We start from the raw sequence: 139113 nt of genomic DNA, 5'->3' as shown, positions 1-139113 counted from the left end.
CTGCGTCGTCCTGAGGTGATGATTGGTTCTCTGGGGATGGTGCCTTCTTACACTGTGAAGCATGTATCCACACTGCGATGCCAGATAGTTTAACAGCTGTCTGTGTAGTAAGCAGTACCTGATGAGGACCCTTCCGCCGGGGCTCCAAGGCGTGCTTTCGAGGATGGCACCGTACGTAGACCCAATCACCTGGCTCGAGGTTGTGGCAAGCGTCAGAGGTGGGTTCCGTGGGCCAGGCGGCTCGAACCTGTGAATGGAAGTGACTTACAGCTTGCATTAGTCCCTTGCAAAACTGAAGGAGCGCACTGTGAGTCAAGTTCAAATCTGGAACGGGAGTAATGGTAGTCATAGCTCGCATAGGGCGTCCCATAACAATTTCAAAGGGACTTAATTTATGCCTTTGGGATGGAGTGGATCTCATGTCCATAAGGGCTAATGGTAAGGCTACTGGCCAGCTTAATCCTGTAGAGTTACAAATTTTAGCACGCTTATTCTTAAGTACACCATTTCGTCTTTCAACTGCTCCTGCGCTCTGTGGGTGGGAGGGACAGTGCAACAGGTGTTTGATGTGCAATATACGGTCCAGGTGTTGAACAAGGTGTCCAGTAAAATGTGCACCCCAATCACTGGACAGAGTAGCAGGAATTCCCTTGGCAGGCCTAATATGATTTAACAAACATTTGGCAACAGACAGTGAGTCAGCCTTGCGACAAGGAAAGGCTTCCATCCAACCAGAGAATAAACATACCTTAACAATATAAATTCATATTGTTGACACTTAGGCATTTGTACAAAATCAAGTTGCCAATGCAAGAACGGTGCTTGAGGCAGACCTCAGAACCCCTGGGCCGCTTTTACAGGTTTACCAATATTATGGCTTTGGCAAATGGTACAGGCTGCACAGTGGCGGGCTGCAAAAGAGCTAAAATGGGGGGCCCACCATCCTGTCTTAGTTACAGCAGAGACCATCCCATCCTTTCTGACATGCGAAACGCCATGTAGCAGGGCGGCCAGAGATGGGTAGAGTGAAAAGGGGGCTACAAAGGCGCCAGTAGGCGAGCGCCAAAAGGAATAGGGATGTAGAGAGCAACCTTGGGCGACCCAGGATTCTTTCTCGGTTTCTGGTGCAGAGTCTTGGAGCAGGGTGAGGTCAGTGAGGGACCAGGACGGTAAGAGGAGAGCGGAGAACAAGGGACTCAGACATTTTGACTAGGCGCCCTGCAGCAGCCACAGCACGCAGGCAGGGGGGTAAGCCTTGGGCAACAGGGTCTAAAGTGGTGGAGAAATAAGCGCTGGGCGGTTCTTTTCTCCGAGCATCTGAGTGAGAACTCCAAGTGCACACCCAGATGGTTCGTGGCAGAAAAGGGTAAAAGGCTTAGAATAGTCAGGCAGCCCTAAGGCAGGGGCAGAAGCCAACCCTGTTTGAGGGAAACAAAGGCAGAATTGGCCTCAGGGGGCCACGGCATGGGGTCAGGCGCAGAGAATCGAATGAGTTCCTGGAGAGGTTTTGCAAGGGAGGCATATTGGGGAATCCATTGTCTGCAAAATCCAGCCATGCCGAAAAACTTCCAGACCTGGTGTGGGGAGCGGGGTCGGGGAAAGCTAAGGATAGCTTGGACATGGGTGGGAGAAAATGCACGCGAACCCTGGGAGAGGAGAAAGCCAAGGTATGTGACAGAAGCTTGACAGAGTTGTAGTTTAGAGCGAGAAGCTTTGTGACCCTTATTTGCTAGGGCAGTAAGGAGCACTAAAGAGTCAGTTTCAGAGGCAGACAATGAAGGGGAACAGAGGAGTAGATCATCTACATATTGGACTAGTGTGGATCTGGATGGGAAAACAAGATCAGCAAGGTCTCGGGCTAATGCTTGGGAAAAATATGATGGGCTTTCAGTATACCCCTGGGGCAGTGTGGTCCATGTGTACTGTTGCCCCTTGTAAGAAAAGGCAAACAGGAACTGGCAGTCAGGGTGAACCGGGACAGAAAAGAAAGCAGAGCACAAATCAACGACGGTAAAATGAGTTGCAGCTGGTGGGATAGAAGCCAGAATCTTTGAGAGGGGCAAGTTTTGATTCTGTCCACCTATGATTTGCCTCTTCCCACCACTGCATGAAACAATCAACCTCTTCTTTTGCCAATTTAGTTTTAGGTTGGCCGAGTTTGTCTTTTAAGACGTCTACTCGGTCTTTGTCCCAAGATCCTAACAGTGGCCACTGAATTTTGGGATTCTCCTGAGTTAGCCTAGACCATTTTTCCAGAAATTTACAGGAGTCCAGACCTTTCCTAAAATACATAAACTGAGCCGGCGTTCCTTTAGGGAACTGTCCCGACTTAGACGTCTGGTTACCCATACAGGAGGACTTTACACACCAATCACACAAGAAGGAAAGTCGAGTTCGTCAGAGCGATGCCCGGTGCAACACATAAAAGGAGCCCACAGGCTACTGCCTCAATCGCCCTTGCTTTCACACCAAGGGTTTTACCCAAGGCGCGGTGCAGCTGTGATTGTGCAGATTTCACTCACTCAGACCGTGGGGACAGGAACCCTTTGGTCAGCCGATCCCCGGACGGAGACGGCGCCCAGACTCAAACACACCACAGGGAGGACGGATAGACACAGAGACAAGACAGTCCTCAGTCCGGACAAAACACAGAAATAATTACCTGACCAGATTCCTGATGTCAGATCCCGGGATCCCTACCAGAACAGAGCGGGAACCAACAGGTTTGATGGCGTAGACTTCACTGTGGTCATGCACCCTTCCGTTCTGGCAGAGGACCGCTCGGGCCAAATGCCCAGGTGCCGGCTTGCCACGGCCGTCCTAAGAATGGTCAGGAGTCATACGGCCCCAGTGAAGACGGTTGCCATCTCGGTGGGACCTCCAAATTGTCAAAGTCAGATTCAGGACTCACATAATTTGTCAGACCACTCTGTTTATTAGCAAAGCGCTTTGCCAATGCACCCAGATGTGAGCCCCTCTCTGAGGCTAAAGATAACCTATTTATACAGCTAAACCAAAGCCAATTTAACATAAGAGAGAAAAGGAAGCAGAAACTGACAAATATACATACATGTCTCATTTGCATACTAACGTTTACCAATCTCCTAGCTCAGTAGGATCTCTAAGTTAATTAGTTTGAGGACCCATTGTCTCACACACCTTAATGTTTCTCTTCCTGACAACTATATTTCAACAAACCCTTCAAGTAGCATTTCTTTAATGAATTATAATTTCAATATAATTCACTCTACTTTCACAGAGGGGAGTGGGATCTAGTGGCTAGAGCAGGAGGGGCTGGGCACCAGGACTCCCGGGCTCTATCCTCAGCTCTGAGCAGGCAGTGGGGTCTAGTTGTTGGAGCAGGGGGGCGTGGCGGGGGCTGGATATCAGGACTCTTGGGTTCTCTCCAGAGCTCTGAGAGGACAGTGGGATCTAGTAATTTGAGCTGGTGGGGGGTGGCTGTCTAGGAGCCATGACTCCTACGTTCTCACTACAGCTCTGAGCAGGGAGTGGGATCTAGTGATTGGAGCACAGGGGAGTTGGGAGCCAGGATTCCTGTGTTTTCTCCCCAGCTCTGAGCAGGGAGTGTGATCTAGTGGTTGAAGCAGGGGGGGTGCTGGGAGCCAGAACTCCTAGGGTCTCACCCCAGCTTTGGGAGAGCAGTGGGGTCCAGTGTTTGGAGTGGGAGGGGCTGGGTATCAGGACTCCTGGGTTCTCTCCCCACATGGAGGGACTCCTGGGTTCCCCTCCCAGTTCCAAGAAGGGGCATGATTCCTATCAGTTGGGAAGACATGCGATCAACATTTTCATAGTTGACTAGGGACTGTGGGTGCTTGGGATCCAGAAAGGCCGTGATCCTCCGAGGGCAATTTCCCGGCAAGCCAGACAGAATCTCTAGGCACTCTTGAAATTCCTGGCCTCTGGTCTTTATCATGAGATTACTAGCACTACCATCCCAGGGCCCACAGCCAGTTGCTGCCGGTAAGAGCCTCAATCCAAAACTGAGATGACCAAAGGGATTTGGACACCTAATTCCCATCCTTGTTCATGGGCATTCAAACCCCTTAGGCCTCGGCATAAGCAGGCAAGTTTGAGCTGCTTAGAAAATCAGGGTGAAAAATTTCAGTGCAAATGGAGGAAACTAATTAATTTTCTTATACGCTGGCCACCACAAAGATCTGATTCTCAGTGGAGACTGTATAAAGGCTGGTGCATCACCCACCTTGCCTGCACTGTGCCTCAGTTTCCCCACACAGCTGGAGAAGGTTTTTTGGGTGGGTAAAGCCACTTTGAGCTGAGCTGGTCCAGGGCTGTGTTGCTTTTGCAAGACACTGGAGGGGAAATCCAGGGAGGAGGGCCTCAGTTTGTGGTCAGCAACTGCTGTCACATTTCCTAAGAGCCCCGCATGTGACCATCACTGGGATGCCACAACACCTCCCACATCGTGGAGGAAGCAGTGGCTGAGTGTCACGTCCATGGCAGGGTTCGGCTATCTCACAGTAAGGAAGCCAGTCTCCTCCCTGGGCAGAGACAGGGCTGGTGGCTCAGAACCCAGCTCTAAGCCCCAGGCAGATCAGCTCACTCAGCATGGAGCTAACTCTCCTTCTGCCGCTGCTGGGTAAGTAGCCTCCCGGGGCCCACTTCCTCTCTTGGGCTATCTCCTTGGGCTGTCCTTGGGCTGTCCTTCCTCTCCTTGGGCTGTCTTGCTTGCTTTCCTGCTTCTCCTCTAGCTCTTTCCTTGCTTGCTTGCTCGCCATCCTTCTTTCCATCTTTTACTTTCTATCGCTTTTCTTTCTTGATTGCTTTTCTCTTTCTTTGGCTTTTCTCTGTTTCTTGCTTTTTCTTTCTATCTCTTTAATTTCTTTCTCTTGCTATGGCTTTTCTTTCTAGCTTGCTTTTCTGATTCCCCTTTTCTATATTGCTTGCTTGCTCGCTTTCCTGTTTTTTCTTCCTATCTTGTTTATTCTCTTCAATTGCTTTTCTTGCTTGCTTGCTTTCTCTCTTTTCTTTCTCGCTTCCCTGCAATCTCTCTCTTTTCTTGCTTGCTTTCCTGCTTTTTCTTTCTTTCTTTCTTTCTTTCTTTCTTTCTTTCTTTCTTTCTTTCTTTCTTTCTTTCTTTCTTTCTTTCTTTCTTTCTTTCTTTCTTTCTTTCTTGACTGCTGTCTTGCTTCCTTGCTCTTTTCTTGCGTGTTTGTTTTCTTGCATTCGCTTTCTGTCTCTTTTCTGTCTTGCTTGCATTCCATCCTCCTGTTTACGCTCTCTCTTACTTTTCTTTCTTGCTTGCTTGTTTTTCTGCTTTCTTGTTCTAGCTCTTTTCTAGATTTCTTTCTTGCTTGCTTGCTTTTTCTTTTTGTCTCTTTTCTTGCTTGCTTGCTTTTTCTTGCTTTCTTTCTCATCTGAGCTGTACTACCCTGTGACACTATGACCCCATATTCTTCATAGAGATATTGTTATGATATGATTATGGCCTAACTATGAGGTATTTTATACAAGAGAGGTCATGTGAGCTATCATTGAAAAGATTATGGTTTACTGAATATGATTTTCCTATTTGTATGCATTATCATTTTTATAACTGAAGTTATGAATATTGTCTATGCATCTATTACAAATGTGTTTACACTTGGGGAACATCCACTAGGCAGAATGCAGTCAGTCTAGATGTCTTGCTGGGAAGGGCCATTAGAGAAAACAATAGGTCTTAGAAGATGCTGATCACCCACTGAGAAGCCTTCCTGGAAATGCTGCAAACAACCTCTGAGTTATGGCTGCAGGGTCATGTAACCAAGTCACCTGGTACTGGACTCCAGGACAATACTTGTGTTTTCCACTGACTGGGGGTGGGGATCAAATGGGGGACAAAGGATTCCCGCCACATGCAAAAAACTGTTTAGGGCAGGGGAGTGACATCATCATGGTTCATTCTTCACTGCCTCCCTGCCCAAGAAAGAAGACTGCTGAACACACCTGAGAAACAAAAAGACTGAATTAGGGGAGAAGGGCTGATGACCCCAGGTTAGAGGTTGTCTAGCCTGTGAAAGGGGTAACTGGAGTTTTAAGCAGAAAGCAAGTGCAGCTTGGCTTCAAGAATATCTGCAATCTTCCTAAAACAACATTTAGGGTGAAAATTTGCTGCTCATATCGAATTTTGTTAGTATACTAAGCTTAGATTGCATTTTTTTATTTGCTAGGTAATCTACTTTGATCCTACAAAAGGAACAGGAGGACTTGTGGCACTTTAGAGACTAACAAATTTATTTGAGCATAAGCTTTCGTGAGCTACAGCTCACTTCATCGGATGCATGTAGTGGAAAATACAGTGGGGAGATTTTATATACACAGAGAACATGAAACAATGGGGTTACCCTACACACTGTAATGAGAGTGATCAGGTAAGGTGAGCTATTATCAGCAGGAGAGCGGGGGTGGGGGGATAGTGATAATCAAGGCGGGCCATTTCCAGCAGTTGACAAGAACATTTGAGGAACGGGGGGGGGGGGGGGGAGCAGGAATAAACAAGGGGAAATAGTTTTACTTTGTGTAATGACACATCCACTCTCAGTCTTTATTCAAGCCTAAGTTAATCGTACCCAGTTTGCAAATTAATTCATATTCAGCTGTCTCTCATTGGAGTCTGTTTTTGAAGTTTTTTTGTTGAAGAATTGCCACTTTTAGGTCTGTATTTTCCACTACATGCATCCGATGAAGTGAGCTGTAACTCACGAAAGCTTATGGTCAAATAAATTTGTTACCTCCAAGGTGCCACAAGTCCTCATTTTCTTTTTGCAGATACAGACTAACACGGCTGCTACTCTGAAATCTATTTTGATCTGTTTGCTATCCCTTATAATCACTTAAAATCTATCTTTTGTAGTTAATAAACTTGTTTTGTTTTGTCTAAAACCAGTGTGTGTGTGTGTGGAGATTTTAACCTGGGGCAGAAAGCTGTGCTTATCCCTCTCCACATTGAGGGAGGGGGGTGATTTTCATCAGCTTACGCTGTACTTTTCTCTGGGCAGCGCAAGACTGTACAGTGTTGGGCTTACCCTCTAGAGGAGGGTGTGCACTTGAGTACTGGGCAATTCCTTAGCTGAGCTGTCCCATGCAGGGCTGATCTCAACATCTGTGTGTAGCTGCAGCTGGGTGTGTCCCTACCTGTTTGTGTGCTGGTAAAGTGCAGTCTGAAGCCTGAGGGAGGGCTTAGCTGGCTTGCCTGGTGGGTCAGGTGGGATCAGTGGTACCCCAGTTCCAAGTGGCCCCCGCGGGGGAACCCATCACATATCCCTCTCCCCATTCTCCCTCTACCCCCCTGCCTTTTTTCTAGCATTCCTGACTCCCATCACACTCCTCCCTCCCCAGATCTCTGACTCATCCTCTCTTCTCTTCTATCTTTCAGCCACTCTCAAGATTCTCCCCAGGTCAGTGTTCCTTGCAGGTAATGCCAACTCTTGTGCTCACCTAGATGACTCATTTTGGGGTGGGTTGTTTCTAGAGGAGAATTCGCCTGTGCTTATGCTTTGGGGTTTGGAATCCCATGGGGGTGGGTCTGTGGGGATCCCCTGTTAGCCCCCCCCTTGGACACACCAAGCTCCCGCTTTGTCCAGCCCAGCACCAATGCCAGCCCCACCCAGAGATCCCATAGGTGAGACAAGTTGGTGGGGTCTCAGCCCAGGGAGTCCAGAGGCTGGATGGGTACCCTGCTGCCCCCTAGTGGGGAGGGTGGGGTACATCAACAGGTGGCAGTGTGCTTTTTGGGGGGCATCATCCCCTGAGGTCTTGAAAGGCCAGTTTAGGAGCAAGCCTCATCATTGCAGAACATTCTCCTCCTGCCCCACCCTCATCCCCCTCTTCTCCTGCCCCTGCTCCCCCAGTTCTGTGCCTGTATGCTCCAGGAGGGTGGGTCCTAACTCTTTGGCCTGGCCTGGCGGTAGCCCCTGTTTGAGGGTTGGATGTGGGACATCTGTGGGCTTCTCTCTTGGCTGCTGCTTCTGCCCTTGTTCCCAACTAATGCCAATGGAAACTTTTCTTTCCCAGGTGTCCCTGCAGCCCCATCCCTGTCCCTGCACCCCCAGAAGCAGGAGTACCTTCCCGGAGACACTGTTGAGATCAAGTGCTCTGCTCCTCCTTCGGTGGATAGCGTTGGAGGATTCCAGTACCTCAGTGATATTGGAAAGGCCATCACAGTCCTAGCTTCATCCAGGACAAGCCATATCTTGAAGATGAGCCTCACAGGGCCTGAGGACGGGGGGTCATATCATTGCAGATACTGGATAGGCCAAGGTCATTCTTGGAACAGGTCCAGTGACAGTGATGCCGTCCTCATTAGAGTGAAAGGTGAGCTCTGCACAGTCTCTAACATTTCTTTGAGTCAGAGGTGAACACTTCCAAGATGCATAAAGACATAAGCAGACAAAAGTATAGCAAGGAACCAGCCAATGACACAGTCCCCCAACATGCCATTCACTTCCCAACTATGGCTGCCCAACGTGGCTAATCCCTCAGTGAATACAGCTACACAGTATGGGTGACCAACGGCCAACAACATGGACACCCAGCATGGCTGCCCAGCTACCAACTATATGGCCCTCCAACATGGTTTCCCTACTACTGATAACATGGCCATCCAATATTGGTCGCCTACCACACTGGAATTCTGTGCCTGGACAAGAGCTGCTAGGCACTATAATAATACAAATAATTAAATAATAATTGCTGCCCAACAGCTGACAACAACCTACACAGCTGCAAAACTGATATCAAACATCTCAGCTTTCAGAAATATGGCTTCCGAACTACTGACTACAGGGCCACCCCCTGCCATGACTGCCAAAAATATAGTCTCCCAACATGTCGGACCAATTGACAACACAATCTCCAGGCTTCCAGAAACGTAACTTATTAGCATGCTTACCCAAAAGCTAGCAACACCCTCAGCCATTGTACAAATACTGAGCCAAATTATGGAAATCAGGCTGCCAACAATACTCACCAAACATGCCCTTCACTTCCCATATAAGGGTAACCAAAATGGCTGCCAAACTATCAACAAAATGGCAACCCAATATGGGTATCCAACTACAAACAACATGGCCACACACTATGGCGATCTAACAGACACAGTCGACAACATGTCATCTGAAATGCCTTCCCAACTAACAACAGGGTCACTGAACATGGCTGACAAAAAGCTGACAACATGGCCGCCCCACATGACTGCTCAACATGGCTACCCAATGGCCAGCAACATGAGACTCATCATGACTCTCCAACAGCTAGCAATATAGCAATTCATCATGCCTACCCAACAGCCAACAACATGGCACCCAACATGACTACTTGACTGTCAATAACACGGAGATCTAGCATATGCCCCACACTCAGGACAACCTGATACATAAAGCGAATAAAAGGTTGTTACAAGGAGGAGGGAGAAGAATTGTTCTTCTTAACCTCTGAGGACAGGACAAGAAGCAATGGGGTTCAATTGCAGCAAGGGTGGTTGAGGTTGGACATTAGGAAAAACTTCCTAACTGTCAGGGTGGTTAGGCGCTGGAATAAATTGCCAAGGGAGGTTGTGGAATCTTCATCACTGGAGATTTCTAAGAGCAGGTTAGACAAACAGCTGTCAGGGATGGTCTAGATAATACTTCATCCTGCCAGGAGTGCAAGGGACTGGACAAGATGTCCTCTGGAGGTCCCATCCAGTCCTATATGTCTATGATATTTAAGTTCCCAGAACCTGTTCTCCAACATGACAAACTAATGGCTAACAACACTCACCTTGTAGAATCTGGAGGAAGGAATAAAGCCTAGGCTATCGCTTGCAGCTACACAAAGATCCTCATGTAGGGAGGCACGAGGTATCAGTTTGAATCTTACCAGTGTTGAGTTTGGGGCAACATCTCTGCTTTCCCCCCATGTCAACCCCCCACCCCATCCCCGATTCATTCTTGTTGCCTCTCCTAACCTCAGACTTCCCTCCCTGGCCGAAGCTGAGTGTGGATCCTCCGTCCGGAGCGGTGAGCAATGCTGGTGAGCAGAGGTTTCACTTCTACAAGGATGGAGCTGAGCTCATCCCCAGGGACATGGGGTCTGTGGTCAGCACAACAGAGACCAGGACCAGCTCTATGATGTTCAGCATCCCATGAGCTGGTCCCAACAGAATTCACCTGTGCGTACAAGGAGAACATGAGTGGGAGGTGGATTCTGTCCCTAAGGAGCTTGGCTGTGAATGTTACCATGATAGGTGAAGTTGCCCCAGACTCACCAGTCTAAGATATACCTAATGCTTGCTGAAGGGAGCAGAAGTCATGAATGTACACACACACACACACACACACACACACACACACACACACACACTGAGTAGGGCTCATCCCCTCCAGCAGGGGGCAGCAGGGACACACTCAATCACAGACATTGTGCACATCCCCCCCAGCAGGGGGCAGCAGTGATGCACACACGAGCATGCATGCACACACACACACACACACACACACACTTGCAGCAGGGGGACACACTCGTGCCAGTGTATTATTTCCTGGCAATTTCCTCCTTTTTTGCAGTGCGCAGACATTTCTGGGTCCGGGAGCTGGCTGTGGGTGGGTCCTTCTTCACCATTAATGGCCTCATCTTCCTCATCTTCCACCTCTGCATGAAGGGCACAGGTAATCGCACATTTCCCTCCCCCGTCCCTGCTTTCACAGGAGCTTGGAGAAGCTTAAACAAACGAACCCTGAAATTTCTCCTTCTGAGTCTTGCCTGGCAAAGCAGCTGCTGCTGTCGACAACACTGAGCCTAGTATCTGTCCACCCGCCACACCGTTATATCTCCTCTTCTGACCCCTCAGCTCCACCTGCTGAAATGCTGGGTAACCGCCACCCAGTAACACTGCCTAGGAGTCCCCAAGGCTGAAAGGCAGCTGCTTCTGGGGTGGGGCGTGGCAGCCGGCGGGCAGCCGCAGCGTAATGCCACAGAGGGATCGCTCCTCCAGATGCAGCCGTCTCTGGGGCGGGCCACGGCAGCTGTTTAGCAGCTGGGCATAGATGATGCAGCACTGCAGGCCAGAAAGGAATGCGAATGCAGACTCCTAGCAAGCTGCAGCAGCTCCACATCTCAGCCACAGCTCCAGCATGATCACTGCGGGAACAGCACCCCCTGAAGGGTCTCGCATCCCTCCAGCTGCAGCACAGCGCCCCCTAGTGCTGCACAGGGGCATTGGGGTCAGCACTAATTGCGAGGGCAGAGTGCCCCCTACTGAGACCCTTCCCTGCGCCCTACAGCACAGCGCCCTCTACTGAGACCCCACATTCACCCCCTACTGGCTTCATCACTTTGCTTGCTCCAAAAAGATACCCCCTCAAAACGTGCCCCAAGCTTCTTTCTTTCTTTCTTTCTTTCTTTCTTTCTTTCTTTCTTTCTTTCTTTCTTTCTTTCTTTCTTTCTTTCTTTCTTTCTTTCTTTCTTTCTTTCTTATCTGAGTTTTCTCATGTGCTTTTCTCATTCTCAGGTTCCAAGGAGAAGCACGCAGGCATCTCAGACCCATTTCAATCAGATTATTACTCAGTCCCTGTTCGATCGGTCATTCGTCAGTCTGGTCATTCTGTGACTGCCAAGGCAAACCACATCCCCAGCCCCCTGTCCCGTGGGAATAATGAGTACCAGGAAGAGGTGTGAAGGCTCAGCTACTGACTGCGAATATTCCTCCCCTGCCCGCGGATGGCTGGCCAGTTCTGCAGCTCAATTGGCTTCAGGGGAGAATGTTTTGCTCCTCAAATATTACAGGCAAACCAAGATATTACTGTGTGTTGCTTTCTTTGCTACAAATGTGGAGAAACCAGATGGGTGTGTTTTGAAGAAAGAAAGGTGACTGGAAAGAAAGAGGAAAAAATGTAACTAAGAAAGAAAGAAAGAAAGAAAGAAAGAAAGAAAGTTTATATTCTCATTTCTCCTCAGATCTTCCTTCTCTCTGTATATTCACAGCTGTATGAATCCCTGTAAATTCCCCCACCTCCAGCTTTTAATTAAACCATTTTTTTAGCCCCTTCTGGCCTCTGACCCTTGTTTCTTTCACTGTGGTTATTTTGTCCCTCAAACGGTGTGTGTCATTGGCCCTGCACTGCTGACACTGAATGGTAATTCTCCTTTGGACCACAAACTGCAACTCCTTCCCCTGTTGAGTGGGGCTCAGGGCGGCAGTTTCCATGACTTGCTGAGCTACCCAATGGAGCAGAAAACAGCCACCTAGCCCTGAAATTTGAGGGTCAGAGAGAGAGGCAGTCCACGAGGGGAAGGCGCTTGTCATTACAGCAGGCCTGCTACAGTCCCCATCATCTCAATGATACTCAAGGCCTTTATCCTGCACCCGAACCTGACACTGAACTCCCTTTCGCCCCCCTGTCTCTTTATTCACCCCCCTCTCCTCTGTCTCCCCTATGTGCCAGGCTGGGACATACATGGGGATCTGACACTATCATGGCCTGTCTGGCATCCTTGGCTCAGGGAGGGGAGTGGGGTCTAGTGGTTAGGGGGAAGGGCCAAGAGCCAGGACACCTGGGTTCTATCCCCAGCTGAATGGGGTCTAGTGAGTTGGGAGCATGACTGGGAGGCAGGACTCCTGGGTTCTATTCCTGGTTCTGGGAGGGGAGTGGGGTGAGTGGATTAGAGCAGGAGGGGGCAGGCAGGGATCCAGGATGCCTGGGTTCTATTTACAAAAAGAAAAGGAGTACTTGTGGCACCTTAGAGACTAACCAATTTATTTGAGCATGAGCTTTCGTGAGCTACAGCTCACTTCATCCAATGCATACCGTGGAAACTGCAGAAGACATTATATACACAGAGACCATGAAACAATACCTCCTCCCACCCCACTCTCCTGCTGGTAATAGCTTATCTAGAGTGATCACTCACTCACGAAAGCTTATGCTCAAATAAATTGGTTAGTCTCTAAGGTGCCACAAGTACTCCTTTTCTTTTTGCGAATACAGAGTAACACGGCTGTTACTCTGAAACCTGGGTTCTATTTGATGTTCTCCCATGTCTCTCTCTCTTTTTCTTTAGCCGCCCCATCCTGCCTTCGTGCCCAGCCCCGGAAATCTCATCCCCTCCCTTCCCTTCTCTCTAACAGCTGCTCTGGAGATTCTCGCCAGGCCAGTGTTCCCTGCACATAATACCGACTTCCCTCCTCTCTTTAATGCCCCATTTGGGGTGAGGCTGGCTGTGGGGGGGAGCTCTGCTGCTCCCGCAGTGGGGTTTGGAGGTCCAGCAATGGGGTGTGTGTTTGAGGGCTTTCGCTTCACCTTCCCTGGTTCTTCACTCAGACAGCAAGCAGCAAAAGACCAGAAGTCCGAAGTGCAGACAAGGTGACGTTTCTTGGGGTTAATTTCCAAGCAAGCATATTCCGAAGCCCTTCACACCAGTCGGGCTTCTCTCGGTATGCCGATAGAGTCTGTTCCCCAGTGTCCCCTTCCCAGCTCTGATGCCCCAGAGCCTTGTCCCTGTTCCCCACCCCTTAGCAAGCATGATTCCAATTTCCCTTCCCCCCACTTCCTGTTTGACCCCAGTTGACAGTGTAATAATCTCAGCTATACCTTCACCAATCATTTTACTGAGATTTAACTGACCAATCCTAACATATTGTAACATAATTCTCGAACCAATTATATCCCCCCACCCTAATTAACTTACACCCAGCAAAATTAATTATACAGTAGACAGAAACAATTAGAGAAGCAGACAGATTAACAAGAGAGAAGTGGGGGCCATAAAGATAAACCACACAGAAATGAGGGTTTCACAACCACAACCACTGATAAGTGAGTTGTTGCCAGAAAGGATGCTATCAGACTAAGGTTTCTTTAACCATTTTAAGATCTGTTTCTTTCTCTGGAGGCAATGGCCACTATCAGGACAGGATCCTCTTCCTAACAGCCCAATGGCACCTTATTTCAGTGTGGCTGGTTTGGGATGTGAGGATGCGACCATTCGCTTCCCAGCTTATGGCTGCCTCTGTTGCTTAGCCAAAGGCCTTAGCCTAAGAACAGGGCCTCAGAATATCCTCATGAGAGAAGTCCCAGACACAGGTGGACTGTGATTTTCATTCTTTATTTTTATACCCCTGTAACTAGCTAAGTGATAAAAATACACCTAAGTTCTCAAAGTACAGGCCTTTGCAGGCAGGCCTGAATATTTATATTCTAACAGTGTCTATGGGGAATTCCCATGATTCCCGCTTGGAGGGATCAAACTCCCTCGTCCATAGAAGACCCTCTGTTGGAAGACCAAGGTGCTCGGGGATAGAGATCAAGAATGTGGGGGGCTGGTGGATCGTCTCTCGTCACCCTCCCCTGTCTATTCCAGACCCCCTGCTGGCCTCTTGACTTTCCCTGGGCCCCCCACACCACACGTTCCTTCCCAGAGAGCATGTGACCCTGATTTGCTCAGTGCCAGAGAGGGTGGAGGTGACCAAATTCTAGTTCTTCAGGGGAAAGCACTAGGTGGCTGCGAAGGTCCCAGCCCTGGAGCAGAGGGACCAGCTGGGCCTCCAGGCCAAGCTTGTGGTGGCCGGCTTCTTCATCTATGCTACAAGTCAATGCAATTAGGGGGGACGTCCCCTCCAGGCTCAGTGCCTCTGTCCAGGTGCTGGTGCTGGGTGAGTGGCTGTCAGTTCCTCTTCCTCCTTGATATCGGCTGGGTGGCGCTGGGTGGCAGGGAGCGCTCCCCTGGCAGTCAGTGCTGACCCCAATGCCCCAGCGTGATGCTAGGGGGCATTGTCACAGTCTCTGAACCCCCGCCCCCATCTCCATGCTCTGATCAGGGAACGTGTCTGTGGGGTGCCGGCCCCCTGCAGGGCCCTCCATCTCTTTGTCCATCACCTCTCTCTGTCCCTCCTGGTGCAGTCTAATCACCCCGTTTATCGCCACAGTGGCTTCACACGGAACCCATCCAGCAACCCAGGAACACCCTACCCCCACCCCCAAGTATTGATACAGAGGTCTATGGTGCCTAGAACATCTCAACAGAAGAGTCAATGAAGTTTTCCTGCTTCCAATATCCAGCTCACCAGAATGCAGGAGACGTGGGATAAAGTGAGTATCTTGACTTCAAAGATACATCTGCCTGCCTTGCATCTGTCACTCCATCCTCTGGGACTGAGAAGAAAGGAAGAAAGAAAGATGATGGAGAAGAAAGAAAGAAAGAAAGAAAGAAAGAAAGAAAGAAAGAAAGAAAGAAAGAAAGAAAGAAAGATTCTATTCTCATTTCTCCTCAGATCTTCCTTCTCTATGTATAGTCAAAGCTGTAAATTCCCCCATCTCCAGCTTTTAATTCAACTTTTTTTTTAGCCCCTTCTGGCCTCTGAACCTTGTTTCCTTCACTGTGGTTATTTTGACCCCGCAGTGTGTGTCATTGGCCCTGCACTGCTGACACAGAAGGGTGATTCTCCTTTGGACCACAAACTGCAACTCCTTCCCCTGTTGAGTGGGGCTGAGGCCGGTGGTTTCCACCAATTGCTGAGCCACCCAGTGGAGCAGAAAACTGCCACCTAGCCCTGAAGTTTGAGGGTCAGAGAGAGAGGCAGTCCACGAGGGGTACGGGCTGGTCATTGCAACAGGCCTGCTACAGTCCCCATCATCTCAGTGATACTCAGGACCCCAATCCTGCCTCCGAACCTGACGCTGAACTCCCTTTCGCCACCCTGTCTCCTCATCCATATCATTCATTCATTCACCGCACCCTCCTCTGTCTCCCCTATGTGCCAGGCTGGGACATATATGGGGATCTGACACTATAATGGCCTGTCTGGTCCATCCCTGACTCAGGGAGGGGAGTGGGGTCTAGTGCTTAGAGGGGAAGGGCCTAGAACCAGGACATCTGGGTTCTATTCCCAGCTGAATGGGGTCTAGTGGGTGGGGAGGGTGACTGGGAGGCAGGACTCCTGGGTTCTATCCCTGGCCCTTAGAAGGGAGTGGGGTCTAGTGGTTAGAGTGGGGGTTGGGGGGATACTAGACCCAGGACTCTCGATTCTATCCCCAGCCCTGAATGGGGAGTGAGGTCTCCTGGGTTAAAGCAGAGGGACTGGCCAGGCCTCCTGGGTTCTCAGCCCAGTTCTGGGAGGGGAATGGAGTTGAGCAGGGGGGCTGGGTGCCAGGACTCCTGGGTTCTATCCACAGCTCTAGGAGGGGAGCAGGGTCTAGAGTTGCTGCTGAAAAATACAGCCAGAAAGCCATGTTGTCACAGATCCACAGGCTCCGTGCTACTCCCTAGCTTTGAAAATGTCTTTTGGCGGACCCCCAGCAGTGTGCCTGACCCCTGAGGGGTCCCACTCCTCTTTCCGCACCCCAGCCCTCTTGCTTCGCACCATGAGCTCTGCCCAGCGAATCCAGACGATACAGACCCCCACGGCAGAGAAGTGACCCAGGTGCCCCCTCTCTGCAGTGACACCCACCCCAAACAGAGCCAGGGTTATTGCTCAGCAGGACCTCACCAAGGGAAGGCCTTAGCTTAGCCCAAAGAAATAACAGCTAACACACACTCTGTGCTGGTCAAGCCCCAGCAATTCACCCGGAGCTGTAGCGTCCTCAGACTCTCTCCTTGACCTCCTTCGTTAGCCCCAGCAGAGGGGACACCCCGTCCCCCCCCCCCGACCCCTCTCCATCCTTTGCTCCTGAGCTGGGGTCTCTGCTCAGCTTCCCTTTTGAGAAGCGGGGAAATCTGTCTGCTCTGGGTGCTGGGCAGTGGGTTTGTCCCTGTCTTCTCCATTGAGATGGGGTGGGTCCTTTTAATGACCCAGACAGTCCGTTCAGACAGCGAGGGGACACCCTGTCCTCATGTCTCTCAGTTGGCCCCGAGAGCAAAGTTAATGCCACTGAGGAGTAATGCAAAGCACAGGGGGAAACTGAGACATGCGTCGGCTTCATAAAAATATTACAGCCAGCTCCCGCTCCTTACAGAAGACTTTGCAGAAAGTAGCTCATCACGGCCATGAGGACTCGCGGCTGAATTTCCTGTGCACACAGGTCTTATGGGCTGGTCAGATGGGCAGGGTTGGGTCAGTCTTCCTGGGCGGAGACAGGGTCAGTGGCTAAGACGAGAGCCTTGCTCCAAGCCCAGGGGAAGCAGCTCAGCATGGTGCTAACTCTCCTTCTGACTGTTCTGGGAGAGTGACCTCCCCTGGACATCCTCTGTCTGCCTCTCTTGTTGAGTAGAACAGAGGGGGTTGGGATTCAGGACTCCTGGGTTCTATTCCTGGCTATGGGATCTTGTGAGTTAGCGCGGGGGGGGCTGGGATTCAGGACTCCGGGGTTCTATCCCTGGCTCTGTGAGGGGAGTGGGGTGCAGTGGGTTAGAGCAGGCAGGAAGCCTGGATTCTATCTGACGTTCTTCCCCCTCTCTCTCTCGCTCTCCTTTTCTTTAGCCCCATCCTCCCTTCATTCCCAGCCCCAGAACTCTCATCCCCTCCCTTCCCTTCTCCCTTACAGCCGCCCTGCAGAGTCTCCCTGATTACAGGCAATAGCTCATGTTGCTCCACCCACGCCCCACCTCTTCCCACCCAGTTCCGCCCCCTCTACCAGACATGCCGCTTCCTTGCTCCTCTCCCTTACCCATCAGGCCTCCTGCATGCTACGAAACAGCTGATCTCAGCAGTTGGGAGGGGGAGGCGCTGATCGGGGGCCTGCTGGCCGGTGGGAGGCGCTTCGGGAGGTGGGGGGGAGCTGATAAGGGGGCTGATGGTGGGTGCCACCATTTTTCCCTTATGGGTGCTCCAGCCACAGAGCACCCGCAGAGTTGGTGCCTGTGCTGGCAGCAGAATGGGGACTAGGGGGGTTAGAGCTGGGGGGCTGGACACCAGGACTCCTGGGTTCCATCCCCAGATCTGGGAGGGAAGTGCGGACTAATGGGTTAGAGCAGGGGAGGGTGGAAGTTAGGACTCCTGGCTTCTAGTTCCCTCGCTGGGCAGGTCACCGGCCATGGCTATGCCTCAGTTTCCCCTCTGCCGGCTTGTGGTGTTGTCATTTCACATGGGCAAAAGTCTCAGCCATGCTCCCATAACGGCGAGGTCTGGAGAAGGGTAAACACTGTTCTTATTATCCTGCAAACCCCTTGTTCCGCACGACTAGCTCATCATTCTAGTGGTATCGGCACCATCTTGCTGCCAGTGCACTGATGTTATCTACGGCTTCCTCTCTGCTTGGTGGCGTAGCTGTTTCACGCATTTCCCCTCTCCTGTTTTCCATCAGAGCTGATGAAACCTTCCCCCCATGGTGCCCATGCTGGGACCCAAAGACCTCGTGATGCCAGCTGACAGAGGGATCCCGTGGGTTCACCCAAGAACCTCACATGAGGTATCTAGTGAATGCCCGTGTCGCGCTGGTCATTGTAATCTTTGCAACACGTGTGTATGGAAAATATGGAGAGAGTTATGTAGCTATGCTGAAAATTATGTTCTCTGAGTCACATACCCGTGGCAGCAGGGAGGAAGGAGATGCGTATCTCACTCTGGCTGACGGAGTCTTGTATCGTTCACACTGAACGGCCGTTGGCGGTCTGAGCAAACCCGTGGATGACACAGGATGGAGGGAAAAAACAAAAGCCACCGGGGGGGTGAAGCAATGAACTCTGGGGACTATAGCTGGGGTACAGATGGACCCCCGAGGCATTCCCTCAGTCTGTCAGGACAAGCTGCCGACAGCTGAGACACCGGATCAAATCTGAATCCGTCCCTGGTAGAGCTAGGAAAATATCCCATCTTGAGTTAAATGGTCTAGATTTTAAAGGCCTTGATTTCGTGACCTGGAAATCAGATCTCCTGGGAGGGGTCTAAGGTGTCCTCCCCATCTCCTTAAGGATCGTAGAACTGGAAAAGGTTGCCTGGGCCGTGGAGTCCACTCCCTTGCTATTGGATGCAGCCCCATCTCATAATTCCATTCATAAACCTATCCAGTGCCATCTTCACTTTGGTTAGGTCATTTGCCCTCTCAGTGCTACTGTTGGAGGCTGTCCCAGAACCTCCCTCCTCTGGTGGTCACAAGCCTTCATTGTCCGCTACCTTCACTAGCTCTTAGGCCTCCCTGGTGTTTCGCCACTGCTCTATTCATAGAGAGAAATAACACCACCTCTTGGCCTTCATTTTAGGCTCCCTTTAATTCTCCTCCCATGAGACTGGCTCTCCAGTCCCGGGATCATCCCAGGAGCCATTCTCTGCACCTGCTCCAGCTGGAATTCCTCTTTCTCCAGCCAAAACTGGACTCGGCCTTCCAGATGAGGTTCTGCCACCGCCTTCTACATCCTACATCTTAAAGACCTCATACAACTTGGAGGTTGCCCATCTAGGAGCATAGAATGAAAGAGGAGCTAAAGGGTGGAGATAGGTGGGTGGGTCATTCCCCAATCAAGCACACAAGAACTCAGTCAACATGGTGTTATGGAAAGTAGCTCTTGTCAAACAAACCTGGTTTAATTCCTTGATGAGAAGTTTGGTGAAATCACAAGTGTGGTTGGTAAAGTTCACTGCGTAGATGTAACAGACACAGGCTTTGGTGAGGTATTTGACCTAGCACAGCACAGCTTATCACACCAATGGAGCACACGGTAGTGGACTAAGGAATAGCTGATTGATAGATTGTTGTCACGTAGTCCTCACTGGGGTATCATCATCAGTGAAAGGAGGTGTTTCCAGTGAGGTCCCCTGACGCTACTCAACGGTGTCAACAATGGCCTGGAAGTCACTATGAAATCACTGCTGACGAAATGTGCAGAGGACACAAAGATTGGAGGACCGGACAATGGGGATGAGGCTAGGGCAGTTCTATGGAGGGAGACGGATGGTCAACTGGGCCCATCCAAACAAAGAGGTGAGCTGATTACGGTGTATAAGAGAAAATCCTGGCTACTGAAGTCCTCGGTAATCGAGGGGAGAAAGGCAGCATGAGAACTAATAGCTGGAAGTTGAAGCTGGACACATTCAAATTAGAAATAAGGCACAAATTTCTAACTGGGAGGGTGATTAACCAGTGGGACAAACTCCTAGGGGAAGTGATAGATTCTCCATCTCTTGATGTCTTCAAAAGCAGCCTGGATGGAGGATAAGCCCATCAGTGGCTATCAGCTAGGATGGGCAGGGATGGTGTCACTAGCCTCTGTTTGGCAGAAGCTGGGAATGGGCGACAGGGGATGGATCACGTGATGATTCCTTGTTCTGTTCATTCCCTCTGGGGCACCTGGCATTGGCCACCATTGGAAGACAGGACACTGGGCTAGATGGACCTTGGGTCTGACCCCGTCTGGCCGTTCTCATGTTCTTATTAGTGTCAAGGTAGGTGAGGTGATATCTTTTATTGGACCAACTCTCCTTCAGCTCCGTGCAAGCTTGAAAGCTTGTCTCATCCCCCAGCGGAAGTTGGTCCAATATGAGATATTGCCTCACCTGCCTTGTCGCTCTACTATTCAACACAGCTGCACCGGCACTGCAAATATTACACCGCGGAGTCGGTGTTGCTCCAGGGAGGTATCTGAGCGCATTCAATAGTATTCCTGGCATAGGTTATTCTTAGCATAGGTTTCTTCAGTGGTACTGTGCTATAATGAGGTATTATCAGATGATACTCTAGGGAAGTATCTTTCTGCATTTAATACTATTTCCATACTACAGTACTATCGTCTTCAGTAGCACTATGAGATCCTGAGGTGAAGCTGCTCCAGGGACACATCTCCGTGCATCGTGCTGTCCTTGAGTATTATCAGATTATACTCTGGGGGAGCAGCTCCCTGTGTTATGTACTTGGGTACCATCAGATGATATTCCAGAAAAGTATGTCTCTATGTCTCAGTGTCTCTATTGCAGCCCCCCTGCCAGCCCCCCAGCCTCTCTGACCTTCCTAGCTGTGAGATGGTGTGTTCACCCCCTCCCCAGGACAGACATTGGGGGTCAGGGGCAGAGAACCCAGGTGTTTGGCCACTCTTAGGCCAGCAGCAACCCTTGATGAGACCAGGAGTGCCATGGATGGGGGGGATCAGGATGGGATCCCGGTGACGAGCGAGGAGGGTGGAGTGGAGAGCTCAGACTGAGCAGGGGATCAGGGTGGGACCCTGGTGGCAGGTGAGGTGGGTGCTGTGGGGGGGAGTACAGGCTGGGGATGGGTATTTGGGATGGATTCTGGCAGCAGGGAGGGGGCGGGCAATGACCAAGCGGGGAGGCGGTGGGGATTGGGCAAAAGGAAGTCCAGATGGGTCATGGCCGTGTTAGAACACAGCTAGACTCTCGCTGTCGTGTGGTCACTACGGCAGCAGGAGGCATAGACACACACACACACACACACCGAGCGGGGCACCCATTCTCCCTCTCTCCATCGCTAAAACTCTGCAGGCCGGGGTTTTCTTCTAGCTCTGGGAGGGGAGTAGGGACTAGTGGTTCGAGCAGAGGGGCTGGGATTCTGAGGCATCCCACACTTCAGTGCAGGGGCTGACCTTGGTGATCTCTCAAGGTCCCTCCCAGCCCTGCATGCGGGGCCGAGCTGTCCTCAACCTACCCAGCAAACCAGGGTGAGGGAGGTCAGTGAATGCTACAGGAAGTGACGGAGATGAGTCAGTGCTGGCCCTGGAGCAGCAGTAGGGGGCGCTGTGCTGCTGGGAGTTGGGTGGGAGGCTCAGTAGGGGGCGCTCTCCCCTTGCAATTAGCATCGGCACCTGGGGATGCTGTGGTGCAGGGAGCAGGCAGGTGACTCAGCACCCTGGGGGCCTCTTTTCCAGTACTGCAATCACAACAAAACAGGAAGCCAGGACTCCTGGGTTGTATCCCCAGCTCCGGGAGGGGAGGAAAAGGGGCGTAGTGGGTTAGAGCTGGGGTCCAGGACACCTGGGTTCTACTGCCGGTTCTGGGAGGGGAGTGGGGTCTAGTGAGTTAGAGCAAGGGGGGCTGGGAGCCAGGACTTCTGGGTTCTCTCCCCAGCTCAGGGCGTGGTGAAGATTTTAAGGATGAGATCAGGCCAGCAGGAATCCGGGGTTTTCTTCCAGCTCCAGTCTCAGCACGCCTGGCAGGGGAGTTGACAAGGGAACAGACATTCCCTGAAGCGCCCAACCCGGGCTGAGGACGGAGGCGTGCGTAGGTGGAGTAGCCAGGTGTGGAGTCTCATTCTGGAACATCGGTGGGCCCCCCATTCGACGGGCCGGCCAGGGAATCTCCCGCCGGCCCCGCTGGAGCACGTTAGCCAGGGCTCCTCAGTTCCCCAAAGGAGTCTCAGCTGAATAGTTACGGATGCAAATGTTACAGGGTGGCCTTATTGCAAGACGCCTCCCTTCTGTTTTCATCTCTGTGCAACAAGATCAGGGGTTGCCGAGTGCTCCAAACAGCAGCAGGAAACACCCCTGGTGAATGCAGGTGAGTCCTGCTCATTAGTGTTACTAATAATAATGGCAATAATAATATTAATATCAGGAGGAGGGTGGGGTGGGGGTGCTTGGAAAACAGTCTCTTATTTTTGAAATACCATGTTGGCAGAGAGGCCTGGGATCTCTGAGAGAAACCATTTTAATGGGATCATTTCCCATGAGCTGTGGGCGGGACAGGGCTGGGCTGGCAGGGGGCTGCGGGTCGGGAGGGAGGGGCACCGGCAGGGCAGGAGGGGTCCCAGGGCTGGACTAGCAGGGGCTGCGGGTCGGGAAGGAGGGGCAGCGGCAGGAAAGTGGGGGTCCCGGGCCTGGGCTAGCAGGGGCTGCGGGTTGGGAGGGAGGGGCACCGGCAGGGCGGGGGGGGTCCTGGGGCTGGGCTAGCAGGGGTTGCGGGTTGGGAGGGAGGGGCACCGGCAGGGCAGGGGGGGTCCCAGGGCTGGGCTAGCAGGGGCTGCGGGTTGGGAGGGAGGGGCACCGGCGGGGCAGGGGGGGTCCCAGGGCTGGGCTAGCAGGGACTGCGGGTTGGGAGGGAGGGGCACCGGCAGGGCAGGGGGGGTCCCGGGGCTGGGCTAGCAGGGGTTGCGGGTCGGGAGGGAGGGGCACCGGCAGGGCAGGGGGGGTCCCGGGGCTGGGCTAGCAGGGCCTGCGGGTCGGGAGTGAGGGGCAGAGGCGTGTGAAAGCTCTCAGAGCCCTCCAGGTTTTCTCTCGCAGAGGGCTCCGGGGACCTTATCAGCCCCCAGCACCCATCCTGCGCTGTCATCTTTTCCCTGTGGGTGTCGGGAGCGGGGCGGGGACAGGAGGAATGACAGAGTCTCCAGAAGCCACTTCTTCCAGCCCTGGGCGCTCCGAGGTGTGCCCCCACCCGAACCTTCCCTCCCTGGGAGCCTACAGAAGCGGCTGGAGGGATCCTGCTAACCCGCCTGGCTGCTCCTCGGCCCAGCCCCATGCTCTGGGGCCCCATTACTCAGCGGCTCCAGTCCAGACGTGCCGAGCTTCCAGCCAGCCCCCACCCGGCCATGGAGGGACTGGGCTAGGAGAGGACAGGACACGCCCGCCTGGATTGGAGGCCTCTCAGTGGGGTACGCTGGGTCGGGAGTGAGGGGCACCAGCAGAGCTGGGCTAGTAGGGGGCTGCAGGTTGGGAGTGAGGGGCACTGGCGGGGGTGGGGGGGGCAGAGCTGGGCTAGCAGGGGGCTGTGGGTTGGGAGTGAGGGGCACCGGCAGAGTTCGGGGGGGAGCACAGGGCTGGGATAGAAGGGGGCTGCATGTCAGGATTAAGGGGTACTGACAGAGTGTGGGTTTCTTTCTTTCTTTCTTTCTTTCTTTCTTTCTTTCTTTCTTTCTTTCTTTCTTTCTTTCTTTCTAATGCACTTTCTTTTTCTAATCTATCTCCCCATACGAACCTCCTGTGTTCTTCCATCTATCCATTGGTCTATCCTCATAAACCACCTGTATCTCTTTCTTGTCATCCATCCATCCATCCATCCATCCATCCATCCATCCATCCATCCATCCATCCCCGTACCCTCTATCTAGCTAATCTAGCTATCTATCTCCATACACCCTCTCTCTCTCTCTCTCTCTCTCTCTCTCTCTCTCTCTCTCTCTCACTAGATGCCATCCCCTCCATCTCTGTTGTATCTCAACCCTTCTAACCTCATCTCCTCCCTCCCCCACAGGGAAATCTGTCCTGGCCCCATGCCCGATGCCACCATGAACAGCTGCCTGCACACCTCCAGCAACGTCACCCTCCTGACGTCCTCGGTCTCCAGCGTGACCGGAATCGTTTTCCTCCTCCTGGCCGCTCTGATCGGGCTGCCGGGCAACCTGTTTGTGGTGTGGAGCATCCTGTGGAAGATGAAGCCCAGCTGCCGCTCAGTTACCTGCCTGCTGGTCCTCAACCTGGCCATGGCCGACGGGGCCGTCCTCCTGCTCACGCCCTTCTTCATCCTCTTCCTCACTTTCAAGACCTGGTTCTTCGGCCTTGCCGTCTGCAAAGGCGTCTACTACCTTTGTTGCGTCAACATGTACGCCAGCATCTTCATCATCACACTCATGAGTGTGGACCGCTGCTTGGCCGTCAGCCGGCCCTACCTCTCCCAAGCCATCCGCAAGAAGCACCTGGTGGTCAAGATCTTGGCCGCCCTCTGGGCAGCGGCTGTCTTGTTGGCTGTCCCGGCCTTCGTGTACCGGCAGCTGCTGTCAGACCAGTCAGGGCGGTGGCTGATCTGCGAGCCGTGCCATGCCACACCGGGCCTGGCTGTCTTCCACTTCACCATGGAGACGGTGGTGGCCTTTGTGGTGCCCTTTGCAGTCATTGTGGGCTGCTACTCCGCCATCTTGGTGCAGCTGCGGGGCCGGCGGTGGCACCGCCGGGGAGCACGGACAGGGAAGCTCATAGCCGCCGTGGTGCTCTGCTTTGCTGCCCTCTGGGTGCCCTACCACGTGGTCAATGTGCTGCAGGTGGCCTCCAACGTGGCCTCAGGGAGGGTGGCGGAGAGCCTGGGCCATGCGTGGAAGGCTGGCCGGGCGGGGGCCACCGCCCTGGCCTTCCTCAGCAGCAGCATTAACCCCGTCCTCTACGTCTTCGCCGCCGGGGACCTGATCAAGACCTCAGGGGCCAAGTTCATTGCCCAGTTCTTCGAGGGGGCCTCCGGGGAGGTGCACAAGAAGTCGCCCTCCCAGAGGGACCTAGACAAGGACACAGTGGCAAGGGAAGGCATGGAGATAGGGCAGCTACAGGCATGGGGGGAGGGGGCCAAGCAGGACGGGACCATAGGGCAGTTGACACCCCCTGGACAGGATCCACACCAAGCTGCAGCCCCTTAGCCCTCCCTTATGCAGTCCTACTTGTTCACTGCCCTTGCGGGTGCTTTCCCTTTAAGGGTGAAGTTTCTCTCTGCTGGACATGACTTCTCATGGACACTTTCCCTTTAAGAGCAGGTCCTCAAGGACACCTCCCCTTTAATTTGCTCTTAAAGGAGAGTTTCTCGCTGCCAGACATTTCTCACTGCTGGATACTTGTCTTCATGGACACTTCCCCTTTAATTTGCTTTTAAAGGGAAGTTGTGCCAAACATTTCTCACTGCCAGATTCTGGCCCTCATAGATGCTTCCCCTTTAATTTGCTCTTAAAGGGAAATTTCTTACTGCCAAACACTGCTGCCTTACGTTCTTGTGCCCCTCCTGTGTCATGGGACACGCCCTTCACAGGCACAGTTTATCCCTGCCAGACTCCATCAGCATGGAGACTTTCCCTTTAAGAGTGGAATTTCTCATTGCCAGACTCTGATCCTCAGGGAGATGTCCCCTTTAAGGACACCGTTTCTCACTGCCAGAGTCCAAATTTCAGGGTCACTTCCCCTTTAAGGGGCATTTAAAGGGGAATGTCTTTGTGCTGGACTCCCATTCCCATGTTGTATTAATGAGAGCAAACTGCTGCCTCCTTGTGGTGAAATGTGGGCATTGCGAGTCCAGGTCATAGACGAGAAAGACATAGGAACGGCCCTGCTCCCAGACTGGCTCCATGACTCTGCCGGGTGCGGCCCAGGGCACATGCCGCTGTCCCTTGCCCCATGGACTCATGCGGTTACCACCTGTAGGTGCCGTGAATACAGAGCAGCACCCGTTCTGCCCAATAACTGCCTCTTATCCCACAGACCGTGCAGAAGAGAGGCCAGGCCAGCTACTCACCTGACGTAATACAAAGGTTGTTATATGGATAGCACTACCCAGTCAATGTTCCTGGGGTCTATCCCCCGCTCTGGGAGGGGAGTGGTGTCTAGTGGTTAGAGCAGTGGTGGCTGAGAGCCAGGACTCCTGGGTTCTATCCCTAGCTCTGGGAGAGGAGTGGGGTGTGGTGGGTTAGAACATTGAGGGCTGGGCATCAGGACTCCTGGGTTCCATCCCTGGCTCTGCCACTGATCTGCTATGAGTCCTTAGGCAAGAAACGTCCTCTCTCTCTGCCTCAGTTTCTCCTCCCATCCCTTGTCTATTTAGTTTGTAAATAAGGCAGGAGTTGGCTGTCCTTCTGAGTCTGTGCAACCCCCGACACAAGGGAGGGCCCCCCGATCTCAGTCAGGGGTCTGGGCAGCACCTGGCACAATCTGGGCCCTGATCTCGGTGGGGATCTCTGCAGCACCTGCCACAACAGGAAGGCCTGATCTGACTCAGGTTTGTGCTGACAGTACTAAAAATATCATGCTTTGAATTTATGGACCGATACCATCTTGTCTCTGAACCACAGGGCAACAAGTTCTTTGCTCAAACAACACCCACGTGAGGTGATGGGTTGAGGGTTACATACATCAAACTCATTCTTTGGTCAGTAGATCTGTAGATAAATCGATCATTGGTGTGTTAAGAGCCCATGTTTATGTTACATCGAACTAACTGTAATAAACCACTTCATAGGTATTGAAAATTCATCTGACACCCCGAGTTCCTGTTCAACTTCAGGAAGTCATGAAAAGCTTTCAGACCTTTACAAGTTGGGTTGGGTCAATTAAAGGTGGAGTCGATCCCAGCCTCTGGGAGAGGAGTGGGGTCTAGTGGGTTGTGCGTGGGGGGCCCAGGGCTCAGGGAGTGGGGTCTAGTGGTTAGACCGTGTGGGGGGGCCGGGAACCAGGACTCCTGGGTTCGATTGTGGCTCAGGGAGTGGGGTCTCGTGGTTAGAGCAGGGAGGGGGGCTGGGAACCAGGACTCCTGGGTTCTATCCTGGCTCACTTTGGGAGTTGGATCTAGTGGTGGTGGTAGGGAGGCTGAGAGTCAGGGCTCCAGGGGTCTATCCTGGCTTGCTTGGGGAGTTGGGTCGAGTGGTTGTGGGGGGTGGGGAGGCTGTGAGTCAGGGTGCCAATCTGCTTTTGAGGCATCACAAACTTCAATGCAGAGGCTGGATTCGGTGACCTCTCAAGGTCCCTCCCCGTTCCACATTTCTATGCTTCTTTAAATGTGTAGGGCTGGGCTCTCCTCAGCCCACACGAGCAAACAGTATGAAGTAGATCGGGAAGTGACAGCACTGATGCATCGGAAGAAGTGGGTTTTTTTACCCACAGAAGCTTATGCCCGCAAAAATCTGTTAGTCTGTAAGGTGCCACCAGACTCATTGAGCTGATTCAGAGCTTGCAGTCAGTGCTAACCCCAGTGCGTCGCTAGGGGGCGCTGTGCTGCAGGGAGTGAGGGGGGGCGGGGGCTCAGTGGGGCGCTCTCCCCCCACTGTCAGTGCGTCGCTAGGGGGCGCTGTGCTGCAGGGAGTGAGGGGGGGCGGGGGCTCAGTGGGGCACTCTCCCCCCACTGTCAGTGCGTCGCTAGGGGGCGCTGTGCTGCAGGGAGTGAGGAGGGGCGGGGGCTCAGTGGGGCGCTCTCCCCCCACTGTCAGTGCGTCGCTAGGGGGCGCTGTGCTGCAGGGAGTGAGGGGGAGCGGGGGCTCAGTGGGGCGCTCTCCCCCCACTGTCAGTGCGTCGCTAGGGGGCGCTGTGCTGCAGGGAGTGAGGAGGGGCGGGGGCTCAGTGGGGCGCTCTCTCCGCACTGTCAGTGCGTTGCTAGGGGGCGCTGTGCTGCAGGGAGTGGGGGCTCAGTAGGGGGCTCAGTGGGGCGCTCTCCCCCCACTGTTAGTGCGTCGCTAGGGGGCGCTGTGCTGCAGGGAGTGGGGGCTCAGTAGGGGGCGCTCTCCCCACAGTCAGTGCTGACCCCTGTGTGGTGCTAGGGGGCGCTGTGCTGTGGGGAGGGGGCTCATCGGGGGCGCTCTCCCCCCACAGTCGTTGCAGGGGGTGTGACTCGACACAAGGCGTGATCCTCATGTGGGAACCTGTTCTCCAGCATCAGGGCGGGGGTCACTTCACTCACTGATCCAGTCCAGGGCTCCGGGGAGGTGGGGGTAGGGGAGAAGGGGGATAGAGGTTTCCAGCTTTCCTTTCGCCTCCCTCCCAATGGGCTCCACTCTGGGGAAGGGGGGAGAGGAAGCAGAGCCGGACGCCTGGGTCCCAAGAAGCATGGTCCCTTTTCCCCTCCACTGAGGGTGACCCGATGTCCTGACAGTAGGGAGCTTTGTCTTCGACATGCAACTATCCCCTCCCAACCCTGAAAAAAAAGTGACCCCATTTTCCCCACTTGCTTTTAGGTCACCTCCCCCGAGACACCCAGCTCTCAGCGGGGCGGATCTGCCTGTGGGTTACCCAATGCTGCTGAAGCTTCCGCTAGATGCTCGTACCCACTGACTCAGCCACCTCGGAGCAGCCAGACGGGCTGGGGTGGCTCTGAGAGACGCCCCACAGCTGATGCGGCTGGAGGAAGCTTTGACTAGGGCAAGAAGGTCCTAAGGATTAGCCGTAAGCATTCAGTTCATGCCGAGCTGTGGGGATGACCGGGCTGGGCTAGCAGGAGTCTGTGCGTTGGGAGTGAGGGGCACCAGCAGACCTGGGGGGAGCCCAGGGCCGGGCTAGCAGGGGGCTGCGGGTCGGGAGTGAGGGGCACCGGTAGAACTGGGGGGAGCCCAGGGCTGGGCTAGCAGGGGGCTGCGGTTTGGCTGTGAGGGGCACTGGCAGAGCTGGGGGTGGGGGCTGGGCTGGGCCAGCAGGGGGCTGCGGGTCGGTGGCAGAGCTGGGGGGTGTATGGGGGGGAACCACATCATCTAAGTCAGTGGGGGTGGAGGGCAGTCGGGTCCCTGGGTCCTGGGGTGCTGCCAAACTCCTGCCCTCCCCATTGCCCTCCAGTCCCCTGGTCGGCTCTTTCACGGGGAGGTGTCTCCCTCTCCTCCTTCCCACAATCTACCCCCCTTTTGCTGTGAAATGACGGGTGGAATTAGCACCGTGTAAGCGCAGGGAGGAAGTTGCCCCATCAGCAACCCACATTGTCCTCAGGAAACCATACACCTCTTCCCGCCTTGAGAGCCACCCGTCCATCCCCTCCCCTACCCCCACCACTGCCGCGGAGCAAAGTGGAGGCTGAAGACAGGTAGATAGACAGATAGACGGTGGGTGTATGGCGATGAATGGGGGGATGGATGCAGGGGACGTACGGGGGTGGGTAGATAGATAGACAGAGGGGGTGGATGTATATGGGGATAAATAGACGAGTGGGGGTGGCTGGAGGGGTGTGGCTGGAGGTGGAGAGATGTACATGAGGATGGATAGACAATGGGGTGGGGTGCATGGAGGAGTGGATGTGGAGATAGACGGGGTTATGTGGGGATGGATATGTATGGAGTAGATGGCGGCGTGGATGGATGTCCATAGGGATGGATAGACAGAGGGAAGTGGGGAGATGGATGGGTGTGGGAGGGATGGATAGAACGAGGCATGTGGAGGGATGGAGGGGTGTGTATGGGGGTATAGATAGGGACATATGGAGATGGATAGACAGAGGAGTATGGGGGATGGAGTGGTGTATGTGGGGGCTGGAGGGGGTGCATATGGGGATGGATAGGCAGGGGTGCTTATGGGACTGGATACAGCAGCATGGGGGATGGAGAGGTGTGTATGGCGATGGATAGACAGGAGTGTGGGGAAATGGAGGGGCATAGGTGGGGGATGGAGGGTTGTGAATGGGGATAGATAGACAGAGGAGTGGGCGGGTGGATGTGTGCATGTGGGGGGACGGAGGGGGGTATAGGTGGATGGAGGGGTGCATATGGGGATGTATAGACAGAGGAGTGGGAGGATAGGGCGGTGTATGTGGGGGGGATGGAGGGGTGTATAGGTGAATGGAGGGGGGAATGAGGGGGGATGGAGGGGTGCGTATGGGGACGGGTGGAGCGGTGGAGGGGGATGGAGGGCTGTATTTGGGATTATGGAAACTGAGGCAGGAGATGCAGTACAGAGTCCTTACTGTAGTTCTCACTCACCTTCCTATCCTCCAGACCCTTCTCTCGCCCCAATGACCAACGCCACCTTCAATGCCACTGCCCAGCCAGGTGCGCTGCCCCCATTGCCCGGCGCCAAGCTGGGGCTGACCGTGCTCTCCTTGGCCTTCATCCTGGGCTTCCCGGGCAACGTCTTCGTGGTGTGGAGTGCTCTCTGGCGTGTCCAGAAGCGCACGGTCACCTGCCTCCTCATCCTCCACCTGGCCTTGGCCGACTGCGCCGTGCTGCTCACTTCCCCGTTCTTCCTTCGGCTCCTGAGCGTCGGAAAGTGGGAGTTCGGCCCTGTGGTCTGCCAGTTGTGCCACTATGTCTGCGGCGTCAGCATGTACGCCAGCATCTTCCTCATCACCCTCATGAGTCTGGACCGCTGCTTAGCTGTCACCAAGCCCTTCATCTCCCAGAAGATCCGGACCGCCCTGGTGGTCAGGTCCTTGGTCCTGGCCATCTGGATGGTCTCTTTCCTCCTTGCCTTGCCCGTCATCTTCTACCGCAAGCTGGTGCACAGGGGCAGGCACCTGCTCTGCGACCTGTCCCATCCCGCCACTGGCCACCTTGTCTTCCACAACCTTTTTGAGACCCTGACCGGCTTTGTGCTGCCCTTTACTGCCATCATCTGGAGCTACTGCGTCATCGGGCGCAGGCTGCAGGAGACCCGCTTCCGGAGGAAGCGCCGCACCAACCGGCTCATTGTGCTGATTGTGGCTGCCTTCGCCCTCTTCTGGCTACCCTTCCACGTGGTGAACATCCTAGATGTGGCTGGGGCTCTGAGCCACTCCAAGGGCCTCATCATGGCCGGGAAGTTGGCCCGGCCCACCCTGACGGCCCTGGCTTTCTTCAGCAGCAGTGTCAACCCCATCCTCTATACCTTCACCGGCGGTGCCTTGATTAAGTCAGCCGGCATAGGCTTCATGGCCAAGCTCTTTGAGGGGACGGCCTCAGAGATGTCCAGCACGCGGCAGGGGACGGGGCGGACCATCCAGCGGCGCGAGGAGGCCAAGTTGGAGATGCTGCAGGATGGGAACCCAGAGAGCATCACTGTTTCCACCAACCCCCTGGAATAGCTCTCAGCCACGTGGGACAGCCACTTCGACAATCCCACCTCACCAGCAACACCCTGGACTAGACCTGGGGCCATGTGGGACTGGAGCACCACTAATCCCAGCGCATCCACCATCACTCTGGACTAGCACTAGGGCATGTGGGATGGGAACTCCTAACAATCCCACCTCATCCATCAACACCTTGGGCTAGTCCTGTGTCCGTGTGGAACAAGAACGGACAAAATCTTCCCACTGGCTCCTTCATAGGATATCCGGCTTGGAAGGGACCTCAGGAGGTCATCTAGTCCAACCCCCTCCTCAAAGCAGGGCCAAGCCCCAATTTTTGCCCCAGATCCCTAAATGGCCCCCTCAAGGATTGAACTCACAACCCTGGGTTTAGCAGGTCAATGCTCAAACCACTGAGCTATCCCTCCCCACCTTCATGGAGCGATGGTGAAACTGTCAAGAATTTGCTGGGAGAGTGTTCATTTGCTTTTTATTTGGGGGTTGACCTGGTCTGAACAACCTTCCCGCAACACCCATTTCCCCGTTTCTCACCAGCTGTGACTTTGCGGGATCAAACCCAGACTCCAATATCTCCACCTTGACCCCAACAGGGACTGGCCCAGCTACACCAGGAGAATAATTAGACTTTGTGTAAATACGGAACAGGGACTCAAGTCTGAGTGGGGATATATGATTTAGGGAGGGAAGGCGCTGCCATTGTTCTGTGGAGAGGACGCACCCCGTCTGTTCAAGTGGCAGGGAAGTGAAAGTTGAGGGGTAGAGGAGAATGGCTGAGGGACAGAGGCAGGTGGAGGGGGAAGAGACGGCGAGAAACAGGGGAGGGCGAGAGGGACGGAGGGAACTTTGAGAGGCTGAGGCTGGGCGAGTCCACGTCTTCAGGAAGTTACAAGAGGCGCTTGAGGCTACACTGGCCCCATCCAAGAGCAGGGCCCCCGTTGTGCCAGGCACTGCACAAACCCACAGTGAAACAGCCCCTGCTTCTAGGAATTCCAGTCTAAATGGGCAAAGACAGGATTATCGTCCCTAGTTTGCAAATGGGGAAACTGAGGCATGTGGGAGGTGCAGCGACTTGTCAAAGGTGATATAGGGAGTCTGTGGCAGAACAAGGAATAGAATGCAGGTGTCTGGGGACCCAGTCCAGGGGCCTGAACCACAAAACCATCCTTCCCCTAAGTCTATTTTCACAGCCAGATAAAAAGGGAGTCTGGGATTTCACCAGGGAGCTTTCCTATCTCCGATCTGAGTGGAGATGTAAGGTTGGCTGCTCCCAGTGGCCAGCTCGGGTACTGCAAGCCATCGTTCCGTAGAGACGCGCCTAAAAGCAGCTATTTTAAGCTCTGGCACCTGCTTAAAACCAGGGTAGTAAGTATGCGATTCATGCCCCCTAGGGGGCGCCAGCTCAGATCCAGCCCCAACGTGGCGGGGGGGCGACCGGCTGGCTTAGCGGGTGGGGAATGGGACACACGGCCTATCCCTGCCAGGGGGCGCTGACTCCAACCCAGCCCCTCAGCGTGTGAATTCACCCTCTGTGTTAATTTGCTTAATTAAAGGAAAGTTTCTTTGTAGCCTGTTACCACCGCTGGCCCTGGGAGGTTGTGCATCCTTCACACCTGCGCTAGCATTCTGGTCGGTTCCGTTGTCGTTAGCCCTTTGACCCACTAGCCCCTGCTGCTGCCCCCTGCTGGAGGAAATGAGCCCTGCTGTGTGATGTGTGTGTGTCCCCCTGCTGCAGGGGATCAGACCTGCAGTGTGTGTGTGTGTGTCCCTGCCAGCCCCTGCTCAGGGGGAAAAAATTGCTTAATGTGTGTGCAGCGAGTAACAGATAGCCACAGAGACACCGTTTACAAATCAGTAATGCTGTGTATTCCTACATGACCTTAAATATAATAATTACATCCACAAAAAACTAAGTTAAAAGACATTACCGCAGTCAATTTTGCACAGGGCCCCTGACTTTGGGCATTTCCTTATTTGAGCATGCTCAGCTTTGGAACCTTAATAATATTCTTTTAATGTAGCTTTTGTGGGTGATTTCCTGGGTTTTTACAAAAGGAAACTGAAAAAACAAACAAAAAAACCCTGCACAGAAATCCCCTCCTGTGGCATCCTATTGGCACGCACGTGGCCCATCAGCAGGGCTGGAATCATTGGATCCCCTGCACAGAGATCGGCAGAATAACGGGTAGCAGTAGCAGGCAGTCATCCTCTATGTGGGCCTGCACTAGAGGGGGACAAGCGTTGGTTGCACACCTGTTTGCTCCCATACCAGTGCCTTGTCTGCATACAGTCTCCCCACACCAGCACCTCCTGGCTTCCAGCCCCCTTTCCCCTATCTCCCATTTTCCACTTGTCTTCCTGGCTTCCAGTCCCAGCCTCTTTGTCCAGCCAGTCCCAGGCTCCCCACCCAGACAGCCCTAGTCTTGTTGCCCAGACAGCCCCAGTGTCTTCTGAAGTCAGACTAAACGATCTATTGCCCACTTCTGACCTAAAAATCCCCCACCCCAGCAGCTCCCAGTCCCACTGTCTCTTCTCAGGTTCCAGTCTCATTGCCCAGCCAGTCCCAGTCTCCCCTCTTGGTCCCAGTCTCCTTGCCCAACCAGTCCCAGTCCCCTTTCTAAGCTCCTAGTGCCATACTCTGCCCGCCTCCAAGCTATGCCCCCTTCCCTCCCCTCCTGGCTCTTCATTCCCCTTGCCTAACTCCCCTCACCCAATTTTCTCCCCTCTTCATTCAACTCGGGCAGCTTCCGTCTCCTGGGCCCGGCAGGGGCGCGTTGAGCGCAGAAGTGAGACAGGAGCCCTGCTCCCAGTGCTTGTCCTCAGCATCATCTTGGCCCAGAGCTGCAACTGCCGGGAAAACCCTGCTGAGCCTCAGGTACAGACCGAATGGGCAGAGGCTCTTAGCTGCCAAATTTCCAAGTTCCTGCTCTGAAGCAAGGGGGCACTAGGGCGGCTGAAAGAAAAGCTTGCCAGAGTAGATTTTTCACTCGCCTCGTTCTCCGAAACGGCTGAACTTAGTGGGCTGAAACTTTCCAGAAAAAAAATAAAATAAAATAAAATCAGCCCGGTGTGGGAAATTTCAGCGTGAGTTCAGCAAGATCACCAGAAACTGGGATCTTATAGTGGCAGGCTGCCAGGCAATCAGGCTGACTAATGGCCCTGCCTATACTAAAGCTATAGGAAATTCCCCCTACACACTCACACTCACACACACTCCCTCCCTACTCTGCACACACAATCCCCACTTAAACCTCCCCTGCCCTGCAGGCCCTGGCACACCCTGGGGAAGGATGATCTTCCCGGGGAAGCCAGTTCTGGTCTCTCCGGAAGCCGCGGTTTCCTGCCACTGATCTTGGGTAACAGGAAGCACATACACAGATGAGGCTGAGACCACAGCACATTTGGGGCCTGGGGGGTGGGGGTGGGCCGGCTTCAAGGAAGAGGGATTAAAGGGGAAGAGGGGGGACTCTCCTCATCTGGCTCCCCCAGCCCCTCACTGAGGGGGATCGTGTTATTCCGAACTCTCCCTGTACCCCCATGTTCTCTCACCCAGCTCTTCAGGGGTGTCATTCCCTTCTGAACCCCATCCACCTCAAAACAGCCCCCCTTCCATGCCTCCTTCAGGTGGGGTTCATCGCCCTGTGAGCTGCCCCCAAAGTCTCCCGCAGCCCTTCGCTTGTCTCATTGTGAAAGACTGAGTCCAGGCATCAAGTCATGACATGAGTGGGACGAATGCAAAGCCATCAGGCTCCTGTGCCAGCTCCCCCCAGTGGTGGAGAGGAAGTACTGCAGTGGGACAGAAGGAGACCAGCCCTCTGTAGGCCGTGCTGTGTCCATTTGTCCGGGGGAGGGAGAGGGAGGGAAGCTCTCAGCTGAGCATGGGGGCCTGCAGGCCAGAGCGGGACAGGTCGGTGCAGACGTAGTATGTCCGTAGCTGGCCTTTGCCCTTGACCTTGATAATCCCACGGAGGTAGCAGGTGTAACCCAGGGTCTCCAGGGCCCTGGCTGTCTCTTCTGTGACCTGGGGGGAGGAGGAGTAAAGGAGGGAAGGGAGAAAATTAGCCTTGTAATTTCAGCATCTCTCCGAGCTCCCAGGTTGGAGGGATTCTGGTGCTGCAAGCTTCCCCACAGCGATGCCATGGTCCCTGAGTAGGTCATGACAGGTAGGGCCTAGGTGAGGTTGGGGACCACACTTCCACCCTGCTCCCCCCACTTTCTTCCCTCCGGTGTGAGCTTCCCCACTGCATGCCCAGCGAGGGACCCTAGTGCGGTGAGCTACCCCACAGCAGTGCCCCCCACGACAGTGCTGCCAACTCCATATAGCAGGAAGGCACCAGACAAACCCTGAGAAGTCGCTAGATGCGGCTGTTGAAGCACTCAAAAGGGGTCAAAAATGTCACCGAACCAGATTTCCAGAGAATTCAACAGAGAATCACACACACACACAGGTGAGTATAGTCACACAATCATTCACAACCAGCTCGATAGTGTTAATCAAATCCATTCCAGGCTCTTCTTACTACGTTCTGTTGCACACCAGAAGCAACTACACCAGTACAGTCGTCATCAGGAGGGCGCCCTCTGCGCATTGGGAAGGAAACCACAGCCCTCTGCGCATTGGGAAGGGCTCTCTGTACACTGCAGCCAGGGCGGCTGGGGTTGGTTCATTTCAGCTGAGCCTCATCTTGCCAGCCTGGATTTGAGCCGGCAGGTGAGTGAAAGGGAGGGCCCAGAGCCAGGGGGAAGAGGGCATTTGCCTGACCTGAGCTCAGCACTGTAGGGAGCCAAGAAAGTAGATTTAAAAACAAAAAAATCTGCTAGCCGGACCCCTTCCCCCCACTGCCGGGGTTTCGTTTCTGAAAACAGCTGGGCCACTAAACCCAGGCCATGCCAAGGGAAGGAGTAAAGAGGAACCAAAATCAAGCTAGCTCCACCTTTGACCCTGTAGTAAGGGCTTCATCCCTGAAGGCAACGGTGCCCCCTGCCCCATTGGGGCACATGGCCCCATCTCATCCCACCCCATCTTCCATCCGTGCAGCTCTCCTTGCTGGCTAACCTGCCTCGCCCGCCCTGCTCGCTTCATTAGCCGGCTTTCCCTGCATCACACAGGCTGGGCTACCTACTACGGAGCAGGGAGAAAGAACACACAGGCCCTGGCGAATGTGCTGCTCTCACCAAAGTGCCCCTGGCTTTAGCAAATATTTAATTAGCCTCCACGAACTTCTGTTCCTCGCCTGAAGATTATAGTGATCTCAGCCCAAGACGCCCTTGTCATAAGTATAAAGGGAAGGGTAAACACCTTTAAAATCCCTCCTGGCCAGAGGAAAAACCCTTTCACCTGGAAAGGGTTAAGAAGCTAGGATAACCTCGCTGGCACCTGACCACAATGACCAATGAGAAAAGGAGGACTTGTGGCACCTTAGAGACTAACCAATTTATTTGAGCATAAGCTTTCGTGAGCTACAGCTCACTGAATGCATCTGATGAAGTGAGCTGTAGCTCACGAAAGCTTATGCTCAAATAAATTGGTTAGTCTCTAAGGTGCCACAAGTCCTCCTTTTCTTTTTGCGAATACAGACTAACACGGCTCTTACTCTGAAAAATGACCAATGAGGAGACAAGATACTTTCAAAGCTGGAGGGGGGAGAAACAAAGGGTCTGGGTCTGTCTGGGTGATGCTTTTGCCAGGGACAGAACAGGAATGGAGTCTGAGAACTTAGTAAGTAATCTAGCTAGAGATGCGTTAGATTATGATTTCTTTAAATGGCTGAGAAAATAAGCTGTGCTGAATGGAATGGATATTCCTGTTTTTGTGTCTTTTTGTAACTTAAGGTTTTGCCTAGAGGGATTCTCTATGTTTTGAATCTAATTACCCTGTAAGGTATTTACCATCCTGATTTTACAGAGGTGGGTGAAATTCTGTGGCCTGCATTGTGCAGGAGGTCAGACTAGATGATCATAATGGTCCCTTCTGACCTAAATATCTATGAATCTATGATTCTTTTTACTTTTTCTTCTATTAAAATTCTTCTTGTAAGAAACTGATTGCTTTTTCATTGTTCTTAAGATCCAAGGGTTAGGGTCTGTGGTCACCTATGCAAATTGGTAAGGATTTTTATCAAACCTTCCCCAGGAAGGGGGGGTGCAAGGTTTTGGTAGGATTTTGGGGGAAAGACGTGTCCAAACAACTCTTTCCCAATAATAAACCCGGTTAGACATTTGGTGGTGGCAGCGAAAGTCCAAGGGCAAAAGGTAAAATAGTTTGTACCTTGGGGAAGTTTTAACTTAAGCTGGTAAAAGTAAGCTTAGGAGGTTTTCATGCAGGTCCCCACATCTGTACCCTAGAGTTCAGAGTGGGGAAGGAACCTTGACAGCCCTGGAATGTGATTCCTTCCGAGGACATGCTCAGCTGAGACCTGATGACATTGACCTGGTGTGCAATAGAATGTAGTAAGAAGAGCATGGAATGGATTTGATTAACACTATTGAGCTGCTTGTGAATGATTTTGTGACTACACACATTGGTGACGTCTTTCTCTGAATGTCACTGCAATGGGCAGTGAAAGTCACTAGATTTGTCACTGGTCACTTTGACACTTATTTTCTCGCTAGGGAAACTAAAAAGTCACTAAGTTGCTAAGTAGGCAACACTGCATCATTCCTCAGACCTGGATCTTCCCCAGCACTCCAGTGCTCTCCATGCGACTCGCCACATTCACTGTGTTTCCCCAAATGTCATACTGTGGTTTCTGGGCTCCAATCACACCAGCCACCACTGGGCCATGGTTTATACCTGGAAAGGATGTGGGAAGGTGGGAGAGAGACAAATGTAGGAGGATGGGGGACACAGCTAGTAAGATTTGTGCAGGGTGAGACCACGTGAACATTTCATGAGAGCCTCAAAAATTATCTAGGATGACAGTCTGTTGGAACACCTCTGAAATCCCAGCACCGAACATCAACATTCCAGCACCCAATGTTGAAATCCTGACACCCAAATACCAAACACATTTCCCAAATCCCTACATTGTTCCTCCCCAGTCACATATCCCCAAATCAGCCATCTGAGAAGGGTCAACACTGGTCATTGCGCATGTGGTCAAGTGGGTTGGGTCATCACTGGAAACTGGGGAAGCACGGCCAGTTGAGTGAGGTCAACATTGGCCATAGTTGGTGTGCCCAACCTGCAAGGCCAACCAACAGACCCAACATTGGCCGTCAGCAGGGTCAATGTTGGCCATGCCAATGCTGGCCACATCCAATGGACAGCAAAGGTTGCAGAGCCTGGGGGAGACAGTTCCTGATCTAGGTTGGAGGGGACTCACCCACACGGAGTTTGAAGGTGTTGAAGGAGTGTTTATTGATGATATCCAGCTTGGCTATCAGGGCCACCGCGAACTCCACCATGATGCCCAGATGGGTGTAGCTCCTCTCGGCATCCTGAAGGGTAAACCCCACCACCACCACAGTGGGAGGAGGAGGAAAATCCACCAATCACAATCAGGGAACCAATGCCTAACCCCACCCACAACCAATGAGAAAACAGTCAACCCACCATCAGAGCATATGTCCAGGAGATGAGCAAGGGTCTGAGAGAGATGGGACACAGGGGAAGCTCAGGAGCTGTCACCCAGCCCCAAGGGGTTCTGGGAAACTGGGGAACACTTGGCTGGAGCTCTGGAAAGGAGAGAAAAAGGAGGTACCTGCTGATTGTCCTGGCCAGAAGTGGCATTTAATCCCGTAGCTGCCATGTAGGTGCTGCCAATGGTCTTGATCTTCTCCACGCCACTGAATTTTGGCTTCGAGAGCAGCTGCAGGATTGGAAATAACCAAGTCATTGGTCCATTCAGCCCCATCTCACTCTCCCTACTTCCCCTGGATTGGATCCTCAGCCCAACCAGCTCTATCGAGACAGAAGCCCTCTGCCCCAGATCGGCCCCATGACCCATTAACTATGTGCTGAGATGCTGCCCACTTTCCAGTGCCCAGATCTCATCTGAACCGCCTCGGACCTCATCAAAATCTGCAATGATCTCGTTGAGCAGTCGCAAGCACTCCAGTCCTTCATGGTTGACATTGGATTCAGAATAGAACTCCTTGAAGTCAGGGATGGAGGCGAAGAGGACGCAGACACAGTCATAGGATTGATGGTAAAGGTCCTGGAAGGGAGGGTGGGTGGGAGAGAGAGACAGTGCATCACTTTCTGATAACTTCACACAGAGCGTGGACAGGGCAGATAGACGCAAATCAAACCACAGCCAAAACCCACCTACCACAGCCAACCCTACCACCAACCAAACGCAAACACCCCCAGCCAACACAGACCTCACTAAACCTATCCAACCACCACAATCAGTACAGCCAATATAGTCCACCAACCCCAACCATCATCCCCTGGCAGTACACTCAGCCACCATGATCAATACCGCCCACCTGAGCCAGCCAGAGCCCACCACGACCAGCCAGCTCCAAGCAGCACAGCCATACAAACCCAGCCACTCCCAAACAATACAGCCTATCAAACCACACCCCCACCGTCCATTGTAGACCCCACCACCAACCAACACAGCTATCCAAACTCAACCAACGTATTGATCACCACAGCCAATCAAAGCCAAACATCCCCAGTGGACACAGCCACCAGCATGTACCCAACCACCCCAGTCAACACAACCCACCACAGTTAGCCAACTCCGGCAACACACCCCTCACCACAGCCAGCCAAACCCAAGCACCCCCAACACACACAGCAGCCACCAAACCCATCCAACTAATCCAAACGCAGCCCATCCCAGTCAGCCAGCAGAGCCCATTCCAGCGACCCGGCTCCAGTGAACACACCTACCGTCACAACCAATCAAACCCAAACACCACCAACTGACACAGTGCACCACAGCGAACCAACACAGTCAGTGAAACCCAACCAGCCCCAACCAACACTACCCACCAAACCCAGACAACCCACCGATCGCTAAACCCAACCAACCAGCCCCCTGCTACACCACAACCCAAAGCAAAACCCCACCAGACCACCATAGCCTCCTGAACCGATCCATCACCTCGCATGAAACAAAACCCAACACAACCAATTATTATGACCCACCCAACGCAACCACTGCCTCATTCAACAACATCACACCAAAAAGATTCCACTACACCACCACAACAGACCCCACAAGAGCAATTCAACAGCAGCTGTTGAGATGCTCAAACCAGCCAGCATGATTCGCTAGCTCAAACTCATTCAAGTTAGACCAGATGCAGAGAAGGGCGGCAAGGATGATCGGGGGAATGGAGAGCCAGTCTGACAAGAGGAAAAAGAGCTGGGTTTATTTAGCTTGAAACATAGGCAGATTGCTCTCTGTAAATGCATCGGGGGGAAACACCAGGGCCGGGGAAGAGCTTATGAAACTAAAAGACAATGCTGACACAAGAACAAATGGGATAAACTAACAAGGGAGGCAACTGAGGCTGGAGAAGATGAGAAGGTTTCTGACCATCAGACAAAGAAGGTTCTGGAACAGCCTCTAATAGGACTGGTGGTGGTGGGGAAACCCTATAGTAGTGTGAGGATGGTGCTCAATAGGGAAGACAGGGCTATCTGAGGTAGCAGGACCTGCATTTGGTGACCCAGGAGGCCTTTTCCAGTCCTACGGTCCTAAATCCCAATAATTTCAATAGGAACTGAGTGTCCATATGTTGGCAAATTTATATGGACACACGTCATGTCAGGATCTCAGGAATGAGACCCAGGCATCCAGGAGAGTTCTCCTATGGGCCCTGCTGTTCTCAGCACCACAGGTGAGGGAGTAGCATGGGAATGGGACCCAGAGATCTGGGACAACATCCCCATGGGTCCCACAGCTTTCAGCCCCACAGGGGAGTGTGATGGAGAATGGGACCCTGACATCCAAGTGACATCCCTATGGACCCGCAGCTCTCAGCCCCAGGGAGACGGGACCAGGATGGGGAATGCAGAGGTCAGATTCTTTTCCCCCTCAATGCATAATTAGCCAGATGCATTCCATGGTATTTTTTCACCTTTCTCTGAAGTATCAGGGATTGGCCACAGCTGCAGATGGGACATTGGATGGGGTGGACCAGGGCTCTGAGGTGGTTCAGAGAACCCTGGGTCTAGATGCCTGGCTGGTTAGTCCTGGAGCACATGCTCTGGGTCACCAGATTTGTGGTGGGGAAGGAACATCCCTCCAGGTCAGATTGGCAAGGATCTGGGGCGAGTTTTCACCTTCCTCTGAAGCATAGGCGTGGGATGCCTGCCGGCATCACCTCGGCTCATGTTACCAAATCAAATTCCTGCCATTGCAGGGTCCTCGGGCATGGCAGTACCTCAGTCTCTCCAGTGGCCACAACAGTTTAGCCTCCCAAGGACTGAAACACTTTGGTCTAACCCAAGCTGGGCTCAGTACAGTGGTACCTGGGTGAAGATCAGTGACTTATGTTCCACAGAAGTCAGACTAGCTGACCTAACAGTCCCTTCCAGCCTTAAACTTGGGGAAATTCTATGAATCATTAGCCCACTTCCTTCTGGCTGCAGTACCCAGCTTGGCCACCGGGTGGCAGCATTGGAGAATTGAATGGTGGCAGTCAGAAATTCCCCCGTTAAAGGGGAGGCGCGCAGCCGGGCTGACCTCGTTACGCCGGTTCTGGCCGATGAATTGCTGTGCCACGTCGGCCGGGAGCACATTCTCCAGCAGGACACGGTTCAGGTTCTCCATGGTCTCGATCTCCTCACGCTCCTTCTTGAACTTCTTCTTCCACAAGAAGTCAAGACGGCAATAATACTCGTTCTTTGAGAGAGAGAGACAAAGGGACCGGGCCCATCAGGCCCCTCAGTCCCGGAGAGGGGCGGTTCTCACCCTAATGGGCCCTGCACTTCCCAGCACCCAGTAGGAGCGACTGGGAGGGGCCCCAGGCATCCAGGATAGCATTCAACTCCCAGCACCTGGGGGGGGGAGCCTGGGACAAGGAATGGGACCCAGGCCCCAGGGACGGAAGTGCAGGGCACTCACCTGTAGGGGCACTGCAGCTCCCAGCACCCAGGGAGAGAGTGGGACCCAGGTGTCCGGGACAGCAGTACAGGAGACTTTCTTCTAGGCGGCTTGCACCACAACAGACTGGGATGGGAGACTGGACCCAGGTGTCCTGGATTGCAGTACCAGGTGCTCACCCCAGGGGCACCGCAGCAGGACAAACTAGGATAGAGAAGGGAACCCAGGGGAGGTCCCCAGTGGGCCCTGCAGCTCTCAGCCCCACAGGGGGAGAAACTGGGAGGGGAATAGGACCCAGGCGTCTGGGGTGGCAGTGCCCCACCCCTAGGGGGCGCTGTGACTCACTTGTCTAGCCAGGGCCAGCAGGGTGAAGAAGAAGACAAAGAAGGAAACGGCTCCCATCAGCTTGGGTTCCTTCAGGACCCCTGGCCTGTGGGCAGAAGGAGAGAGACCAGGTAGCAGAGAGAGTGTTGCCAAACTTTCTAATTGCTGACAACCAGTACCCCATGCTGTACCCATGCCCCGCCTCTTCCCTCGAGGCCCTGACCCTGCTCCATGTGTTTCCTCAAGACCCCAGCCATGCCCCTCGCACAGCTTCTTCCCTCAAAGCCCTGCCCACTTCTCTGTCTCTTCCCCAAGGCCCTGCTCGCTCCCCTCTCTCCTCCCACTTCCTCCTAGCCGGATGCTCCCTCCCCGCCCTGGGCTCCCTCTGCTCCGGAGCTGCAGTCTGTTGCAGAGCCTGCCTGCCTGCTCACAAGCCATAGGAGGTGGCCGTGGCTGAGCAGGGGATGGCACGGGTTGACAACCTGTTGCCTCCCCTCCTTGCCTCCCGCCACGGGTTACCGGACTTGTAGTGTCCGGTCAGTACATCTTTCTGGTAGAAAACGGGACATCTGGTAACCCTAAGCGGAGAGCAGACCTGGGCCCAGCTCGGACTGGCTAAGCAGGACTGCGTTGCGTTTGAGTGGAAGACTTCCAGGTTCTGCTGGGGCAGGGGCTATGTAGGGGGCGCTCTACCCTGGCCATCAGTGCTGGCCCCAGTGAGACACTAGGGGGCGCTGCGCTTCAGGGAGCTGGGGGTGGAGACTCAGTAGAGGGCGCTCCCTCCACACAGTCAGTGCTGGCCCTAGGGGGTGCTGTGCTGCAGGGAGCAGGGTGGGGGCGCAACGGTCAGTGCTTGCCCTAGGGGGCGCTGCAGGGGCACCGCCCCAGCAGTTACCGGAGCACGGTCTGGTTGGGGTAGAGGCGCCCGACGTAGCAGTCGGAGAGCCAGGCGTGGCTGTGGAGAAAGAGGACGTTGTAGATCACCAGGCAAAGCGTCAGCATCAGGAGCTTGAGTTCAAAATTCATGTGGAGGAAGAGGGAGCAGGAGAGGAGTCCCAGGATGCAACAGTAAACATAGTACTGTGGAGGCAAGGGGGAGGGGCATGGGGGGAAGGGGTGGGGCACAGGGAAGGGGGCAGGGCAAGGGAGAAAGGGGGTGGTGAGTTAAAGACCTTCCCAAGTCCACCTTCAAGAGCGACAGCATCCCACTGGGGCGTGAAGCTTACCGGAATGCTGAATAAGGAATCGGTTGAGGGAGATTCCCATGTGGCGTTCACCGGCACCGCGGGATTGTGGGATGGTGGAGGACACCAGGGCGTGGGTATGAAGAACTGCTCAAAGAGGAGGAGGTAATCGTAAGCAGCAAGAGGGATACAGCTGGGGATAGAACCCAGGAGACCTGGCTCCCATCCCCACCCCAATCTAACCACTAGACCCTACTCCCCTCCCAGAGCCGGGGATAGAACCCAGGAGTCCTGGAGCCCAGCCCCTCTACTCTACTAGACCCCACTCCTCTCCCAGAGCTGGGGAGAGAACGCCCCCTCCTTTGGTTACTCACGAAGTTGAACATAGCCATGGTGAGGACGACCAGGATGGTGGTGATGCCCAGGGTGACCCGGAGCCAGGGCTGGGTGCAGACGGCCGTGGAGAGGGAGGGCACCCAGTACAGCATCTTGGGGCCTTTCTGGAAGCACTTCTGGGAAAGCAGGCAGAGGGGAGAGGGGAGGGTTAGATAGCCCCCAGCCAGGAGCTGAAGGGACGAGGGATTTCCCTAGCTGGGGCATGTTGGGAGGGGGGAGAATACAAGGGCAACTCTGGAGCTGTGAGCTTCCCCACAGCAGTGACCTGCTCATCTCACTTACCGCCAGGTTCCCAGCGAAGCAGGTGAAGAGGAGGAGGATGAAGAGGAAGAAGGAGATGCCGTAGGAGATTCCTAGAGCTGGGGTCCTGGAGGAGAACAGAAGACAAACTAGAAATAATAGGGACCCCCGGGCTGGGCTAGCAGGGACTGCGGGTCAGGAGTGAGGGGCACTGGCAGAGCTGTGGGGGGGAAGAGCCCAGGGTTGGGCTATCAGGGGGCTCTGGGTCGGGATTGAGGGGCACCGGCAGAGCTGTGGAGGGGGGTTAGAGAGGGAAGCCCTGGTGATGACAAGTTCAGGAGGCATTTCTGTCCCATTAGCACCAGTTGGATGATTTATGACTCTGAGGTTCCTTGGCTCAGGGCTGGGACATGACTCCGGTTGGCTCAGACAATCCATGTGCAATGGTGGGGGAGCCCAGGGCTGGGCTTGCAAGGGGCTGCAGGTCAGGATTGAGGGGATCCCAACCCCTCTCTCATCCTCACTTGTGGGCCACCAGCATCTGGATGAGGAAGTTGGAGAGGAAGACCAGGAAGGTGCAGGCCGTGTAGTACTTGAAGGCAGGCAGAGCTGAGAGTCGATACTACATGGTGAGAAAGAGAGAGCCGCAGTGAGGGACAGTGGCCACCAGGGGGGCCATGGGGCAGAGAGTGGGTCCTGCGCGGGGGGGGGGCGGGGGGGAGGGAGCAGAGAGAGCTGCAGGAGGGACACTGGCCATCAGGGGGCCCATGGGGCAGAGCATCCCAAGTCAGCCGTCACACGGGGTTGGTGCCCTGCTTGCCCTGGGGGCTGCGAGCTTCCACCCTGGCAGTGCCCCCTCGCCCATCGGGAAGCCCAGCTCACCTCCTTCTCCATGAGTTTCTCCTTGAAGTATAGGGTGATGCGGTTAAAATCCTCTGACTTCTTCCACTGCCTGAAACAGGGTGGAGAGAGGGGAGTGGGCGGGGTCTGGGACTCCCCCCTGCCTCCACCCCCCAGATACACACATACCCCAGCCCCAGCACCCAATCCCAGCCTCTGCCCCCATCCTCTTCCTCGCTGCTCCTCTCTTCCCTCCCGCCCCATGCACCCTTCCCCCTCTGCCTTTCCCCTGCACTGATTCCTCAGCCCCTGTGTCCTGCCCCCCATGGCACCTTCTCTTATGTCCCACCGGCTCCCTCTTTCTCCCCGCTTCCCAGTTCCCCAATACCCCAGACCCTCCTCCCTCTCCCCTCCGCACCCTTTTCTCCCCATCTACCCCAAGGTCCCCCCTCCTGCCCCTCCCCATCTGCCCCCCCTCCACACCCCAGGACCCTACTTCTGGGAGTTGAGCTGTTCCAACACCTGGAAAAATTTCTCATCTACCCCATCGAGCTCCTCATCCGGCCCCTTGGGGGAACGAACCCTGAAAATAGAATGGGGGGTGGGGGAGGGAGACATGGGGGAGGGGAGAGAGCACCCTGTAAGACAGCAGTTCTCAACAGGGGTCCCGTGGGGCCCTGCGGCTAGAACCCAGAGCCCGAGCCCCAGCACCTCCCACAGGACTGAAGCCAGGAGCCGTGGGGTGGGAGGCGGGAGCAGCTGGGCTGAATTCTGGAGCCCCGAGCCCATGGGCAGAGTTGGGGAGACACGGGGGCGATGCCCCCCACCAGGCTACCGTGCAAGAGCAAGGCAGCTCCATGCCCCGGTCCACCTCCTTCTCACCCCGCTCCCTGGCCCGGTCAGAGGCGGGAAGCCACAGCTGGGCAGTGTGGGGCAGCTGCTGCTCTGGCTGGTGCCATGGGGCAGGCAGCCGCGTTCCCTCAGCTACCGCTGGTGGGCTTTGAGGCTGCTCCTCAGCTCCCAGCCCCCTTTGCTCCCGCAGCCCATAAGAGCCACTGGGGTGGGGGACCCAGCTCCCTGTCTGGCAGAGCCCTTGGGGAAGAGGGATTGCAGGGGAGCCCTCCTGGCACATAGCCCCGAGCTACACCCCCGCCCTGTCCATACACAGCCCCGAGCTACACCCCCCCCGTCCATACACAGCCCTGAGCTACCCCCTCCCTGCACCCTGAGCTACCCGCCTCCATACACAGCCCTGAGCTACCCCCTCTCTGCACCCTGAGCTACGTCCCCCTGCCCATACACAGCCCCTAGGTACCCCCTCCCTGCACCCTGAGCTGCCCCCCATCCATACACAGCCCCAGCTACCCCCTCCCTGCACCCTGAGCTACCATCCTCCATATACAGCCCTGAGCTACCCCCTCCCTGCACCCTGAGCTACACCCCCTGCCCATACACAGCCCCTAGGTACCCCCTCCCTGCACCCTGAGCTGCCCCCCATCCATACACAGCCCCAGCTACCCCCTCCCTGCACCCTGAGCTACCATCCTCCATATACAGCCCTGAGCTACCCCCCTCCCTGCACCCTGAGCTACACCCCCTGCCCATACACAGCCCCTAGGTACCCCCTCCCTGCACTCTGAGCTACCCCCCATCCATACAAAGCCCCAGCTAACCCCTCCCTGCACCCTGAGCTACCTAGGTGATGTTATCCGATTAGAATATGAGCATACAGATCATTGTTGCAACCACTGTTCTATATTTGCAGCAAATACTGGACAAAGGCTGTCAAGAGAGGTGTCTGTGAACAGGGTTTGATTCGCTGGTTATGACTACGCCATCTGCATGCATGTATCATTTTTGTATGTGACGTTCTAAGTATTGGAATACCCACCAGCTTATTGGGATTATCTGCCCCATTCTCGGCAGTTCCCCCTAATTGAATGACCGGCCACTGGGACACCTGTCACAGCCCGATAGGCCATGTAAGATATCTGCAAAAAGGTTCTCATTTGCCAGATATGATACTCTAGCTTACATGTTTGTACCACCGTTGCCCTAGAAGTTATAGACATGGCGGTACGTCTGTGTTTCAAACTTGGGCTGTGCTTCTGGGTGACACCCCCAGACAAGCTGGCGTCAGCTCTGTCTAGCCTGCCGATGCCCACTGAGGACCACACCTCCCCAGTCGACCCATTTGAGAGAAGGCAGACAGGCCTGGTGACTCAGCCAGGCCTGCAGGGGCCCGCCCATGGAGAGAGCTCAGGCTTCCCAGCCAGGTGCAGGCCAGCTTGTGTTGGAAACAAAGGAAGCAGAGGCCGCACGGCAAGAGACTATACAGGGCAGCTGCATCTTCTCCACTTTGTCTTCAGTCCTGCTTCAACCGCTGGGGGGACTTTGCTACAACCGGAAGCTCGGAACAAAGGCCTGAATGACCCACCCCAGCTGTGGACGCACTACGGAGACTTGACTTCGGCCAGCAGTTTAGCCCATCACGGCTACAAGCCTGAACCAGGAACTTGGCCAGGACTGGGTGTCATGGATCCCTTCAACCAACTTGAACTCTCATTTTTCGTTCTTTTGAGGAATAAACCTTTAAAAATGTTAGATGCTAAAGGACTGGCATGAGTGTGATTTCTGGGTAAGATTGAAATTATAGATTGACCTGGGTGTGTGCTGGTCCTTTGGGATCTGGAGAACCGATTATTTGAGGAGCCTGGTGGCAAAGAACCACTCATCTCTGAATCCAGGACTTTTGGTGGGGATGTAAGAGCTGGAATGCCTGAGGAAACTGCCGTTATGTTCTCCTGTTAGCCAGTGTGGGGAAAGAGGAGTTTACTTGTGTGGCTGGTCTGGTCTATCTTATAAAAGAATAACCATCAGTTTTGGGTTGCGTTTGCCCTATTTCTCAGCAGTTCGTCCTGGATTTGGCATCCTAGTTGTGACCCACAAAGGCACGGTTACACCCTAGCTCGCCCCTCCCTGCACCCTGAGCTACCTGCCCTGTCTTCACCCTGACTCTGAGATAGCGCGTCACACAGCCCCTAACTACCCCCCTCCCTGCCCCCAACCTACCCCCTCCCTGCACCCTGAGCTACCTCCCATCCATACACAGCCCTGAGCTACCCTCCGCCCACACACAGCTCCCAGCTATCCCCCGTCTGCACCCTGAGCTACCCCCCGCCCACACACAGCCCCTAGCAACCCCCCGCCTGCACCCTGAGCTACCCCCCGCCCACACACAGCCCCTAGCAACCCCCCGCCTGCACCCTGAGCTACCCCCCGCCCACACGCAGCCCCTAGCAACTCCCGCCTGCACCCTGAGCTACCCCCCGCCCACACGCAGCCCCTAGCAACCCCCCGCCTGCACCCTGAGCTACCCCCCGCCCACACACAGCCCCTAGCAACCCCCCGCCTGCACCCTGAGCTACCCCCCGCCCACACACAGCCCCTAGCAACTCCCGCCTGCACCCTGAGCTACCCCCCGCCCACACACAGCCCCTAGCAACCCCCCGCCTGCACCCTGAGCTACCCCCCGCCCACACGCAGCCCCTAGCAACTCCCGCCTGCACCCTGAGCTACCCCCCGCCCACACACAGCCCCTAGCAACCCCCCGCCTGCACCCTGAGCTACCGCCCGCCCACACGCAGCCCCTAGCAACCCCCCGCCTGCACCCTGAGCTACCCCCCGCCCACACGCAGCCCCTAGCAACTCCCGCCTGCACCCTGAGCTACCCCCCGCCCACACACAGCCCCTAGCAACTCCCGCCTGCACCCTGAGCTACCCCCCGCCCACACACAGCCCCTAGCAACTCCCCGCCTGCACCCTGAGCTACCCCCCCGCCCCACACGCAGCCCCTAGCAACTCCCGCCTGCACCCTGAGCTACCCCCCGCCCACACACAGCCCCTAGCAACCCCCCGCCTGCACCCTGAGCTACCCCCCCGCCCACACACAGCCCCTAGCAACTCCCGCCTGCACCCTGAGCTACCCCCCGCCCACACACAGCCCCTAGCAACCCCCCGCCTGCACCCTGAGCTACCCCCCGCCCACACACAGCCCCTAGCAACCCCCCGCCTGCACCCTGAGCTGTTTTCAACCTTTTTGAGCTGAGCCCCCCAACCTTTCCGTTATAATTTTTGGTTGAGCTGAGCCCTCCCCACCCCAACCCAGATAGGCTGCGGGGCCTGCTGAGGTGAGTCAAGGTGGGGAGGTGGCGCTCCCTCCTTGGACCCTGCCAGGGGGAGCTGGCTTAAGCCCGCTGACCCCTACCTCACCCCCTGACCCAGAGTTCCCCCTCCCCCCCTGTTGTGGGGGGCCTCAGAACACTGAGAACCCCCGCTGTAAGGGACAGTGACCCCAGGAGGCAGTAGTGGGGGTCGCCCCAATATGCCATAGGGGACCAGTGCCAGGGAACCCCCAAACTCAGCCCACTACCTCCAAAATCACCCCAACACTGACCCCCTAAAAATGCCCACTGTGCCCCAAGTCTAAACTCCTTACTATCTCCCCCACACTGCCCCAATTCGCCGGCTTTCCCCAGCCTGACCCCCCCAAATTCAGCCTCTACACTGACCCCCAATTCCTCACTTCCCCACAGCCTGACCCCTAAAGTGACCTCCGCACTGACCCTCCAATCCCCACTGAACCCCAGACAGGCTCAACCCCCCCACAATCACCCCCGTCTCTACCCGTTGGAACCAAGACCCCCAAATCCGCCAAGGAGGGGGGAAGAAGAATGAGCATCACAATTTGGGGTTCGCTGATTCAGAGGGGGAGGCGTCTGTGGGCCAAACAAGGAGTCCACCCCTCATTGCCTCCCCCAGGATAGTCATGCCCCCCTGAAATTTTAAGGGACAGGAAGGGGATACACCTTACCGCTCCACTGTCTTCGACTGGGTCAGGGACCCCAGAGAGCTCTCCTGTGGAGAGAAAAGGGAAGGGAGGGTCAGATTTATGGGGTGTTGTGCTGCCCCTATAGGGGGACTCAGTGTAAGACAGCTCCCACTTGTGCTACCCCTTTAAAGCACGGCATGTCTCAGTCTCTGCTGCTGCCCCCTAGTGGTGTGTGAAGGAACTGAGAACTGGTTGGTTAAATAGTGTGTGCGGGGGGGTGTCTTGGCAGGGGGGCACCGGGCTGCAGGGAGTGCGGTGGGGGAGGGCTCGGCAGGGGGGCGCCGGGCTGCAGGGAGTGCGGTGGGGGAGGCTCCACTCTGCAGGGAGTGCGGTGGGGGGGGGCTTAGGAGGGGGGCGCTGGGCTGCAGGGAGTGCGGTGGGGGAGGGCTCGGCAGGGGGGCACCGGGCTGCGGGGAGTGTGGTGGGGGAGGCTCCGGTCTGCAGGGAATGCGGTGGGGGGGGGCTCGGCAGGGGGGCGCCGGGCTGCAGGGAGTGCGGTGGGGGGGGGGCTCAGGAGGGGGGCGCCAGGCTGCAGGGAGTGGCACGAAGGGGGTCGCTGGGGGGATGCCGTGCCGCAGAGAGCAAGGCTGGGGTGTGGAGGAGGCTCAGCACGGCTCACTCCGTATCAAACACCTCCCCCTGCTGGACACACCGAATGGTTGTTCCTGGTGAATCCTGGCTGATCGGCTGGGATGGTATCGAGGTGCTTGAGGTTGGCAAACGGCTTGGCAGCCCCCCAGGACTCCAGGTAGCGGGTCATACGGACAGACGCCCTCATCTTCTGGCCCTCCCCAGGCACCGGGGACAGGGTGTTGTTGCAGCTTTCCGCTCCCACCTGGTGCCATGGAGAACAACAAAACAGCCAGAGAGAGACACGCTCACCCCCTATCCCATTCCCTGCCCCCCATGTGCCAACCAGTCCCCAATCCTGGGCCCGGATGGGAACCAGCACCCTCTCAAGGGGACAGGCTCTGTGTCCCATTCCCTGCCCCCCTGAACCAACCCATCCCCCATCCCAGGGGCTGGATGGGAACCAGCGCCCCCTAGAGGGGAAAGGCTCCCTATCCCACCCCCACCCCCATTAACCCTTTGTGCGCTAATCTTTGCATCAGCACCAGTTAAGTGTCCTGTCGTCGCCATCGACTCACCCAAGGGTCAATGACCAGGAAAGTCTTTACTTTGTTCTCCTTCAGGAAGGGGTCACGCTGCCAGCGACAGGTTTCCTCCACAGCATAGACCCCTCCCAGGTGAGACAAGGTGGCCTCGGTTATATGCACCCTCCTGTGGAAGAGAGGGCATGCAATTCCTCTGTGCACCAGTAGGGGGCAGCATGCCACACACACACACACTTATGCAGGCTGTGATTTTTCCAAGCTGATGCCTCATTTCTCCTGGGGAGGCTTTGAAAATTCCCGGCATAATTCCCACTTTCCCCTTCAGGGGGCAGCACCCCCCGCAGAGACGCAGGATAGTCCTTCCATCACCAAGAGAGGGCGGCAGCGCAGCGGCATATAGTTCCTCCACGTGCCACTTGGGGGCAGTGCCACATGGATATGCAGTTCCTCCATGCACCATTAGGTGTCAGCACAACATAACACAACACACTACATGGACTTTTCTCCATTCCTCATAAGGGGGCAGCATGACACAACATACACCGATATGCAGTTCCTCCATTCACCACCAGGGACAGCATTAAACACACACAAACACATGCTATATGGAGTACCTCCATTCACCATCTGGTGGCGGCCCAACACTCACAAACACACGCGTTCCTCCATGCATCATGCATCATTAGGGGGCACCCCCATGCCCCTCTCTCACCCTGGCACTCCTCCAGCCTCCATGTGGTTAGCCAGTGTCACATCGTGGGACCAGACATCATACTGCCACTTCTGGAGTCCTATGACCCCCGCACAGCACGTTCCCCGAGTGCACCCCGACCCTCATGTTGATGTCCACACCAGTGGCATCCCGTAGCTTCCTGGGGGGAGGACAAGAGATCATAGAATCATAGAATATCAGGGTTGGAAGGGACCTCAGGAGGTCATCTAGTCCAACCCCCTGCTCAAAGCAGGACTAATCCCCAATTAAATCATCCCAGCCAGGGCTTTGTCAAGCCTGACCTTAAAAACTTCTAAGGAAGGAGATTCTACCACCTCCCTAGGTAACGCATTCCAGTGTTTCACCACCCTCCTAGTGAAAAAGTTTTTCCTAATATCCAACCTAAACCTCCCCCACTGCAACTTGAGACCATTACTCCTTGTCCTGTCCTCTTCTACCACTGAGAATAGTCTAGAACCATCCTCTCCGGAACCACCTCTCAGGTAGTTGAAAGCAGCTATCAAATCCCCCCTCATTCTTCTCTTCTGCAGGCTAAACAATCCCAGCTCCCTCAGCCTCTCCTCATAACTCATGTGTTCCAGTCCCCTAATCATTTTTGTTGCCCTTCGCTGGACTCTCTCCAATTTATCCACATCCTTCTTGTAGTGTGGGGCCCAAAACTGGACACAGTACTCCAGATGAGGCCTCACCAATGTCGAATAGAGGGGGACGATCATGTCCCTCGATCTGCTCGCTATGCCCCTACTTATACATCCCAAAATGCCATTGGCCTTCTTGGCAACAAGGGCACTGCTGACTCATATCCAGCTTCTCGTCCACTGTCACCCCTAGGTCCTTTTCCGCAGAACTGCTGCCTAGCCATTCGGTCCCTAGTCCGTAGCTGTGCATTGGGTTCTTCCATCCTAAGTGCAGGACCCTGCACTTATCCTTATTGAACCTCATCAGATTTCTTTTGGCCCAATCCTCCAATTTGTCTAGGTCCCTCTGTATCCTATCCCTGCCCTCCAGCGTATCTACCACTCCTCCCAGTGGAGTGGTTGCAGCCCATTGGAGCAGGCTCTGAAGCCCATCACAGCAACCAAGGGGTGGGCCACCCGCACAGCATACTCTCAGAGGTGTGGATCTCTCTTGGCAGCCATCCGTACTCACTTGATAGCCTGGCACATATCCAATCCCATCTTGACGCAGTTGCGTGCGTGGTTGGGGAGCGAGACCGGCAGCCCCGAGACGCAGTAGTAGCAGTCACCCAAGATCTTGATGCGCATGCACTCATTGTCCTAGAGAGAGGGGGAAGAGAGGGTCTGTCCTTCATAGCAAGGCAATTCTGGTCCTCTCCTCCCAAATTCAGAGTTCAAAAAGGAGAGAAGCAACTATAGGATAACCCAGTCTGATCTCCTGTATACCCAGGGACTTTCACCCAGTTCCCCCTGCAGTGACCCAGTCACTTGGGTTTGGCCAAAATAGAGTTGCTTCCAGCCTGGATCAGAAACCTTCAAGAGGTGGGGAAGCCCCTCACCACCTCCCTTGGGAGTTTGTTCCATTGGTTAATCACCTCCACTCTTAGAAATTCAGATCTTATTTCCAGTTTGAATTTCTCCATCTTTAGCTTCCAGCCGTTGGTTCTTGTTCCTTCCCTGGTAGATTAAACCGGGGTTTAGTACCTCACATTTGCTCCCCCGGGAGGTCCTTGCACATCTCTCAGGCTTCTTGTTGCCAAGCTCAACAGAATGAGCTCTTTATGTCTCTGGCATTTTCTCCAGCCCCCGAAATTATTTTGTGGCTCTTCTCTACCCCCGGTCCAAGCTCCCAATGTCCTTTGTAAGAGGTGGGCACCAGAACTGGATGCGGTGTCCCCGTGGTAGTCTTCCCAGTGAGGCAAAAATCACCTCCATTCCCACACTCGCCGCTCCTCTGCTATACGTCCAAGGATCACGTTCTCTTGGTTTGCCCCAGCATTGCACTGGGAATCCATGCTGAGTTGCTGGTCTGCTCTGCCAGCGCTCACGAGAGAAACACACCAGGTGAGGGAGAGGTGTTACTGACGTTCAGGAGCAAAGTTGGCACAAGAACAAATGGATCTAAACTGGCCACCAGCAAGGTTAGGCTTGAAATTAGATGAAGGTTTCTCACCATCAGAGGAGTGAAGTTCTGGAACAGGCTCCCAAGGGGAGCAGTAGGGCCAAAGACCTAACTGGCTTCAAGGACTGAGCTGGATAAGTTTCTGGAGGGGATGGTCTGACAAGGTTGCGTCCGAAGGCATACGGCCTCATCCATGTCGGCTAATAGTAAATATCTCCAATGTCTGGAGACGGGGAGGGCTCTGAGCCACGACAGAGGTGTGCAGGAGGTCCGACTAGATCACAATGGTCCCTTCTGGCCTTCAAGTCTATGACAGAGATGTGAAATCCCTCCCTCCTGCGACCCCTGGCTGATCCTTGGAGATCTGGGTTTCGTGCAGGGGAGAGGGGGTCCCCTGGAGGCCCCTGGAGAAAGTAGGAGGTCTTTGAGCTGGAGGTGGTGTGGAGTCCCTAAGGGGTCTCAGTCTGAGACAGTGGATCTCTGGGAGGCAGGGGTCCCCATCTCCCCCTGGGGGGAGGGAGTGGAGGTGTTTCCATGGGGGTGCAAGGGCACCCTGTGGAGTGAAGGAGGGTAGGGATGGCACAGAAGGGGCCTGATCTCTGGAACGGTGTGTAGGAGGTGGATCCATAGGGAGTTCAGGGGGGTGTCTCTGGAGGTGCTGGGGGTGGGGGTCCCACAGGACGCAGGAAGGGCCCCCCAGTGGGGTGGAGAGGTCCCAGGGAGGTGCCGGGGTCAGAGGTCTACTGATGAGGGGTGCAGAGGTGTAGGGAGCTTCTGGGAGGCTGGAGGTTTTTTGTGGGGGGGGATGAGGGGGGAGATCCGGCTGTCTTACCTTGGCGATCTGGTCAAACTTGCCAAAAAGTTCGTTGAGCATCAGGACCAGCTCTTTTGGGGAGCACTCGCTGGCCAGTCTTGTGAACCCCACGATGTCGGCATACAGGATGCTGTGGGGGGAGTTAGGAAGCGGGGGAAACAGCATCAGGGTCCTGGATGCAGGGGTGAGAGTTGGGGAGACATGCCCTAACCCTGCTCCACCGCCCTGGCAGCCCTCAGAGAATAGGGTGCTTATAAAAGGGGATCATGGGTTCACAACACCCATCCCCCCTGCGCCCTGCTGTCCCCTCGCAGCGTGGGGTGGGGTGGGGATGGGGGGTTTGGTACCTGACGTTCTTGTGGTGCTTGACGTAGAGGTTGTGGAAGTTGTTTGCGCTTTCCTGCCGCCCCCCGTCCCGCAGTCGCTCGATGATCTCGGCCTTCATCTCCATGGCAATGTACGCGGGTAGGATGGAGAGAAGGAGGTGCTCCTGGGTGGGGGGGAGGGAAGGTGTAGAGAATGAGTGAGAGGCATCAGGGGTGGGGATGGATGGATGGATGGATATATATTTATGGAGATGGGGTTTGATGGATAGATGGGTGTGTATATGGAGGGAGGGAGGGAAGGACAGATATGCGTGGGTGGATGGATGGGCATGGGGATGGGGAGGGATGGATGGGAAGGTGGGTGAGTGGATATGGGGAAGGAGGGAGGGAGTGATGGATGTGTATGGGCTGGCGGAGGGAGGGAGGGGTATGTATGGAGATTAAATAGACCATTGAGTATGGGGACGGATGGACGGAAGGAAAGCTATGGGTGGGTGGGTGCACGGATGGGGGTGGGGAGGAAGGGCAGTGCATGGAGGCTGGACGCATGGATACACAGATTTGACTCGGAGAAGGATTTAAGAATTGTGGTGGATAGTCAGCTGACACCCTGCGGCCAAAAGAGCTAATGGGACCCTGGGAGGCATCAACAGGGGAATCTCGAGTCGGAGCAGAGAGGTAATTTTACCTTGGGATTTGGCCCTGGTGCGACCGTTACTGGGATCCTGTGTCCACTTCTGATGCCCACCATTCAAGAAGGATGGTGATAAGTTGGAGAGGCCTCAGAGAAGAGCCACAAGAATGATTCAAAGGTTGGAAAACCTGCCTTTGATTGATAGACTCAAGGAGTTGAATCTATTGAGTTTAACAAAGAGAAAGTTCAGGGGTGACACGGTCACAGTCTTTCAGTACTTACGTGGGGAACAAACACTTAATAATGGGCTCTTCAGACTAGCAAAGGTCTAACACGATCCAATGGCTGGATGTTGAAGCTAGATAAATTCAGACTGGAAATCAGGTGCAGATTTTCAAAGGTGAGAGTAATTGACCGAGGGGCATGGTGGACTCTCCATCAGTGACAATTTTAAAATCAAGATGGGATGTTTCTTCTAGATGATCCGCTCTAGGAATTATTTTGGAGTCGGTCCTCTGGCATGTGTTGTACAGAAGCTCAAACGAGATGGTCACAGTGATCCCATCTGGGCTTGCAAGGTATGAATCTGGAGATGGGATGGATGAAGAAGGGGGAGAGATGGAAGGGCTGTGTCTGGTATATCAGTGGATGGATGGAGGGGTTATGTGGAAATCAGATAGATGGAAGGACAGAGTGGGTATGCGAAGGTGAGACAGAGGGACAAATATGCAGGTATCCCCCGTCCTCACCTGGTGCCGTTTCTCAGACTCCAGCTTGACTCGGGACTGGATGAGTTTGAAGGTCTCCTGGAAGGTCTCCTGCAAAGCCACCTCCATCAGGTGCTTGTGATAGGCCCCCACCAGGTTGCCACAGATGAAAATCACGGCGTTGGCCAGCAGCTGTGGGGGGTGGGGGTAGAGAGGAGGATGAGATGGGGCTCAGAGGTGGGCATGAAAAGGGAGATGGCTTTGGGAATCTATGGGGCAACTGGGTTGGATGGATGGGAGAGGCGATGGAGATGGGGATGAGGGTGTGTGGGGGGGCAGCCTCTACAGGACAATTGGTGGGAGACAGGGGATGAGACGCAGCTAGGAAAGGGGTCAATATGGGGAGACAGGGAAGCTAGAAGGAGGGGGTCAGGAGACAAGGGGGGTTCTGGGAAATGCAGGACACCAATAGGACATGGGGTGGGTAGGAGCTGGGCTAAGGGTCGGGAGGGGGCAGTGAAGGGAATCAAGGCAAGAGGGCAGCAGGGCAGAGAGGGAAGGTGTTGCTGTGGGGGAACAAAGGACCGCAGGGGAGCAGCGGGTAGGGGGCTCTCACCTGCACAGCCAGCTCAGCCCGCGACCCCCGCCCAGCTGACAGGTAGACACCCAAAACAATGATGTGGGAGAGGGAGGAGGCGAGGCCAGCGACCACGGCATCCCGCATGCACACGGGCAGCATGGTGTAGACAGTAAAGATGATGAAGAGGAAGAATGAGACCTAGAGGGGGGAGTCAGGCCAGGCAGGTCTCAGCATGGAGCCCCTATTTCCATATAGCCGCCCCTTCCCCACCCCCACCCTCTGCTGCCCCCTGGTGCCCATTATACCATATAGCCGCCCCTTCCCCACCCCCACCCTCTGCTGCCCCCTGGTGCCCATTATACCATATAGCCGCCCCTTCCCCACCCCCACCCTCTGCTGCCCCCTGGTGCCCATTATACCATATAGCCGCCCCTTCTCCACCCCCACCCTCTGCTGCCCCCTAGTGCCTATTATACAGTACAGCCGCCCCTTCCCCACCCCCACCCTCTGCTGCCCCCTAGTGCCCATTGTACAGTACAGCCGCCCCTAGGTCTCACCTGGTCCCAGGCACTGACCACGCCGCTGGTGAATACAAAGATGTAGCCCATGGCTAGGAGGCAAGCCCAGATGATGGCCGAGAAGACCCGTGTGCATTCCTGGAAGATGCTCTCGATGCAGACCAGGATGAGGATGAGGGAGAAAACAGCCAGGGCCACGAATAAGGTGATGAGGAAGCTCAGGTTGGAGGAGAATTCCTGGGGATCAGACCCATGGCAGAGTGAAATTCCAGCCACCACAACGCCCTTTTGGGGCACAGGGGGTCACCGCGGTGCTGGGGGCTCACTAGGGGACACTGAGCCGCACGGTGTGCAGCTGCAGTCTTTGGCCATTGGGTGGTGGTGTTGGTCTATTAACCCTTTGGGGAGCAGCTAAAGATTTCTGGGGGCTGGCAGCCTAGGGGAAGACAAACCCCTGGCCCCCCAACTTGGTCGGCTTTTAACCAGCCTGACCAGGTCACCTGGCTCCCTCTCCCCCAGTCCCCCTCAACCTCTGCCTCCCCTGGCACCTGCAAGCTCAGAGGATGGACTGGGGGCGGGAGGCGCGGTTGGGGGCCGGGGGAGGGGGGATGGGCGGGGGGGTGCGGTTGGGGGCCGGGGGAGGGGGGGAGGGGCGGGAGGCGCGGTTGGGGGCCCGGGGAGGGGCGGTTGGGGAGGGGCGGGAGGCGCGGTTGGGGGCCCGGGGAGGGGGGAGAGGGGCGGGAGGCGCGGTTGGGGGCCCGGGGAGGGGCGGGAGGGGCGGGAGGCGCGGTTGGGGGCCCGGGGAGGGGGGATGGGCGGGGGGGTGCGGTTGGGGGCCGGGGGAGGGGGGGAGGCGCGGTTGGGGGCCCGGGGAGGGGGGGAGGGGCGGTTGGGGGCCCGGGGAGGGGGGGAGGGGCGGTTGGGGAGGGGGGAGAGGGGCGGGAGGCGCGGTTGGGGGCCCGGGGAGGGGCGGGAGGCGCGGTTGGGGGCCCGGGGAGGGGCGGGAGGGGCGGGAGGCGCGGTTGGGGGCCCGGGGAGGGGCGGGAGGGGCGGGAGGCGCGGTTGGGGGCCCGGGGAGGGGGGGGAAGAGGTGTGGAAGGGACGGGGATCCTGGAGGATGGCTCAGAGGTCTGGGGACAGCGGGGGGACGGGTCATGGGCCGGGGACAGCGGGGGGGCGGGGAAGAGGGCTCTGGGATCCGGAGGCCACCAGGGCTTTGAGTGGAGAAAGGGTTGATGGGGGGGGGAGCGGGGAGAGCATGGTGGGGGCAGTGGGGAAAAGAGGGGCAGGGGCCGGCGTGGGCTGGATTGGGGAAGCTGGGGGGGGGGGCAGTGGGGATGAAGCGGGGAGGGGGGGGGGCAGCATGTCCCAGCGGGGCAGCAAAGGGGAGGGGGCGTGACTGGGGCCCGGTAGCGGACACAAGACCCCCAGCAGTAGACTCCACCGTGGGTCACTGGGGGGGGCAGTGCCCCATCCCTTCCCGGGGCCCCCTTCCTGCCCCCCCGGCCGGCCCCTCACCCTGCCGCTGGCCAGGTGGGCGGCGAGGAGCGCCAGGCAGGTGCCCAGCACCAGCACCAGCAGCAGCAGCAGCGGGTACAGCTGGCTCAGGCTGTAGTAGGTCTCGTAGAAACGCTCTTCCCGCTGGGCCGGGGGGCGCCGCCGCCAGCCCATCCTGCCGCGGGGAGACCCCCCCCTTCCCCAGCCCACGCCCCTCTGGGCTGCCCCAGCCTCACCGCTCGGGGCCCCCCCTGCGCCTCCCCCCTGCGCCTCCCCCGAGGGATCGCCCCCTTCCCTCCCTGGGGGGCTCCCCCACCCCGCGCGTGAAAGGGTTAACTGGCTCCCCTCCCTCTATCCGGGGGGCCAATGCGGCAAAGGGGGAGGGGCCCCTCCTAGGGAATTTTGGGGTTGCAGAAAGTGGGGGGGGTCTTCAGGACACTCGGCGAGGGGGAGGGGTTCTTCGCCAGTCTGGGGAAGGAAAGGAAAGGGTTAATGTCAAGCCTGACCCGCAGCCTAAACCCCACACCGCCCAGCCCTGGGCTCCCCCCGTCCCTCCGCCCTGCCGGGGCCCCTCACACCCGACCCGCAGCCCCGATAGCCCAGCCCCGCCCCCCCCAGCTCTGCCGGTGCCCCTCCCTCCCGACCCGCAGCTCCTGCCAGCCCAGGGCTGCCCCCCCCCTCACCTTTGCCCCACAATGTCTCTCTAAAGCCCTAGGAGACAGATATTCCCATTTTGGCTACACGCTCTATCTATCTTTCCATCCCCCTGCACCCGTCTGTCTGTCTGTCTAAGGGGAAGGATGGCCAGTGGTTAGAAAGCAGTGACCTGGCTTCGGTTCCCAGATTCCCCCCCCCCCGCCTCAGTTTCCCCACTTTCACAATGGGGACCGTGGACCCTTCTCTGTCTCTCCGGGAGGCTGCCCAGATGGGGGGGTTAAGCTTGGGGGGTGCATAGGCACAGCCCCCCATTTAAAGAGACGTTCCCCCATAGATTATACCCCCCCACACACACCCCTGCTCCCCTATGGGGCACCCCGGCCCAGATCTCCTGCCCCCTCACCTGGCGGCTCCAGCTCGGGGAAGACCGAGATTGTCGCTTCTCCGCTCTGGCCGCGGGAGCTGGGATCCCCTCCCACACCTCCCTCCCCCTCATCCCTCCGCCTTAACGCTTTCACGGCCGGGGCGGAGAGACCGGCATGGGGAAGGGGACCCAGGCGTCCGGGTCAGCTGGGGAAGAGACCGGCATGGGGAAGGGGACCCAGGCGTCCGGAGGGGAGCCCCCAGAACTCCCTCAGATGTCACGGGGGAGAAAGGAAGACCGGGAAGAGGACCCAGGAGTCCGGGTTTTCTGGGGAAGAAACCAAGAGAAGGAAGGGGTCCCAGGAGTCCGGGAGGGACCCCATAGCTCTCGGCTCCCAGCACGAATTGGACGCAGGTGTCCAGGAGGGATCCTCCGCAACCCCCTCAGATCTCAGGAGGAGGGGAAGCGAAGATGGGGAATTGGACCCAGGAGTCCGGGGTGGCAATGCTCACCCCACCTTCGCTTGGGACGGCGAGCTGTGACCCAGGCTCCGTGGGGTTAACTGACTGGGGGAGGGGCGGAAATTATCCGCCCCTCCCCCCAACTGGCTGTTCCCTGCAGGACCAAGAGTCAGGTAAGGGGGGGGGGGAGACAAAAGAGAGAGGGGGACGGGGGGGCTAGTCCCAGCTACCTCCCCAGCCCCGCGGGTGCCCCTCACTCCTGACCCGCAGCCCCCTGCTAGCCCAGCCCTGCCGGGAATATGCCCAGAATCACTCACAGAGAGAGAGCCCCCCGCCCCGCCCCAGTCACAGGTACACAACACCCACACCCGCAGCTAGACCCACACACAGGTCACCTGCCCCACACAGCTCCGAGACGCACCCGTCCCCCCAGCAGCCCAGGACACTCACAGACCAAAGCTGGGTTCGTGTTCACCCAATGAAACTCCCTTCCCAGAGCCGGGGATACCTGGCAGCTGGTCTCCTAACTCGAGAGTGGGGGTCTAGTGCTTAGAGCAGGGGGGGCTGGGAGCCAGGACCCCTGGGTTCTAGCCCCAGCTCCTGGAAGGAGAGTGGGGTCTCGTGGTTAGAGCAGGGGGGCTGGCACCCAGGATTCCTGGGTTCTACCCCAGCTCCTGGAAGGAGAGTGGTGTCTAGTGGTTAGAGCGGGGGGGGGGGGGATACTGTCACACTGGGCCAGTCCCTACCGCTTTAAGTGCCTCTGTTTCCCTTTATGATGATGGGGATAAAAGGCCTCAGGGGAACCAGAAACCAAAATCTCATTAAAATAAATGGGAGCCGGGTGCCTAACCCCCTTGGGCCCCACAGCCCCTCCAGCCTGAATGGGGCTGGGAGATTGGCCAAGGGGAAGAGTCACTGTAGGAAGAGAAGGTGCTGGGATGGGTCGTGTGGGCTAATGACCTACAGCCTGAACCCCCGGGGGGAACATCAGCCCCCTGCTAGCCCAGCCCTTGGCTCCCCCCAGCTCTGCCAATGCCCCTCACTCCCGACCTTAAGCCCCCCTGCAAGCCCAGCCCTGCCGACACCCCTCACTCCCGACCCGCAGCCAGATTCTCTCATCCTCCAGCAGGTTGGCCAAGGCCCAGCAGACTCATTTGTCTCTCTGCGGCTCGGAGTAGATTAGCCCATCAGCGCGATCCACTCCTCACTTAGGGGAGGCAGCCACTGGGCTATAATGGTTTCCTGGAAATTCACCGCCCCACCAGGAATCCTCTAATGGAGTCCAATTCCTGACACAGACACAGCAAAGCGCCTCTTCCCCATTTAACCCCCAGGGGGCGTCTTTGTTCACCCAGGCCCCGCCCCCTACATGGCCACAAGGCCATTGTACTGGGTAGACCAATTGGCTGGGTAACCTGGCCTGGAGTGGGGCCTAGTGCTCAGAGCAGGGGGTTTGGGCGCCAGGACTCCGGGGTTCTATCCCTGGCTCTGGGAGGGGAGTGGGGTCTAGTGGTTAGAGCGGGGGGGGCTGGGCACCAGGACTCCAGGGTTCTCTTCCTGGCTCTGGGAGGGGAGTGGAGCCTAGTGCTCAGAGCAGGGGCGCTGGGTGCCAGGACTCTGGGGTTCTCTCCCTGGCTCTGGGAGGGGAGTGGGGTCTAGTGGTTAGAGCGGGGGGGGCTGGGCACCAGGACTCCAGGGTTCTCTTCCTGGCTGTGGGAGGGGAGTGGGGTCTAATGGTTAGAGCGGGGGGGGGCTGGGCGCCAGGACTCCAGGGTTCTCTCCCTGGCTCTGGGAGGGGAGTGGAGCCTAGTGCTCAGAGCAGGGGCGCTGGGTGCCAGGACTCTGGGGTTCTCTCCCTGGCTCTGGGAGGGGAGTGGGGTCTAGTGGATAGAGTGTGGGGGCTGGACACCAGGACTCCAGGGTTCTCTCCCTGGCTCTGGGAGGGGAGTGGGGTTTAGTGGTCTGAGTGGGGTAGTTGGAGGAAGGCCTGGGGGGCGGGGGGGGGAGTGGGACTGAGAAGAAGCTGATCCAGAGCTGAAAAGCTGGTTGGGCTGGTTCCCCTTAGCTCAGTGCCGGGAGCAAACCCCCTCCCTTCTCACCCCATGGGCCCCACCTCCCCCCCGTTCCTCCACTCCCAACTCTTCCCTGCATCCCCTCTTACAGCGGGATAGGGGTCCCCCATGGAGGCCACGTCCCCAGAACCCTCCTCCCCCGTGGCCCCTCCTGGCCCTCGCCTGCCACTCCCACTCTCTCACTGCTTCCACCCCTGCCCCCTGGGAATCGCAGCCAGTGTCTGCCAAGCCGCCGGGGCTGGTACTGTGCCCACTAGCAGGGGCTGTGGGTTGGGAGTGAGGGGCACCGGCAGAGCTGGGGGTGGGGGGGCAGGGCTGGGCTGGCAGGGGGCTGCGGGTTGGGAGTGAGGGTCCCACCCGGTCCCTGATTCCCCTGCCAGTTTCCCATACGTCACAGGAAGGGCCTGGCTGGCCGATAAGCGCCCACGCCCCGAGCTGGTGCAGACCCATGGCTCCAGATTTCCTTCCTGCTGCTGAGCCCTGCACCGGCTGCTCCCTGACCCCAGGGCCCTGCAGAGCAGGGCGGGCCCAGGCCGGGGAGAATCCCTCCAACCTCCTTCGGCTTTGCTCCTGTTCTCCCCCATCTCCATCAAGGGGCTGTAATGCTGCCTGGTGGGGCAAGAGGGGATTTGCAGAGGTGCTGAGCCCCCTCCCCCAGCTCTGCTTCAGGGGTGCATGATACCCAGTGGTGCATGGCTGCCGGGGGCACGGTGGGGTCCCAGATAGGTCTGTCCCCAGCTGTGCCTGGCCTCGGAGCGGGCAGCCCCCATCTGGGCAGAACCGTGGGGGGGCCATGACCCAGCTGGGCCTGATCTTCCCCCCCGCCCCCGAGACTGTGTGGTGGGGTTTCCAGAAACGGAGATGGCTGAGATCCCACCTGCCGGGTGGAAACATCACATCCCCCCACCTCCATCTCTGCTCCGATCCTGGCAATTGATTCAGCCCTAGCCCCACACCCCACCAGGCAAGTGCATGGAGCAGTGGGGCGAGGGGGGCTGTGCAAGGTGCATCAGGGCTCAGCTCCACCCCAGATGTGCACGGCTCCAGACTGGGCCAGTGCCCAGATGTGTCCCAGCCCCAGCTGTGGAGGGCGCCTGGCTGCAGGGGAACCTTCCTCCTGCTCTTTCACCTGGCCGGGAAGCGGGAGGGGGCGGGGGTGGCGTTGCTTTGCCAGACAGCAGGCCAGCGAGTCTGTGAGCCTGCGGCTTGTGAAGGTCCCAGCAGGACACAGGAGCCCTCCCGGTGCAGAGAGACACTGAGATGAGACCGAGTTAACCACAGCCTCAAACTGGGCCCCTCCGCTGAGCGTCTGAGCCACTTCTCCCCACTCAGCAGGGCTGCAGGGCACTGCCCAGGGTGAGCGCAGCACTGAGATGCCCATGGCCCCACCAGGATGGACCCAGCTGGTGTGGTGAGCGGGCCAAGTGCTAAGACGGCAGATCCCCCCACTCACGCCCTAGAGCGCATGGCCCTGAGGTTTCCCGCCTTGCATCCCCGCTGCACAGCCAGGCCTGGAACCCACCTTCCAGACAGATGCCCCCCTCCCTCCCAGCTGGGCCCTGACAGTGCTGCTCCTATTGCTGCTCCAGGGGCTCAGGCTGGTGAGTAGGGGGGGGCATCAGTGCTCCAAATGTGCCCAGCCCCAGGGGCCCTGATCTCGGTCAGGGGTGGGTTTCACCAGCTGGCTGGATCAAGGGCCCGAACTAACTCCTTCTCTTGGGGGATCTGCCAGGGGAGATCATCGGGGGACAGGAAACCCGGCCTCACACCAGACCCTACATGGCCATCGTGAGCATAGAGGTAAGGCGAAATTGGGTTCCTGATCCGGGAGGACGTGTTGGTGACGGCAGCTCATTGTAACTGCAACCTGCAGTAAGAAATGCAAGAGCCCCTGACCCGGAGCCAGCCAGTCCCCACCCTGGGGCCAGGCCAAGGCCGGCACCCCCTGCAGGGGAAAGACCCTGGTGGGCTGGCTTCTGTACATTGAGCCTGAGTACAAGGCAGCATCTACACCCACCTACTTTAGCGAGCTTAACAACCTGTGACGCAGTGGGAGATTTTCTTAGTCTTTTGCAGGAACACGGCGTGTGCCTCAGTTTCCCCGTGTGCTGCGTGTGTAACGAGGGGGTTGGAGAGGGGAGTTAGTTGTTGCAGAGGACTGGGGAGACCTCACCTAGCAGTTGACCCCGGACAACGGCCAGGAGATGGGGTACCCCAGCAACTGGTGACCAGGAGGCCCAGCCCAGCTTGGAAGTCAGCCCGTCCTGGCCAGTGGGAGGACAGTGGGCGGAGGAGAGAGGACCCCAGCGACCAGAGTAGCCGGTTCCAGCCGGTGACTTTGCTAATGCCTCATATGCAGCCTGTTGTAAAACGAGGCAAATATCTAGATAAGTTGATGTCCCCCCCGGAAGAGCTCTGTGTACCCCCAACGGCATGTGAGCCCCTAGTTGAGAACCACTGATATAGGCAGGAAGGAGGGGGCAGCTGGACTGGGGGGAGAGAGAGCAGCCAGAGCCCATCTGGATGTGGGGGAGAGCTAGATGAACTGGGCTGAGGGTTACTAGGCCCGAGGGCCCGGAAAGTTTCCTGTGCTGGGTTCAGACGTTCATTAAACCTCCTGTTTTCTGCTGGCTGAGAGTCACTCCAGTCTCGAGATCAGGGTGGCATTATTCCCTCTGGGCGTGGAGGCCCCGCGGGGGCCAGGGTGTGTGGACTTTCTGAGGGGGCCCATGGCGAGAGACAGGTGTGCTAAGGCTCAGAGGTCCGGCCCAGGAGGCGGTGGGGCCAAAGGGCCTAACCCCAGCGAGAGAGAGTGCACCCTTCATGGAAGGCTGTCACGCCAAAGGAGGGTTACTCCCAGGAGCTGTGCGGAGCTGGGAAGCATGAATCCTGTGAGTCTAGGACAACTTGGCAGCAGAAGATGGTTGGTGGATGCACCTTGTAGACAGTTGGCTGCGAGCGGAGGGGCTTGCAGTGAGTGGCTGCCAGCGATAAAACAAGGAAATTAAAGGAACCAGCAAGGAAATGGCCTATAACCAGTTCTCTAACAGGCACCTTGCACCCCTGTGCAGGGAGAGAAGGCTGAGCCGCATTGGGGGGCTCACTCAGGGGCAGCTGATTACCCGGCTGGTGGAGAGTGACCAGTCCAAGGAGCAAGATCCAGATCCCAGCAGGGCACCTGGACAGACTGGGAGTAGTAGGGGGACCCGGTTCCCCAGCCAGGAGGGCGACTTCCCAAGCTGAGTCCCCTCTGCCTGCCCCCCGGTGGAGGTGAAGAGATGGAAACTGGAGCTAAGAGTGATGGAGCTGGAACAACGGAGGCTAGCAGACCGCTTGGAGCAGCGGTAACACGAACTGGAGTTGGAGGAGAGGTGGGCCAAGAGGACCTGCTATGCGGTAAGTGGGGAAGGACCCCAAGATGCCAATTCTGGAGGAAACCTAGATCCTAAAGTGTGCCCAGCGGAGATGTCGATGCCGACCTCACTGCCTGCGTGAAGACCTGTGACCTGAACCAGGTTGACCCCACGGACAGGCTCTGCTGTCTAAACCCCGGCTTGGTCCCAAGGCCATAGGGACCAAGAAAGCTGGCTAGATTGTCAGGCTCAACGGGTAGTGATCAATGGTTTGACGTTTAGTTGACAGCTATCAAGCAGGGTGCCCCAGGGCTGGGTCCTGTGGCCGGTTTTGTTCAACATCTTCATTAATGATCTGGAGGATGGGATGGTTTGCACCCTCGGCAAATTCACAGATGACACTAAGCTGGGGGGAGAGGTAGATATGCTGGAGGGTAGGGATAGGGTCCAGAGTGACCTAGACAAATTGGAGGATTGGGTCAAAAGAAATCTGATGAGGTTCAACAAGGACAAGTGCAGAGTCCTGCACTTAGGACGGAAGAATCCCATGCACCGCTACAGACTAGGGACCGAATGGCTCAGCAGCAGTTCTGTGGAAAAGGACCTAGGGGTGACAGTGGACGAGAAGCTGGATATGAGTCGGCAGCGTGCCCTTATGCCAAGAAGGCCAACGGCATATTGGGCTGCATTAGTAGGGGCATTGCCAGCAAATCGAGGGACGTGATTATTCCCCTTTATTCAGCACTGGTGAGGCCTCATCTGGAGTACTGTGTCCAGTTTTGGTCCCTCCACTACAGAAGGGATGTGGACAAATTGGAGAGAGCCCAGCGGAGGGCAACAAAAATGTTTAGGGGACTGGAACAGATGACTTATGAGGAGAGGCTGAGGGAACTGGGATTGTTTAGTCTGCGGAAGAGAAGAATGAGGGGGGATTTGATAGCTGCTTTCAACTACCTGAAAGGGGGTTCCAAAGAGGATCAGTCTAGGCTGTTCTCAGTGGTGGCAGATGACAGAACGAGGAGTAATGGTCTCAAGTTGCAGTGGGGGAGGTCTAGGTGGGATATTAGGAAACACTATTTCACTAGGAGGGTGGTGAAGCACTGGAGTGGGTTACCGAGGGAGGTGGTGGAATCTCCTTCCTTCGAGGTTTTTAAGGTCAGGCTTGACAAAGCCCTGGCTGGGATGATTTAGTTGGGGACTGGTCCTGCTTTGAGCAGGGGGTTGGACTACATGACCTCCTGAGGTCCCTTCCATCCCTGATATTCTATGATGGAGGGGAGTTCAGCCAAATGGGCAGTGCAGAGGCTGGGGACTATGAATGTTCAAACAGGCTTTTCCGCTTAAGTTTGAATGGACTCCTGAGGCAGATAGGAAAAGATCCCGGGGTGTACGAGAAGCCCCCAGGCATCACGTACAAAGAGGTCACCACCCAGCTGGGGGAAATATCTCTGCAAGGGGGGACTAGCAAGCTCCATGCAGGGGGTGCCCATGAATGCCAGAACAGGCAGACCACCTCCATGGGGCCTGAGATGTAATTACTGCGGTACCATACTCAAAGACACAGGGAATCTTCAGCCAGGAGACCCCTCGAAGGGTTAACGTGGCCAAGGGAAGACAGCCTGTAGGGCAGGCCAGAGAGGGAGTTGTGTGTTTATCCCCTGGGAGAAGCAGGGCCTGGTGGCAGGCTGGCCGGGGAGGGGAGGCATGCCAGACGGGCGTCCACCCCAAGCCCAGCAGATATGTCTTCTTGTGCTCTCCTGGGTGCAGGCCCCTCTGATCCCCAGTGGGAGCGGTAGGTGGGAGTCAACGGGGATACAGTCATGGGGTGGAGAGATTCTGGGAGCAAGAGACCCTTGTTGGTGTGGGGCAACCCCACCGGCTGCTGAGGGGCCGTGTAACTTGGGGGAAGGCTCCCAAATATAAAGCCATTCACCCTGCCTTTGGCTCAGATCCCCGTGCAGACACAGGCAGGATCGGGGAGGTCTCCGCTGGCAAGAGGATCGCAGGGAGGAGCCCGATGGGGCAATTGCCACCTCATCCCCCCCAGAAGTAGATGGGAGGGAAGTCCAGGGGCACTGGGACATGGGCCCTGAGGTGATGATGGCATGGCCGAAGTGGTGGGCCCGGACCAGGGAGTGCTCGGTGCAAACCTAACCCTGGCGGGGTGCTCGGATACCCCGGGTTAAAGTGTCTGTAGTGAGGATACAGCTAAGATGGGGGTCCCAAAGAGGGGGATGGGTTGGAGAACTGGACCGGACGGCATCCCCTCAGTGGCACCAGCGATCTACCCTACTGGGGATGTAACGCCTCCAACAGGGGGGAGCGAGTTAGCAGAGACAGGGCTTAACAGGGCTTAGACTAAGGCCCTGTCCCAAGGTGGGGAAACTAAGGCACAGCCAAGAGGGCTGGGCCCCGAACCCAGCAGCTGAATTCCAGACCGAGCAGCAGAAGGATCCCTCCTAGAAGAAGCTGAGGGCCCTTGTGGGCCACAGTGTTGCAAGATCCTGGGGAAGGATTGCAGGGAAAGATCCATGTGAGAGAAGGGACCCAGTATCAGAAAAAGGCTCCCTGAGGGAAAATTGAACCTTGTGGTTTTAGAGGGCAGCTGGTGGTTCCCCAGAAGTCCCGAGGGTGGCCAGATGTCCTGCTTTTATAGGGACAGTCCCAATATTTGGGGCTTTTCCTTATATAGGCACCTAGTACCCCTCACCCCTTGTCCCAATTTTTCACACTTGCTATCTGATCACCCTAGAGGGGTCAAGCATACCAGGCGAGGTCTTCTGCAGAACTTTTACTGCCCCAGGAATTCACAGGGGTCCACCCTTTTGAGTTGTTGTGTGGAAGGAGGGTGAGGGGACTGCCGAGGAAGGAGTACTGTGGAAAGGGATCTGGGGATCATAGTGGACCACAAGTTAAATATGAATCAACAGTGTAACACTGTTGTTAAAAAGGCAAACATCATTCTGGGATGTACTAGAAGGAGTAGCTGGTGGTAGCGTGGCTGAGTGGTCTAAGGCACTGGATTTAGGCTCCAGTCTCTCTGGGGATGTGGGTTCAAATCCCACTACTGCCAGAAGAAGTTTTGCGGGGGAGGGATAGCTCAGTGGTTTGAGCATTGGCCTGCTAAACCCAGGGTTGTGAGTTCAATCCTGGAGGGAGCCATTTGGGATTTGGGGCAAAAACTGGGGATTGGACCTGCCTTGAGCAGGGGTTGGACTAGATGACCTCCTGAGGTCCCTTCCAACCCTGATATTCTATGATTTCTATGATTCTATGAGTGTTGTAAGCAAGACACGAGAAGTAATTCTGCTGTACTCCGAGCTGATATGGCTTCAGCTGGAGCATTGTGTCCCGTTCTGGGCACCACATTTCAGGAAAGATGTGGACAAACTGGAGAAAGTCCAGAGAAGAGCAACAAAAATGATGAAAGGTCGAGAAAACATGGCCTATGAGGGAAGGTTGAAAAAATTGGGTTTGTTTAGTCTGGAGAAGACAAGACTGAGAGGGGCCATGATAACAGTTTTCAAGTACATCAAAGACTGTTACAAGGAGGAGGGAGAAGAATTGTTCTTCTTAACCTCTGAGGATGAGACAAGAAGCAATGGGCTTAAATTGCAGCCAGGGAGGTTTAGGTTGGACGTTAGTAAAAACTTCCTAACTGTCAGGGTGGTTAAGCACGGGAATAAATTGCCTAGGGAGGTTGTGGAATCTCCATCATTGGAGGTTTTTAAGAGCAGGTTGGACAAACACCTGTCGGGGATGGTCTAGACAATACTCAGTCCTGCCATGAGTGCAGGGGACTGGACTAGATGACCTCTTGAGGTCCTTTCCAGTCCTACAGTTCGATGACCCCCGGACTCGACGGGAGACGAATGGAAGGGGAAGATGAATGGGAAACCGGTGGTGGAGGACGTTCTGGGGAAAGCTCACTGAATTCCTGAGTTTGGCCAGGAAGAACCTAGCCGGGGCCCAGGAAAAGCCAAAGAGTGGTACAACAGCCTGCTGGCTCCGATGGCACTGGGGAGCAGGAGAAGGGATCTCGGCTCAGTGCCAAGGGTGCCTGGGGGGGCCCTGTGAAATCATCAGCCAGCGCAAGGGGGTGAGTCGTGTGCTGGGGCTGCCCGATTGGGCGAGTGCAGCAGGTCATGCTTTGACGGGGAGACGTTGCTGTGGCCATGTGCGTGGGCAGGGGAAGGAGAAGGGGAAAGTAAACCTCTGCCCTAAGCCAGGAGCTGGCCTCCTGCTGGAATCAATCCCCCTCTCTGACCAGCTAACCCCAATCCGCAGGCAGAGATCAGAGGGGCTGTGTTCGTCCCTGCAGCCGGGTGCCAGCCAGCCAGCCTGGGCTCACTAATCGCGCTGTCCATGGGGGGAGGGGAGATGTTCCCCATTCACAGTCACCGGGAAAACAGCCCAGGACCCAGAGAGAGAGAGGTCAGAGACATGCTGGCTTTAGGGGCAATCCAGCCATCCACCAGCCCTGGGCCTTGCCCCCGGTGCTGGTCCCCCAGAAAGACTGGTCGATCTGACTCTGTGTGGACTATCGGAAGCTCAGTGCCGTCACCACGTTTGATGCCTTACCCCATGCCTAGGACTGATGAGATCCTAGACAAGTTGGGGCGGGGGGCATGACCTCGCTACCATGGATCTCACCAAGGGCTACTGGCAGGTGCCTTTGGACCTAGATGCCGGGTTGGAATCTGCTCTCATCACCCCTATAGGCTCTTTGGATTCCTGGTCCTACCTGTCGGCCTCAATGGGGCACCTGACAGCTTCCAGCGCCTGGTGGATCAATTACTAAGGGGGATGGAGGACTTTGCCCTAGCGTATATTGATGATATCTGTGTCTTCAGTCCGACCTGCAAAGACCATGTGACCAGGTGAGGAGGGGGCTGGGACACCTCCAGGATGCAGGACGGATGATAGAGGCCGGAAACAGTAAGGTGGTGATGGCAGAGGTGCCGTACGTGGGCCGCAAGGTGAGAAGTGGCTGTCTAAAGCCAGATCTGGCCAAGGTGGAGGTGAGCAGAGATTGGCCCATTCCTCACACAAGGAACAGGCGCTGGTGGGGTGGCAGGGCACTATTGGAGGTTTGTACCCCACTTCAGCTCCCATCATAGAGCTCTGTAGGGAGGTCGAGCCAGACAAGGAAGTCTGGACCAAGCAGTGCCAGAGGGCGCTCTGTGTGGTAAAGGAGGCGCTAATGCTTGGGCTGGGGCAGGTAAACCCAGACTTGGACATGCGTTCAGGGTGTCCAACGAGGCCTCAGATGCAGGGCAGGGCTGCACCAAGTGAAAGGGACTAATTCCAAGCCCTGAGATGGAGTCTGATCCTCCAGGGTTATGACATGGAAGTGGTCCATGTTGATGGGAATTCAAATGTTACAGGCAATGCTTTGTCCTGGAGAGGGGTACCTGAATTTCCCCAGGTCACTGGCTGAAGTGACCCCGCTCAGTTCAGACTTGAAGGGGGGAGTGTGACGAAGTGGGGAATTTTCTTCGTGTTTTGCATGAACACTGTGTGTGCCTCAGTTTCCCTGTGTTCTGTGTGTTTAATGAGGTGGGAGAAGGGGGGGGCGTTGTTGTGGCACACCAAGGGTGAACTTACCTAGCAGTCAAGACACCAGACAATGGCCTGGAGATGGGGTACCTCAGCAACTGGTGACTGGGAGGCCCAGCCCAGCTTGGAAGGCAGCCGGTTCTGGCCAGTGGAAGGACAAAAGCCTGAGGAGAGAGCACCCCAATGACCTGAGCAGCCAGTTCCAGCCTGTGAGAGAGTGAAACCTTCATGGAAGGCTGTCCCTCTAAAGGGGATTTCCTCCCAGGGACCATGCGGAGCCGAGGAGCGTGAGTCCGTGACACAACTCATGACTGAATCCATTGGCGAGTCTGCAGCACCTGCATCCCCCTTGTGTTTCACAGCACCATCACCGTGCTGCGGGGCCCCCACAACATTGCAATAGATGAACTGGGGAGGCGGAAGATCTGGGTATGTCGCTGAGTCCCCCACTGAGAACACAATGATGAGACATTTCAAAATGACCTCACACTGCTGCAGGTACCACCCCCATCCCATCACCCCGCCCCCTGTGACCTCACACTGCTGCAGGTACCACCCCCCTCCCATCACCCCGCCCCCTGTGACCTCACACTGCTGCAGGTACCACCCCCATCCTAACAACCCACCCACAGTGACCTCACGCTGCTGCAGGTACCGCCCCCCTCCCATCACCCCATCCCAGTGAGCACGTGGCATCACAGTGTTGCACAGTTGTCATGGGGATGCCCCATCTAGTCCCATCTGGCCCCATCCCCTTGGGGCAGATCCATCCCCCAAGAGGAGTTTGATTTCCCTTCTCTCTCTCCCCTATCAAAGCTGAGGCACAAGGCCGAGCTGACACAGGCTGTGGGCACCATCCCCCTGCCCCAGCGAAGGTGAGGAGGGGGCTGTGTGCTGCATGGCCTGCTGGGGCTGACTAGTACTGAGGCAAATGCCCGGACCTCCACCACTCTGCAGGAGGTGAAGCTGAAGGTAATGGGGAAGGGTGTGTGTCTGTCTTGGTCGTATCCGCCCTATGCCCCATCCAGGATGCTGTGCATGGGGGCCCCCAGGAGAGGAAGGCGTCATTCTGGGTGAGTGTGGGACAGGGGCACATGGTGCCCGGGACAAGGTGCTGCTTGAACAGGAGACCGACAGGGCTGGGCAGAATGGGGAGAGCAAGGATCCATGGTAAGCCAGGCAGATCCTGGGAACCAGGAACCAGAACTGACTAGATCCTAGGACCCAAGGATGAAGGTTAGAAATGAGGGACTGGAACTGGCCAGATCCTAGAAATCAGGGATAGGGGCCAGCTGAGTCCCTGGACTGTGGAGTGGGAGCCCTGGGCACGTCCTGGGAGTGACTTGACCGTGAGTCCCCAGGAAGCGGGGTACAGAGGTGTATTTCAGGAACGTGAATACAGAAAGCAGACCTCCCTTTGCTTGGACATGTGTAACCCCACACTTGCTGTTTGCATCTCAGGGCTACTCCAGAGCCCCCCTGGTCCATGATGGGAAGGCCCAGGGCATTGTCTCCCATGGCAGCGCTGATGGGTCAGCACCCAGGGTGTTCACCAGAGTCTCCAAATATGTGTGCTTGGTCAAGAAAACTCTGCAAAAGCTGAGGCCTTAGAGGGGAGTATCCATCTCCTCTAGCGTGATTGGGTATTGCAGAAGGATGGCTGACTGGCTGGCATGGTATTGTGGATGGATGGATGGAGGGATGGACATTGCAGAAGGGTGGATGGAGGGATGGATGGATGATGGACATTGCAGAAGGGTGGAGGGAGGGATGAATGGAGGGATGGATGGACATTGCAGAAGGGTGGAGGGATAGATGATGGACATTGCAGAAGGGTGGAGGGACGGATGATGGACATTGCAGAAGGGTGGAGGGATGGATGGAGGGATGATGGACATTGCAGAAGGGTGGAGGGATGGATGGAGGGATGATGGACATTGCAGAAGGGTGGAGGGATGATGGACATTGCAGAAGGGTGGACGGATGGATGGATGGATGATGGACATTGCAGAAGGGTGGACGGATGGAGGGATGGATGGACATTGCAGAAGGGTGGACGGATGGATGATGGACATTGCAGAAGGGTGGATGGATGGATGGACGGACATTGCAGAATGGTGGACAGATGGATTGATGGATGGAGGGATGGACATTGCAGAAGGGTGGACGGAGAGATGGATGGACATTGAAGAAGTGTGGATGGAGGGATGGATGTGGCAGATAAGAAGACAGACAGCTGGATATTGCAGACGAAAGTCGGACAGAGAGCTACTGATGTTCCAGAGAAATGAACAAACAGCAAGTTGAGCCTGCTGTGAGATCTCCCCCCCCGCCCCCGTCAGAACTGTACTTGTCCCATCACCTGTCTGCCCCGCCGTGTTTGCTGCTTCATTCCATGCCCTGCTTTGTATGACCTCACAGAAAGTTACACAATTAATGTGTCACCTTCTCAGGCACGGAATGAACTTGCCAAGCCTTGAAACTGGGAGCTGTTGCTGTGGCGACCAGGCTGAACCAAGTGAGAGAGGATGGGTGGGCTTGTCCATAAGGCACTGGCAATGGGGCACAGTACCCCTGTGTTCCAGCCCCAGCTCTGTCACTAGGCCTGGGCTTTGCAAAGAGGTTGAAGCCTTAGATGCCTAAATCCCATTGGATTGAGTGAAGTGCCCAAACCCCTTGGGTGTCTGTGAAAATCCAGCTTCCACTGGGCTTGTTTCCCCATCAGTACAATGGGGATAAGACTCCATTGTGCGTTTGTCTCGGCTATGAATTGTGTGAGCTCTTGGGGCTAGGGACTGGCTCTCACAAAGTGACTGCCGCATCAGCACAATGGGGACCTGATCTCGGTCGGGGCTGGGCAGTGCCCAGCTCCAATCTCAGTTAGGGCCTCTAGGTGCTCTGTGTTGAAAATATGGCTAATAAAAATAACCATAACCTCCACTAGGTGGCTCTGGTGCCCTGGAAGTGACAGAACCAGAGATCGAAATGAAACAGGAAAATTAACGTTGAAAATATCAACTGTACAGGGCTCCTGGGTTCTATCCCAGCTTGGGGAGGGAAGTGGTGTCTAGTGGTTAGAGCAGGGGAGGCTGGGAGCCAGGATTCCTGTGTTTTCTTCTCAGTACGGGACAACATTTTTCTCTTGATTGTCAATGGCTTTTCCTTATGTCCAGGATGCTGGTCTGCGCTGCTGGGTCAAACCAAGATCCCTCTGAACTCTGTGAGATTCCTCTGTGTAGCTGAGAGTGAAAGGAGATTGAGAAGTATCCCAGCCAAGTTGTTGGAGTGCCCTAAACAATGGTGGCTGGGAGCCAGGACTCCTGGGTTCTATCCCAGATCTGGGAGGGGAATTCGGTCTAGTAGGTTAGAGGAGGGGGGCTGGGAGCCAGGACTCCTGGGTTCTATCCCAGATCTGGGAGGGGAATTCGGTCTAGTAGGTTAGAGGAGGGGGGCTGGGAGCCAGGACTCCTGGGTTCTATCCCAGATCTGGGAGGGGAGCAGGGTCTAGTGCCGGGGTGGCCAACCTGAGCCTAAGAAGGAGCCAGAATTTACCAATGTACATTGTCAAAGAGCCACAGTAATACATCAGCAGCCCCCCATCAGCTCCCCAGCACCGGCAGCTCTGCCGATCAGCACCTCCCCCACCCTCCCCGCACCTCCCGATCAGCTGTTTCCTGGCGTGCAGGAGGCTCTGGGGCGAGGGGGAGGAGCAACGGCACGCCAGGCTCAGGGGAGGGGGCGGGAAGGGGTGGACTGGGGGCGGGGCCTGTGGCAGAGCAGTGAGCCCCCCCCCGACACGTTGGGAAGTTGGCTCCTGTAGCTCCAGCCCTGGCGTCGGTGCCTAGACAAGGAGCCGCAGGTTAACTTCTGAAGAGCCGCACGTGGCTCCGGAGCCCCAGATTGGCCACCCCTGGGCTAGTGCTTAGAGCAGGGAGGCTGGGAGCCAGGACTCCTGGGTTCTACCCCAGCTCTAGGAGGGGAGGAGGGTCCAGTGGGTTAGAGCAGAAAGGTCTCAATCCCTGCTGCGCCCGTGTGATGGGGGCTGGGATGGGGCAGTATCTCCTCCCCTTTCCAGCACTGAGGGCTCCAGGCAGGGTGGTCACAGGCCAATCCAGACTTCTTACCCCCACAAGCAAGCAGAGGCTGCTGCATCAGGTGTGTTATTGCATTCCAAGCAGTATGTGGCCCATGGGAACAAGATTTCCATGAGGAACCAACATGAAACAATGAGGCTGGTCCAGCAAATCAGGCTATGTGGGAATTTTAAATGATGGGGCCCGGGGCCTTGGCCCTCCAGGGGGCACTGGCTCCCAGCTGGCCCCAGGGCAGGGGACTGGCTGGCTCAGGGGTGTGGGGAATGGGACATGGGGCCAAGGCTGGAAGCGAGGAGGGCATCTGTGAGGTGCTCAGTGGGGTCTCTGCTGCCTTACCCACCACCTTCGACGTTTGGGCGGTGCAGGTTGTCCTTGGGGCTGAGCGGGTCGTCCTGCTGCCAGAGGGCCAGCAGCTGCGCCAAAACAAACCCTGGAGAACGGCTGCCCCAACCTGCCCATGTCCCTGAGGGATGTCCCATCCTGAGGGTCTGGGCCAGGGGGGCTGGACCCCTTTGAACCCCTGGCTGCACCCCAGAGGTCTTGCTGTTCTGGGGTCACCTCATTGAGAGCCTCCCCCCCGAGATCTTCCATTTTGGGGGTCATCCCACTGAAAGCCTCCCCCTCCAGAGATCTCCTTGTTTTAGGGGTCACACCATTGGGGGCCCCCATCTCTGGCTCCCGCAGCCCATCTTTGGGGGCAAGATCACCCAATGCTGAGCCTCCTGGCTCTCTTAGCTTGTATTCAGAGGGTTCCCTTCTGAGTCCTCCAAATCCTCCTCTCCCTTGACACCCCCAACTCCTCCCTAGGGGTCATCATCCCATGTTTACTTCGCTCCCCAGCTATACCCCAGGTTCCCTAGCCCCACTCTGGGAGGAGTCACCCCAATTTCAGACCCTCTCCCTCCATTCTCAGATCCCTCCCCAAAATCCTGGCTCTGGGGGGTGTCACCCCATTCTTAGTGTGCTCCCTTATTTCCCCAGATCCTCCCCCTCTCTGCGCGGGGATGCCAGGAAACGTTTAAGATTCATGAGCCGGCCAGCGATGCTGCGGGAACATGACCAAGCCTTTCAACAGAAGCGAGCACCAGAAGTATTCGATCCATTACATGAGCAAGGCTTTCAGCCCGAATTAACACCGAAAGCATCGTATTCTGAAAAGCAACAAAGCAAAACCGTTATCAGTGAAAGGCTGTTAATGGTTTTGTATCCATACAACATTGCAAATGTTTTTAAATGTACAAAATATGATTATTTTCCTACCATGACTGGCAAAAAGCTAAAACAATGCCATGGGCTCTCCCCACATCTGCAGACTCCAGAGCTGCACAGAGGAAGTCATGGGTAGCACCCGAGAAAACCGAGGCCACGACGTGGATCCGATAAAAAAACTTTGTGAAGTGAGATTTATATTGATGGGTAAGGCTAAGATTTTGTCATGGATATTTTTAGTAAAAGGCAGGAACAGGTCACGGACCTCTGTGAATTTTTCTTTATTGCCCGTGACTTTTACTAAAAATATCCGTGATCAAATGGGAAGGAACTGGGCAGCTGCAGGGTGGCTAGGAGCTCTGGGGCCCCCACCATGCATGGGGGCTCAGAGCTCCAGGGTCCTCCTGGCACCCGCAGCGGAGGGGAGCTGAAGAATCCCCCTGACCCCTCCCCAGCCGTGGGGAGTTGCGGGAGTCCCCCTGAACCCTCATGGTGCCCAGGGCTCTGGGGGTCTCCGTGCTTCTCCACAGCAGAGGGGAGCTGAGGGGATCACCCTGCCCTTCCCCCGTGGCGGTGGGCAGCTGCAGGGATCTGCCTGCCGCCACTGCGGTGTGGAGCTGCAGGCATTCCCCTGCCCGGCTGCGGCCGCAGTGAGCTGTGGAGCTCCCCCTGCCCCGCTGTGGTGGCCAGGGAGCTGTGGGGTTCCCTCTGCCCCACGACGGTGGCCAGGGGCTGCTAGGATCTCCCTACCCCATGGGGGTGACCGGGGAGCTGACGGGTACCCCTGCTGCCCATGGCGGCTGAGAGCTTGGGGGCCTGCTGCCTCAGGCAGCGGGGGTACCTTATAGCCCCCTGTTACTGCAGGAGGTGGTGGGACCCTGCAGCTCCCAGCCACTGGGGCTGAAGTCATGGAGATCTTTGGAAGTCATGGAGCCTGTGACTTCTGTGACCTCCATGACAAAATTGAAGCCTTATTGATGGGTCATGCCTCAAAAAGCGCCACAAATCGAGGGGCTGCCTGGGTGGGGACAGAAAATGGAAACCGGGGGAGGTTTTATGGCAGGCCGGGAGCTGTTTGGTTCAGGGATGGTTGAAGGGTTGGGGTGGAGCATGGGGTGGAGGTTCTGCCGCTCCTTGCATCCCTTTGCCAGGGGTGATCCATGTGTCTCCAGCCTAAGCGGGTGGTCCTGGGACAGCCGGTCGCCGGATCCACCTCTGGTCCCTTGGTGGCTTCTGAGCAAGAACGTGCTGTGGATGAGGTGCCTCCTACTTGCTCGGCCATGCTAGAAGATCCCGGAGGCTGGAGAGCCTGGCTTACATTCGCACATTGAGCCAGCTCTGCAGAACGACTACCAGAGGTGGATGATGGAAGAGCCATGCGACAGCAATTTACAACTCCCTTCGGCTTATTCACGGGATGCTTTGTGATAACAGGGCCTACAAATTTACCCCAATTGTTAGCTTAACTGTGAAAAGTCAGTGGAAGTTCGTAAGACGTCACAATAACATAGAACAGGTGGTTTCTGCGATTGGTAATAGAATTGGCGGTTCAATGACAGGGTATTTTTAAGGGAAAAAAACTTGTAAAAACCAAGTGTTTTAAATTGTTGAAGGTTAAGTGGCTGAAACAGACTTCCACTGAAATGACTTCTTGGGTAACCCCCTCTTGTTAAGAGAATATCAGCTGAATTCAGGCTGAATCTCAAATCAACAGAACCAAGGGCTGTTGCAACACCTGGCTTTTTGTGATAGTATCCAATAGTTTCTGTAGTTATTCGCTGCGTGTCGGATGGCACCGTGCTTGGGGTGGCCAAGTGTCTGGTTTTTGACCGGAATGCCCAGTCGAAAAGGGACCCTGGCAGCTCTGGTCAGCACCGCTGACCGGGCTGTTAAAAGTCCAGTTGGCGGCACAGCGGGGCTCAGGCAGGCTCCCTGGCTCCGTGCATCTCCCGGAAGCGACCGGCATGTCCCTGCAGACCCTAGGCACGTGTGTGATAAGGGAAGCTCTGCGTGCTGCCCCTGCCCCGAGCGCCACCTCCGCAGCTCCCATTGGCCAGACATGCTGGCCGCTTCTGGGAGGAGCACGGAGCCAGGGCAGGCAGGGAGCCTGCCTTAGCCCTGCTGTGCCGCCACCCAGGAGCTGCCTGAGGTAAGCGCCACCTGGCGGGAGCCTGCACTCAGAACCCCCTGCACCAGGTCAGAACCCCCTTCTGCACCTTAACTCTCTCCCAGAGCTCGCACCCCCTCCTGCACCTCAACCCCCTGCCCCGTCCCTGAGCCCCCTCCCACACCCAGACTCCCTCCTGGAGCCTGCACCCAGACTTCCTCCTGCACCCCAACCCCCTGCCCCATCCCTGAGCCCCCTCCCACACCCAGACTCCCTCCTGGAGCCTGCACCCCTACCCCCTCCTGCACCCCAACCCCCTGCCCCGTCTCTGAGCCCCCTCCCACACCCAGACTCCCTCCTGGAGCCTGCACCCACACCCCCTCCTGCACCCCAACCCCCTGCCCCGTCTCTGAGCCCCCTCCCACACCCAGACTCCCTCCTGGAGCCTGCACCCACACCCCCTCCTGCACCCCAACCCCCTACCCCTTCCCTGAGCCCCCTCCCACACCCAGATTCCCTCCTGGAGCCTGCACCCACACCCCCTCCTGCACCCCAACCCCCTGCTCCGTCTCTGAGACCCCTCCCACAGCCAAACTCCCTCCTGGAGCTTGCACCCACCCCCACACGCCAACCCGCTACGCCAACCCAGAGCCCCCTCCTGTACCCTGAACCCCCCATTTCTGGCCTCACCCTAGAGCCCGTACCCCCAGCTGGAGCCTTCACCCCCTCCCGCATCCCAACCCCCTGCCCCAGCCCAGTGAAAGTAAGTGAGCTTGGGGGAGAGTGAGCGATGGAGGCATGGGGGCTGGAGTGAGTGGGGGCAGGGCCGCAGAGAAGGGTCATGGAAGGGGCAGGGCCTTGGGGAAGGGGCGGGGCAAGGGTGTTCAGTTTTGTGCAATTAGAAAGTCGGCAAGTCTAACAGTGCTAGGGATGCAGGCAAGATCCCGTGATGGGCCAAGTTGTCACAGTGGCCGAGTTGTCTTTACAAATGGTGGTGGTGAAACAGGTGGGCAGGGTCTACCATAGACTAAAAAAGTCTGGGATGTTTTACCATCTTTGGGTGTTGCAACGGGTTCATGCCAGCAAAAGCGATTCCAAAAGATCACCGGCTTGTTGCTTCTCTTTGAACAGCGGCCACACGCTTGAGGAAGAATGCGCCCAGGGCAGACAGTTTTCTCCAAGTCAGCAAGCTTACCCACTAGTGGGTTCAACTTCCATCCTCTGTGTGAATGCCCCACTTTAATTGTGTCAATGGTAAAGAGGGGGCGGGGGGACTTTTTCCATCTTTGCCCATTCTGGGCATACAGCCAAAGCAGGGATAACAGCTGGTTTGTTCTTAAATCTCTTACAACTATAGAAAAGCCGCAGTTTTCCATTTCATTTTAGCTACAAGGGAAGTGAGTTGTAAGTTCGTAAACTTTGTTCACATTTGAAAGGTTTAACTGTCATTTTTCTGTAATGTTGGATCAAGTTAAGATTTGTAAATCCCAATTTTAGGATAAGGAATTTGCCACCCTTAAAATATAGTCAAGTATTTTTCTCACCTTCCTCTAAATACTTCAACTGAAATCAGATTTTGGCTTTTGTAATTGTGGTTTTATGAACAAATTTCTGATCCTAGGGGGAACAGGTTCATAAAAGAGAGGGGTTGTATTGCGCTAACAGGGCCTACAAAGTTACCCGAATTGGGAGCTGAATTGGGAGAAGTGAGTGAAAGCTCATAAGATGTTGCAATAACCAACAGTAGCAAATGTTGATGGGGAAGGCACAAGGAAACCAGACTGAGAAACAGGATCAGTCTAAACCAAAAAGGCCACTTTGAGATAATCCAAGGACCTTGCTGAAATCATGCTTGTTAAAAAACAGATGATGTGAAGCCATAAATTAATGACCCAAAATTGGTCTGTTGGAGTTTAGGCCTAATTGGTGGACAACATTATAAGGGGATGGGCCATTCCACCCAACACTGCCCTTTTTGGGTCCTTAAAGAAAAAGATCTTTTGGGAGGAAAGCAGGAAAAGAAAGAACAAAAAAGGAAGAAGGAAAGAACAAATGGAGCTTACTGGAGTGAGCCTCACCATCATGGCTGCCACCCCACCCCACCCATCTCCTGGGACCCTAGATCTTCATTATCCTGAGAGACGTCCTGAGACTGGACCAGGCAGAGAGAGGGACCCAGATCATATCATCACCCCTCCCAGCTCCAGCTGAATCCCAAACCCCACCTGGGATCAAACGGGATCAGACTTTAACAACAACAGCTCCAGCCAGTCTCAGCTAACTTCTCTTTCCCCCAAAGGACAGTTACTACCAGCTTTGATGTTGTCTAAGAGTCTGTCAGACAAGGGGTTTTTCCTTCTGAAATCTCTCTCCAGCTACAGGGACAGGGAACAAGGGATGTTGTTATAATGAGAGCCTCACTTAATACTTTACATTTCAAAGGCTTTAACTGGTTTTCCTTATTTCTCTATCTTTAATCAAAGGTGAAAAGGATGTTCAATGGTGTGTTTGCCATGGTCCTAAGCAGGCTGAGATCTCTGTACACCAAACTCTGGACCTTACAAACACTGTTTAATGTTGGACAGTGGCTGAGTTATGTTAAAACTTTGGCTCATATAGTCCATCTAAATTAATACAACAGCTCCCAGCCCCATGCTGGAGCTAGGCAGGCGGACGCGATCCTTGAGTGTATAAGCCAGGGGATATCAAGTTGGAACAGGGAGGTGGGGTCATCTTGGGATATTGTCTTGGTTGACCTATGACTGGAGACTGTGTCCCACTCTGATGTCCACATCTCCAACAGGAAGTTGGCAAATTGGAAAGAGCTACAAGAACAAGCTGCAATCTGGAGACCCTGCCTGGTGTGGGGAGCTCCAAGGAGATCGATCTCCTGAGGTTTGAGTAGGTTGCAGTGAGGCAGAGTGGCCTCCCTCCAAGCCTGAGAGAGAGGGACCATTACACATTCCTTGGTGGGCAGAGCCAGGCTCCCCCGAACCCCTGCTCTGGAAGCAAAGGGGCAGGAAAGGAAGTATAAAGAGAGGGCCGCCAGCTCAGGTGGTGCTGGGCTAAGGAAGGAGGTGGACGTCTCAAGCCCTCTGCAGGATCCCGGACCAGGCACCGAGCTGCACAATGCCCTGCCACGGGAGACGGCTGGGAGCCGCAAGGAATTGCTGGAGCTACTGTTGGCCAACGGGGAGCTTGAGCAGTGGGCCACCCTCCTGGCCCCCTATCTGATGTGGCCAGCCCAAGCGGTGTACTGTGGGCTCCAGGTCGAGGGGATCCAACACTACGGGCAGGTGAAAGTGATGACTCTTGCTGTGCTCAACATCATGCCCCAAACCTTTTGACAGTGATTCTGGGGAAGGACCTACCCACCTGGCGCCCAGCCAAGGAGACGTCTGCCGCCTGAGTGGTTCCAGAGCAAGTGGCACTCGAACAATTTACCCACGTTCTCCCACCCCGGGGCAGGGCCTGGATCCTCTGCCGCTGCCTGGCAATGATGAGTGTGGCAGTTTCCCTTATGGAGGATATTTTGGCCACAGAGACCCCTCTCAGGTCTAGAACCAGGACTGCAACACCGGGGATGACCCTCCCATAGGAAGAGAAGACTCGCAGTCAAAAGAACATCTCCTGGCCTGAGACAGCCCAAAGGGCGAGATATTGTCAACCCTTGTCATGCAGCACCAGCATTTTGAGGAGCATTTGGAGGCCTTGACCTAGTTGGGATGTCCCCAAACCCGGGCAGCCAGCGCACTCTGAAAATTGGCCTGCACGCTCGGAACTTGGTCCCTGTTTCACCTGTGGCTGTTTCAGACACCTGCAACATGACTGTCCCATGATGGACTGCAGCTTTGAGAGGTCTGGATTGGGGAATCTCATGCCCCAAAACAACCCAACGGTAAGGTGACAATTCCCGTGGACATGGGCGGGCTACAGGTTGCCACCCTTGTCAACTCTGGCTGTGGGCAGAGTCTTGTCCATCAAGGGTTCGTCACTTCTGACCTGACCCCTGGGGTTATTCGGCCCCTGTGCATTCACGAGGAAGTGAAGCCCTATTCCAGCACCCGGGTCACTATGATGATGAATGGGGTGATCCAGGCCATGTCGCTGGGCTTGGCACCAAGGTTGGCATACCTCGTCATCCTAGGGCGGGACTGGGGGGAGTTCACAGAAGTCCTGAGTGCTGCAAACGTTGGGACCCTCCCTGCTGGAGGGTGGTCTTCAAGGGAGATCCCCTCTACAGAGTGGAAAAGCTGCATAAAGCCTCTGACCTGAATAACCTGCCAACCCACGTGACTGACTGCAACTTCCCTGATGAAGGGGTCACCCCCACGTCACTGGCTTGTGAAGGGGCCCCAGCTTTGGGAACTGACTTCAGCCAGGCTCAGCAGGAAGACACCACACTTAGCTGGGTGTACAAGCAGTTGGCCTGTGTCAACAAGGAAGTGACAGAACCCCAGTGGGTGACCCAGTACTCTCTTTTTGAATTGACAGGTGACCGCTTCTATCGCATCGACCATGACCCCCAGACCCAAGACACTCAGACCCAGTTGGTCATATTGCGGTGCCACCGACACCCAGGCCTAAAATTTCCCTATGATACCCCTGTGATGGCACATCTAGCGCACGAAAAGACCTTGGTCCAGGTCTTGACACGGTTCTCCTGGCTGGGGATACACTGGGACATAAAGGACTATAGCAACTCGTGCCCTAAGAGTTAACTCACGGCACTGAGGGAAGTGCCAAAAGCCCTCCTCATCTCATTGCTGGTGATCAGGGTCCCATTCAGGAGGGTCGCTATGGATCTCATGGGGTCTCTCACAAAGAGTACCATGGGGTCCAAATATATCCTCATCATCCTTGATTATGCCACCTGGTTCCTGGAAGCAATCCCTCTGAAATATCACAGCCTGAACCATTGCTGGGAAACAAATTAAAGTCTTTCCCCAGGTGGGCCTCCCCAGGGAAATACTAATGGATCATGGTGCAAATTTTACCTCAAGGCTGCTCCAACAGGTCTGTGATATCTTACAGATGAAGAAGTTGCAGACATCTATTTACCACCCTGTCAGGGTTCTCTCCCCACTCTGAATTCTAGGGTACAGATGTGGGGACCCACGTGAAAGACCCCCTAAGCTTATTCCTACCAGCTTAGGTTAAAACTTCCCAAAGGCAAAAATTCTTTGCCCTTGGGGGGTATGCTGCCACCACCAAGTGATTTAACAAAGAATCAGGGAAAGGACCACTTGGAGTTCCTATTTCCCCAAAATATCCCCTCAAGCCCTTACACCCCCTTTCCAGGGGAGGCTTGAGACTAATATCCTAACTAATTGGTTACAAAGTGATCACAGACCCAAACCCCTGTGTTTTAGGACAATAGAGAAATCAGTCAGGTTCTTAAAAGAAGGATTTTATTTTAAAAAAAAGGTAAAAAAATCACCTCTGTAAAATCAGGATGGAAAATAACTTTACAGGGTAACAAAAGATTCAAACACACAGCAGAACGTCCTCTAGGCTTAGTTTCAAAGTTACAAAAAACAGGAATAAACCTCCCTCCAGCAAAGGAAAAATTCACAAGCAGAACAAAAGATAATCTAACACGCCTTGCCTGGCTTTTACTTACAATTTTTGTAATATGAGAGACTTTTAGGATGGTTTATAGGAGAAAGAGTTTTCTGACCTGATGCTTCTCTGCTTCCCAAGAGAACACACAAAAAAGAAGCCCCCCGCCCCCCCCCCAGGTATGAAAGAATCTTCTTTCCCCATTGGTCTTTTTGGTCAGGTGCCAACCAGGCTATTTGAGCTTCTTAACCCCTTACAGGTAAGGAGGAATTCTAGGCTACCTTTAGCTGTATAATTATGACACACCCCGAGCCTGACAGGCTGGTAGAGTGGTTCAACCGGACCCTCAAAGACACGCTATGGAAGTTCACCCCAGGGGAACTTCGCCAGGGGTATTCGCTTATCCCACCCCTGTTGCTAGCCATTTGGGAGGTTCCACAGTCCTCGACCAAATTCCTTCCGTTTGAATTACCATGTGGTCACCAGCCACCTCGGTTGGGCGTGTCCCTGCCTGTGGATGGCTGTGTAAGTGCAGGGCCTGCCAGAGGCTTGTAGCCTGACATCAGCATCACAGGGTGAGAGGCAGCCCAGGCTGGTGGGTTTGGAGGGCTCAGAGGTCCCACAGTCCAGGCTGCACCCTGTGGACCTTGTCACACCTCCCTCTGAGCCTGAGAGCAAGGGACCGCTCTGCCCTGGTGGGTGGAGTCAAGCAACCCCCATCATCCACGTGGGAAGCAGAGGGGGCAGGACAGGAAGTATAGAGAGGCCCACCAGCTCAGGTGGTGCTGGGCTAAGGAAGGAGGTGGACGTCTCAAGCCCTCTGCAGGATCCCGGACCCGATGCCGAGCTGCACAGCGCCCTGCCTCTGGAGGCGGCTGGGAGCCACGAGGAATTGCTGGAGCCACCATTGGCTGACTGGGAGCTCGCTTCCAACGGAGCCGTGCAAAACAGGCGGCAGGAAGCGGCCCACGGGAATCAGACTTTGGTCAGGTTATGTTGCTGGGAAGCAAGCAGCAGATTTCAGTTTCCCGGCTGACCCCGTGGCGGGACCACCTGCCACGAACAAGCCCCTGGGTTGGGATCCTGCAGTGGAGTAGAGTAGGGCCAGGTCCCCATACCCACTTCTCCGCCAACCCCACAGCTGGGACTGATGACCACTCAGCTGGGGCCTGAAGGCCTGGCCCTAGACTGTTGGCTGCTGTCTGCTGAAGTCAGAAGGCTCTGAGCTCACTGCTTTGCCCTGCCCAGAGAGCCAGGAACTGGGTGCTCGCTATCGGCTGTGAAGAGACAGAGTGGCCTTCCTCTGGGCCCGAGAGGGAGGCAACCAGAGGTGACAGTAAGCTAGTATGCCCTGGTGCAGCATACTGGCAAGAGCCGGTGCACCATAGCGGGGTGGATCGGCTTCCACAGGCGCAATTTAAAGGGCCTGTGGCTCCCAGCAGCAGCTGGAGCCCACGGCCCTTTAAATCGCTGCCAGAGCCCTGGCGTAGCGGCAGCGGGGCTGGGGTGACGATTTAAAGGACCCTGGGTGGTAGCGGTGGCCAAGCCCTGGGCCCTTTAAATCGCCACTTCCCCAGGGCTCCGGTGGGCTCCGGGGACGATTGAAAGGGCCCGGGGCGGTGGTGGCGGCCGGAGTCCTGGGGAAGCGGTGGCGGGGCTCCGGGGACGATTGAAAGGGCCCGGGGCGGTGTTGGGGGCCGGAGTCCTGGGGAAGCGGCGGCGGGGCTCCGGGGACGATTGAAAGGGCCCGGGGCGGTGGTGGCGGCCGGAGACCTGGGGAAGAGGCGGCGGGACTCCGGGGATGATTGAAAGGGCCCGGGGCGGTCGTGGGGGCCGGAGTCCTGGGGAAGCGGTGGCGGGGCTCCGGGGACGATTGAAGGGGCCCGGGGCGGTCGTGGGGGCCGGAGTCCTGGGGAAGCGGTGGCGGAGCTCCGGGGACGATTGAAGGGGCCCGGGGCGGTGGTGGCGGCCGGAGTCCTGGGGAAGCGGCGGCGGGGCTCCGGGGACGATTGAAGGGGCCCGGGGCGGTCGTGGGGGCCGGAGTCCTGGGAAAGCGGTGGCGGAGCTCCGGGGACGATTGAAGGGGCCCGGGGCGGTGGTGGCGGCCGGAGTCCTGGGGAAGCGGGGCGGGGCTCCGGGGACGATTGAAAGGGCCCGGGGCGGTGGTGGGGGCTGGAGTCCTGGGGAAGTGGTGGCGGGGCTCCGGGGACGATTGAAGGGTCCCGGGGCGGTGGTGGCGGCCGGAGTCCTGGGGAAGCGGTGGCGGGGCTCCGGGGATGATTGAAAGGTCCCGGGGCGGTGGTGGCGGCCGGAGTCCTGGGGAAGCGGTGGCGGGGATCTGGGGATGATTGAAGGGGCCCGGGGCGGTAGTGGGGGCCTGAGTCCTGGGGAAGCAGCAGCGGGGCTCTGGGGACGATTGAAGGGGCCCGGGGCGGTCGTGGCGGCCGGAGTCCTGGGGAAGCGGCGGCGGGGCTCCGGGGACGATTGAAGGGGCCCGGGGCGGTGGTGGCGGCCGGAGTCCTGGGGAAGCGGCGGCGGGGCTCCGGGGACGATTGAAAGGGCCCGGGGCGGTGGTGGCGGCCGGAGACCTGGGGAAGAGGCGGCGGGACTCCGGGGATGATTGAAAGGGCCTGGGGCGGTGGTGGCGGCCGGAGTCCTGGGGAAGCGGGGCGGGGCTCCGGGGACGATTGAAGGGGCCCGGGGCGGTGGTGGCGGCAGGAGTCCTGGGGAAGCGGTGGCGGGGCTCCGGGGACGATTGAAGGGGCCCGGGACAGTGGTGGCGGCCGGAGTCCTGGGGAAGCGGCGGCGGGGCTCCGGGGACGATTGAAAGGTCCCGGGGCGGTCGTGGCGGCCGGAGTCCTGGGGAAGCGGCGGCGGGGATCCGGGGATGATTGAAGGGGCCCGGGGCGGTAGTGGGGGCCTGAGTCCTGGGGAAGCAGCAGCGGGGCTCCGGGGACGATTGAAGGGGCCCGGGGCGGTCGTGGCGGCCAGAGTCCTGGGGAAGCGGCGGCGGGGCTCCGGGGACGATTGAAGGGGCCCGGGGCGGTGGTGGGGGCTGGAGTCCTGGGGAAGCGGCAGCGGGGCTCCGGGGACGATTGAAGGGGCCCGGGGCGGTCGTGGCGGCCGGAGTCCTGGGGAAGCGGGGGGGAGCTCCGGGGACGATTGAAAGGGCCCAGGGCTTCGGCCGCCGTTACCACCCAGGGCCCTTTAAACCGCTGCCAGAGCCCCCAGCTGCCACTGTTACCCCGGGGAGGGGGAAATAGGCACTTGCCAGTACAGGGGGGCCGGGGCTGGCTCTGACCTCCCTCAGCCCCACCCCTTCCACGCGAGGCCCTGCCCCTTCCAGGGGCCAGAGCCGGCCCCAGCCCAGCCCCGTACCGGTAAGTCCCTAGACTTACTTTCACCCCTGGAGGCACCATTACATAGTCAAAGAGGGGACTCAACTCCCATCTGTAGGAACCTCCATGGGGAGGGGGTTTCTGAGAGCAGGGGGCTCTTCAACCTCACTGGCCAAGGCAGGACAAGACCCGACGGCTGGGAGCTGCAGTCAGCAAAGGTCCAGCTGGGGCTAAGGGGCAAACTTTAAACACGGAGCCAGAGGACCAATTGACCGGAAGCTGTGGTGGAGACTCCATCCCGTGGAGACTTTCCGTCGCCCTAGACACCCCTAGCTCCAGCTGCAGTGTGGGGCTGGAGGCCAGTTGCTGGGTGGGTTCTGTGCTTTGCCGTGTTCAGGGCTCAAGCTGGAAGGTCACAATGTTCCCTCCCGGCCTTGAAATCTATGGGTCTGGAGAAGGTGCAGAATAGTACAGGGGCATTTCTGACACTGTTAGTTGTGGGGTGGGAGAGAAGCATTAGCCATGTCCCCCGCCAGGCTGGGTTGACTCCAGTGCTGGGAGGAACCCACTCCAACGTGGGGGTGGCTGTGCCCTGAGGATTCCCCTGGGGGCATGTTGGCTGCTGGCCCATCCAGGGTGGGGGTTCCTGGGCAGCAGGGCACGTGCTTCTGTGGTTCCCAGGCCCTACCCCCCCCTTGCCCTGCCTGGTCCCTATAACCCAGAGGCTCCGTGCCCATCCCTGGATGGCTCTGATGAGGCAGTTCTTGATCTTGGTCCTGCTCCCCATGGCCTATCTCCTGCCCCCCGGGTCTCAGGCTGGTGAGTGGGAAGCGGGGTCCTCACCCGGCAGGGGGAGCTGGGACAGCAGTGAGGGTCTCCACCCCGATCCTGCTGGGCCCAAGCAGCTGTAGGGAACCCTGCAGCCTCCCCAAGTGTGGCCAGGGCTCTCCCAGAGGCTCCTTTGTTCCACAGGCTCCTTTGGGACCCCACTGCCAAACTGTGCCCCAGACAGGGAGGCTGGGCTCCTGGCAAAATCTCTGGCTGAGCCCTAGGGCCCTGATCTTGGTCAGGGTCTGTGCAGCGCCCATGCACTGCTGATCTATACACTGACTTGCATTGATTTAGTGACACCGATTTAAAACCCCCTATTTACTTAAACTGGTACACCTCTTTGTGTGGACACCCTGATGTGAACTGAAACGTGGTTTATAGTATGAGGACTGGCTAACTCCACAGGGCCAGCTTTATATCAATATAAGTACATCCACATGGGAGTTTGAAGGGGTTTAAGTTAAATCTTGCCATCTGGCAGTCCCTATCTTCCTAGTCTGATTGTCCAGCATGGTTTTACCACCGTGACCAACCTGGATAGGAGCACTGGGTAGAGTGGGTGGGAAGTGATTTCTTATTTGACCATGGGAGATGTCAATTTGAAGTTGAAAATCCCAAACTGGATTATTTTCAGAGACTGAAAATCCCGACCCACAGGCCCCTGCTATTCCAGCCTGGGCTCCAATCCCCCGCAGCTCTGTCGGTGCCCCTCAATCCCGACTCGCAGACCCTGCTATCCGAGTCCTGAGCTACCCCACCCCCACAGCTCCAGCTGACATTCCCACCTGGTAGATGTCCTTGGTACTGATGTCAGCCCCCTTTGGGGAAGGGAGCGAGTCCCTGGGCCATACCGAGATAGATGGGACCTTAGAAAAGAGCAAAACCAGCCCTGCAATGTCTACAGCACTTTGTGCATTTCCCATGGGCAGAGCAGGACTTAACCACTTGGGGCTGAAGACTCTCCAGTTTGTGAGAGGGTTGGTGAATGTGTCACAAGTCGTTTCCCCTCTAGGGGGTACTGGTTCTGATCCGGCCCCAGGGTATGGGGGTTGGTGGCACAGGGAGGTGGGAATGGGACATGGGGCCTTTACCTGCTGGATGAACTGGGGGAAGGGAATATAAGAATCTAAATCACTGCAACTCAAAATGGTCCTAACACTTGCAGCGCTGTATGAGGACAATTATTAGAATCCAATCTCATGCTTCAGGGCGTCCCCTGCAGGGGTCAGGCAGGAAGAGTTACCCTGTTGCCCCATTGGCTCCCTGTATTCTGGAATTTTTTTCACCTTCCTTTGAAGCATCAGGAATCATCCACAGCTGGAGATAGAATGGGGTGGACTAGGACTGTGAGGTGGGACTGAGAAACCTCTGTCCAGGTGCTGGGCCAGTGGGTAAGGCTGGCACACTCCGGGTCCAATGGATCATCATGTTTGACATGGGGAAGGAATTTTCCCCTCAAGTCAGATTGGCAGGGGACCTGAGTGGGTCACCTTCCTCTGTAGCATGCGGGGGCAAGTCACCTACTGGGATCATCTCTGACCAAATCAGTCCCCTGCTATTGTAGAGGGCTTGGGCATTGGTGCCCCTCAGGACCTCCTGTTCTCTGCTGGTGACCACAAGAGCTCAGCTAACTAACTAACTAAAACTATATATAAAAGGGCTGACACAAAGGTGTTATTGTGAGGCAAGGACCTCTGGATGCCAACTGGCAGAGGGCCCAGGAGTACAGAGATCTCCCCAAAATGTCATGAAAAGCCTAGCGCACTTATAATCGTAACCCTTCTGAGATATAGAAAATAGGGGAAGAATTATGTAAATATACAGAAAACTATGTCCTGTCAGTCTGTAGCTAAAAACAGGTTAGTCAAAGGGAGTCTGTCTTGAGACAAACTCCTCCAGAAGGGGTCAGAGACCATGGGGAGACCATGTCATGCAGTCGGAGTCAGATATAGAAGTTCTGCCTTATAGGGACAGACTCAAGGAGCTCAACCTATTTAACTTAACGGTTATGGGGAGACTTGATCACAGTCTATAAGCACCTACCTGGGGAATGAATATTTGATAACGGGCTCTTCAGTCTAGCAGCAAAAGGTCTAACACGAGCAGATGGCTGGAAGCTAAAGCTAGAGAAATTCAGACTGGAAATAAGGTGTACATTTTTAGCAGTTGAAACTAATTAATTAAGGGAACAATTTACTAAGGGTCATGGTGGATTCATGCAGGTCCCCACATCTGTACCCTAGAGTTCAGAGTGGGGGAGGAACCGTGACATGAAAAACCTCCTAAGCTTATCTTTACCAGCTTAGGTCAAAACTTCCCCAAGGTACAAAATATTACCCCCGTTATCCTTGGACTGGCCGCTACCACCACCAAACTAATACTGGTTACTGGGGAAGAGCTGTTTGGACGCGTCCTTCCCCCCAAAATACTTCCCAAAACCTTGCACCCCACTTCCTGGACAAGGTTTGGTAAAAAGCCTCACCAATTTGCCTAGGTGACTACAGACCCAGACCCTTGGATCTTAAGAACAATGAGCAATCCTCCCAACACTTGCACTCCCCCTTTCCTGGGAAATGTTGGATAAAAAGCCTCACCAATTTGCATAGGTGACCACAGACCCAAACCCTTGGATCTGAGAACAATGAAAAAGCATTCAGTGTTTTACAAGAAGACTTTTAATAAACAATAGAAGTAAATAGAAATAAAAAAGAAATCCCCCCTGTAAAATCAGGATGGTAGATATCTTACAGGGTAATTAGATTCAAAAACATAGAGAACCCCTCTAGGCAAAACCTTAAGTTACAAAAAAGATACACAGACAGAAATAGTTATTCTATTCAGCACAATTCTTTTCTCAGCCATTTAAAGAAATCATAATCTAACACATACCTAGCTAGATTACTTACTAAAAGTTCTAAGACTCCATTCCTGTTCTGTCCCTGGCCAAGACGACTACAGACAGACCCAGACCCTTTGTTTCTCTCCCTCCTCCCAGCTTTTGAAAGTATCTTGCCTCCTCATTGGTCATTTTGGTCAGGTGCCAGCGAGGTTACCTTTAGCTTCTTAACCCTTTACAGGTGAGAGGAGCTTTCCCCTGGCCAGGAGGGATTTCAAAGGGGTTTACCCTTCCCTTTATATTTATGACAGATCCCAAAGCAGAATTCAGGCTGCAGATTATAATGAGTAAAGACAGATGAAGAAGAAGATGAAATGAAATCAGCTGCATTGCTAACTAGATTTGGAGAGAAGCAGGAGAACGGGAAGCAGATGAGCTGGGTTTGCAAGCTGGGAGGAGGGCACTGAGAAGTGGTAAGCATGGATTTTAAGGGACTGATTTGATCCTATCGATTTCCAGGAGGTCAATGCAAGACTCAACCCAAGAATCTCTCGCTCCTGCAGACACCCATTAAATCTCCACTAGGCACCACCCTACTCCTACAGGCACCTAAACACCTTTTAAAAGCTGGCCCCGTGTCTGCTACGTGTAGAAGAACTATACAAGCTTGTGCCTGTTTTCTTTCAGACTGATTGGTGCCTCCTGGAATTGATAGGGATTGTCTGGCACGGGAAGGAAAATGAATATTGAAAGGCAGACGCACCCGACGTATGTGTGACTTTGACACGTTCAAAGAAATTGCTTTAAAAGGGGGGGACCCAATTAATTGGCTGTTTTAATTCAGGAATGCAGTGTTAAAAAGAAGAAAACCAAGAGCCTCAGATAAGCAAAGAATGAGAGAAAACATGGCTGTGCCATCTCGATGGAAGCTGCAGAGAAAGTAACAGACCAGAAATCTGAGAGCTGCAGCAAGTGTCCAGTAGAAAAGAAGAAGATTGTCCTCCAGTGAACCCCAACACCGGGTGTATAAACTGGGGTCGTCTTGGTGGACCTCAGAGCTTTGCTGAACTCACCAATGAAGCCCTGCCAGACACTTGGACAGACCATGTGTCCTGCATTCATAGAATCATAGAATATCAGGTTTGGAAGGGACCTCAGGAGGTCATCTAGTCCAACCCCCTGCTCAAAGCAGGACCAATACCCAATTTTTGCCCCAGATCCCAAATGGTCCCCTCAAGGTTTGAACTCACAACCCTGGGTTTAGCAGGCCAATGCTCAAACCACTGAGCTATCCCTTCCCCCAAAGCAGGACCACTCCCCAATTTTTGCCTCAGATCCCTAAATGGCCCCCTCAAGGATTGAACTCACAGCCCTGGGTTTAGCAGGCCAGTGCTCAAACCACTGAGCTATCTGTCCCCATTCTCCTGGGCCAGGCTTACCAGGCTGGGAAGAAGCGGCGAGACTTCCTTTCGGAGGCCGTATCGCTTGCTGTCTCTTTCATGTCAGTGTCTGAAAGTTGCCCTGCTGTGTCTGCTTTCTTCATAGCACATCCTTGAGGAAATATGTCTTGAATTTTAACTACGCCATGCCATTAGCATGTTTCTCCTTCCTCAGCCCAAGTCAATGGCCTCAGAGAACCTCCCACAATAACTTTAAACAACTGCTTTTGTTAGTTTATACTTGTCCTTTTCAAACCCCACACTAGAAAGCCCGGGACCAAGTTAGTAGGACGCCTTCAGACCAAGTGTTTCAAGTCTTAAAGTCTGACAAATATATTGGAGAGACTGAAGAACGGATGATTATGAAAAAGGCTTGGTTGACACTACATAACGTGCTTTAGTATAACTACGTCATTAAGCTGACTAAGTGTTTGGTCTATAGTATAAGTCTTGGGCCCCAACACTGGTCTGGCCATGGAGTGCCAGACTGCGTGTGCATTTTGGGTTCAGTACAACCCTAGGACATTTGGTGTATCTAAGCTTTGGTCTTTAAAGCTGATGATTATAACCCTTGTTGACTTTAGAAGTACTTTCCAGGTGAAAATAGATCTGAGAAGAATTAAGCATTAAAATGAGAAAGCTAACGCTCCCTGGACTCAATAATACAGGGTAACCCTAATTAAATTTCATTCAGACATGGAAGGCAAATGCAGTTTGCTATATTTCAGGTTTCAAATCTACTCTGGCACCAGGGCAAATCTGTGGTATTGACCCCCGTTCTCACTTACAACACTGCAGGGATTATGCTGGTTTCCACTGAACTCTCGACTCTGAGGGAGCTCAAAGCAATTCTAGGCTCTGAGTAACAATAACAATTGGAGAGAGAACATGCCATTCAATCACTGACATTACAGACGATACTTGGAAGGAGGTTTGGGAAAGGCTGTGAAGGAGGTGGATGAATGAGAATGGAGATGTGGCAGGGGGAGAAGTTTGGGCCGGCCATGTGTCCTCATCATTAAAGCTGGTTGAGATATTAGTTTTGAGGGAAAATTGCATTGTTTTGCAAAAGGAAAATATTCCCAGCAAGTGCTTTCCTTGAAAACAGGGTCATTTTTTTGGTCAGAAAATGAAAATGCTTGGCTACAAATAAAACATTTTTCTGTTTTCAGCAAATATATTTTTGTTTTGTTTTTTTGGCAGCTTTTTGCCAATAATTTTTCAGTTTGGGCATGTTTTTGCCAAATTTTTCAGGTTTCAGCTCTTTTCTGTCCAATTTTCTGAGGTTTCAGCAGCTTTTAGTCAATTTTGTTGTTGTTTTGGTTTTCCAAGAGAGAATCCAAATTTTTCACAGGAAAATCAAACCCCATTTGCAGGACAGCTGTAATAATAATAATAGGAAGGAAAGGACATTTAATGAAACTGTCTACATTGCAAAGAAGATTTGGGTAAAGCTCGGAACAGGAGGAAAAACAGGAGGAGGAACGGCAGGGATTCTGGGAGAAATTTTGGGCAGCTCGGGGAAAGATCTGAAGGGGCAGTACCAGGGCAAAGAAGCTCACATGCACGCATCCAGAATATCTTCATGGTGCCAGCATCCTCCATCCCCACAGATGCTCAAGCAGCCAGAGACAGAGGGATGTTGTTGGGTGGGTTCTTTCCTTTGGTGAACTGGGTGTTCCTGCAGAACAAGACTGGCTCCTGGCCTATGCCGAGGCGGTACTGCCAGATGTAGATGTTCTGCTTGCGCTCCAGGTTCACCTGGACTGACACCTCTTCTCCTCGGGCTTCAGTCCAGTCCTCCTGCCATGTGTGGACATTTCTCCCACCATGCTTGAACTTGAGGGAGAACTGGAACTGGGCGATGAGCTTGGTGAGCTCCCCAGCCCCGCAGGAGAACTCAACGGAGATGCTCCATTTGCGCTTGATGCTGGACATGTACTGCGTGGTGAAGCCCACCTTGTGGGTGATCTTGTCAGACCAGGTGATGGGGGTGTCAGAGTTGCTCTGCAGGATCTTGATGCACTCCCAGCCAGCAGAGGAGATGCCCTTGGTGAGGGTCACCCTCCTGGGGAAGAAGTTCAGCACGTCAGGGTGGATGGAGTAGAAGGAATTCAGGCTGGCAGATCTCATCTCATTGTACAAGTAGAACTGAGCCCTCCACTTCTTGTCCACCTTGATCAGGGTTAGGAGGTTACCAATCCCAAAGTAGTAGAGCCCCTTTGTGCATTCGGGGTGCAGGACAATGTTTCTTTCACCTTCAGCTGTTCCCAAATCAGTCACCCACTGCATTTCACCCTGGTTTTGGAAAACCAGTCCTCCCATAGTGGTCCCCGTCGCAGCACCTGGGATGCAAGTCGAAGACCTGGGGTTTCTCATCTACGCTCAGGTCCTTCACCACCAGGTAGGAGCCGCCTTTGAGAATGTAGATATTAGGGTCCCCCACACAACCCATGTAGTGATCCCCACTCTGGCATGCAAGGTGCAGTCTCTGGATCTTGATGTTGTGCCTGTTCTCGAGGAACTCCTTCCGCAGGTAGCAGCCCAGGTCGGAGCAGATGATGCAGTCTCCATTGTCATTGCAGAAGATGTCTGTGCCTGGGGAGTCCTTCCAAGGGACCAGTGATCCAGTGACTGGCCTGGAGCCCTGGGGTGGGGACAAAGCGGAGGGAAGGGAGGGGAGCAGTTGGCAAAAGGATCAAGGCAATTTGAGAAGATCATGTGCACATGGGGTTGGACTAGGAGACATCAGGGAACTTCTTTGTGACTATCAAGGGAAAAACTTTTCAGTGACACCAGGAGAGAATCCCTCAGGGCAACAATGACCTCTCTTCATTCACCCCAGTGGAGCTACGGCCGATATACACCAGCTGGGATCTGGCCTATTGATACCAATGGAGCTGTGGCCCATTCACACCAGCTGGAGGCTGGCCCAATGATACCAACGGAGCTAGGGACATTTGATATTAGCTCATCTGATCTTTTATGAATCTTTCATGCTTGAAGACCCCACAGTTGCAACAGCAACCAGGCACCTGGGACAGGAATGGGGAGATCTGGGAGGTGCCTGCAGTGATGTTTCCTAGATGTGCCCTGCAGCGCTATCTCCAGGGGGTGGCGTTGTCTTGAGGGAGGGAGGGAGAGGAGGGGAAAGCCCAGGGTCCTGCCCTGGGAGGATCCTGCCTCACACAGGATCCTAATTACCATTGTTGGTATATCTACCTTCAGCACATCTCCTCCGTCTCACCCCGTAAGGACGAAGGGCTGCCCTGTATGGAGATAAAGAGGTGAGGAAGTATCAATAGTTATCCTGATGCATAACTCTGTGCCCAGTAAGGGGTCCACGAATAAAGCTGAAAAGAAAACAATGCACCAAAGTTCCCTCAATCTGACCTGCAATCCCCTCAATACCAGCCCTGTGCCCACCCTCCCACTCTCCTCAGATGGTGCCCCTCATTCCAGACCTGCAGCCCCTGCTAGCCCAGCCCTGGGTTCCCCGACAGTTCTGCTGGTGCCCCTCACTTCTGACCCTCAGCTCCCTGCTAGCCAAGCCTGCCCCCCCACCCCACAGCTCTGCCAGTGCCCCTCAATCCTCACCTGCAGCCCCCTGCTAGCCCAGCCCTAGGCTGGCTGGTCATGGGGAAAATACTCACTGCTAGGAGTTGTGTTTGCAGTCACTGTCTCTGTCTGAGTGTCTCCTGCTGGGGTGGATGGAGCTGGGGATTTCTGTATAAAGAGCAGTACAAAGAAATCATTGTATGAAATTGTAGTTTGTACTGACCTCACTCGTGGTTTTTATGTACCCTGAAAACTAGGCAAATATCTAGATGAGTTGATCTACCCCCTGCTGGAAGACCCCTGTGAATCCTCAGGTGTACACGTACTTCTGGTTGAGAACTGCTGGGCTATATCAGTGGTTCTCAACCTTTCTTCATTTGTGGGCCCTTTGTCTGTATATACAGCGAAATTCTGGTCAGTCACTTTTTAGTCTAAGGCTTCTGTGGGCCCCCTTAGACATAGTTTGTCAACCCCCAGGCCTCTGCAGACCACAGGTTGAGAACCACTGGTCTACCTTGACCTGGGAAACAAGAGTCCCAACTCGGCCTCATACAAGCCGTGTTGTCAACTCTCATGATGTCATGTGTCTCATGCAAATTAGTGTTTTCCTTAAAGCCCCAGCTCCTGGAGTCAAGTGGATCTGTGATGATTTCAGCCTTCATTCTTAAAGGAAAAGTAAGTTTCTAGCCCTTGTGGTTGTGGAGAAAGATTCAGAATGTGACCCCAGTGCACCCTAACGGCTCAAAAAGCAGAAGGCAAAGAAAAACCCCAGATCTATTATTTTTACATAATCTCATGTTTTTTGAATGTTTGGGGTAAGCAATATCGAATTGCTAAGTGTTTGAGGGCTTTCCCTTCACCCTCCCACTTCCCTGGTTCTTGTCACGCAGACAGCAAGCAGCAAAAGACCAGAAATCAGAAGCGCAGACAATGCGATGTTTCTTGGGGTTAGTTTCCAAGCAAGCATATTCCGAAGCCCTTCACACCAGTCAGACTTATCTCTATACGCGGATAGAGTCTATTCCCCAGAGTTTCCTTCCCAGGTCCGAGGCCACAGAGCATTTACCCCTTCCCGGCTCTGACGCTGCAGGCATTTACCCTGCATCCCCCTTCCCGGCTCTGACGCTGCAGAGTGTTTACCCTGCATCCCCCTTCCCATCTCCAACGCTGCAGAGCATTTACCCCGCATCCCCCTTCCTGGCTCTGACACTGCAGAGCATTTACCCCGCATCCCTATCATGGAGTCCCCGGGCGATGCTCTGGAACTGCTCCCCATGAAGCCAGTCAGGACTCTGGGGAAGTCTCCTTTCTGTGAGCAGACTGTCTGCAGGACACGCGGCTCACACAGCTTTCACCTTCCTGGGTCTGACCTCGGAACATTCAGCATCCTCTCTGCCCCTCCGTGCGCTTCCCATAGCGAGTCTGCTCAGGCGGGGCTCCTGGGGAAGCCAGAAGATCCTGTCCCCCAATTTCGCAGTCAGACGTGACTCTCAGCCAGCCAGTAACACAGAGGTTTTTATTAGACAACAGGAACATGGTCTAAACCAGAGCTTATAGGTGCAGAGAAACCAGACCCCTCAGCTGGGTCCATTTTGGGGGGCAGTGAGCCAGACAACCACGTCTGCCCTTCACTCCATGTCTCCAGCCAGCCCCAAACTGAAACTCTCTCCAGCCCCTCCTCCCTTGGGCTTTGTCCCTTTCCCGGGCCAGGAGGTCACCTGACTCCTTTGTTCTCCAACCCTTTAGCTCTCATCTTGCAGGGGGGAAGGGCCCAGGCCATCCGTTGCCAGGAAACAGGGTGTTGGCCATTCTCTGTGTCCAGACCCCTGCACACACCTGCCCTCTAGGGCTCTGCAATGACCATACACCCTTACCCCACCACCTAGATACTTAAGAACTGCACAGGGGAAACTGAGGCACCCCCACACTATTCAGAGGAAACATTAAGAACAGTCCCACTTCGTCACAGTCCTTCCCGGCTCCGATGCTGCAGAGCATTTACCCTGCGTCCCCCTTCCCGGCTCCGATGCCACAGAGCCTTGTCTGTGTCCCTGTTCCCATGTCCCGCCCGTAACAAACATGATTCCAATTTCCTTTCCGCCCACTTCCTGTTTGACCCCAGTTTATATCGTAATATTCTCAGCTATACCTCAGTCAATCATTTTATTGAAATTTAACTAACTGTAAGAGTCAGAATGAGCTCTACCCTGACATCTGGTGGTGAGCTGTGGAAAAGGACATCAGGGGCTGATCTTGTTTGCATGGGCACACCCACCCTGCCTAGCATGATGGGACTGCTTGCCCAAATGGTCACGTTGACTGCTGTGGGATCCCCAGTCTCTTTGTTATTGGGGCAGGAGTAATAAAGCTTTGCTATCCTGGTTATGTGAATCAAGGACAGTAGAACTGTACTTGGTATTTTATGACAGAGGGACTTGCCCTCAACTAAGTAGCACTCGCTAGGCAAGGGACATGGGTTCCAAAGACCTGTGACTTAAGAGAGGGTGGGATTAGGACTAGGTAGTGTGGGCTGTAAACACCATGTTGATATGATAACTTCATCTCTTCTATGGTATAATAATAGAGCTAATTTTGACTCTATTAGGAGTCTTGTTATATGCTGTAGAGCTGACATAATTGATTCCTAGTGCTAAGTATTAGACTTAGACTAGTGGTTCTGAGTGTGCCAGCACTGAGGTTCCCATGCTAACAGTGAAATCACTGAGAGCTGTGGTGGGAGGGGTCTGAAGATGTATTGATGAGTGGCTGGGGGCAAAGATTGCAGCAGAACCCCACAGAGAGGTATGGCATGGCAATCGGCTGTTGACCTGAGCAGTGGAGCATGTAAGATGCCCCTATATCTCCTTTCCCCCCCTTCTACCCAGGCTGGGAGGTTGTCATAAATATAAAGGGAAGGGTAACCACCTTTCTGTATACAGTGGTATAAAATCCCTCCTGGCCAGAGGCAACGTCCTGTTACCTGGAAAGGGTTAAGAAGCTCAGCTAACCTGGTTGGCAGCTGACCCAAAGGACCAATAAGGGGACAAGATACTTTCAAATCTTGGCGGGGGGCAGGGAAGGCTTTTGTTTGTGCTCTTTGTTTACGTGGTTGTTCTCTCTTGGGACTGAGAGAGGTCAGACAGAAATCTGTCTTCTCCAACCCATCCTAATCCAAGTTTCCAATATTGCAACCAGTATAGGTAAGCCAGGCAAGGCGGATTAGTTTGTCTTTTGTTTTATGTGAATTTTCCCTGTGTTAAGAGGGAGGTTTATTCCTGTTTTCTGTAACTTTAAGGTTTTGCCCAGAGGGGGATCCTCTGTGTTTTGAATCTGAATACCCTGTAAAGTATTTTCTCTCCTGATTTTACAGAGATGATTTTTACCTTTCTTTTTTTAAATAAAATCCTTTTAAGAACCTGACTGATTTTTCCATTGTTCCAAGACCCAGGGGTTTGGGTCTTTGACCAGTTGGTTAGGATATTATTCTCAACCCTCCCAGGAAAGGGGGTGTAGGGCTTGGGGGGATATTTTGGGGGATGACGTCTCCAAGTGGTCTCTTTCCCTGTTCTTTGTTTAAAACGCTTGGTGGTGTCAGCATATGGTTCAAGGACAAGGCAAAGTTTGTACCTTGGGGAAGTTTTTAACCTAAGCTGGAAAGAATAAGCTCAGAATTCAGAGTGAAGGAACCCTGACAGAGGTAAACTCTGCAGATGAACTTCTGAACTCTGGGGGTTGCACTGACCAAGGACAGAAACTGTGTGTGTGTGTGGGGGGGGGGAGGGACTGTTGGGTTGCTGGACTTAAGACCCTAAGGGGAAAAGGACACTGCCAAGCTTACTTGGGGATGGGTCTTTTGCTCATGGGTTGTGTTATGAATCCGGTTGGTGGTGTTTCCCCACATAATGCCACATTGTTTCCCTCCTTTATTAAGAGGCTTTTGCTACACTCAGATACTGTGCTTGTGAGAGGGGAAGTATTGCCTCTTAGCCCTGGTCTACACTAGGACTTTAGGTCGAATTTAGCAGCGTTAAATCCATGTAAACCTGCACCCGTCCACACAATGAAGCCCTTTATTTCGACTTAAAGGGCTCTTAAAATCGATTTCCTTACTCCACCCCTGACAAGTGGATTAGCGCTTAAATCGACGTTCCCGGCTCGAATTTGGGGTACTGTGGACACAATTCGATGGTATTGGCCTCCGGGAGCTATCCCAGAGTGCTCCATTCTGACCGCTCTGGACAGCACTCTCAACTCAGATGCACTGGCCAGGTAGACAGGAAAAGAACCGCGAACTTTTGAATCTCATTTCCTGTTTGGCCACCGTGGCAAGCTGCAGGTGACCATGCAGAGCTCATCAGCACAGGTGACCATGATGGAGTCCCAGAATCGCAAAAGAGCTCCAGCATGGACCGAACGGGAGGTACGGGATTTGATCGCTGTATGGGGAGAGGAATCCGTGCTATCAGAACTCCGTTCCAGTTTTCGAAATGCCAAAACCTTTGTGAAAATCTCCCAGGGCATGAAGGACAGAGGCCATAACAGGGACCCGAAGCAGTGCCGCGTGAAACTGAAGGAGCTGAGGCAAGCCTACCAGAAAACCAGAGAGGCGAACAGCCACTCTGGGTCAGAGCCCCAAACATGCCGCTTCTATGATGAGCTGCATGCCATTTTAGGGGGTTCAGCCACCACTACCCCAGCCGTGTTGTTTGACTCCTTCAATGGAGATGGAGGCAATACGGAAGCAGGTTTTGGGGACGAAGAAGATGATGATGATGAGGAGGTTGTAGATAGCTCACAGCAAGCAAGCGGAGAAACTGGTTTTCCCGACAGCCAGGAACTGTTTCTCACCCTAGACCTGGAGCCAGTACCCCCCGAACCCACCCAAGGCTGCCTCCTGGACCCAGCAGGCGGAGAAGGGACCTCTGGTGAGTGTACCTTTTAAAATACTATATATGGTTTAAAAGCAAGCATGTGAAAGGATTACTTTGCCCTGGCATTTGCGGTTCTCCTAGATGTAGTCCTAAAGCCTTTGCAAAAGGTTTCTGGTGAGGGCAGCCTTATTGCGTCCTTCATGGTAGGACACTTTACCACTCCAGGCCAGTAACACGTACTCGGGAATCATTGTAGAACAAAGCATTGCAGTGTATGTTTGCTGGCATTCAAACAACATCTGTTCTTTATCTCTCTGTGTTATCCTCAGGAGAGTGAGATATAATTCATGGTCACCTGGTTGAAATAGAGTGCTTTTCTTCAGGGGACACTCAGAGGAGCCCATTCCTGCTGGGCTGTTTGCCTGTGGCTAAACAGAAATGTTCCCCGCTGTTAGCCACAGGGAGGGGGGAAGGTTGAGGGGGTAGTCACGCGGTGGGAGGAGGCAAAATGCGACCTTGTAACGAAAGCACATGTGCTATGTATGTAATGTTAACAGCAAGGTTTACCCTGAAAGAGTGTAGCGACTGTTTTATAAAATGTGTCTTTTTAAATACCGCTGTCCCTTTTTTTTCCTCCACCAGCTGCATGTGTTTCAATGATCACAGGATCTTCTCCTTCCCAGAGGCTAGTGAAGCTTAGAAAGAAAAAAAAACGCACTCGCGATGAAATGTTCTCCGAGCTCATGCTGTCCTCCCACACTGACAGAGCACAGACGAATGCGTGGAGGCAAATAATGTCAGAGTGCAGGAAAGCACAAAATGACCGGGAGGAGAGGTGGCGGGCTGAAGAGAGTAAGTGGCGGGCTGAAGACAGGGCTGAAGCTCAAATGTGGCGGCAGCGTGATGAGAGGAGGCAGGATTCAATGCTGAGGCTGCTGGAGGACCAAACCAGTATGCTCCAGTGTATGGTTGAGCTGCAGCAAAGGCATCTGGAGCACAGACTGCCACTGCAGCCCCTCTGTAACCAACCGCCCTCTTCCCCAAGTTCCATAGCCTCCACACCCAGATGCCCAAGAACGCGGTGGGGGGGCCTCCGGCCAACCAGCCACTCCACCACAGAGGATTACCCAAAAAAAAGAAGGCTGTCATTCAATAAATTTTAAAGTTGTAAACTTTTAAAGTGCTGTGCTTAAAGTGCTGTGTGGCATTTTCCTTCCCTCCTCCACCACCCCTCCTGGGCTACCTTGGTAGTCATCCCCCTATTTGTGTGATGAATGAATAAAGAATGCATGAATGTGAAGCAACAATGACTTTATTGCCTCTGCAAGCGGTGATTGAAGGGAGGAGGGGCGGGTGGTTAGCTTACAGGGAAGTAGAGTGAACCAAGGGGCGGGGGGTTTCATCAAGGAGAAACAAACAGAACTTTCACACCGTAGCCTGGCCAGTCATGAAACTGGTTTTCAAAGCTTCTCTGATGCGTACCGCGCCCTCCTGTGCTCTTCTAACCGCCCTGGTGTCTGGCTGCACGTAACCAGCAGCCAGGCGATTTGCCTCAACCTCCCACCCCGCCATAAATGTCTCCCCCTTACTCTCACAGATATTATGGAGCGCACAGCAAGCAGTAATAACAGTGGGAATATTGCTTTTGCTGAGGTCTAAGTGAGTCAGTAAACTGCGCCAGCGCGCCTTTAAACGTCCAAATGCACATTCTACCACCATTCTGCACTTGCTCAGCCTGTAGTTGAACAGCTCCTGACTACTGTCCAGGCTGCCTGTGTACAGCTTCATGAGCCATGGCATTAAGGGGTAGGCTGGGTCCCCAAGGATACATATAGGCATTTCAACATCCCCAACAGTTATTTTCTGGTCTGGGAATAAAGTCCCTTCCTGCAGCTTTTGAAACAGACCAGAGTTCCTGAAGATGCGAGCATCATGCACCTTTCCCGGCCATCCCACGTTGATGTTGGTGAAACGTCCCTTGTGATCCACCAGAGCTTGCAGCACTATTGAAAAGTACCCCTTGCGGTTTATGTACTCGGCGGCTTGGTGCTCCGGTGCCAAGATAGGGATATGGGTTCCGTCTATAGCCCCACCACAGTTAGGGAATCCCATTGCAGCAAAGCCATCCACTATGACCTGCACATTTCCCAGGGTCACTACCCTTGATATCAGCAGATCTTTGATTGCGTGGGCTACTTGCATCACAGCAGCCCCCACAGTAGATTTGCCCACTCCAAATTGATTCCCAACTGACCGGTAGCTGTCTGGCATTGCAAGCCTCCACAGGGCTATCGCCACTCGCTTCTCAACTGTGAGGGCTGCTCTCATCTTGGTATTCATGCGCTTCAGGGCAGGGGAAAGCAAGTCACAAAGTTCCATGAAAGTGCCCTTATGCATGCGAAAGTTTCGCAGCCACTGGGAATCATCCCAGACCTGCAACACTATGCGGTCCCACCAGTCTGTGCTTGTTTCCCGAGCCCAGAATCGGCGTTCCACAGCATGAACCTGCCCCATTAGCACCATGATGCATGCATTGGCAGGGCCCGTGCTTTCAGAGAAATCTGTGTCCATGTCCTGATCACTCACGTGACTGTGCTGATGTCGCCTCCTCGCCCGGTATCGCTTTGCCAGGTTCTGGTGCTGCATATACTGCTGGATAATGCGTGTGGTGTTTAATGTGCTCCTAATTGCCAAAGTGAGCTGAGCGGCCTCCATGCTTGCCTTGGTATGGCGTCCGCACAGAAAAAAGGCGCGGAACGATTGTCTGCCGTTGCTCTGACGGAGGGAGGGGGCGACTGACGACACGGCTTACAGGGTTGGCTTCAGGGAGCTAAAATCAACAAAGGGAGTGCCTGTACATCAAGAAGTATTTCAGGCAGGACTGCACGGAGGGTTCCAATAAGAAATGGTGCACCTAAGTTATCGTTCTTATTGGAACAAGGAGGTTAGCCTGGCCTCTGATTGATACATGGCTAGATTTACCTCGCTGCACCTTCTCTGTGAGTGACTGCAGTGTGATCTAGAGGAATGAGTCCCCTAGAAAGGGGAGGAGGCAAATGAGTACAAAACAAATCTGGTCTATTTCTTGTTCTGACCCACTCCATCTCTCTTTTACATCTTTGGCTGGCAGCAGACAGTGCAGAAGGACTGCATGCCATCCACATCTCATGGCTGCTTGGCAGAAGATGGTACAGTACAACTGCTAGCAGTCCGTATCGCCTGCCCACTCACCATAAGACGGTTCAATAGGACTGACTGCAGGACTAAAGAGAATGACCTGGTCAAGTCACTCCAAATTTAGTCCCTGCACCCATGTCTGCCCAGGCACTCCCAGCCGACGTGGCTAGGAGCACCTCGGACATGACGATGACGGCTACCAGTCGTACTGTACCGTCTGCTGCCACAAGGCAAGGGGTTGCTGCTACTGTGTAGCAATGCCGTACCACGTCTGCCAGCACCCAGGAGACATAGGGTGACGGTTACCTGAGCGGGCTCCATGTTTGCAGTGGTATGGCGTCTGCACAGGTAACTCAGGAAAAAAGGCGTGAAATGATTGTCTGCCCTTGCTTTCACGGAGGGAGGGAAGGAACGGGGGCCTGACAATATGTACCCAGAACCACCCACGACAATGTTTTAGCCCCATCAGGCATTGGGATCTCAACCCAGAATTCCAATGGGCAGCGGAGACTGCGGGAACTGTGGGATAGCTACCCACAGTGCAACGCTCCGGAAGTCGACTCTAGCCTCGGTACTGTGGAAGCGCTCCGCCGAGTTAATGCACTTAGAGCATTTTCTGTGGGGACACACACACTCGAATATATAAAACCGATTTCTAAAAAAACGACTTCTATAAATTCGTCCTTATTCCGTAGTGTAGAGTTTAGGTCAAATTTAACAGTGTTAGGTCGATTTAACCCTGCACCCACCCACACAACCAAGCCAGTTTAAAGGGCTCTTAAAATTGATTTCTTACTCCTCCCCAGTGAGGGGTTTAGCACTAAAATCGACCTTGCTGGGTCGAATTTGGCGTAGTGTGGATGCAATTTGATGGTATTGGCCTCTGGGAGCTATCCCAGAGTGCTCCATTGTGACTGCTCTGGGCAGCATTCTCAACTCAGATGCACTGGCCAGATAGACAGGAAAAGCCCCAGGAACTTTTGAATTTCATTTCCTGTTTGGCCAGCATGGTGAGCTGATCATCACAGATGACCATGCAGAGCTCATCAGCACAGGTGACCATGGAGTCCCAGAATTGCAAAAGAGGTCCAGCATGGACCGAACAAGAGGTACTGGATCTGATCGCTGTATAGGGAGATGAATCCATGCAGGCAGAACTCCATTCCAAAAGATGAAATGCCAATATATATGCCAAAATCTCCAAGGGCATGATGGACAGAGGCTACAACAGGAACACACAACAATGCCAAATGAAAATTAAGGAGCTCAGGCAAGCCTACCAAAAAACAAAGGAGGCAAATGGTTGCTCCAGGTGAGAGCCCGATACCTGCCACTTTCATGATGAGCTGCATGCAATTCTAGGCGGGGACCCTACCACTACCCCACCACTGTCCATGGACACCTGCAAAGGGGGAGTCTCATGCAACAGGGATGAGGATTTTGTGGATGATAATGAGGAGGAGGTTGAGGATAGCGCATGGCAGGCAAGCTGAGAATCCCTTCTCCCCGGCAGCCAGGAACTGTTCACCACCCTGGAGCCAATACCCTCCCAAGGTGGGCTCCCGGACCATGAAGCCGGAGAAGGCACCTCTGGTGAGTGTACCTTTGTAAATATAATACAGGGTTTAAAAGCAAGTGTGTTTAATGATTAATTTGCCCTGAAGACTTGGGATGCATTTGCGGCCAGTATAGCTACTGGAAAAGTCTGTTACCGTGTCTGGGGATGAAGCAGAAATCCTCCAGGGAGATCTCCATGAAGCTCTCCTGGAGGTACTCTAAAAGCCTTTGCAGAAGGTTTCTGGGGAGGGCAGCCTTATTCCGTCCTCCATGGTAGGACATTTTACCATGCCAAGCCAGTAGCAAGTAGTTTGGAATCATTGCAGAACAAAACATTGCAACGAATGGGCCTGGGCTTTGGTGGCATTCAAGCAACATCTGTTCTTTATCTCTCTGTGTTAGCCTCAGGAGAGTGATATCATTCATCATCACCTAGTAGAAATATGAGAAATTTGTTTAAGGGGACATTCATAGGTGCCCATTCCTGCTGGGCTGTTTGCCTTTGGCTGAAAAGAAATCATCCCTGCTGTTAGCCATGTGGTGGGGGGAGGCCCATTCATGCTGAGCTGTTCGCATTTGGCTGACAGGGATCTTCCCTGATACTAGCCACGAGGTGGGTGGGGGAGGGAGGAGGGTGAAGCAATCATCCCAGAGAATTGGGTGGTGGGGGGGTAGGGTTGTGCTGCATATTCACCCTAAGACCACAGCCCTCCTTTTAAATGGCCAACCCAATGGGCTTTGCTTGGTATGGGAAAGGAAAGTGCTGCTGTTTGAAACCATTCCCACATGTTATGAAGGTTGAAGAAGCCGAAAGCCTTTGCCTTACCCTGGCTGCCTGCAAGCAGAATTCTGTTGCCCAGCCAAACGTGTGTGATGTCTCACACCAAACCAGCAGGCACTCGATATAAGAGGCAAAATGTGACCCTGTACCAATGTGAATCGCTTGATTCAGTGTGAAATAGTCTTCCCTTTGTTCTCTAAAATGTATCTTTTTAAATACTACTCTCCCTTTTTTTCCTCCCGCCGCTGAAAATGTTTCTACGCTCCCCCTATCATCTCCATCCCAGAGGCTACCGCAGATAAGAAGGCGAAAAAAATGCACTCGTGATGACATGTTCTCAGAGCTCATGCAGTCCTCCCGCACTGAAATATCTCAGCAGAATGCATGGAGGCAAACAATGGCAGAGTCCAGGAAAGCGTTAAATGAACGCGATGAGAGGAGGGAGGAGTGAGATGAGAGGAGGCAGGATGCAATGCTGAGGCTACAGGGGGAGCTGCAGGAAAGGCAGCAGGAGCATAGACCACCGCTGCAGCCCCTGTATAACTACCTGCCCTCCTCCCCAAGTTCCATATCCTCCTCATTCAGACGCCCAAGAACACGGGTGGGGGTGGGGGTAGGCTACGGGCACCCAACCACTGCACCCCAGAGGATTGCCCAAGCAACAGAAGGCTGGCATTCAATAAGTTTTGAACTGTAGTGTGGCCTTGTCCTTCCTGCCGCCCCTCATCCACCACCCTACCCGGTGCTTCCCTCCTCACACACCCCTCCTGGGCTACCTTGTGAGTTTTCCCCCTATTTGTGTGATAAATTAATAAAGAATGCATGATTTTGAAACAATAATGACTTTATTGCCTCTGAAAGTGGTGACCGAAGTGGGGAGGGCAGTTGACTTACAGGGAAGTGGAGTCAACCAAGGGGGTGGGTTTTCATCAAGGAGAAACAAACAGAACTGTCATACCACAGCCTGGCCAGTCATGAAACTGGTTTTCAAAGCTTCTCTGATATGCAGGGCACCCAGCTGTGCTCTTCTAATCACCTTGGTGTCTGGATGTGTGGAATCGGCAGCCAGGCGATTTGCCTCAACTTCTCACCCCGTCATAAACGTCTCCCTCTTACTCTCACAGATATTATGGAGCACACAGCAAGCAGCAATAACATTGGTTTATTGGTTTCGCTGAGGTCTAACCGAGTCAGTAAACTGCACCAGCGCACTTTTAAACGTCCAAAGGCACATTCTACCACCATTCTGCACTTGCTCAGCCTGTAGTTGAACTGCTCCTTACTGCTGTCCAGGGTGCCTGTGTACGGCTTCATGAGCCATGGCATTAAGGGGTAGGCTGGGTCCCCAAGGATAACTATAAGCATTGCAACATCCCCAACAGTAATTTTCTGGTCTGGGAAGTAAGGAAGTAAGTCCCTTGCCTCAGCTGTTCAAACAGACCAGAGTTCCTGAAGATGCGAGCGTCATGCACCTTTCCCAGCCATCCCATGTTGATGTCGGTGAAATGTCCCTTGTGATCCACCAGTGCTTGCAGCACCATGGAAAAGTACCCCTTGCGGTTTACATACTGGATGCCAAGGTGGTCTGGTCCCAAGATAGGGATATGGGTTCCGTCTATGGCGCCACCACAGTTAGGGAATCCCGTTGCAGCAAAGCCATCCACTATGACCTGCACATTTCCCACGGTCACTGCCCTTGGAAGCAGCAGCTCAGTGATTGCGCTGGCTGCTTGCATCACAGCAGCCCCCACAGTAGATTTACCCAGTGATGAGCTGCCAAAATCTTAACAACCGGTTCCCTCCTCACCCCACGAAGGGGTTGTGGACCGCCCCCACCCCCCAGGACTCCTGCCACATCCAACCCCCTCCCCTGTCCCCTGACTGCCCCCAGAACTGGCCAGGAGGGTCTCGTGGGCCACCGTAGTCGGTGCCCACTGCGCCCCACCCTTGCTAATAGCCATTGATGGACCTATCCTCCATTAACTTATCTAGTTCTTTTTTTTATAATTTTGGTCTTCACAACATCCTCTGGCAAAGAGTTCCACAGGTGTTGTGTGAAGGAATACTTCCTTCTGTTTGTTTTAAACCTGCTGCCTATTAATTTCATTTGGTGACCCCTAGTGTGACGTTATCTGATTAAAATATGACCATATAGATTATTGCTGCAACCACTGTTCTATATTTGCAGCAAATCTTGTACAAAGGTTGTTGAGTGAGGTATCTATGAAAAGTTATGATCTGCTGGTTATAAGTATGCTAGCTGTCTGCATGTATCATTTTTGTACGAGAAGTTATAAGTATTGGCTCTATACCTGGATTTCAAATGTTGGCTCCTGGGGTACCGCCCACAAGGTAGTGGCCATCTAGGAGGGACTGTTCAATTTAAGTGGTTCATCAAGAAACACTTGGTTGACAATGGACCATGGCAGATGCCCATCTACATTGAGTGGACTGTCATGCAAACGTGCTGTCTGGAGTGTAGGTAATGGCTTCCTGCAATGACTGAGGGAAATTGGGCATGACCATGTGACTTGCCCACGTGACTCCAAACTCCATCTTGTTGCTGTAATTTCCCACAGTAAGAACAATGGGATGGCCTCCAAATGGCAAAAGCTATAAAAGGCCCTGGAACCACCTCCATTTTGTCTTCAATCCTACTTCTTACCTCTGGAGGAACTTTGCTACAAACTGAAGCTCTGAACAAAGGACTGAATGACCAATCCCAGCTGTAGATGTGTTCCAGAGATTTGACTTAGGCCAGCAGTTTATTCCATCACTGATACAAGTCTGAACCAAGAACTTTGCCATTACTGGATGTAATTGATTCCTTCAACCAACTTTAACTCTCACCTTTCTTTCTTTCTTTTTATAAATAAACCTTTAGATTTTAGAAACTCATCAGCGTGATTTTTTGATAAGATCTAAGTTATAGATTGACCTGGGTGTGTGGCTGGTACTTTGGGATCAGAAGAACCTATTATTTGATGAGACTGGTTGTAAAGAACTACTCATCTCTGAATCCAGTGGTTTTGGTGGTGATAGAAGAACTAGAATGCCTGAGGAAACAGCCTTTATGTTTTCTTGTTAGCCAGTGTGGTGAAACAGGAGTTTACTTTTGTGGCTGGTCTGGTCTATCTTATAAAAGAATAACCACCAGTTTTGGGTTGTGTTGGCCTTATTTCTCAGCAGTTCATCCTGAATTTGGCATCCTCAGTTGTGCCCCACTAAGACATGGTTACACCTAGTTCTTGTGTTATGAGAAGGAGTAAATAACACTTCCTTATTTACTTTCTCCTCACCAGTCATGATTTTATAGCTCTCTATCAGATCCCCACTTAGTCGTCTCTTTTCCAAGCTGAAATGTCTCAGTCTTATTAATCTCTTCTCATATGGCAGCTGTTCCATCCCCCTCATCATTTTTGTTGATAAACTTTTGTGATAAAGAACTACCAAATGTAAAAGGAACACAGTGTGACTCACAGTAAGAGATAGTCCTTGTCCCAAGCAGCTTACATGTTGAACAGACAAAAAAAAGGGAATGGTAGCAGGATTCAACATAAGGCAAAGTAGTCATCCCATGTGAAGATGGGCCCACCTGTTAACTCCATGAATTATTGTTTGCCTTCAGTCAAGGAACACCATGGTATTTAAAATGCAGCCAATTCTAGGCTGGAGTTTATCTGACTCTTCTAAAACAGGATGTGTGCAAAATGGATAACTGAATTTCCTGTTTAAAGCCAGTGATTCTCCTGATGATGCAGCTCTTGGAGAGAAAATCGAGACAACCTGCATCGCCCTGTGACTGTGCAATTAACAGCAAATTCCCAAGTGAGCTCTCCTCAGAATCAGAGAGATGCTGTTATGGCTCATTATTGCATCCTTTCTAGTGGTTCTCACATATACCTGTAATTTAATTCCTGCAGCCATGAGAGATGCCCAAGTATTCTTAGAGAAGTCTTAATGTCTCCTTTTTACTATCCAGGGATCCAGTCACAATTTGAACTTGTGGCATCTGATGGAGAAGTTAAAATGCTGGGGGACTCTCTCTGGATTTCCTGCAAAACCTCTGGATTCAGTTTAGGTGTTTATGGGATGACCTGGTACAGAAACATGCCTGGAAAGGGACTGGAGTGGCTCTCAACCATTAATCATTGGGCCGGAGGTACACAAAATTACACTGCTTCAGTGAAAGGCCAATTCACCATCTCCAGGGACAGTCCCAACAACCTGCTGTATTTGCACATGACTAACCGTAGACCTGAAGACACTGCTGAGTATTGCTGCATGTTGGACGCATTAAGCAGAAGGCAGTCGGCGCTTAGACAAGAATGGTTTTTACTGCAGAAGATTTCTGCTGAGGAAGCTGAAAGCCTGAACCATAGAAAATCCCAGAGGAAACCAGCTCAGAGAATCCACTCAGCTTCAACAATAGGAACAGGCTACCTGCTTCCATCCACTTCTTTCCCTGACTCTGGATCCTGGGATTCCTTCCCCCTTCCCCTAGTGCCAGCGTTCCCCATTCCCCTTGTGGCAACCCTCATTCCTCCCACTCTATCCACTCTAAGTCTCCAAGAGACAACAGAAACCAAGGCCTCTCACCAGGCCTTGTAGGGACTCCTTCCAAAGGAGCTGATCTGTGCTTTAAAATGGGGGCAGAGGGAGGTCTTGGAAGATGCATGGGGATGTGTCCAACATGGGAGAGGGGATAGAGAGAACATGCAATGTGTTAGTGGGTTTCCTAAACCAGAGGGCAAGGACTGGGGGGCTTAGACATATTGGATGTGACCTGTGCAGGCATGCAGGCCTCAGTCTACCTAGTTACCCTCCATGGACTCATGTCCACGCTCTGCCCAGGTGGTGCTGCCTCACACCAGCTCCGATCCCTGGGCTGATCCAGGTCCATTCTCTCTCTTGCCCAGGGCAGATGTGGCATGGTGCAGCGCTGACTGAGTGGGTGGGGCCCATCCCCCTGCTGGAGGCTGAGCATCCTGTCAGGCTGGGCTCCAAGTGCAGCGTGGCCAGGTGGGGTCCGACTGGAGCGAATGCCACCACCGACAGGCTGCAGGAGGCGGTGAGGGACGGCACATGCAGAAAGCGGTGCCGGCATTACAATTAGGGCTGCCAATTTTGGTTGGACATATTTCTGGAGGTTTCATCTTCTGATATAATCTTTAATTCAAGATTAATCTTTAATTTCTGGTGACTCCAGGACAATCCTGGAGGGCTGGCAACCCTAATTATGACCCCACCACCATGCCGTGCGCCAGCAACCCCCATGAAATCAGCGTTCCAGGTAAATATCCCCCCCCCAGAGCCACCAGCCTGCAGCAAGCTGCTCCAGGGCAAGGAGCTGATGGAAACCACCACAGCCGTGCCCCTCCCTTGCTGTACTGCCTCAAGAGGGGAGCCCCTGGTGCATCATGGGAGATGCAGCCTAGCCAGGGAGCCCAGCATCTAGGACGTCTCCAGAGAGGTATCTCCAGTGTTAGTGCCCTTGTGCAAGGCGTTGGTGGAAACGGGATGAAATTTAACATGGGCTCATGCACATAGGGACAAGAAACAAGAAAATTGCTGCTCTGAGCCGGGGGCTCATCAGCAGGAAGTGACAGAGGAGGAGGGAGACTTGGGTGTGTCAGTGGATTGCACAGTGTCCATGGGCCACAGATGGGATGTGGGCAGGAGAAAGGCCCATGTGATCCTGGGATGGAACAGTTCAGGTGTCTCCAGTAGAGAAAGGGACATATTAATGCCAGTGGAGAAGGCACCGGGCAGAGCTCAGCTGGAATCCGGTGCAGAGTTCTGGGCAGCCCTGTCCCAGAAAGAGATCCCGACTGGAGCAGGTGCCAAGAAGGGCTGGTGGGACAATCAGGGAAATGGAGAGCTGGTCTCACGAGAGGGGAATTAAACACCTGGGCTAGATTAGCCTAAACCACAAGCTGAGTGGGGTCTGATTGCTCTATAAATATATCATGGGGGGAGCGGGGAGAACACCAGGGAGGGAGACGAGCTGTTGAAGCTAAAGGACAAATCAAATGGGGATAAATGGGGCAGGAATCAATGGAGGAGAAGGTTTGTAACCATCAGAGGGGGGAGGTTCTGGAACAACCTGCAATGGGAGCAGTTGGGGTGGGAGGGGAACAACCTAAGCAGGATACAGATGGAGCCTGATAAGTTTATGGATGGGATGATACAATGGGATAGCGAGAACTGGACTCCATGTCCCAGTAGGAGCCTTCCAGTGCTGTGTTCCCACAACAAGGAATAGGGGCATGAGGCACCCAAACTACAACTCCCATGATGCACTATGACCAGAAATGTTTCGGCTTTGATACTTGACATGTTTCAGGGAAAACGTTGAAAATGGAGAAAAGCCCCACGCCCACATTTTATGAGCATTTCTACTGTTCGCCTTCCCTGGAGGGTCTTCAGGTGAACTCAACCCGAGGCTACCCAACGGACAGGACCCTGGGTGAAATCCTAGCCCCCTCCGTGTGGATGGGAGCTTTGCCTTTGACATTCATAGGGCTAGGGTCTCACTGGAGCTGAGGGAGAGTCCACGTTCCTGTCCTGCAGGAAATGGTAACATTTCCATCTTTGTTTTTGAAGAAAAGTTCATATTTCATCATTTTTGGCAGAATGGAAATTCCAAAGGCAGGTTTGACTCAGAAATGTCAAAACGTTTCATTGCAACATTTTCAATCGAAATGAAGCATGCTGAGATGTGAATAGTTGAAACGTTTCCTTCCATGTGAACAAACTGGAGAGCAGCCAGAGGAGGGAAACAAGAACAAAAATTTGATCAGAGGTTTAGAACAGCGGACCTTGGGAGGAAAGGCGGAAAGAACTGGTCTAGAAAAGATGAAGCTGAAGGGGGGACATGATAACTGTCTTCCAATATGTTAAGGGCTGTTCTAAAGAGGACAGTGATCAAATGTTCTCCATGTTCACTGAAGACAGAACAAGAAGTAATGGGCTTAATCTGCAGCAAGGAAGATAAAACTTTCTAATTGTAAAGACAGTTAAGCTCTGGAACAGATTAACTCAGGAGGTTGTGGAGTTCCTGTCATTGGAGGTGTTCACACCCAGGTTGGACATAAACCTAGACTGTCCCTGACAGGTGTATTTGGTCCAGCCTCAGTGCAGAGGGTTAGACGACCTCTCAAGATCCCTTTCAGCCCGACATTTCTGATTCTAGGATTTTAGTTTCTTGAATTTACCCAAAATGCTTCATTTCAAGCAAGTTCAACATTAAGCTGCAGTTCCTTATCAGCGCATTGCCTTCTGGCAGGGGCATGCGCAGAAATTTAACTTTGACCCTTTTTGCGGGGGCACGGTCTGTATCCCCACTCCCCCGGCTCTGGCAGGAGCTCGCTGTCCTCCCCACAGCCCCAGGGCTAGGAGGATCTCACTCTCCCTGCCATCGTGGCCTGGGCCTGGAAGAGTTCTGTGCCTCCGATGATTGGAGGGCGGGGGGGAGGCATGCCCCTGCTTGATCCTCTTGTGCACACCCCTGCCTTTTGGGAGTTGTAGTTCAGGCCTCTATTTTCCCTTATGTAATCCCTGCCTGGACGACATCTCCCACAATGCACTGAGTCTTGTGATTCCCATGGTGCTCCAAACAGCTCAATCAGAAGCAAATCCAAGTTGCGTTATAGGAGAAAAAAAAAACAACCAACTATTTCCCCATGTTTATTCCCCCCCACTGTTCCTTAGACGTTCTTGTCAACTGCTGGAAATGGCCCACCTTGATTATCACTACAAAACTCCCCCCCCCCCCCCCCCCGCTCTTCTACTGGTATTAGCTCATCTTAAGTGATCACTCTCGTTACAGTCTGTATGGTAACACTCATTGTTTCATGTTCTCTATGTATATAAATCTCCCCACTGTATTTTCCACTGAATACATCTGATGAAGTGAGCTGTAGCTCATGAAAGCTTATGCTCAAATAAATTGGTTAGTCTCTAAGGTGCCACAAGTACTCCTTTCCTTTTTGCAAATACAGACTAAGACGGCTGCTACTCTGAAACCTGTGACAGGAGATGTAGCCCTTCAGGGAGCCACGTCCAGAGGAGAGAATTGAGACTCGAACTACAACTCCCATAAACCAATGCACAGGTAGGAAAAAGCAGTTTAACATTTTTTTGAGCTGATTCCAAAGGAAATGTTTCAGATCATTTTTTAAAAAATGAAATATTCTGATTTGGGTGGAACAGACCCGAGATTAAATACTCCATTTTAATTTTCCCGATGGAAAATTAAAAATTTATGGCAAAATCAAAATTTTTCTGTGGAAAATTTCAATTTGGTGTAAACTGCCTTTTCCACAGGTACATCATTTTGCCCAGCTCTAGATTTCACTCTCCATTTCCAGGATGGTTCTGTTTGGCGGCCACGCCTGGGCCTTCGACAGCAGAGAGCATCTGTCCCACAGGCACTCTGAGATCTCCAGAGGACAGGCTGGGCTGGGCAATGTCAGTCACTGCTGGGCTGGCATCATCCAGCTGCCTTCTTTCCTCCACTCACGACTCTCAGAAACCAGACGACTCATCCCAAAGCTGGGCTTGTTTTAGTCTCATTGTTGCTTTAATGCAGCAGCTACAAAAGTCCTCCGTGGCCAGAGATTCCAGCTCCCAGGGCTGTAATCCCCCGTGCCCCCCACTGCAAGGGGGGGTGGGGAGCTGGGAATGGGGAAGAGGACGGTGTGGGGCCGAGTTTCACAGTGCCCCTGCAGAGGGAAGTGGTGCGTACCGGGGGAAGGGGGTCCTCTGCTGGGGGCAGGGAGGGCTGGGGTGCTCCACACACATATCTAGAGATCAGAGGTGAAGAAGCCATTATTTCTTCCTCCTCTTCTCTACTTGCACCTTGTTCACTTTCATGCTGTTGTTGTGGCCAATCTGTATTCCTGAGCAAGGACCAACGATATGTATGCAGCTACCTGTGGGAGAGAAGGAGACACAATAAAGTGAACGGTAAGAAAGAAAGAAAAGCATTTGTGTGGAGAGAGAAGAGGGGGGCGTATGGGGTGGATATGTAGAGACAGAGGGTGCACATAAGGATAGATAGTCAGATGAGATGGATGGATGGACGTGTATGGGGAAGGATGGATGGACAGATAAGATGGATGGATGCACGGATGGATGTGTAAGGGGATGGATGGATGAGTGTGGATGGGGACGGATGGATAGATGCACAGATGGATGGGTGTGGATGGGGACGGATGGATCAGATGGATCCATGTGTGTGTGTATGGGGAAGGATGGACGGATGTATTCTCTCTTTCACTCTCTCAGATGCTTAAAACCAAAGAATTGTTCTGGGGGCAACAAATAGAAGGGACCCCCACCCCTACCCCAAATATCTGGGGCCGCCAGAGCCTTAGTGCTCATTTATGAGGGAGCAGGTTCCCCCTGGGGGCCAGCCAAGTACATTGCCGCTGTCCCGAGTGCAGGGGCTCACCTGAGAACCCATAGGCAGGTGGCTGAGACTGAAAGACAGATGGGGGAGGGGAATGGGTTAGTCAGCTGGGACGGGAACAAAGACCCTGCTCTTTCCCTCTGTGCCATTATCCCCATGATCCATTCTTTCCATTCCACAGTTCCCATCCCTTATACCCCTCCTCCTCCCCTTCATCTGCCCATAGCTCCCTCCCCCACACCATCCTCTTACATCCCCTCCCCTGCTCTCCCCATCTGTAGATCCCCCTCCCCCATTCCCTTCCAGCACCACCTCAGCTCCACCCCAACCTCCCGGCTCCCATCCTGATCCCATAATCCCCTATATTCCCATCCCCCTCTATTGCCCTGCATCCCTAACCTCTCCCCCTTCCCCGGGTGGGGGCACCCCCTCACCGGTTGCTGGAATGAGAACATGGGTTGCTCCGGCCCCTGGGTGGGGAGAGGTAGTTGGGACTGGATGGAAAAGAAGGGCCTCGGCTCATTGTCTGGTAGGAAAGAAAAATTAGGGTTCATGAGCACTTCCCCTTTAAGGTTGGGATTTTTCACTGTCAGACTCTATCCCCACCAAGATGCATCCTCTTAGCCATCCCTGATGCACACCCACTTGTTCACTGCCCTTGTGAACACTTTCTCTTTAAGGGAGGAGTTTCTCTCTGCCGGAGTTGGTTCCTCATAAAAACTTCCCCTTTAAGAGCAGAGTTCTTCACTGCCAGACTTTGGTCCTCATGAACACTTTTCCTTTTCCTTTTTCTTAAAGGGGAGTTTCTCGTTGTCAAACACAGGGACCCATTCCGCACTGTGGAACTTTCCCTTTAAGGGTGAAGTTTCTCACTGCCAGATGCCAAATGTCATGCACACTTTTCCTTCAAGTGGGCTTTTAAAGGGGAGTTTCTTAGTATTGGTCTCTGTCCCTCATCCTGTATTAATGGTAGTGAAAAGCTGCCACTTCACAGTGAAATGAGGGTACTGCAATGGGGGGGGGGTAACATCCCATCTTAGGCCTGACCCCCTCCTCCTGGATTGCCCCCTGTCCTCCAGCCCGGCCTCCCCTCTCCCTGGATCTGCCCCATGGTACCTGGGGGTCTCAACTGTGATGAGATTGTCTTGGGGGAGCCAAATTCTCCATTATTGGGTCCTTCTGCTCCCTTGAAAGAGAAGAGAGAATCACATGGATCCTGCATGCTACGTCTCACTAGATCCCTACAGATATAAATTACAGGGACCCCTTGCCCGGCACTGAGACGCAGCCCTTCTGGGGTGGGGCATGGGAGCTGTTCATATGGGAACCCCTCGCCCAGTGCAGAGATGGGGCCCCTGTGCGGAGGGGTACAGGGGCTGGTTCTATGGGAACCCCTCACCTGGCACTGAGATGCAGCCCCTCTGGGGTGGGGCATGGGAGCTGTTCATATGGGAACCCCTCGCCCAGTGCAGAGATGGGGCCCCTGTGTGGAGGGGTACAGGGGCTGGTTCTATGGGAACCCCTCACCTGGCACTGAGATGCAGCCCCTCTGGGGTGGGGTGCACCGGCTGCATAACAGCCACAGAGCAGCCCTGCCTGGGGATTGCTCACCCAGTGTTGAGGTGTAGCCAGCCCTGGGCATTAGGACTAGCACTGACTGCAAGGGGTGGTGCCCCCACATGGCACTCCTTGCTAAGCCCACCCCAGAAAGGGAGCGATGGCAGACATTTACCTGCCTGGGACCCATGCTGACACTGCAGGGCTGAGGGGTACCAGGTTCTTGCTGATGCTCCGTCTCCCTCATGCTTCTCCTGGGCACAGCTTCTGAGGGACATAAAGACACCCCCCCCGGGTCAGCTTACGGGAGCCCGTGCGCCCTTCTCCCCTTCTGCAAACAACCCAGACCCTCAGGCAGGGAAATTAGCCGCAACAGCCAGCTCAGGAAGTCGCACCACTCTGGAGGCGGGACTTCCTGTATTGGCACTCTGGGAATGGAATTTCCTCTATTGCCACCTGTTTTGGGTGGGACTTCCTGTGTTGACATTCTAGAGGCAGGACTTCTTGTGTTGGCACTTCCTGTCCTGCTACCTTGGAGGCAGGATTTTCTGTCATGTCATTCTGGAGGCAGGACTTTCTCCATTGTCACCATTTAGCATGTCAAAGCCTATCCTGTTACACTGGAAACACAACTTCCTGCCCAGTAACTCGGGAGGCAGGATTTCCCCTAATGCCACCATTTTGGGTGGAACTTCCTGTCCTGTGACACAGGAAGCAACACTTCCTGCCTTGCCACACTGGAGGTGAATCTTCCCCACAGCCACCTTGTTGGGCAGGACTTCCTATGTTGCCTCATGCCACATCAGAGACAGGACTTCTGGGGTTGCCACTCTTGAGCTGGGACTTCCTGCTCTGTCACATCAGAGGTGGGAATTCTCACACAGTCATAGCCGATGTGGAAGTCCATCTATGGACCTGTTGGAGGCGGGAATTCCTGCCCTTTTATCTTGGAGGTGGGATTTCCTGTCATGACACCAGAGTAGACTCCCTTGATACCCAGAATTTCACCAGCTGGTGCCTGATGCAGATAGTTTGGAAGGGGGACGGAAACCCCACTTACCGTTTTCTGTGGATGGATGATCCTCATAACGAAGTGTGTGGAATTTCTCTGAGACCCCGAGGGAAGATGGAGGAGAGGCATGGAGATGGGAGCTCTCAGCCACAGCGGGTGTAGGGACGCTTACTGATGGTCTGGACTCATAGCTGGGAGAACTGGCCATCATCATCTGGGGTGACAATTTTGGGGTCAGGACTGGATAGACAGACAGATGGGTGTGTATGGGGATAGATGGATACACAGATAGATGGGTGCGTATGGGGATATCTATCTATCCCCATATACACCCATCTGCCTGTCTGTCTAATCTATCTATCCCCCAAACACTCCATCATCCATCCATCCATCTACCTCCAGGCACATCCATTCATCCATCCATTTATAGATATCCCCATACACACCCATCTATCTATCTATCTATCTATCTAGATGGATGGATGGATGATGGGGTGTATGAGGGATAGATAGGATTAGACAGGCAGACAGATGTGTATGGAGATAGTGAGACAGTCTGATTTCTCTTCTGGTGCAGCACCACCCCCTTGTGGCAGGTGCTGAGAATATCAGGGATTGAATTACTTAAATCATGTGAAAAGAAAAGGAGGACTTGTGGCACCTTAGAGACTAACCAATTTATTAGAGCATAAGCTTTCGTGAGCTACAGCTCACTTCATCAGATGCATATCGTGGAAACTGCAGCAGACTTTATATATACACAGAGAATATGAAACAATACCTATTCCCACCCCACTGTCCTGCTGGTAATAGCTTATCTAAAGACAGGTTTCAGAGGAACAGCCGTGTTAGTCTGTATTCGCAAAAAGAAAAGGAGTACTTGTGGCACCTTAGAGACTAACCAATTTATTTGAGCATGAGCTTTCGTGAGCTACAGCTCACTTCATCAGATGTTTACCGTGGAAACTGCAGCAGACTTTATATACACACAGAAATCATGTTTCATGATTGTTTCATGATTTCTGTGTGTATATAAAGTCTGCTGCAGTTTCCACGGTAAACATCTGATGAAGTGAGCTGTAGCTCACGAAAGCTCATGCTCAAATAAATTGGTTAGTCTCTAAGGTGCCACAAGTACTCCTTTTCTTTTAGCTTATCTAAAGTGATTTCCAGCACAAATCCAGGTTTTCTCACCCTCCACCCCCCCACACAAATTCACTCTCCTGCTGGTGATAGCCCATCCAAAGTGACAACTCTTTACACAATGTGCATGACAATCAAGCTGGGCTATTTCCTGCATAAATCCAGGTTCTCACATCCCCCCCACCCCCATACACACACAAACTCACTCTCCTGCTGGTAATAGCTCATCCAAACTGACCACTCTTCAAGTTAAAATCCAAGTTAAACCAGAACATCTGGGGGGGGGGGGGGGGGCGGGTAGGAAAAAACAAGAGGAAACAGGCTACCTTGCATAATGACTTAGCCACTCCAAGTCTCTATTTAAGCCTAAATTAATAGTATCCAATTTGCAAATGAATTCCAATTCAGCAGTTTCTCGCTGGAGTCTGGATTTGAAGTTTTTTTGTTTTAAGATAGCGACCTTCATGTCTGTGATCGCGTGACCAGAGAGATTGAAGTGTTCTCCGACTGGTTTATGAATGTTATAATTCTTGACATCTGATTTGTGTCCATTTATTCTTTTACGTAGAGACTGTCCAGTTTGACCAATGTACATGGCAGAGGGGCATTGCTGGCACATGATGGCATATATCACATTGGTGGATGTGCAGGTGAACGAGCCTCTGATAGTGTGGCTGATGTTATTAGGCCCTGTGATGGTGTCCCCTGAATAGATATGTGGGCACAGTTGGCAACGGGCTTTGTTGCAAGGATAAGTTCCTGGGTTAGTGGTTCTGTTGTGTGGTATGTGGTTGTTGGTGAGTATTTGCTTCAGGTTGCGGGGCTGTCTGTAGGCAAGGACTGGCCTGTCTCCCAAGATTTGTGAGAGTGTTGGGTCATCACCTAGCCGTCACCTTCAGCCCCCAACTAAAACCCCTCCAACGCATTATTAAGGATCTACAACCTATCCTAAAGGATGACCCTTTATATATATATGAATATATATATATATATTTATATATATACAGGCTGTGTATATATAAAGCCTGCTGCAGTTTCCACGATATGCATCTGAGGAAGTGAGCTGTAGCTCATGAAAGCTTATGCTCTAATAAATTGGTTAGTCTCTAAGGTGCCACAAGTCCTCCTTTTCTTTTTGCGAATACAGACTAACACGGCTGCTACTCTGAATTAAATCATGTGTTGGGAGATGGGAGATTTATCCTCAGCCCCTGGGTCTAGCTTGGAATTGGGGCTATTTAAGCCCTGGACGTCATATTCTGCTAGGATGGTGCTGCAACCTCGTGGCCAGCTGTGGTGATGCAGAGGATGGACTCAACCACAGCCGGCTGCGCCTCACCAGCACATCCTGGACCTGACGCACAGCCGGTACGATCCGGGAATTGTGGCAGGAGAAAATCTTCTCTGTCTTGTTGCTGCAGTCTGCAGGAGAAAGACAGGAGGGGTGAGGGATTCCACTGCAGTACGACACCCCCTAATGGTGGGGCATTGGGGCCAGCACAGACTGCCAGGGGAGAGCGCCCCCTCTTGAGCCCCTGACCCACTCCCTGCAGCCTGGTACCCTGTACTGAGCCCCGAGCCACCCCCTGCAGCACAGTGCCCCCATCAGCACTGACCGCACGGGAATGGACTTTACCTTTAAACGTGGGTCTTTCCCAGCTGTCATTGTGCCAACATCTCTTCATTAACTCTTTCATGTCCTCCAGGCCCTCCACTCCTGTGACCTCCTCCAGCTCCTCCAGGTCAGGTCTCTGGCCCCGGGGGATGTGCATTCGGAGCAGGGAGCTCATGCATTTTGGGAGGAGATCTGGACCGCGAAGACAAGGGGAACATAAGGGTCATACATAAACATTGTCCCCCAGTGGTGAGTCAGAGACATAACAGCTGTCACAGACACTGCCCCCCTGTGGTGAGTCAGAGATATGATTATTAAGGCTACAATAGTGTCACCGAATCTGAGACTTCCATTGACCTCCGTAACATTTTTTGCCCTCAGGTTGGAGCTCCCAGCCAGCTCCGCCCTCGCAGCTCCCAGCCCCCAACCTGGTGCGGGGACCCCGCAGCTGCCCAGCCATGGCAGGGGGCTGGTGGACCCTGCAGCTGCCCAGACGCCACGGGCGGCGGGGGGACCCCACACAGCTGCCCAGCTGCAGCCACGGTGGCCACAGCTTGAGGACCCGGCAGCTACCAGCTGCACGGGGCGAGGGGACCCCGCAGCAGCCCAGCCCCGCGGCAGAGGGACACCGAAGCTCCCATGCACCACATCGGTGGGGGACCCAGGAGCCCCAGCAGCCATGGGTGCTGAATCCACCTACCCTTTTGTCAGGGATATTTTTAGTGAAAGTCAGGGACAGGTCATGGGCTGCTGGGAATATTTGTTTATTATTGACCTGTCCCTGACTTTTAATAAAAATATCCGTGACAAAAACTTAGCCCTAATGATTATTTACTACAGGGGTCAGGAGTGGGGTAGGTCAGCTGGAATTTACCAGGAGCTTAAGGGAATTACCCTGAATCGCCTTTGATTTCAGGTGCCTAAATGTCACTGAGCTCCCAGCCATGTTTCGTAAAGCATCTCGCCACTGAGATCCCCTAGCCACACCCCCTCAGAGCCTCTGGGATTTGAACTCCCAGAGGTGGGCAGAGATTTTCAAATGGGCATAACTGGGCCTCTTCCCCCACTCTTTATAAGGAGCCTGTAAGAGGTAGTCCCTGTCGCAAAGATTTTACAGCCAAGAGAGACCAATTAAATCCCGTTTCATGGCTGGGGAAACTGAGGCAATAGATGGCTGAAGTAATTTGCCCCAGGCCGCACAGTTTAGCTGTGGATAGAACCCAGGAGTCCTGGGTCCCATCCCCCCTTGCTCCACTAGGCTCCACTCCTCTCCCAGAGCTGGGGATAGAATCCAGGAGTCCTGGCTCCCAACACCCCTGCTCTAACCCTCTAGGCCCCGTTCCCTTCCCTGAACTGGGGATAGAACCCAGGAGTCCTGCCCCAGCACCCCCCTGCTTTAACCACTGGGCCTCCCTGCCCTCCCAGAACTCAGGATAGAAAACAGAATTGAACACCAGACTTTGAGGGAACAGCGCCCCCCCGTACTGAGCCTCCTGCCCTGCTCCCTATACCACGGATTCCCCAGGTGGCACACTGTGGGTAGTGGGGCCAGCACTGCCCGCAAGGGGAGTGCCCCCCACATTAATGATAATTTCAATCCTGTCTGTCCACCCCCATATTCTCCCCCCATCCCTTCCACTCTAATAAACTATCCTTCCATCCAGCTATGTCTCTAGCCAACTACCCTTCCTTTTTCACACTTCTCCTCTCTTTTTATCCCACTGATACAGGGTTTATGGGTTATACCAACATAGGGTTTATGGCTATCACAGCTCACTGACCTCTAGTGGACAGATTGAAAACTGCACCTGTATGAACCGTAAATCCTGTGCTGCTGGGATAGAAGGGATTCCCCTTCAGTTCAGAGGTGGTGTTTGTTTTGTTTCTATTCCCAGGAAACCCTGAGTAGCCCCTGAATCCCAAGACAAGCTTGGCTCAAAAGAAAGGTATAGTTAAAAGACAGGAATAGGACTCACTTGGGTAAGGCTGTTGACCGGTTAACACGGACCAGGTGAGGATGGCATAACTGCAGAGGCGAAAGAGGAGGCAGGTTGGGATCATGGGATGGGAGAGCACGCCCTACACAGCTCCCTGCAGCACAGCGCCCCCTAATGTTGCTATGGGTCATTGTGGTCAGGACTGACTGAAAGGGGAGAGCACCCCCTACTGAACCTCCTGCCTTGTTCCCTGCAGCACAGCACCCCCAGTGCCTCACTGGGGCATTGGGGTTCCTTTACCTGTATATGTCCGTGGCTGGCGTTGGCTTGTAGTTGATGTCTATGAGGGATTCGGGGGGCATGTACTCCAGGGTACCCCCATAGTCATCCTCATCCCTGGATCTGTCCGTTCCCTGCTTGGTCGTCACTCGCTTGAACTTCGATAGTCCAAAGTCTGCCAACTGGTGGGGAAGAGAGAAAAGCATAGCTGGGGGGCAGGGAATGGGACACATGGCCTTTCTCCTCTAGGGGGCGCTAGCTGCTACACAGCCCTAGGGCAAGGGAGTGGCTGGATCAGTGGGGTGGGGAATGGGACGCAGGGCCTTTCCCTTGTAGGGGTTGCCGGCTCTGACCCAGGATTGGCTGATGAGGAGGGGAGGGGTTTTCTCACCCGGACGTGCAGCTCCAAATTCAACAGGACATTGCTGGGTTTGAGGTCCAGGTGCAGTAATGGTGGGTGAAGCCCATGCAGGTAATTCATGCCCAGCGCCACCTGGTGGAGGAGGCGGAAGCGCAGGGGCCAGGGGACTGGCTGGACTCTCTCCAGCAAACTGGCCAGGCTGCCATTCTCCATGTACTCCATGACGATGCCCAGCCGGGGGCCACAGTCCCAGCCCTCCTCTTCCTCCTCATAGAGGCCGAAGAGCCGCAGGATGTAGATGAAGCGAGCTTTGTCCATGGCCCGGGCTTCTTCCAGGAGCTCTTCACGGCTGCAGGTATCACTGCAGGGGAGGGGGGGTGGAGAGATGAACGAAGGATGGGGAAAGTTGAGAGTGGAGGAAGGAGGGAGGAAGTGAAAAGAAAGAAAGAAGGAGAAACAGAAGGTGGGAAAATGGAGAGATGGGAGGAGGGAATGGGAGAGTGGAGGGATAGAGACTACAGAGGGCAGGAGGAAATGGAGGTATGGAAGGACAGAGATAGTGGAGAGAGGGAGATAATAGAGATGGAAGGATAGGAAGAGATAATGGGCTCCACTCCGTGCAGGGAAGAGGAATAGGGAGGTATGGAAGGATAGAAAGAGGGAATGGAGAGATGGAAGGACAATAAGAGAGGAATGGACAGAAGGGTGAAGGAGAGATGGACAAAGAAACATGGTGAAAGGAACAGGAGAGAAGGGGGAATGAAGGGGAGAGGGGATGGGGAAAAGTAAAAAGAAGCACAGGAAGGAAGAGAAAAAAGAGAAAGAGAGTGAAGGAAAAAAGGCTAGAGAGAGAGAGAGAGAGAGAGCACCCCACCCCTCTTACCGGCTCAGTTTCTTCACGGCAATGGGGATGCGCCAGTCACGGTGCTGAGCCCGGTAGATGGTGCCGAACCCACCGGCGGCGATGAACTGCATCCCCTCCAGGCACTCCCGGGGGATCCGCTCCCGGAACTCCACCCACTCGGCCATCCCTGCGCTGGGACAGCGTGAGAGAACGCCCCTCCATCCCGACCCGCAGCCCCCCCATGCCCAGCCCCGGGACCCCCCCTCTGCTGGTGCCCCTCCCTCCCGACCCGCAGCCCCCCCATGCCCAGCCCCGGGACCCCCCCTCTGCTGGTGCCCCTCCATCCCGACCCGCAGCCCCCCCATGCCCAGCCTGGGACCCCCCCTCTGCTGGTGCCCCTCCCTCCCGACCCGCAGCCCCCCCATGCCCAGCCTGGGACCCCCCCGCCGTGCTGGTGCCCCTCCCTCCCGACCCGCAGCCCCCCCATGTCCAGCCTGGGACCCCCCCCGCCCTGCCGGTGCCCTCCCTCCCGACCCGCAGCCCTCCCATGCCCAGCCCCGGGACCCTCCCTCTGCTGGTGCCCCTCCATCCCGACCCGCAGCCCCCCCATGCCCAGCCCCGGGACCCCCCCTCTGCTGGTGCCCCTCCATCCCGACCCGCAGCCCCCCCATGCCCAGCCCCGGGACCCCCCCTCTGCTGGTGCCCCTCCCTCCCGACCCGCAGCCCCCCCATGCCCAGCCTGGGACCCCCCCCGCCCTGCTGGTGCCCCTCCATCCCGACCCGCAGCCCCCCCATGCCCAGCCCCGGGACCCTCCCTCTGCTGGTGCCCCTCCATCCCGACCCGCAGCCCCCCCATGCCCAGCCCCGGGACCCCCCCTCTGCTGGTGCCCCTCCATCCCGACCCGCAGCCCCCCCATGCCCAGCCCCGGGACCCTCCCTCTGCTGGTGCCCCTCCATCCCGACCCGCAGCCCCCCCATGCCCAGCCCCGGGAACCCCCCGCCCTGCCGGTGCCCTCCCTCCCGACCCGCAGCCCCCCCATGCCCAGCCCCGGGACCCCCCCGCCGTGCTGGTGCCCCTCCCTCCCGACCCGCAGCCCCCCCATGCCCAGCCTGGGACCTCCCCGCCCTGCTGGTGCCCTCCCTCCCGACCCGCAGCCCCCCCATGCCCAGCCCCGGGACCCCCCCTCTGCTGGTGCCCCTCCCTCCCGACCCGCAGCCCCTGCTAGCCCAGCCCTGCCCCGCATTCACTGGCCCTCTCCCCTCCCTTCATTCCCGGTGTCTGCACGGGGGGACTCGCGCCCCTGTCCTCAGACCTGCAGCCCCCTGCACCGCTGCGAGCTTCCGCCTCCAGCCGCGGCGCGTTTCCCTTCGCCTGCGAGCTCGTCACTTCCCCCTCGGGCCTCCCACACCGCCCTTTGCCCCCCCCCCCCCCCCGCGGCCTCCCCCGGCCCGGCCTGTCCCGCGCCTGCGGCGGGGCTGGCAGCGCGGCGGGAGGGGAAGAAAAGGCCAGGAGAGAGATTGGGAGGGAAGGAAGAAGGGAAGGTGTGTAGGGGCAGACAGGCAGAGATTGGGAGGGAAGGAAGGTGTGTAGGGACAGACAGGCAGAGATTGGGAGGGAAGGAAGGTGTGTAGGGACAGACAGGTAGAGATTGGGAGGGAAGGAAGGTGTGTAGGGACAAAAAGAAAAGGAGTACTTGTGGCACCTTAGAGACTAACCAATTTATTTGAGCATGAGCTTTCGTGAGCTACAGCTCACTTCATCAGATGTTTACCGTGGAAACTGCAGCAGACTTTATATACACACAGAAATCATGAAACAATACCTCCTCCCACCCCACTGTCCTGCTGGTAATAGCTTATCTAAAGTGATCACCAGGTGGGCCATTTCCAGCACAAATCCAGGTTTTCTCACCCTCCACCCCCCCACACAAATTCACTCTCCTGCTGGTGCTAGCCCATCCAAAGTGACAACTCTTTACATAATCAAGTCGGGCTATTTCCTGCATAGATCAAGGTTTTCTCACATCCCCCCCACCCCCATACACACACAAACTCACTCTCCTGCTGGTAATAGCTCATCTAAACTGACCATTCTCCAGGTTTAAATCCAAGTTAAACCAGAACATCTGGGGGGGGGGGGGGGGGTAGGAAAAAGCAAGAGGAAACAGGCTACCTTGCATAATGACTTAGCCACTCCCAGTCTCTATTTAAGCCTAAATTAATAGTATCCAATTTGCAAATGAATTCCAATTCAGCAGTTTCTCGCTGGAGTCTGGATTTGAAGTTTTTTTGTTTTAAGATAGCGACCTTCATGTCTGTGATTGCGTGACCAGAGAGATTGAAGTGTTCTCCGACTGGTTTATGAATGTTATAATTCTTGACATCTGATTTGTGTCCATTTATTCTTTTACGTAGAGACTGTCCAGTTTGACCAATGTACATGGCAGAGGGGCATTGCTGGCACATGATGGCATAGATCACATTGGTGGATGTGCAGGTGAACGAGCCTCTGATAGTGTGGCTGATGTTATTAGGCCCTGTGATGGTGTCCCCTGAATAGATATGTGGGCACAATTGGCAACGGGCTTTGTTGCAAGGATAAGTTCCTGGGTTAGTGGTTCTGTTGTGTGGTATGTGGTTGTTGGTGAGTATTTGCTTCAGGTTGCGGGGCTGTCTGTAGGCAAGGACTGGCCTGTCTCCCAAGACTTGTGAGAGTGTTGGGTCATCCTTTAGGATAGGTTGTAGATCCTTAATAATGCGTTGGAGGGGTTTTAGTTGGGGGCTGAAGGTGACGGCTAGTGGCGTTCTGTTATTTTCTTTGTTAGGCCTGTCCTGTAGTAGGTAACTTCTGGGAACTCTTCTGGCTCTATCAATCTGTTTCTTTACTTCTGCAGGTGGGTATTGTAGTTGTAAGAAAGCTTGACAGAGATCTTGTAGGTGTTTGTCTCTGTCTGAGGGGTTGGAGCAAATGCGGTTGTATCGCAGAGCTTGGCTGTAGACGATGGATCGTGTGGTGTGGTCAGGGTGAAAGCTGGAGGCATGCAGGTAGGAATAGCGGTCAGTAGGTTTACGGTATAGGGTGGTGTTTATGTGGCCATTGTTTATTAGCACTGTAGTGTCCAGGAAGTGGATCTCTTGTGTGGACTGGACCAGGCTGAGGTTGGTGGTGGGATGGAAATTGTTGAAATCATGGTGGAATTCCTCAAGGGCTTCTTTTCCATGGGTCCAGATGATGAAGATGTCATCAATATAGCGCAAGTAGAGTAGGGGCTTTAGGGGACGAGAGCTGAGGAAGCGTTGTTCTAAATCAGCCATAAAAATGTTGGCATACTGTGGGGCCATGCGGGTACCCATAGCAGTGCCGCTGATCTGAAGGTATACATTGTCCCCAAATGTGAAATAGTTATGGGTAAGGACAAAGTCACAAAGTTCAGCCACCAGGTTAGCCGTGACATTATCGGGGATAGTGTTCTTGACGGCTTGTAGTCCATCTTTGTGTGGAATGTTGGTGTAGAGGGCTTCTACATCCATAGTAGCCAGGATGGTGTTATCAGGAAGATCACCGATGGATTGAAGTTTCCTCAGGAAGTCAGTGGTGTCTCGAAGGTAGCTGGGAGTGCTGGTAGCGTAGGGCCTGAGGAGGGAGTCTACATAGCCAGACAATCCTGCTGTCAGGGTGCCAATGCCTGAGATGATGGGGCGCCCAGGATTTCCAGGTTTATGGATCTTGGGTAGTAGATAGAATATCCCAGGTCGGGGTTCCAGGGGTGTGTCTGTGCGGATTTGATCTTGTGCTTTTTCAGGAAGTTTCTTGAGCAAATGCTGTAGTTGCTTTTGGTAACTCTCAGTGGGATCAGACAGACAGGCAGAGATTGGGAGGGAAGGAAGGTGTGTAGGGACAGACAGGTAGAGATTGGGAGGGAAGGAAGAAGGGAAGGTGTGTAGGGACAGACAGGCAGAGATTGGGAGGGAAGGAAGGTGTGTAGGGACAGACAGGTAGAGATTGGGAGGGAGGGAAGGTGTGTAGGGACAGACAGGCAGAGATTGGGAGGGAGGGAAGGTGTGTAGGGACAGACAGGCAGAGATTGGGAGGGAGGGAAGGTGTGTAGGGACAGACAGGTAGAGATTGGGAGGGAGGGAAGGTGTGTAGGGACAGACAGGTAGAGATTGGGAGGGAAGGAAGGTGTGTAGGGACAGACAGGCAGAGATTGGGAGGGAAGGAAGGTGTGTAGGGACAGACAGGTAGAGATTGGGAGGGAAGGAAGAAGGGAAGGTGTGTAGGGACAGACAGGCAGAGATTGGGAGGGAAGGAAGGTGTGTAGGGACAGACAGGTAGAGATTGGGAGGGAAGGAAGGTGTGTAGGGACAGACAGGCAGAGATTGGGAGGGAAGGAAGGTGTGTAGGGACAGACAGGCAGAGATTGGGAGGGAAGGAAGGTGTGTAGGGACAGACAGGCAGAGATTGGGAGGGAAGGAAGGTGTGTAGGGACAGACAGGCAGAGATTGGGAGGGAAGGAAGAAGGGAAGGTGTGTAGGGACAGACAGGCAGAGATTGGGAGGGAAGGAAGGTGTGTAGGGACAGACAGGTAGAGATTGGGAGGGAAGGAAGGTGTGTAGGGACAGACAGGCAGAGATTGGGAGGGAAGGAAGGTGTGTAGGGGCAGACAGGTAGAGATTGGGAGGGAAGGAAAGTGTGTAGGGACAGACAGGCAGAGATTGGGAGGGAAGGAAGGTGTGTAGGGACAGACAGGTAGAGATTGGGAGGGAAGGAAGAAGGGAAGGTGTGTAGGGACAGACAGGCAGAGATTGGGAGGGAAGGAAGGTGTGTAGGGACAGACAGGTAGAGATTGGGAGGGAGGGAAGGTGTGTAGGGACAGACAGGCAGAGATTGGGAGGGAAGGAAGGTGTGTAGGGACAGACAGGCAGAGATTGGGAGGGAGGGAAGGTGTGTAGGGACAGACAGGCAGAGATTGGGAGGGAGGGAAGGTGTGTAGGGACAGACAGGTAGAGATTGGGAGGGAGGGAAGGTGTGTAGGGACAGACAGGTAGAGATTGGGAGGGAAGGAAGGTGTGTAGGGACAGACAGGCAGAGATTGGGAGGGAAGGAAGGTGTGTAGGGACAGACAGGTAGAGATTGGGAGGGAAGGAAGAAGGGAAGGTGTGTAGGGACAGACAGGCAGAGATTGGGAGGGAAGGAAGGTGTGTAGGGACAGACAGGTAGAGATTGGGAGGGAAGGAAGGTGTGTAGGGACAGACAGGCAGAGATTGGGAGGGAAGGAAGGTGTGTAGGGACAGACAGGCAGAGATTGGGAGGGAAGGAAGAAGGGAAGGTGTGTAGGGACAGACAGGCAGAGATTGGGAGGGAAGGAAGAAGGGAAGGTGTGTAGGGACAGACAGGTAGATATTGGGAGGGAGGGAAGGTGTGTAGGGACAGACAGGTAGAGATTGGGAGGGAAGGAAGAAGGGAAGGTGTGTAGGGGCAGACAGGCAGAGATTGGGAGGGAAGGAAGGTGTGTAGGGGCAGACAGGCAGAGATTGGGAGGGAAGGAAGGTGTGTAGGGGCAGACAGGCAGAGATTGGGAGGGAAGGAAGGTGTGTAGGGACAGACAGGTAGAGATTGGGAGGGAAGGAAGGTGTGTAGGGACAGACAGGTAGAGATTGGGAGGGAAGGAAGAAGGGAAGGTGTGTAGGGGCAGACAGGTAGAGATTGGGAGGGAGGGAAGGTGTGTAGGGACAGACAGGCAGAGATTGGGAGGGAAGGAAGGTGTGTAGGGACAGACAGGTAGAGATTGGGAGGGAAGGAAGAAGGGAAGGTGTGCAGGGACAGACAGGCAGAGATTGGGAGGGAAGGAAGGTGTGTAGGGACAGACAGGCAGAGATTGGGAGGGAAGGAAGGTGTGTAGGGACAGACAGGTAGAGATTGGGAGGGAAGGAAGGTGTGTAGGGACAGACAGGCAGAGATTGGGAGGGAAGGAAGGTGTGTAGGGGCAGACAGGCAGAGATTGGGAGGGAAGGAAGGTGTGTAGGGACAGACAGGTAGAGATTGGGAGGGAAGGAAGGTGTGTAGGGACAGACAGGCAGAGATTGGGAGGGAAGGAAGGTGTGTAGGGGCAGACAGGTAGAGATTGGGAGGGAGGGAAGGTGTGTAGGGACAGACAGGCAGAGATTGGGAGGGAAGGAAGGTGTGTAGGGACAGACAGGTAGAGATTGGGAGGGAAGGAAAGTGTGTAGGGACAGACAGGCAGAGATTGGGAGGGAAGGAAGGTGTGTAGGGACAGACAGGTAGAGATTGGGAGGGAAGGAAGAAGGGAAGGTGTGTAGGGACAGACAGGCAGAGATTGGGAGGGAAGGAAGGTGTGTAGGGACAGACAGGCAGAGATTGGGAGGGAGGGAAGGTGTGTAGGGACAGACAGGCAGAGATTGGGAGGGAAGGAAGGTGTGTAGGGACAGACAGGCAGAGATTGGGAGGGAGGGAAGGTGTGTAGGGACAGACAGGCAGAGATTGGGAGGGAGGGAAGGTGTGTAGGGACAGACAGGTAGAGATTGGGAGGGAGGGAAGGTGTGTAGGGACAGACAGGTAGAGATTGGGAGGGAAGGAAGGTGTGTAGGGACAGACAGGCAGAGATTGGGAGGGAAGGAAGGTGTGTAGGGACAGACAGGTAGAGATTGGGAGGGAAGGAAGAAGGGAAGGTGTGTAGGGACAGACAGGCAGAGATTGGGAGGGAAGGAAGGTGTGTAGGGACAGACAGGTAGAGATTGGGAGGGAAGGAAGGTGTGTAGGGACAGACAGGGAGAGATTGGGAGGGAAGGAAGGTGTGTAGGGACAGTCAGGCAGAGATTGGGAGGGAAGGAAGGTGTGTAGGGACAGACAGGCAGAGATTGGGAGGGAAGGAAGGTGTGTAGGGACAGACAGGCAGAGATTGGGAGGGAAGGAAGAAGGGAAGGTGTGTAGGGACAGACAGGTAGAGATTGGGAGGGAAGGAAGGTGTGTAGGGACAGACAGGCAGAGATTGGGAGGGAAGGAAGGTGTGTAGGGACAGACAGGCAGAGATTGGGAGGGAAGGAAGAAGGGAAGGTGTGTAGGGACAGACAGGTAGAGATTGGGAGGGAGGGAAGGTGTGTAGGGACAGACAGGTAGAGATTGGGAGGGAAGGAAGAAGGGAAGGTGTGTAGGGGCAGACAGGCAGAGATTGGGAGGGAAGGAAGGTGTGTAGGGGCAGACAGGCAGAGATTGGGAGGGAAGGAAGGTGTGTAGGGGCAGACAGGCAGAGATTGGGAGGGAAGGAAGGTGTGTAGGGACAGACAGGTAGAGATTGGGAGGGAAGGAAGGTGTGTAGGGACAGACAGGTAGAGATTGGGAGGGAAGGAAGAAGGGAAGGTGTGTAGGGGCAGACAGGTAGAGATTGGGAGGGAGGGAAGGTGTGTAGGGACAGACAGGCAGAGATTGGGAGGGAAGGAAGGTGTGTAGGGACAGACAGGTAGAGATTGGGAGGGAAGGAAGAAGGGAAGGTGTGCAGGGACAGACAGGTAGAGATTGGGAGGGAGGGAAGGTGTGTAGGGACAGACAGGCAGAGATTGGGAGGGAAGGAAGGTGTGTAGGGACAGACAGGCAGAGATTGGGAGGGAAGGAAGGTGTGTAGGGACAGACAGGTAGAGATTGGGAGGGAAGGAAGGTGTGTCGGGACAGACAGGCAGAGATTGGGAGGGAAGGAAGGTGTGTAGGGGCAGACAGGCAGAGATTGGGAGGGAAGGAAGGTGTGTAGGGACAGACAGGTAGAGATTGGGAGGGAAGGAAGGTGTGTAGGGACAGACAGGCAGAGATTGGGAGGGAAGGAAGGTGTGTAGGGACAGACAGGCAGAGATTGGGAGGGAGGGAAGGTGTGTAGGGACAGACAGGTAGAGATTGGGAGGGAGGGAAGGTGTGTAGGGACAGACAGGTAGAGATTGGGAGGGAAGGAAGGTGTGTAGGGACAGACAGGCAGAGATTGGGAGGGAAGGAAGGTGTGTAGGGACAGACAGGTAGAGATTGGGAGGGAAGGAAGAAGGGAAGGTGTGTAGGGACAGACAGGCAGAGATTGGGAGGGAAGGAAGGTGTGTAGGGACAGACAGGTAGAGATTGGGAGGGAAGGAAGGTGTGTAGGGACAGACAGGCAGAGATTGGGAGGGAAGGAAGGTGTGTAGGGACAGACAGGCAGAGATTGGGAGGGAAGGAAGGTGTGTAGGGACAGACAGGCAGAGATTGGGAGGGAGGGAAGGTGTGTAGGGACAGACAGGCAGAGATTGGGAGGGAGGGAAGGTGTGTAGGGACAGACAGGTAGAGATTGGGAGGGAAGGAAGGTGTGTAGGGACAGACAGGTAGAGATTGGGAGGGAAGGAAGGTGTGTAGGGACAGACAGGCAGAGATTGGGAGGGAAGGAAGGTGTGTAGGGGCAGACAGGTAGAGATTGGGAGGGAGGGAAGGTGTGTAGGGACAGACAGGCAGAGATTGGGAGGGAAGGAAGGTGTGTAGGGACAGACAGGTAGAGATTGGGAGGGAAGGAAAGTGTGTAGGAACAGACAGGCAGAGATTGGGAGGGAAGGAAGAAGGGAAGGTGTGTAGGGACAGACAGGCAGAGATTGGGAGGGAAGGAAGAAGGGAAGGTGTGTAGGGACAGACAGGTAGAGATTGGGAGGGAGGGAAGGTGTGTAGGGACAGACAGGCAGAGATTGGGAGGGAAGGAAGGTGTGTAGGGACAGACAGGTAGAGATTGGGAGGGAAGGAAGAAGGGAATGTGTGCAGGGACAGACAGGTAGAGATTGGGAGGGAGGGAAGGTGTGTAGGGACAGACAGGCAGAGATTGGGAGGGAAGGAAGGTGTGTAGGGACAGACAGGCAGAGATTGGGAGGGAAGGAAGGTGTGTAGGGACAGACAGGTAGAGATTGGGAGGGAAGGAAGGTGTGTCGGGACAGACAGGCAGAGATTGGGAGGGAAGGAAGGTGTGTAGGGGCAGACAGGCAGAGATTGGGAGGGAAGGAAGGTGTGTAGGGACAGACAGGCAGAGATTGGGAGGGAAGGAAGGTGTGTAGGGACAGACAGGCAGAGATTGGGAGGGAAGGAAGGTGTGTAGGGACAGACAGGCAGAGATTGGGAGGGAGGGAAGGTGTGTAGGGACAGACAGGTAGAGATTGGGAGGGAGGGAAGGTGTGTAGGGACAGACAGGTAGAGATTGGGAGGGAAGGAAGGTGTGTAGGGACAGACAGGCAGAGATTGGGAGGGAAGGAAGGTGTGTAGGGACAGACAGGTAGAGATTGGGAGGGAAGGAAGAAGGGAAGGTGTGTAGGGACAGACAGGCAGAGATTGGGAGGGAAGGAAGGTGTGTAGGGACAGACAGGTAGAGATTGGGAGGGAAGGAAGGTGTGTAGGGACAGACAGGCAGAGATTGGGAGGGAAGGAAGGTGTGTAGGGACAGACAGGCAGAGATTGGGAGGGAAGGAAGGTGTGTAGGGACAGACAGGCAGAGATTGGGAGGGAGGGAAGGTGTGTAGGGACAGACAGGCAGAGATTGGGAGGGAGGGAAGGTGTGTAGGGACAGACAGGTAGAGATTGGGAGGGAAGGAAGGTGTGTAGGGACAGACAGGTAGAGATTGGGAGGGAAGGAAGGTGTGTAGGGACAGACAGGCAGAGATTGGGAGGGAAGGAAGGTGTGTAGGGGCAGACAGGTAGAGATTGGGAGGGAGGGAAGGTGTGTAGGGACAGACAGGCAGAGATTGGGAGGGAAGGAAGGTGTGTAGGGACAGACAGGTAGAGATTGGGAGGGAAGGAAAGTGTGTAGGGACAGACAGGCAGAGATTGGGAGGGAAGGAAGAAGGGAAGGTGTGTAGGGACAGACAGGCAGAGATTGGGAGGGAAGGAAGAAGGGAAGGTGTGTAGGGACAGACAGGTAGAGATTGGGAGGGAGGGAAGGTGTGTAGGGACAGACAGGTAGAGATTGGGAGGGAAGGAAGAAGGGAAGGTGTGTAGGGGCAGACAGGCAGAGATTGGGAGGGAAGGAAGGTGTGTAGGGGCAGACAGGCAGAGATTGGGAGGGAAGGAAGGTGTGTAGGGGCAGACAGGCAGAGATTGGGAGGGAAGGAAGGTGTGTAGGGACAGACAGGTAGAGATTGGGAGGGAAGGAAGGTGTGTAGGGACAGACAGGTAGAGATTGGGAGGGAAGGAAGAAGGGAAGGTGTGTAGGGGCAGACAGGTAGAGATTGGGAGGGAGGGAAGGTGTGTAGGGACAGACAGGCAGAGATTGGGAGGGAAGGAAGGTGTGTAGGGACAGACAGGTAGAGATTGGGAGGGAAGGAAGAAGGGAAGGTGTGCAGGGACAGACAGGTAGAGATTGGGAGGGAGGGAAGGTGTGTAGGGACAGACAGGCAGAGATTGGGAGGGAAGGAAGGTGTGTAGGGACAGACAGGCAGAGATTGGGAGGGAAGGAAGGTGTGTAGGGACAGACAGGCAGAGATTGGGAGGGAAGGAAGGTGTGTAGGGACAGACAGGTAGAGATTGGGAGGGAAGGAAGGTGTGTAGGGACAGACAGGCAGAGATTGGGAGGGAAGGAAGGTGTGTAGGGGCAGACAGGCAGAGATTGGGAGGGAAGGAAGGTGTGTAGGGACAGACAGGTAGAGATTGGGAGGGAAGGAAGGTGTGTAGGGACAGACAGGCAGAGATTGGGAGGGAAGGAAGGTGTGTAGGGGCAGACAGGTAGAGATTGGGAGGGAGGGAAGGTGTGTAGGGACAGACAGGCAGAGATTGGGAGGGAAGGAAGGTGTGTAGGGACAGACAGGTAGAGATTGGGAGGGAAGGAAAGTGTGTAGGGACAGACAGGCAGAGATTGGGAGGGAAGGAAGGTGTGTAGGGACAGACAGGTAGAGATTGGGAGGGAAGGAAGGTGTGTAGGGACAGACAGGTAGAGATTGGGAGGGAAGGAAGAAGGGAAGGTGTGTAGGGACAGACAGGCAGAGATTGGGAGGGAAGGAAGGTGTGTAGGGACAGACAGGCAGAGATTGGGAGGGAGGGAAGGTGTGTAGGGACAGACAGGCAGAGATTGGGAGGGAAGGAAGGTGTGTAGGGACAGACAGGCAGAGATTGGGAGGGAGGGAAGGTGTGTAGGGACAGACAGGCAGAGATTGGGAGGGAGGGAAGGTGTGTAGGGACAGACAGGTAGAGATTGGGAGGGAGGGAAGGTGTGTAGGGACAGACAGGTAGAGATTGGGAGGGAAGGAAGGTGTGTAGGGACAGACAGGCAGAGATTGGGAGGGAAGGAAGGTGTGTAGGGACAGACAGGCAGAGATTGGGAGGGAAGGAAGGTGTGTAGGGACAGACAGGCAGAGATTGGGAGGGAAGGAAGAAGGGAAGGTGTGTAGGGACAGACAGGTAGAGATTGGGAGGGAAGGAAGGTGTGTAGGGACAGACAGGCAGAGATTGGGAGGGAAGGAAGGTGTGTAGGGACAGACAGGCAGAGATTGGGAGGGAAGGAAGAAGGGAAGGTGTGTAGGGACAGACAGGCAGAGATTGGGAGGGAAGGAAGAAGGGAAGGTGTGTAGGGACAGACAGGTAGAGATTGGGAGGGAGGGAAGGTGTGTAGGGACAGACAGGTAGAGATTGGGAGGGAAGGAAGAAGGGAAGGTGTGTAGGGGCAGACAGGCAGAGATTGGGAGGGAAGGAAGGTGTGTAGGGGCAGACAGGCAGAGATTGGGAGGGAAGGAAGGTGTGTAGGGGCAGACAGGCAGAGATTGGGAGGGAAGGAAGGTGTGTAGGGACAGACAGGTAGAGATTGGGAGGGAAGGAAGGTGTGTAGGGACAGACAGGTAGAGATTGGGAGGGAAGGAAGAAGGGAAGGTGTGTAGGGGCAGACAGGTAGAGATTGGGAGGGAGTGAAGGTGTGTAGGGACAGACAGGCAGAGATTGGGAGGGAAGGAAGGTGTGTAGGGACAGACAGGTAGAGATTGGGAGGGAAGGAAGAAGGGAAGGTGTGCAGGGACAGACAGGCAGAGATTGGGAGGGAGGGAAGGTGTGTAGGGACAGACAGGTAGAGATTGGGAGGGAGGGAAGGTGTGTAGGGACAGACAGGTAGAGATTGGGAGGGAAGGAAGGTGTGTAGGGACAGACAGGCAGAGATTGGGAGGGAAGGAAGGTGTGTAGGGACAGACAGGCAGAGATTGGGAGGGAAGGAAGGTGTGTAGGGACAGACAGGCAGAGATTGGGAGGGAAGGAAGAAGGGAAGGTGTGTAGGGACAGACAGGTAGAGATTGGGAGGGAAGGAAGGTGTGTAGGGACAGACAGGCAGAGAATGGGAGGGAAGGAAGGTGTGTAGGGACAGACAGGCAGAGATTGGGAGGGAAGGAAGGTGTGTAGGGACAGACAGGCAGAGATTGGGAGGGAAGGAAGAAGGGAAGGTGTGTAGGGACAGACAGGTAGAGATTGGGAGGGAGGGAAGGTGTGTAGGGACAGACAGGTAGAGATTGGGAGGGAAGGAAGAAGGGAAGGTGTGTAGGGGCAGACAGGCAGAGATTGGGAGGGAAGGAAGGTGTGTAGGGGCAGACAGGCAGAGATTGGGAGGGAAGGAAGGTGTGTAGGGGCAGACAGGCAGAGATTGGGAGGGAAGGAAGGTGTGTAGGGACAGACAGGTAGAGATTGGGAGGGAAGGAAGGTGTGTAGGGACAGACAGGTAGAGATTGGGAGGGAAGGAAGAAGGGAAGGTGTGTAGGGGCAGACAGGTAGAGATTGGGAGGGAGTGAAGGTGTGTAGGGACAGACAGGCAGAGATTGGGAGGGAAGGAAGGTGTGTAGGGACAGACAGGTAGAGATTGGGAGGGAAGGAAGAAGGGAAGGTGTGCAGGGACAGACAGGTAGAGATTGGGAGGGAGGGAAGGTGTGTAGGGACAGACAGGCAGAGATTGGGAGGGAAGGAAGGTGTGTAGGGACAGACAGGCAGAGATTGGGAGGGAAGGAAGGTGTGTAGGGACAGACAGGTAGAGATTGGGAGGGAAGGAAGGTGTGTAGGGGCAGACAGGCAGAGATTGGGAGGGAAGGAAGGTGTGTAGGGGCAGACAGGCAGAGATTGGGAGGGAAGGAAGGTGTGTAGGGACAGACAGGTAGAGATTGGGAGGGAAGGAAGGTGTGTAGGGACAGACAGGCAGAGATTGGGAGGGAAGGAAGGTGTGTAGGGGCAGACAGGTAGAGATTGGGAGGGAGGGAAGGTGTGTAGGGACAGACAGGCAGAGATTGGGAGGGAAGGAAGGTGTGAAGGGACAGACAGGTAGAGATTGGGAGGGAAGGAAAGTGTGTAGGGACAGACAGGCAGAGATTGGGAGGGAAGGAAGGTGTGTAGGGACAGACAGGTAGAGATTGGGAGGGAAGGAAGAAGGGAAGGTGTGTAGGGACAGACAGGCAGAGATTGGGAGGGAAGGAAGGTGTGTAGGGACAGACAGGTAGAGATTGGGAGGGAGGGAAGGTGTGTAGGGACAGACAGGCAGAGATTGGGAGGGAAGGAAGGTGTGTAGGGACAGACAGGCAGAGATTGGGAGGGAGGGAAGGTGTGTAGGGACAGACAGGCAGAGATTGGAAGGGAGGGAAGGTGTGTAGGGACAGACAGGTAGAGATTGGGAGGGAGGGAAGGTGTGTAGGGACAGACAGGTAGAGATTGGGAGGGAAGGAAGGTGTGTAGGGACAGACAGGCAGAGATTGGGAGGGAAGGAAGGTGTGTAGGGACAGACAGGTAGAGATTGGGAGGGAAGGAAGAAGGGAAGGTGTGTAGGGGCAGACAGGCAGAGATTGGGAGGGAAGGAAGGTGTGTAGGGGCAGACAGGCAGAGATTGGGAGGGAAGGAAGGTGTGTAGGGGCAGACAGGCAGAGATTGGGAGGGAAGGAAGGTGTGTAGGGACAGACAGGTAGAGATTGGGAGGGAAGGAAGG

At 54.6% G+C, this 139113-nt stretch overlaps 5 protein-coding genes, 1 long non-coding RNA gene and 1 other non-coding gene across 11 annotated transcripts; 5 read left to right on the top strand and 2 right to left on the bottom strand.

Annotated features, from left to right (window-relative positions):
* The first annotated feature begins 4430 nt into the window (after positions 1-4430).
* Positions 4431-12057, top strand: LOC140897080 (uncharacterized). Of its 3 annotated transcripts, XM_073309370.1 has the most exons (6): positions 4431-4618; positions 7397-7435; positions 8035-8334; positions 9973-10032; positions 10566-10667; positions 11510-12057. In XM_073309370.1, the coding sequence occupies exons 1-6, from the start codon at positions 4588-4590 to the stop codon at positions 11674-11676; spliced, it is 699 nt and encodes a 232-aa protein (XP_073165471.1). In that variant the 5' UTR covers positions 4431-4587; the 3' UTR covers positions 11677-12057. The 3 variants fall into 3 exon arrangements, with proteins under 3 accessions (XP_073165471.1, XP_073165472.1, XP_073165473.1); XM_073309371.1 differs by lacking the exon at positions 7397-7435; XM_073309372.1 differs by lacking the exon at positions 9973-10032.
* Positions 12058-23230: 11173 nt separating this feature from the next.
* On the top strand, positions 23231-26885 carry LTB4R2 (leukotriene B4 receptor 2). Its single transcript, XM_073309369.2, has 2 exons — positions 23231-23462; positions 24062-26885. Exon 2 carries the CDS (start codon positions 24081-24083, stop codon positions 25209-25211), a length of 1131 nt encoding a protein of 376 aa, XP_073165470.1. The 5' UTR covers positions 23231-23462; positions 24062-24080; the 3' UTR covers positions 25212-26885.
* Positions 26886-28499: 1614 nt separating this feature from the next.
* On the top strand, positions 28500-32879 carry LTB4R (leukotriene B4 receptor). Of its 2 annotated transcripts, XM_073308588.1 has the most exons (3): positions 28500-28707; positions 29239-29332; positions 30237-32879. In XM_073308588.1, the coding sequence occupies exon 3, from the start codon at positions 30254-30256 to the stop codon at positions 31298-31300; it is 1047 nt and encodes a 348-aa protein (XP_073164689.1). In that variant the 5' UTR covers positions 28500-28707; positions 29239-29332; positions 30237-30253; the 3' UTR covers positions 31301-32879. The 2 variants fall into 2 exon arrangements, with proteins under 2 accessions (XP_073164689.1, XP_073164688.1); XM_073308587.1 differs by lacking the exon at positions 29239-29332.
* Positions 32880-33146: 267 nt separating this feature from the next.
* On the bottom strand, positions 33147-59426 carry ADCY4 (adenylate cyclase 4). The gene is given in 26 exon segments (XM_078848228.1): positions 33147-35324; positions 37972-38096; positions 38629-38743; positions 39007-39114; positions 39316-39462; positions 41953-42111; positions 42658-42742; positions 43532-43716; positions 43863-43967; positions 44195-44332; positions 44499-44583; positions 44981-45078; positions 45339-45408; positions 45793-45879; positions 50170-50213; positions 50840-51022; positions 51336-51468; positions 52015-52103; positions 52105-52174; positions 53185-53312; positions 54947-55058; positions 55276-55418; positions 56638-56787; positions 57212-57373; positions 57733-57930; positions 59212-59426. Coding segments are annotated over 26 exon segments (3225 nt in total). The 5' UTR covers positions 59365-59426; the 3' UTR covers positions 33147-35171.
* A 5047-nt stretch (positions 59427-64473) lies between these two features.
* LOC144929240 (uncharacterized) lies at positions 64474-73395 on the top strand. The gene is made up of 4 exons (XR_013634524.1): positions 64474-64544; positions 70819-70977; positions 71922-72085; positions 72473-73395. It is a non-coding gene; the product is annotated as an uncharacterized LOC144929240 (long non-coding RNA).
* Positions 69089-69170, top strand: TRNAL-UAG (transfer RNA leucine (anticodon UAG)). Its single transcript has one exon. It is a non-coding gene; the product is annotated as a tRNA-Leu (tRNA).
* Positions 73396-115578: 42183 nt separating the features above from the next.
* On the bottom strand, positions 115579-126576 carry RIPK3 (receptor interacting serine/threonine kinase 3). Of its 2 annotated transcripts, none has more exons than XM_073308601.2 (13): positions 126493-126576; positions 125219-125366; positions 124366-124696; positions 123996-124156; positions 123735-123784; positions 121780-121950; positions 121483-121565; positions 119049-119214; positions 118164-118255; positions 117548-117617; positions 116866-116957; positions 116474-116501; positions 115579-115952 (listed from the first exon to the last, which is right to left on the bottom strand). In XM_073308601.2, exons 2-13 carry the CDS (start codon positions 125362-125364, stop codon positions 115849-115851), a joined length of 1494 nt encoding a protein of 497 aa, XP_073164702.1. In that variant the 5' UTR covers positions 125365-125366; positions 126493-126576; the 3' UTR covers positions 115579-115848. The 2 variants fall into 2 exon arrangements, with proteins under 2 accessions (XP_073164702.1, XP_073164701.1); XM_073308600.2 differs by having other exon boundaries at positions 125219-125371; positions 126493-126565.
* Between the last annotated feature and the right edge of the window lie 12537 nt (positions 126577-139113).

Source organism: Lepidochelys kempii, chromosome 13 (assembly GCF_965140285.1).
Source record: "Lepidochelys kempii isolate rLepKem1 chromosome 13, rLepKem1.hap1, whole genome shotgun sequence".
NCBI lineage: Eukaryota > Metazoa > Chordata > Testudines > Cheloniidae > Lepidochelys > Lepidochelys kempii.
This window is presented reverse-complemented; position numbering and strand designations above follow the sequence as displayed.

Bases quoted from the DNA above. Each gene is read 5' to 3' on its own strand.
- LOC140897080 (XM_073309370.1), top strand. From the start codon at position 4,588: ATGGAGCTAACTCTCCTTCTGCCGCTGCTGG. The intron at 4,619-7,396 runs GTAAGTAGCCTC...TCTATCTTTCAG, and splicing joins TCTCCTTCTGCCGCTGCTGG to CCACTCTCAAGATTCTCCCC. The intron at 10,033-10,565 runs GTGAGCAGAGGT...CCTTTTTTGCAG, and splicing joins CGGAGCGGTGAGCAATGCTG to TGCGCAGACATTTCTGGGTC.
- LTB4R2 (XM_073309369.2), top strand. From the start codon at position 24,081: ATGCCCGATGCCACCATGAACAGCTGCCTGCACACCTCCAGCAACGTC.
- LTB4R (XM_073308587.1), top strand. From the start codon at position 30,254: ATGACCAACGCCACCTTCAATGCCACTGCCCAGCCAGGTGCGCTGCCC.
- RIPK3 (XM_073308601.2), bottom strand. From the start codon at position 125,364: ATGGCCGAGTGGGTGGAGTTCCGGGAGCGGATCCCCCGGGAGTGCCTG. The intron at 123,785-123,995 runs GTAAAGGAACCC...TCGCCTCTGCAG, and splicing joins CCAGCCACGGACATATACAG to TTATGCCATCCTCACCTGGT. The intron at 121,566-121,779 runs GTAAAGTCCATT...TTTCTCCTGCAG, and splicing joins GGAAAGACCCACGTTTAAAG to ACTGCAGCAACAAGACAGAG.